The following is a 144,179-nucleotide window of genomic DNA, read 5'->3' on the forward strand; positions in this document are numbered from 1 at the left end:
TTTTAAAAAAACAGTTTTTACCCATTATTTCATCTCAGGCAACTAGGTGGAGTAATGGATTGAGTGCTGGACTGGGAATCAGGAAGATCTGAGTTCAAATTAGACCTCAGAAATTTTATGATACTAGGCAAGTCACTTAACCTCTGTCTGCCTAAACTATAAAATGAGGATAATTATAGCAGCTACAGGCCAAAGTCATTATAAGAATCTAATGAAATAATATTTGTAAGGGGCTAAGCAAAATGACTAGCACAGAGTAGGTGATTACTAAATGTTTATTCCCTTCTCATTTGTATCTCATACTCTATCCCTTTTGTGGCGTGCTCAGAAAGTTTCTCTTAAGCCAATTGTAGCTTCTTTCCCAGGCTCCTTGTAGAAAGAACTCTGAATCTGTGTTCAGTCCTCTTTAGCTTCCATTTAGACTGTCAATTTCTGAAAGAAATCAAACTCATAAGTGGAGGAAAAGACAACCTTAATCTAGATGAAGAAAGTCACCAGCCTGGGACACTGTCATGAATCTGAGTATAGGGGTATTGGCAGGGGGAAATTACCAAAAGCTTTCATTAAACATTGTGAAGGAAAAGGTGTGGGGGGGATATGAAGAGAGAGACCTGGCACTGAGTCCCCAGCCACCCTTGGCAGTCCAAGAAAGAAAACCCACTTCATTCTGGTTGGTTTTACCTTTTACGTTTTTACCCTAAGGAGGGGGCAAGGATACTTGGAGTCACTTTCTATAGCTGTGACTAGCCCAAGTTAGTTTCTGTTTAAAGGATAAACAGAGCCAGGATTTGCAGGGTGGAGCAAGTAAAGTGCCCAAGGGACAGGCATGCAGTAACATTCCTCAGATTCTTTAGAAGGAGGGACTTCTCTTACTGTCAGGATGGCTTTTTGACAGAGAAGGGAACATTGCATTTGACATTTCCAATATTAAAATTCACTTTCCTGTCAAGACACTGCTCGTAGACACTGTTGTCCCTGGTAGGGTGATGCTGGTACACTGACGGAAAGATAGGAAGCCCCAAATCCTCAGGAACTGGTAGAGGAGACCAAGACCAACCTGGACTACTCTCTTCCCAGCCAAGCAACTCATCCAGGCTTCCCAGGCTTTGATGGGAATGTTCTCTCCTTAGTCACAGCTTGAAGTCTTCTATTTAACCTGTTTTTGCACTGCTATGCTATTTTTTTTTAGAAGACCCTTGGGGTGTGATCAAATTTCCTTAGCCGGGGGCAGCTAGGTAGCTCAGTGGATAAAGCACTGGCCCTGGATTCAGGAGGACCTGAGTTCAAATATGGCCTCAGACACTTGATACTTACTAGTTGTGTGACCCTGGGCAAGTCACTTAACCCCAATTGCCTCACCAAAAAAAAAAAAAAAGAAAAGAAAAAGAAAGAAAGAAAAAAAAATTTCCTTAGCCAGCCTGAACACTTTCTCTCTAATGTTCCTACAATTCATCCAAGGCCTCAACAGAAATATCTAAATTGGTCAAAGATTTTCCCTTTATAGTTGTAATACCTTTGGTTGATTTTATTTAATTTAACAGAGGTTTAGTCCTACCAAGGTAAGGTACCATGGTAGCATTTTATGTATAGTGCTTTGAATACCATAAAATGCTATATAAAATGCTAGTTAGTATTGTTGTTGTTGTTGTTACTTAATGTGGCATGGGCTTATTTGATTCATTTACTCCATTTACAGATTGATCATTAATAATAATAATAGTATTTATATAGGGCTTTAAGGTTTGCAAAATGCTTTACAAATATTATATAATTTTTTCCTCACAACAACTCTGGGAGGTAGGTTATTATTATTATTATCCCCATTTTACAGATGAAGAAACTGAGTCAGACAGAGGTTAAGTGACTTACTGCAGGGTCACAAAGTTAGTAGTAGGGCCTGATGTCACATTTGAACTCAGGTTTCCTGACTCTATGTTAAGCCCTCTATTCAACTAACTGCACCACAACATTCTTGGGGGGTGGTTGGTTAGTTATTGTCCTTTGTTCTGGAAGACCAAAATGACATCATTATGTTAGAATCAAGTTAGAGTGTGTCCATTACAATATGTCCAACTGTGACTGATCAGACCAATATAAGCTTGGAATGTTCTGAGTGGATTCTCTAAATTTGTATATCTCATATATCACATTTCTTTTGAGCTACTTCAATTCTGCTTTGTTCATAGAGCACAGTGACTTCTTTGGTGCAGATATGCCATACCGAGTGGTCCTGTGCCAGTGTCTCCCAAGTCACATAATCAATTTCAAAGTTCTTCAGAGAGACCTTGAGAGTGTCCTTGTATTGCTTCTTCTGACCGCCGGGTGAACGCTTTCCTTGTGTGAGTTCTCCCTAAAATAGTCTTTTAGGCAAGTGTATCTTTGGCATTTGAACAATGTGGCCAGTCCACTGGAGTTGTGCTCTCTGAATTAGAGTTTGAATGCTTAGCAGTTTAGTTTGAGAAAGGACCTCAGTATCTAGTACCTAATCCTGCCAGGTGATCTTCAGACTCTTCCTAAGGAGGTAGGGATTACAAGTCTGCCCAGAAATGATGTAGGCGGCAAAAAAAAAGGTTAATAGAAAAACCCAAGACCCAAACTCTAATTCAGATATGAGTTCTAAAAGGGACTCAGACCCCAGTTAATGGATAACTTACAAGTCAGGATGTTAAGTTCTCTTACCCACAGAAATCAGTACCCATAACGGGAATGGAAGGAACTAGGTCATGAAGGCCTTAGACCAAATGACAGGCTATAGAAATTTAGACTAGAAATAAATGATAAATGAAGATGTTTTGAAATTAAACATGGGAAACAGAAAAAGACATGCACAGAAAAGGCCAAATTTGTCCCCAGATTCACCTTATGATGTGTAAACCCCAAAAACACACCTCCACAGAAAAAGGTACCCACCTCGGGGGTTGGCTTAGGACCGCAGGAACTCCAAATTAGGATAAGCCCGCCCCTGTACCACCCAAAGGTGAAGATTATTATAATGAGTAGGACAGGCCCTCCCCTGTACCTCCCTAAAGTGAAGATTATTATAATGAGGCTGATAATCAATTTATCCATACTATAAATATAACTGTCGTTCCTTTTCTTATTTGAGAGATACCTTTCCACGTTTCTGGTTCTCTCCCTGTGGTCACTCACAGTATTGCAATAAAACTTGGGAAACTGAGTCACTGAGTCCTGTAATTCTTTTGGGACAACTCACAATCAATTTGACCCTAATTCCATCCCACATCAGATAGAACTTTATCTTTCTTTGGTTTTAACCCAGGACTGCACACTTCTTGGACACATCGGAGAGCTAAGAAGTTCTCAGATCTAAAAACTTAACAAGAAGTGATTTTTCATACCCAGACCAGAACTTTTAAATAGAACGAACACTGGTCTACTTTGTGGGGAACATGATGAGGTAGCCACAAAGGACCACTTAGAGAAGCCATGCTTGAATGCCACAAGCACCCTCCAAATGGGCAATGCTATGCATGGATAGCAGACTCCCCATCTTTTTCTTAGTGGGTGTGTGATAGGCTGGGTTTTTTTTTTAAATTAATAAAGTATTTTATTTTTTTTTCTGTTACATGTAAAGATAGTTCTCAACCTTTGTTTATACAAGCTTTACAATTTCAGATTTTTCTCCCTCCCTCCCCTCCCTCCTCTCCCTCCCCCCTCCCCTAGACAGCAGGTGATCTGATATAGGTTTTATATATATATATATATATATATATATATATATATATATATATATATATATATATATATATATATACATAATAACATTAATCCTATTTCTGCATTAGTCATGTTATAAGAGAAAAAAATCAGAGCAATGATGGAAAACCTCAAAATAGAAAAAAAACAACAGCATCAAAAACAAAAGAAATAGTATGGTTCATTTAGCATCTATACTCCGCAGTTCTTTTTTTTTTTTTTTCCTGGATTTGGAGATCCTCTTCCATCACGAGTTCCCTGGAACTCTTCTGTGATAGGCTGGGGTTTTGAGGTTATGACTTCTTGGATTGCTGGCTAGAGACCTATTTGAGACCAACCAGAGAAGGAAGCAGTGTTGAGCTATCCTCCCCACTAGATGAAAAAACTTTTGTGAATGGTAGATGGCAGAGATTCTTCCCTTTTCTCTCTAAGATTTTGACTGAAAACATATGGTAGCTTTTCCTTAATAAAAACAGGCTTACCTGATTATAGATGTCTAGAGACATGGGAACAATGCCTTTTTTTTGCTTTAACTGCGTATGAATTCCATGCCTTAATGAAGGTATTACAGGGCCTGACAAAGAGATAGCTATGATTTGTTTGTTTGTTTATTTTTTTACAAGAGCAGCAAGCAGCCATGTAGAATGTATCAATATGGTGTTCTATTACTTTTCTACTTCTTGCAATAAGTGTACCTAACTATAATATGAGCATGAATTCCTTCTGGTTCACATAAAGCTGAAATGAGCCACAAGTAACATTTAGAAGTTTCCATGGATTAAACTCTAGGGTAAGGGGGTGAGACATGAGCTGAAGTTGTGATAGATTTATAAAATATTATATGTGAATGATTCTTTTATATTCTTAAAACCCTAGACCATGTCTAGAGAAATATGTGCCAAATGAAAAGGAGGTGATAACTATAATTAGGATGATTTCCAAAGTAACCTGCTAGACAGGTAAAACAAACTCTACTTCTGCCTATCCTTAATTAGGAGAATTCAATCTCTCATTCTAATGGGGACCATCCTTATCACTACAAGTGAGTTGACTGTCATCACCAGCATTTCTATAAGATATTATTATTCCCATTTTAAAGATAAGTAAACTGAGGTTCCAAGAGGCATTGGTTCATAGTTGCAGAACTAATAAGTATCAGATTCAGGATTTTATCTCAGATCTCCTGGTCCAGTGTTTGATATCCTCAGTTCCTTCAACTACTCTTAAAATGGTTTACTAGAACATCTGGATCCATTCAAAGTCCCATAAACAGTGCATTAGTGTGTCTGTCTTGATTACTTTTTTTTTTTTTTGCCCATAAAATATGAGAGTGGTGGTGTGTAGTAGTAGATAGAGAACTGACCTTGGAATCAGAAAGAGTTTTTTTAAGTTCCAACTTAAGTATGCTGACTGTGTAACCATATGACAAGTCACTAGACTGTTCAGTGTTTCAGGCAACATTCTAAGACACAAGTTTCAGAAATGGTGATGATCTGCATTGGGATCAGGCCTAATCCCATCTGCACCCCTCCCCCTCCCCCAATACCACCCTCAACCCCACACAAAGACATTTGACACATTAACTTTGCTGTGATTGCGGATAACTAGAGTTTACCCATATTCCATGAAAACTTACTTTTAAATTAAATTGATAAAACACAATTGGTTATAGATATCTACTCTTACATCATAGAAATGATTCTTCCCTTTATGCTAGCATAAAGGTAATATATACTATCATCAGGGTGTAGCATCATTAGTCAATTGTCACCACCAAACAGGTTAAAGATAAGATAATAGTGAACAGTACGATGAAAAAATTTTAATAGTCACTGATCAAGATGTCTACTGGTTACAAGAAGGACCACTCAAATCATATTTGAGCCTTTAATTTTAAAATGCTATGGTAAATTTAAAGTGTGACATAATGTGATCTAAATGAAACATACAATAAAAAAAGCAGTAATGTTCTCTGCTAAAAATATTTTTCAATTATTATCCATAAAAAGATTGAAACTGAGATTATATATATTATATATGCATACATATACATATATATGTATATATTTCTTTAGAACACAGACCATGTATAGACAATGTTTTTTTTTTTATTCACATAAATAAATAATGGCTTTGACAGAAATATAAGGGAAATTTTCAGTAACTTGGATCATTTTCTCCAGTATAATAGATTATCTTCCATGAATCTTGATTGATCAAGGTTTACCTCTCTAGCTGTAAGGCAATAATAAAATAAAATTATAAAAGATTGTTTTAAAATCCAGTATGATCATCAAGAGAATGTTATCTGAGTCTAAGTCTCCATGTCATTAGATTCTTTCTGTCTCACCTTTTTCTAAAACAGAAGAACTTTTTAAAAAATAATTTTTCCTGGAATATTTATCTACCTTGACCTTTCTGGGAATTTCATTCTGTTAGGCTCCCTCTCCTTCATTGTCTTTTCCTCTCTTGGGTTTGGGATACTGTTCTGTTTCTCAATTCTCCAGATTCCTCTGTTTCCTTCACAGGCTCACAGTGTTTCAAGTTCTTTCTGACCTTTTCTCCTCCCTGCCCCACCAAGAAACTCTCTCTAAGGGAGATAAGCTCTTTCCAAGGCTCCAAATATCAATTCTATATTAAGGACCTCCAATTTAAGTCTCAGGTCTGATTCCATCCTACAGCACAATTCCACCTGACCATTGTTGCAAACTGAACTTGGCTTTCCCGCCAAACTGGTTTTCATTTTCTAGTGATGGTATTACCCCTTTTTCCTTCACTCAAATCTTTGATTTATACTTGGCTCCTTTCTCTCCTTCAGCCTGTGTATCCAATAAGTCACCTTCAGGAACCCTCTCAGAACTATCTCTACACCATCATCCTTACCTTAGGTTGGACAGTCAACTCATGCATATGTCACTCCACTACCCTCCTGTCCTAGCTCTCCTAGTCTAAGTTATGGCGAACACAATAAGGTAGATTTCTAAATATTACTTTTGACCAATGCAAATGTTTTCAATGCCAGAAAATTCATTTCTCCATGGTCTCTAGGTCATTTTTTTTTAAAGTAGTCCAGTTTCTTGTGTTCCGGTAAAGCCTCAAAGCCCCTAGTGGACAGTAATAAACAGGGTACAACTTCAAACGTATTTTATTCTGTCTCTCCCCACTTAATACCCAAGCTATTCCATTCTTCATACTCTTTTTTTTTTTTTTTTTTGCAGGGCAATGGGGGCTAAGTGACTTGCCCAGGGTCACACAGCTAGTAAGTGTCAAGTGTCTGAGGCCGGATTTGAACTCAGGTACTCCTGAATCCAGGGCCAGTGCTTTATCCACTGCGCCACCTAGCTGCCCCCCATTCTTCATACTCTTGCCATATTGATCTTCCTAAAACACTGGGTTCTGCAATCAGTCCCAGTTTTAACATTTAGTACCTATGTGACCTTGGGCAAATCCCTTAATCTTCCTGGGCCTCAGGTTCTTCATCAAGTAGAATGAGGAAGTTGGACTAAGTCTATGAGGCCCCTTTTAGATTTGGACCTCAGATCCTATGATACCTGTGCCCTGCTTGTGAATTAAAAGTACTTAGTGCTTTTCAGATCAAGTACCAACTTTCCGCCATGTTTCTTAAGGCCTTCCACCTCCCCCCCTTGTCCGTCTAACCCTATCTCTTGAAATTTGGAGATGAATTCTCATTCTGGATAGACTAGTTGACCTTACCTCTCCCACCTTCTACCATCACTATCCCTTTCCCATTGCAAGTATCATTCCTTCTCACTTGGTTTCTCTAACCAAGAATAGCCCTGGCTCTCTTCTCCTTTCAAAGTCCAGGTCAAGACCCACTTCCCTCATAGCAATTATTCTTGGTTCACAATGATCTTTTCCTTATTCTCAATAACCAAAGCACTTATAAAAAATCTGTACCACACATTTTTCATGCTTCCTTATTGATTGCTTTAAATCATTGTTATGTCATATATGTGTGCCATAATGATAATTTTGTAAATTCTATTATTAAGCATCATGGGGTAGTGGAAAGAAAATAGGGCTTCAATTCAGGAGACAGCTAGGTTCAAAGTCTGCCTCCAACCAAAACTTTCTTTTATTTTTATGCATTATGGTTGTTGTTGTTTTTTTTTTTAGTGAGGCAATTGGGGTTAAGTGATTCGCCCAGGGTCACACAGCTAGTAAGTGTTAAGTGTCTGAGGCCGGATTTGAACTCAGGTACTCCTGACTCCAGGGCCGGTGCTCTATCCACTGTACCACCTAGCTGCCCCTATGCATTATGTTTTAAATAATATTTTATTCCCCCCATTACATGTTAAAACAATTTTTAACATTTTTTTAAAGTTTTGAATTCTAAATTCTATCCCTCTCTCTTTCCTTCCCCCTTGTCCTCCCCTGAGACAGTAAGTAATCTGATATACAACCAACAGGCTCTAGCTGTGCAACAATGGGCAAGTCAGATTCCTCAAGAGATATTACTACAGATAATTTCTACTTCACAGAGTTGTTGTAAGGATCAAGGGAGATAATTTGAGTAAAGTGTTTTTAAATATTAAAGAACTACAAAAATGTGTGTGTGTGTGTGTGTGTGTGTGTGTGTGTGTGTGTGTGTGTATGCCTTGCCCAGGGACAGTTGGCATTATATGAAGGAAAATTGTTATAATTCTTCTACTTATTACTCACATGATTGTGGATCAGTCCTGACTGTGACTATGTAAACATCAACTCCTCATCTATGAAATAGGGATACTTAGACAGGGTGTCCCAAAAGTCTTAGTGCAGTCTTTGACTTGACATTGAAAGTAAGGTCTTTTGTAAGGAAGTGCTTTGCAAGCTGTAGAATCCTATAGAACTTTGAACTATTATTATTTTTATAATTTTTAAATATCCCCCCAAATTACCAGCTGACCTAATAAGTGCTTACAATAAGCTTCTTAAAGTTCAAAGGAGATCATAGATCTGAAGCTAATAGGGACTTTAAAGGCCACTATTAATATCTTCATTTTACAGATGAGAAAATAGAACCACAGAAAGATTGAGACATGCCTAGAGTTACACAGGCAGTAAGTGTCTGGAACAGGATTTGAACACAGGTATTCTTTATTCCAAGTCCAGTTTCTTATCCACTGTGCCACACTGAATCAGGGTGGGTTTGCAACAGTGGCTCATTAGCAAAATTTTCCTGTTTCCCATACAACATTTTTACCAGTTTTTAGATTCAAGATATAATATAAATATGTTTTAGTTACCAGACCATAGTAGACATCTATTCAACCTCTCATTTTGCAAATGAGGAAACTGAGGCCTAGTGAAATGAAGTGTCTTGCCTAAGGTCCCAGAACTACTAAGTGATAAAGTGAGCTTTTAAACCCAGGTCCCTTGGCTACATATCCCATACTCTGTGCCAGACTGTGTCTCATTCTTGCAATATAAAATTAGCTTTAGTTAGAATCTTCATATCTACTCACCTTTGCACAACTGAATCATTATCCTTAATGGTGCATTAATTCACCCCCAATATACAAGGTATCACTTCAATTTTTGAAAGGGCAATAAATATTTTTCTGAAGTAACAGAAGCCTAGATGGCTATATTATCAAATTCATATTAAATTACTCAGTCTAAGGAATTTTTTACTTTGTTTTGTTTTGAGGGATTATTATAATTTCAACATTATGGTCTCTTCACAAGAAACATTGCTGTGAATTTCTGGGGCTATAGCCATAAAAATTAAAAGAGTTAAGGAAGTTCAGAATAAGAATGAAGCTACTTTGTTTTATTCAAAGTGGTCTCCAGGAAAGTATCTAAAACTCTGCTTGTCTGATTTGAAAGGGTTCATTACATATTTACCTTCTTTTGGTGGTTTCTGCAGGGAGTCAAAAAACATGGCTACAGCTTCAGAAATAGGTATTGAGTTTAGGCTTTGGCTGCGCTTTTCTGGAAAAATAAAGTGTAAACAAATGTTCCCATCACATAATAATAATAGTTAACATTCATAAAGTGCTTACTGTGCTTTACAATTATCTCATTTGATCTGTATAACAACCTTGAGAGGTAGGTACAATTATAATCCCTACTTGTAGATGAGGAAACTGAGGCAAACAGGGTTAAGTGACTTGCCCGGAGTCATACAGCTAGTTGTATATCAGGACAGATTTGAACTCAGATCTTCCTGACTCCAGGCCCAGCACTATATTCACTGCACCACCTACCTTCCTTGTGTCTAGAATGGTCTAATAAATATAGTGAAAAGCAAAATCTGTGTAAAATAAAACATTTCTAAGGCCCAGCAGGTGCCCACCCACCCCCCATTTTATTCAATCAACTGAATTTTGAGCAGGTAGGTGGCTGAAGTGGATAGAGTGTTGAACCTGGAGTCAGGAAGATCGGCATTGGAATTCTGCCTCTGACACTTACCATATGATTCTGGGCAAATTGCCATTTAACCGCCCTCAATCTTAGGTTTCCTCACTATAAAATGAGAGGAGTTGGCCTTGATGCCCTCTGAGCTTCCTGCCAGGTCTAAATCTATGATTCTATTAAAGGACTTAAACACCTCCTTGGAAATTATATATATGATATAACCTGCGCTAACTTTGCATTGTAAGAATTTAGAGAGGCAATGTGGCACACCGGACACCAATCTTGGATGAAAGGACCGGTCCAAGTCTTTTCTGTCTATCTGACTAGGATGTTGTAGATACAATCATGCTCCAGAGAATGCCCTATCTTTTTTTGTTTGTTTTGTTTTGGGTTTTTTTTGTGGGGCAATGGGGGTTAAGTGACTTGCCCAGGGTCACACAGCTAGTAAGTGTCAAGAGTCTGAGGCCAGATTTGCACTCAGGTCCTCCTGACTCCATGGCCGGTGCTCTATCCACTGCGCCACCTAGCTGCCCCTCCTATCTTTTTTTAAGATACTGTTCAGTCCTGGCTCTATGAAAACTTCAATAACCCAGCATGAATGTGATACTCTTGATTTGTAGTCTTGTTACCACATAAAATGAACAAGTATCTGATAAGTGCTAAAATACTGTTGATTTAACTTGGCATAAGAAAAAATGTCTTTCTGGTTTAATCTGACATAAGAAATTTGATTTAGGGAAGTTTAAATTTGAAAATCAATGGAAAGGTTGTAAAACAAGAGGGTTGGACAGGCTACAGGTCTGTGAGGTCCCTTTCAGCTCTAAAAGTCTATGATCCTAACTGCTTTGTTTAACTAAGGGAAAAAAATGGGGCAGCTAGGTGGCCCTAAAGTCAGAAGGACCTGAGTTCAAATCTAACTTCAGACATTCACTAGCTGTGTGACCCTGGGCAAGTTGCTTAATTAATCCAGATTGCCTCCAAAACAAACAAACAACAACCCCCACACACACACACACACACACAAACTAACAATGAAAAAAATCACAAAATGAACAGGCTGTCAGTTTAATCACATTCAAGAAAAGCATAATGGGGGGCAGCCAGGTGTCAAAGTGGATAAAGCACTGGCTTTAGGTTCAGGAGGACCTGAGTTCAAATGTGACCTCAGACCCTTGACACTTACTTTTTTTTTTTTCTGGAGGGCAATGAGGCTTTAAGTGACTTGCCCAGGGTCACACAGTAACTGTCAAGTGTCTGAGGCTGGATTTGAACTCAGGTACTCCTGAATCCAAGGCCAGTGCTTTATACACTGTGCCACCTAGTTGCCCCCCCCCACTTACTAGCTGTGTGACCTTAGGCAAGTCACTTAACCCTCATTGCCCCACAAAAAAAAGAAAAGAAAATCATAATGAACACCTGCCATGCACTTATTATTGTGATATGTCCTGTACTTGTTAGCAGGCATTCAGCAAACTAATATTTTCTCCATAATAAGTAATTTTAAGTTGATTTAAGTTTTTCAGAGTAAGAAGCACATTTGGACACAACAGTGTAGCAATGGACATAACTAGCAATTTTGGTGCTTGGAGCAAGCAGCTCTAAAACTTACCCTCCAATCACCTTTGGATTAGTGTTGGGAAGACACAGAAGCTGGGACAGTCTGGGCCACTGCTGGAGAAGTACATGGTGGCCAAATGGAGAGGTCGCCTTGTGTAAATGTTTACTTCCTTTGAAATTTGGTGTCCTGGAGCAAACTCCTAGCTGTCCTGACCTAGTTACAATTCTGATAAGGATGTATAGTAGACAGCTATAATAGCATATGTACTATGATTCTTGCTTTTCTATATTTGAGGACTGTTTATTTTTTCTTTGCAGAAGTGGAGGCAGATGTGCCTTTTTAAAAAGCCCCACAATTTAAAGATAGTTTTGGGAAGCTTTTTAAAAAAAGTATCTTAAATAGGAAAATTGGTAGAGGAAGTAGGAGTTCATCTGAAACTAAAAACCTGGCAATGCTGATTATAGTAGTATGAAGATAAGCCAACTTTTCTTCTGTCTTCCTATCCAAATCCACTTTCCTTTTCCTTAAATGGTTGCCTAATGTTTCTGGGATCAAATATAAACTCTTCTGTTTAGTTTTCAAAGTCCTGCACTATTTGGCTCCAATCTACCTTTCCAGTCTCATATACTTTACTTCCCTTCTATTAATCCATGAACCAGACAACTGGTTTTGCTATTCAATGGCATGTGAAATTCTAGCCCCTAGCTCTCTTCCATGCAAGGAATACCGAAGAGGCACTTTTGAGCCTCTTAGAATCTCTTCTTTCATTCAAAACTCTGCTCAAAGGACACCTTCTACCTGAAGCCTTTCCTGACCAACCTTAACTGCTAGTGCCCTCCCTCTGAAATGTTTACCTTAGATTCATTCTGTACATACTTATATAGATGGCATCTGACCTCAAAAGAGTGTAAGCTCCTTAAAGTCAGGGGTTATTTTATTTTTGCATATTATCCTCAGCACATCTCAGTCCCAGAAACATAGTAGTAGCTTAACAAGTGTTTGTTGATTAACACTTTCACATAGACATCTATAACATCTATATACTATCTATAACATATGGATGTGATGTAACAGAATAGAAATATACAATACATATATAGACATGTGTAACACATGTATATATAGGCATATAAATATACATGTGTGTTCATATACAGAGTCCTGTCAACTTCATTGATGTAGAAAACATCCAGGGAGTTAATTCCTTCCCAATGGAATAGCATCCATTCAGCAACTTAACAGTCTGAGACTTAACTAGGTCCCTGAAAGTTTAAATAACTTGTTGGTGATCATACAGCAAATGTGAATCAGAGGAAGGACTCAAACCTTTCTTTCTCACTGGCTTTCTATTTGCTATGCCACCTTTATCTCATTATGAGTATATTGGCACTTAAATCTTCTGCTCAATATCAACCTTTTCAAATGCAGAGGAATTAGAGCACGTCTAGACACTTTAAGAATGATGTTTAAACAAAAGTCACTCTACTGAAATAACTTATTTTTCCTAAAAACCTAAGACTGCTCCTCCAACTTTTTTTTTTTTTTGCTGGGCAATGGGGGTTAAGCGACTTGCCCAGGGTCACACAGCTAGTTAGTGTGAAGTGTCTGAGGCCGGATTTGAATGTAGGTCCTCCTGAATCCAGGGTCGGTGCTTTATCTACTGCACCACCTAGCTGCCCCCCCCCTTTTTTTTTTTTTAACATATCTGCTTTTGCTTGCCCAAATATCTCATGGATATGCCTGTTGATTTTGCAACAGCCTGCAGTGGCAAAATTGCAAACTCTGCCTGACTTTCATCCCTAGCTGTTCCCCTTTATGATTGCAGTTAAGCTAAAAGCAGGCTTTTTTGTTTTTGATAAAATCATCAGTAATCACAAGAAAATGTCCCACTTTAACTCAGGGCTAAATTGTCTTTTCTTGTGGAAATGAATCTGTTCAGGCATGAAGCCTATCTCCTTTCCTTCATGTAGTTCTTAGCACAGTAGGTGCTTCATAAATTTCAGTTGACTGACAGGAGCAGTGGAAAGCCCAAAGCATTTGAGTTATAGACACCAAATTCTAATCCGAACTTTACGCTGATTTAGTTAAATTAACCTTGACTTCTCAGCTTCAGTTTCTTTATCTGGAAATGAATCAATTGGACTAAATGATTTCAAAAGTTCTTCCTTCTCCACTCCAACATTTTATGATGCAATGAATCACAAGAAAGCACACTTCCCCTTTCCAGGATGAAATGGAAAGAGCACTGGATTTAAGTCAGGAGACCTTTGTTCCAAGGACTGCTGTGTGATCATAGGCAAGTAATTTAATTTCTCTGGACATTAGCTCCTTGTCCCTAAAGTGAGTTTTAAATTATTGAATTATCTAATAATCAGACAAAATAATCTCTAATGTCCCTTCCAGCTAGGAGGCATCTGGCATCTTTGTTTCTGTTTCTCTTACCCAGTTGTAGTTTGTTGTAGAGATCTTTCCTCCGGGTCTCCTCTGAGATGAACTGCTGTCCTTCTACAAAACAAACAAACCCAAGAGAAACAGATGGGAACTTTGGGTGGCTTCCGGGGTGGGGAGGTGGAGGGGGGGGGGGTGTACTAGGATGTTGCCTGCAGCTTTGGAGCTGGGCAGCCAAGTTGAATGACACACTTAGAAGAATGGCTTGGCCCTACTAGGCAACAGAGAAGGGGAAATAAACTTGATAGACCATTGAACCCACCCAATGGAACTCTTTCTCTAAGTTTCAACCTGAAGATGATTGATAGGAGTTTTGAAAAATACCTCCTTGGAGGCAGCTAGATGGTACAGTGAATAGAGCCACAGCCCTGGAATTAAGAAGATAGGAGTTCAAATACAGTCTCAGATACTTGACACTTACTAGCTGTGTGTTCCTGGGCAAGTCATTTAACCCTGATTGTCTCCAGAAACAGAAAAACACCTATTTGGGACCCAGGAAAGGAGAGAAAGAGATTGAGGAAAAATGGATTTGGCTTTCTTTACTGCAAACTCTGCCCTGCACATTTTCATGGACTGATACAGATGTCGAGTGAAATAAGCAGGACCAGGAAAATAACATACAAAACAACAACAAAGTAAAGAAAAAGAAAATAAACAAGAAACTGAATGTGGTATAATTATAATGACCAAACTTGAGTTGAGGAAAACCCACACTGGTCTACCCTTCACAAAGGTGGGAGCCTATTGGTATGGAATATTACATATATTTGGACATATCGTTGATATGTTAGTTGGTTTGGCAGAACTGCTTCCCTCTCTTTTTTTCTTTTTTTAATCTTTGATACAAGGTACATCTGGCTCGGTAAGGGGAAGAGAAAGTATATTCAGAAATAAGGGTGATACAAAAGCAAAGGATATCAATTAAAATTTTTTTTAAAAATCTGTACTGTGACAATTGTGGAGCTTCTTCAGGCATTAATTTAGTTAAATTAAAAGATCAGGGTTCCAAAGACTTCACATAAAGTTGACCTTCCCTTTTCAGCATACTAACCCACAGGATCTGACACATTTGAAGGGTGGCAATGCACCCAAAATACAGACTGGGACCCCAAGCGGTAGCAGTTATGTTCAAGGGCTAGTGATGTTACCTTGTGACCACCCTAAGAACCCAGTTTTCTTCTCCCAGGTATATATGCATCCAAGTGCAAAGCCAGCTTTTAAAAGCTGTGAAAATTTCTGATCAGCTGAAAAAATTTTACTTTTTTCAGGCTTGAAAGCTTGTTTAATTTTGAAAGGTATTCTTAAAACTGAAAGGAAAAAGAATAGCTTGCCAGAGTTCCTCTGCATCTTCTGAGAGGGACTCTTGTTCTCACCAAATAAAAATAGCTCACAAAAGGAAAGATGATTATTATTCTTATTTATTATTCTTATTATTATTTAGCAGTAGCAGTAGTAGTAGTAGTAGTAGTAGTAGTAGTAGCAGTAGTAGTAGTAGTAGTAGTAGTAGTAGTAGTAGTAGTAGTAGTAGTAGTACTTACGAGTCCCCTTGAGGTAGAGAATAGCTTGAGGAGTCCAGTTCCTTCTTTCAAAAAGTCTCTACAAACCCAGGGAGAAGAACAGTTAATGGGACATTATGATCCAGTCCTCTCCAGGTTTAAAAATAAAAAGACCAATCGCAAAAGAGTAATTGCATGCAGATTTAGAGGATTCTGTTTTTAAAAGATAAAATTACCTGGGGAGCACAGAAGGAGTGGGAGATGAATGAAACTGCCAGGAGCAGGGCCAAGCCAGAAGCTTTCAGACTTGGGAATCCCTACACAGAAGAAACAACCACCCTGGGTCTATATAGTCTTTGCTTTATACCATGGCATTTCAAATTCCCCTTATGCTGTTATGATGTTCAATATATGTGTATTTCCTGATGAATTTTGTAATAAGACCATATGATAAAATGAATGTTCTTTTAAAAATAATAAAGGGAAAAAATGAATCAGCAATGTTAGTCAATGAATATTTGTATAATCATCGAGCTCTGTTCAGTTCTTAAATATTGTTAAATACTTTCTAAATATGATGGAACTATATTCTAAATGTATAATTCTTAAAATATTCTCCACCTTCTGAAATACTTATCAGCAAAACATGAACATTGTTAACAAGAAGTAAGCTTTCCTCTGTGGTAAAAGGAAAACCTCACTTACCTTCATCCTGCCAGGATTCTCTGGTAAAAGTTATCTGAACCAGTTTGAATACAGGGACCTTTTTAAATCTTCTCTGCTAATGAATATCTTTCCATTTCTTTCAGCGTGAGTGTCTAAAGGGACTTCTTGTCAGCCCTGGAGATAGAGAAAGAGAAGGTCTGATGACTCTTCCTGGGAGATTAGCCAGCAGGAAGTCAAGATGATTAAAAGGGTAGAAACTATTACTTTAGCTACTCAGCCACATCAGCCAGGCAATTTTAGGAATATATCACCATCATCAACCAAGTTTTTCCCACTAATTTTCAACGAAGCATCCTTTTCTAAATGATCAATGACTCTGCTAAGAAGTAAAAGTTGAATGATCTCATTGACATTTACATAGCACTTTAAAATTTCCAAAGTTTTTTACATACAATATCTCATTTGTGGCTTATAGAAATGTGAGATAGATCCAAAGCTTTTTAAAGACCCCATTTGGGGCTGTGTAACTGAATGTGGGGGTCACAAAAATTTGGAGACAGTAAAAGGTAATGTATATTAATATATATAACCAGTATACCCAGGATTGCGTAAAAATGTCCCTGCCAAAAGGGGGTTGCAAGTGGAAAGAGTTTAAGAAGCCCTGATGTAGATGATGTTATTATTTCCATTTTACATGTGAGGAAAGTTAAATTTAGAAACATGAAGTGACTTGTCCAACATCACACAGCTATAGTGTGGAGGCAAAATTTGAATCCAGTCATTTGACCCCAAGTCAAACAATATATTTAGCTATAATTGATGGTACAACTAAATGTTGGCTCAATTTTTGAGAAATTAGAATGTGAGGGAATCTCAATATGATCATGTAATATACTCATTTGGCTGATATTCATTTGAGTGTTTATTATGTATAAAACATTGTGGAAGGTGCAAGGAGGAAGGTATAAGAAAGTTAAAAATACCACAGGATTTGGAGAGGGAAGATATTTAGTTAACGGGGTGTCATTTAAGCTGACTTTAAAGGATAGGTATGATTTTAAGAGGTAGCATTTCAGAGGGTCAGATATTCCATATAGAGATGACTATGAACAAAGGCATTAGACCGAAAGTTTATTAAATATTTTGGGGGAATGTTTAGTAGTGTGATTTGACCTGAGAGTAATGTATGGAAAGTGATATGAGACAAGGTAATAAAAAGACAGTTCATGGGGCGGCTAGGTGGCACAGTGGATAAAGCACTGGCCCTGAATTCAGGAGGACCTGAGTTCAAATCCGGCCTCAGACACTTGACACTTACTAGCGGTGTGACCCTGGGAAAGTCACTTAACCCCCATTGCCCCACAAAAAAAAAAAAAAAAGAAAAAGAAAAAAAGACAGCTCACGCAGATTCTTGAATACCAGCTTAAGGAATTTGAATTTTATTATGTAGGGAACGAAAAGTGGTTGAAAAATTTTGAGGTTAGGGGATCAGTTTGACTAGGGTAGTGCTTAGGAAGATTATTCTGATGCTGGGATCTTAGAAATCAAGACGGCTAAGTAATGCATTAAAGAGAAACATAGTAGTCTAAATAGGAAAGCAATAGTCTTGTCATATTCTGGACTGGTCCGACCACATCTAGAGTCTTCTGTTCTGTTCTGAGTTCCACATTTCAGAAAGGACATTGAAAAACTGGATTGTGCAGAGGAAGATAAACAAGACCATAAAAGGTTTAAATTCAAGCTATGTGAGGATTAGTTGAAAGAACTGCAAATATTTAGCCTGGAAAGATTTAGGAGAGGGGGGATATGATAGCTGTCTCCAAGTATTTGAAAGGCAGCCACATGGCTCTTCCATTAGACCTTTTCTGTATGACTTCAGCAGGTAAAACTAGAAGCAGGGCACAGAAGTTACAAATAGGCCAAATTTAGGCTTAATGTAAGGAAACACTAAACTATACAGAAACAGAGTATAGTTTTGAGAGGTCATGCGTTTCCCCTCACTTGAGGTAGTTAAGCGAAGGATGAACGATCATTTTTCCTTGTATCTTGAGAGGATTGTTATTTAGGTACAGTTGAGACTAGACAACCTGTAATGTCCCTTCTAACTCTGACCATCTGTAATTCTTATTCAGTGTTTTGGATAGACTGGGTTCATGTGAGGAGCCTTAAAGAAAGAAGACTAGGTATGAGGTCCATATGAGAGATATCAAGTACCTAAAATAATAATCTACTTGTTGGGTTGTTATGAATAAAGCACTATGTGAATCTTAAAGCACTATTTAAATGTGAGTTACTATTATGATTGGGGAGAATACAATGAGCTTGTTTTTAGATGGGTTAAGTTAGATATGATAGTGGAAAATGGAGACAGAGATGTCCAAAAGGCAATGGAAAATGTTGGTCTGAAGCTCAGAGGAAAGACTGGAGCAGATGCTAAAGACCTGGGAGGCATTTGCATGGTGACTATAGTTCAAGACAAATGACTGAAGGAGATCACTAAGTGGGGAAAAATGTAGAGAAAGAAAAAGCTGATTACAGAACTCTGGGGAATGTTTTCACATAGGGAATTAAGTGGAGGAAGATAATTAAAGAAGAAAGAAAATCAATCCAAAAGATATTAGAATAAGGTCTGGACTGTGAATGGCAGAAAAGGTTTCTTGAAAGTGGTGATGGTATATTGAAATGTAGAAGAAAGAAAGAAGGAAGGAAGGAAGGAATAAAAGAATGAAGAAAGAAAGGAAGGAAGGAAGGGAGAAAAGGAGGAAGGAAGGAGCATCAGTAGCCATATTATGGAGCATGTAGGCCTACCCTGTATTTTACCACTTCTGTGGGGTAGACATGCTTAGCACTGAAGGACTTAGTCCTTTAGAATGATGACATTAAACTCTGGCTGGTCCCTTTTTTCTTCTTTGTTATTCCTTTTCCTTACTTGCCCCACCTTCCCTTCCGAGGAGAGAGGGAAGGCTAAACCAAAGCAATATGTGAGAGGATTGATCACTGAGTAAGGAAGCCCACTTAGTAGGCTTCAAAAGGAACAACTCTGCCCTCTGGCTCTCTATTTGGAATGTTCAATTTGTTTCTCTTTGGAACTTCTCATAAAGAGTGAGCCAGGGGCAGCTAGGTGGCGCAGTGGATAAAGCACCGGCCCTGGATTCAGGAGGACCTGAGTTCAAATCTGGACTCAGACACTTGACATTTACTAGCTGTGTGACACTGGGCAAGTCACTTAACCCCCATTGCCCACCAAAACCAAAACAAAACAAAACAAAAATAGAGGTAAAGGATAGGAAACTAATCACCAAGGGGAAGCAACATGTACATCAGTAAAGGATCCCTCTTCCCAGATTCTGGTTGGCTTTCAAAAGGGGTTCTACTAAGTCTAGATCCTTTTTGTTGTGAACCCCTTTGGCAGTCTGGAGCCTATGAATTCTTTTATTTCTTTCTTTCTTTTTATGAACTTTTTTCCCCCCTCTGCTATCTGCCCAGACTCATAGGACTGCCAACATTAATCATGAGATGAGGATTAGAAACCAATAGTTTTCTTTATACAGTAGGGAAATAAAGGATAGCAATGAATAACAGAGAACAAAGGAGGAGGTTTAGAATTTGTGGACATATACAGCCAGTATTGATCATTGCTAGCAGGGAAAAAAATTGACTATTTCTGCTTTAGTTCCCATTCCTTGTGGGAGGGAGGACAGTTACTCCGTTAATGAGAGTTCTTCCTTCATCTTCTTGGAGTCATAGGAGAAGGAAACCATCTCAGAGAGGGAATTTGAGTCATTTCACTGTGCACTGTCTATATTAGCACAGCAATATATTTAACATTTACAAAATGTCACTAGTTTTTGGATTCTTGGGTGGTGTCTCATCTCCATGGCAAAGCAAGTTGAACTTAGAAAAGCCAGATGAGTTAAGAGCTGCAATTATGAGTGCATTCTAACTCACACAAGGGATGCCTTGAGGATAAATCAAGCCGTCTGGAGTGGGCAGGAACAATCAAGTATAAAAGCAATCAAGGTGGAGCAGGGACCTTTAAAGATAAAGCCTGGAGGGTAGGAACAATCAAAGTCAAAGCGAGTGATAGGTACAGACAGTCAAGAACACAGCCAGGGAGATTATAATGATCTTCAAGCTACCCAGAAAGAAGAAGGCTTTGGGAGTCAAAATGTTTCTCTTTGGATTTTGTACACCGAGGTTACACCAAGCTTTTCAAATTCCTACTATTTTGGTATGTATGTATGTGTGTATGTATTTAAGTATGCAGGCATGCATGTACACATGTAATTTCATGTATTTATATGTGTGTACATATATGTACACACTGGCTTATAAACCACACTTTTTGCATTTTTAATAGATTTCTAAGGCCATAGATTTTTTTTTTTTGCTAGTGCCTTTCCTGAAGTCCTGTGAATTATTAAATAGAAGATGGCCAGTAATATGGTACAGTGAAAAGCTCATAATGTAAGTCCTATACAGAATTTATCTAATCTTGGCTCCAAAATGTTAAGCAAAGTGTTATGGGTCAAATAGGACTATTCATGACTTGTATTTTAGTTGACATTACTATTGGCTTTTGAACTTACTATATCAGGTCCCAAATTATTGCTAATATTGAGGTATTATTAAAAATTAAAATAAAAAATATATATTAAAATATATTATTTGCATATATGTTAGATAATATGAAATACATGTGATACAATATATAATGTAACACATATAATATTTAAATATATTCAGTTTCCTACCTTCTTGTTCAATCTTTTGAGAGAAAATCAAATAAAACAAAATGTATTTTTGTCTTGTGTTCAAAAGAGCTCATTTCAGAAGCTGCAGTCTTGCCTGCCCTTTCCCCAACCTTTAGCAATACATGAATATATACACATACATATACAATATACATATACCTACATATATACACACGCAAATATATATATATATACACATTTATACATGCATATAAATATACATACATTTCTCTCTCTCTCTGTATATATGGAAACTGAGACAAACAGGGTTAAAGTGACTTGCCAGGGTCATCCAGTGAATGCCTGAGGCCTGACTCCAGGCCTGACATTCTATGTACTGTGCCACCTAGCTGCCTAGGAATAATAATAATTTAAAAAGCAAAAATAGTTGCTGCCCTCAAGTTTACAATCTAATGGAGTAGCAAGAAAAACAACTATTTTAAACTATATACTGGAAAAATTGGAGATAATCACAGAGGGAAGGGACTAGCAGTAAGGGAGTTGAGGAAAAGCTTCTTGAAGAAGGTGGGATTTTAGCTGAGACTTGGAGGAAGCCAGAGAAACTATGAGGAAGAGAAGAGGGAGACGCTTTTAGATATGGGGAATAGCCAGAAAAATGCATGGAAAATTAGGAGATAGAGTACTTTGTAAGAGACAGCAGGAATACTAGTATTATAGGGTTGATACCATGTGAAGGGGAGTAAGGTCTAAAAAGACTATAAAGGTGTAAGTGGGTCAGGTTATGAAAAGCTTTACAAGTCAAACGGAGGATTTTATATTTAATCCTAGAAGCAATAGGGAACCACTGGACTTTCTTGAGTGGGGTTGAGGTAGGGAGGTGAAATGTTCAGTCTGGTGCTTTAGGAAGATCATTTTGAAAGCTAAGATAGTCTAGAGTGGGGAGATTTGAGATGGGAATACCTACCTCTAAGGCTACATAGTCTGAGTGTGAGATGTTGAGAGCCTGAATTAGGGTGGTGGCAGTGTCAGTGTCAGAAGGGAGAAGTCATATGAAAGAGATGTTGCAAAGGTAGATTGGACGATATTTTGCAACTGATTGGATATGAAGGGTAAGAAAGAGGAATTTAGGATGACACCTAGGTTGCAAACCTGACAAGATTGGTGATGTCCTTGAAAGCAATAGGAAAGTTAGGAAGAGAAGATTGAAGGAAGGGAAAGATAATGTATTCAGTTTTGGATGTGTTGATTCTGAAGTTTATAGGATGGGGGGCTGCTAGGTGGCACAGTGGATAAAGCACTGGACCTGGATTCAGGAGGACTTGAGTTTAAAATAGGCCTCTGTAACGATTGGAATGACGCCACCTGCTGGAGACTTACTGTAGAAGAGTTCCACCCATGAAGCGAAGGTCTTTGAGGGCAAGACCAGGAGTCTTTTCTTTGGAAAAGGAAGTGACGCGGGCTAGTGGGAGGAGGAAGGAAGAGACTGGCGCTCAGTCTTGCGCTCTTGCCTTTGGACTCTGGTGGAGAGCGGAGCTAGAAATGTGCTCTCCCTTTAATAGATAGGAATCTAGGCCTTTTTCTCTCTCTTTACCAAATTCTTATTCTCCTTAATAAATGCTTAAAAGTCTAACTCTTGCTAAAGCTTATAATTTATTGGCGACCACTCATTAGATATTTTAGACAGTTTAGCTAGAATTTTAGCCCTTAACACCTCAGACACTTGACATTTACTAGCTGTGTGGCCCTTGGCAAGTCACTTAACCCTTACTGTCCTGCAAGAAAAAAAAAAGTTTATAGGACAGCCAGTTTAAGGTGACCAATAAGCATGGAACTAGAGGTCAGGAGAGAGGTTAAGGCTAGATAAATAGATCTGGTAATTATGCTTATAGAGATAATTGAATCTATCTGTAAAGATAATTTTGATACCTCTACTCAATCTTCTCAGTATTCACTCAGATAATTATGATTTAATAAGTATCAGTGATTATATTAGAGAATTAAGTAAAACTAAATTATATTTGTTAATACCATAAAGAGTTATGATTAATTAATCTACCCCAAATTGATGAGTATATTGCTTGTGGTTGATGGATGGATTTATACTGTATTAGGCCTGTTATAAGGATTTAGCTTAGCTTGTGCTGCTGTATTAGCATTGCCCCTTCCCACTCCTCTCCCTCCCACTTCCAAGTTACTGTGCTTTAAATATGGTTCATAAAGCTTGTGGAAAGTCCCTGATCATCTTTCTACAGGACATTAGTCACTGATGTTTGCCCTGTGGAAAGCCTGTGCTGAGATGACATGTTTGAAGCCCTAAGAATGCTGCTGAGAAAGTAGTAATGATTGATGGAAATTTCCCATAATCAAATATGGGAGTTCTTCCACTTCTCTTCTCTGCCCTTCCCCCCCCCTTAGCCAATCATGTAGGTTCCCCTGCTTCTAAACCTGACCTATCATGGAATTATACCACTTCATCCTTCCAAGGGTAATGAAACCCCTCAACTGATAAGCAAGGGAATCCTTGACTGAGAGGATAATCTTGGATCCAATTGCTTAGGGAGAGCAGTCTCTCTAATAAATTGATTTTATCACACTCAGAGCACTGCCTCAGTTGCCTTTGTTGTGGATTGCAATTTTGTGGTCCATACATCAGAGCTGATGAGATCAACAAAGGAAATTGTATAGATGAGAAGGGCCCCTAGGACAGATCCTTGGGGGACATCCGTGGTTAGTAGGCTTGGCTTGGATGAAGATCCAATCAAAGGAGACTGAGAAGACAGAAGAACCAGGAAACAGTAGTGCTGGGAAAACCTAGAGAAAAGTATCAAGGAGAATATGGGGATCAATAGTGTCAAAGTTTGCACACAGGTCAAAAAAGATGGAATGAGGGGGCAGCTAGATGGCACAGTGGATAGAGCACTGGCCCTGGAGTCAGGAGGACCTGAGTTCAAATCCCGCCTCAGACACAATACTTACTGGCTGTGTGACCCTGGGCAAGTCACTTAACCCCAATTGCTTCACCAAAAAAAAAAAAAAAGATGGAATGAGAAAAGGCCAATCGATTTGGCAATTACGAGATCATTGGTAACTTTGGAGAGATGAGTTTCAGCGGTTTCAGAATGATGAGGTGGAAGCCAGACTGCAGAGTTAAGAAGATTGAGAGGAAAGGAAGTAGGACTGATTGTAAGATTATAGAAAGTTGTAGACGGACTTCTCAATTTTAGCTGCAAAAGGCAGAAAACGTATGGCATAATTAGCTAGTGAAGGAGAGACCAAGTGAGATTTTTGAGGATTTAAGGGGTCAGGAGAGGGACATGAACATATTTGTAGGTATTAGGATAGGGAGAAATTGAAGATGTGAGAAATTGGGGTTGATAAAAGGCCAGTGGGATCACTTGTGCATATAGGAAGGGCCTTGGCAAGGAGACGACCACCTCTCAATGTGGGATCTGAGTAAAGTTACCTGAATGAAGTAAGATGAGGAAGGGAGAAAAGGGGGCTCTTGGCAAACAGCATTAGTTTTTTCAGTGAAATATGAGGCAAAGCTCTGTTGAGAGGGTGGGAGGGAAGTTTGAGGAAGGATAAAAAGATTTGAAAAACCACTGTGGTGAGCAGGATAGTAGGTTAAGTAGGGAGGTATAAAAGGATTGCCTTGCTGTGATAGGGATCCAGTGGAAATCACATGACAAATTTGCAGTGGACTCAAGTAGCACAGTTTGGTGATCTTCTCTATCTTTGTTCAGTAGCATGTAAGAGAAGGCAAACAGTAGAAGTAATCCAAGGTTAAGGCTTGGACAGGAAAGCTCAGCAAGACATTAAGAAGCCAAGGGACTTGGATGGAGGACAGTGTAGAGTTGAATTTCTTTACCAAGGAGTCAAGATGGAGAAGGGAGAAGAGTGCAATAAGTGCAGCAGTGATGACCTGGGAAAGAACTGAAGGGTCAGGGCAGTAAGGACAAAGAACAAGTTTTGGGGTTACAAGACAAAGGAAGAGTTGGAATGATAACAGACAGATCAGATAAGGATCAGAGTTCATGATCATGAGAGTATAACAGAAGTGGTCCATCGATCGTTTAGTCTTATTCCTACAAGCAGAAATTTGTAATTCATCAAGAGGATCTTGAATTGTGAGGTAGGCTGCAGCAGTCTCACAACATAAAGGCCAAACAAACAAAAAAGGACACCTCTAACACCCCCCCCCCCCCCATCCTCCATTCCTGAATTCCCCTTCATTTATTTTGCAACTGTTTGTAGTAACCACTGCGATCTGTGATGGCTGCCCTCAGTAGCTGCAAATATACAGTAAACTCCTACATGCAGCATAGTACACCAAGTAGGGTCCAGTGAATTCTAGAGATAATTAGTTCAAACCTTCTGTCATGGGGTGCAGAGCACCCCAGAATTTCTCTGGGGCACACCGAGGAATCTTCTCCTTGTCTTTGTGGATATATTCACTGCTTTCCCTAGTAGATCCGAGAAAGCCTCTGAGGTAGCCAAAGCCCTCTTAAATGAAATTATTCCCTGATTTGGTCTACCCAAATCTCTCCAGAGTGATAATGGCACTGCCTTTACCTTTCAAGTTACTCAACTCATAACAAAGGCATTAGGCATTACTTACCACTTTCACTCTGCCTGGCATCCCCAGTCCTCAGGGAAGGTAGAACGCATGAACCAAACCATAAAAACAACCCTTACTAAGATCGGTACAGAGGCAAAAATAGATTGGATCCAGGCACTCCCCATTGCTCTGACTAGAGTACGGATGGCTCCTAGGGCTAAGCTGGGTCTAAGCCCTTTTGAACTCATGTATGGTAGACCATTCCTTGTAATGGATCCCCTCCTCCACCCAGACACTCATGCCATTACCAGTTTTTCCAGACAGCTAGGGTCTGTGCATCAGGCCGTATGGGAATACACGGACCAAACACTGCCTAAACCTTCACCTCAGGATGACTCGGGCATCCAATACCCTGCCCAGCCAGGAGACTTAGTCTTCCTTAAAGTCTGGGACACAGGTAGGGCCTCAGACCAGCTGATCTCTCTTTGGGGGGGCCCTCACCCCTCATTCTGGTCTCCCTTGGGTGTGGCTATGGCCTTTGTGTCCTGAAGAGAGAGCCACCCCTTACTGAATTCCTCTAGTCACTACCAGTGGGGGATGGTCCTCCACTCTTCACCCAATTCCCCCAGCTACCACCAGTGGGGGATGGTTCTCCCTCACTAAAGGAACTTTTCACAGGCAGATGGTCCACCCCCATCAGTCCTCTATAAAAGTACCTTCCAGTCTCCTGTTCGAGGAGATTGGTACCTCTGAGCCATGTGCTTTGTGCCTGTCTCCCCATGAGAAGTCCAAGGATTTCTGTCATGGTTTCCCTTCCCCCACCCTTCCCTTCCCTTGCTCCTAAATAAACTACCACCTTATTCTACCTACTTTTGTGTGCAAGAGGGTGTAATTCTTTAAAGAGGAATTCCCAAGAACCCCAACCCCTACCTAACCCTACCCCATTTCCCACCATTACACTTCCATTTGATAACTGGTAAAACAGGCCCAAGTAGGTGAAGGGATTTGTCAACAGAGTAGTGGTATTCTCAGACTACTACACCCTTACCTGAAAACAAATCCATCTAGTTCTTAGAAGGCATAGTTACTACAACTTCTACACATTGAAAAATTGCTTTAGATCTAGGTGAAGTATCATTTTTCACCAAACACACACACACACACACACACACACACACACACACACACACACACACACACACACCCCTCCTCGCCTGCCCCCCATACCAGTTGCAAGGCTGAAGGGAGTTGTTTAGCCAAGAACAGTTGCCTGAAATGAAAGGGAAATCAAAACATCTAGATTACTTACTTCTGTACCTAACTGATATGCAACTCAGGGTGGATGACTTTCTATATACAGGGTTGAGACCAAAGAAGCATGTTATTAAGTTGAATGAAGATCATCAATCTTTGAAGCTCTTTCCAGAAACCAGACAACCTAAATCAAGTAAATGACCCTTGGGATACAGGTACTTTGTTCACAAAATCCATTTACTTTACATTTACTGTGATTTAGTAAATTACTATTTTGTAGAGCTACTAAGTGTATGATAAATTTTATAAAAAGCACATTAGAAAGTGCATTAAAAAGTGAGGTGGTTTACTTTATCGTGCTTGCCTTTAGTTTGTTTTTTGAATTTTAGAATAAATATACACTTGACCACCACTTAATATAAAAGTATCTTTTTATTGAGAGGTAAGACAAGTGTATTTACATTATTCAATTGCTTAGGTCATATAATGTTTGTGAGACTTTTTAAAGCAGCAATGTTTTAAGAATTACAATTTATTAGGGGAAAGAAAAACATTCCAATTATGTTTCTGTTACAGAAAATACACTTGAGCAATGACAGAAACACTTAAGGCTAGGTAGCATTTGACCTTTTCCTCCACCTCTCTGGAAATCAAATTACACTGTAGTGGTAATGACAGAAAGCTAACTTAAGAGACAGTGGTATTTACAATGCTTTCTGTCAGAAGACCAGTACATTTATAAAATATACAATGTTTCCAAGCAGCTCAGAAATCCAGACTGATCTTAACAGTGGACTCATTTAAAATCAAAATTGCACCACCTCTCCAGTTCATTGACTGAGGGATCACTGTTAGATCTCTTCCAAGTTTCTGCCCAACATTACTTGCTAAAAGAAGGTTCTTGGGAAATATCACAGTGCAAGGAATAATTGGATAGAAATTCACACCTACAAAGGTCCAATTGCAATGTAGCTATTCATTTAAGTAGATTTTGCTTTTGCTTTTAAAAAAGGCAGATTTGGGGGAAGCTAGGTGGCACAGTGGATAGAGCACTGGCCCTGGAGTCAGGAGGACCTGAGTTCAAATCTGACATCAGACACCTGACACTCACTAGCTGTGTGACCTTGGACAAGTCACTTAACTCCAACTGCCTCACCAAAAAAAAAAAAGAGGCAGATTTCACAATCTACTGTAATGATCATTTGTCAAAAATAGGTAGAACAAAGGCCTAGAACATTCAAAGCCCAAAGTATGTTTTTGACATTCTCCAATGGATGAGACTATTTGAACATTACATAGACAAAAAACACCAAGTTTCTTAAGATTCTGACAGCTGTTGAGGTAGGAGTCTCCATTTTAAAATGTCTTATCAGCTGCATGAGTTTTGTCATGCATCAAATGCTTTTGCATTGAATCCACAAGACTGAACCATTTCACTGTATATTTAAATCTTTTTCTTCTCTTTTGGATGAGGTTGGGGAGTTTCCCTCCCTTTCCTTCACCATCAACTCTTCCAACAGAATAAACTTGAAAGGTAACAGAATGTTTTTAAAATGAAAATCAAATTTCTACAATTATGATTTTTTTGGATCAAGAAGCATTGCAAAATATATAAAAAAATGAATGTGATCACAAGTGGTAAAACAAGCAGTACTGTGGTTGATAAAACATGTGTTTCAAATGTTTCTACATCCTTGAAAAAAGTATGCCAACTGGGGAAGCCTAGTAAAGAAAAAAAAATAATTTCTTACTGCTTGCCAACTTGTTACAACAAAACAGAAGTAATACATTTTTCTTAGCTCCCTTGGCTTTGAAAGAATCTAGTCACTAAATAGTCTAAAATAATTTACTTATATCATCACTCAGGGTTTTTTTTAGGCAGCTCTTTGTGGAACATCTTCATATCAAACAGAAGACATTTTTAAATAAGAAAACCAACTTTTCAGTTTATATGAATAGCCCTTTAAGATACAATCAGAAATTTCAACTTTTCAACACTTCACATGTCTCAAGGTAAACAACAATTAACTCTTTAGGGAATATTTCTTTATGAACAATAGCAAAATAAGATCTGAAACTTGTAGGGTTTCTCTCGCCCCAAGGAAACTATCATCATGCCAGACAGACCTTTCAAACTTTAAAAACAAGCTATGTTTGAATAGGAAAAATACAAGTTAGCGACATTAAGTATCTTAAATAAAAGACTATTCCATGAGACAAGATATGTAACAGATTATTTAGTGGACAAAGGGTACAAAGGGTACATCTTTTTATGCTCACATATAATTATACGTGCAGGTAGCTTGGAGACGAAATCCCCAAAGGCATGGAGTGTATATCCAAAGTATTCTACTGACTAAAGAAAGCTTTAGTCATCTATAATTTAGGATCCAAGTTAAAAAAATGAATGACCTTTGCATATTCTAGCACAGAAGGTAAATCCAGTTGGCATTTACATCTGGCTTTGATTCCTAAGAACAGCAAAAGTTTATTTAAACTATATATTTACAAACAACAAAAAAAGTTTGATTCATACAACAAAGTTGTTTGGATTTTCCTTTGTTTTTAATACATTAAAATGACATAATCCATCCTAACTCATGCAACACTTTTGGAGCTACAACTCTCGTTAAACAACAGGAAATGTTTTTGCCATTGCAGTGAGCATTTCTTAAAAAACCAAATGCCTGGTGGCTCTCTTGCACCTTCAAAATAAGGAGACAGAAATCAGGCACCACAGTTCTATAGGGATGGCTGTGTTTAGCACATTGTGAAAAAACAATAAAAATAACTTTCAACAGTTTCAATATAGATTGTAACATGGCATTCCCCCTTCTTCAGTTCACTTGCTGAATTCTTAGTCACTTGTCTTGGAATCAAGCACCTTTTCATTGCTTCGTTGCTCATTACTGTAGGTACTTTGCAGACAACACATTATAAACTTATGTAAAAGATGTTATAAGCTGTTTTGTGTAATTTAATTTTGTGCTGAATAGTCTTCAAAGGGGCTTTTTAAATAATGCATTTTAACGTAATCTTTAGTCCACTTGCTGTTATACCATATTGTTGCTTTCTCCAACTTTATCTACAAGCTGTAGGGAAGAAGACAAAAAAGGCAGTTAAAGGCATATACTATCCATAAACTTTACATATATTTATTTATTCAAAACACAAACTCAGAAAGATACTTGAAGAAGTCCAAGGTATGACTAATAATAACTGATTAAATAATATTTACTGAAGTCTTTTGACATTTTTAAAGGTTGCAAAATAAATTTTTTACAATAGTGTTTTTGCATGACATGTTTTGCATTGAAATCTGAAGGTGCAACATGAAAATGCAATACAATGGATAAATAAATTTGAAAAATGAGGGTATCACTATTAGCTTAAACAAAAGATGAAAAAAAAAGAGAAAAGCTAAAATATGAGCCACTCATGCATTAATAAACCCAGTAAGATATTTCGACTGACCATTAGTGTGGATTCTCTTCTGAGCCTATGTAGTCTTTGAACAAACAGATTTAACTCCATTAAGATCAATCAATAGTGAAGATCAACTACTGATTAAAATTTTAATTAAATTAAAATTGTGGTTTCTAGACCTTGGTCTGAGAATGTTTGACAACAATGTTAAAAACAGACTTTATGATGCAAAGAAAAGTTATAGGTTTATATTATAAAATTCTGCATTTAATTTTTATACATATATTTACAACTAAATATATAAAGCAGTTTACTTTTCTTCAATATCCTAGAATGGGTATTCAGACAGAGCTCCTACATTAACACTAATGAATGTAGGTATTTAAGTTTAAATAATTCAAGCAATACAATACTAAAAAGCATATCAACTAATTCACTATTCATTAAGATTTTTACTTCAACAAATAACACAATGCAGTGATAACAGGAAATAAATACATATGGTATAATGAATTGAGTTGGTACTAGAGTAAGGAAGACCCAGGTTCAACAAATTCTCCCTCTGACACACACTGGACAAGTGATACTGGGTAAGATAACCTTGTATTTAACCTCTCAGAGACTGATTGTTATTGGTAGAGGTAGTTTCCTTGATGGGAGTTACTTATACCAATGGAGGCACAAGTCCAGGACAATTATACTTCTAGTCAGACTGACATTCTAGAATTCCTATGGCAAAGGCATGAAGACAACTTTCTTTTTTGGTGGGGCAATGAGGGTTAAGTGACTTGCCCAGGGTCACATAGCTAGTGTCAAGTGTCTGAGGTCATATTTGAACTCAGGTCCTCCTGAATCCAGGTCTGGTGCTTTATCCACTGCGCCACCTAGCTGCCCTGACAACTTTGGTTTTTACAAAATCTACTTAAATAAAATTGCAGTAAAATGAAAAGACAATAGTCCTGAGTTTGTATAATACTGGCAATAGTATGTGTTTGGATGCTGAATGCCTATTTCTAGGATTAAACATCCGATTAGGCATGTTACAGATAAAAGAGTACTGATGCTGAAGTCAAAAGCCCTGGATCCAAATTCCTAATTCTCCTTACTTAAGCTGTGTAATTTGGGGTAAATCACTTTATTCCTTTGGGCCTAAGTTTCCTTATCTGAAAAATGAGAGCTTCAAGCTCTGTAATTGTATGACAGTAAAATCAGGGATTGAGTTAAATAATTTGAAAATTGCTTCACAGATTTATGTCTTAATTAGAATTCAGATCTGGATCCAAGTTGAAGTGATCATACCCTTATAGAAATATAAGCCCCCAAATCCTAGCCCAATACCACCCTGGCTGTGGCTATAAGATACTTCTGGAGACTGAAATGGGGTAGGTTGAGCCTAGAGGCTTAAATGACTGCTTTCAGGACAACCCTGACTCAGCTGGTTAGGTGGTGAGCAACTAGACCTAGAACTGATGAAGAGGCCCCAAGAAAGGCATTTGCCTAGGTAGCTGGACCCGGGCCAGGACCAGAGACAAGACAAGAAGAGCCATACTGTTAAATTCTAGTTTATCTTGCCTATTTTAAGATGCAATAATTAAGTGGCCAGAAGAACCCCCAGGCAAAAGCAGGCAAACTAGCCCTAATTCTGGAGTTGACAAGAGTCCTAGAAAAGTCAGTAACAGAGGCACAAATAGGTACCTATTTATACATTCGTTCTAGCTTTCAAGTGATATTTGCATCCACAGTGAAAAAATGTTAATGGTCAATTGGAAAAAAAAAAAGCAGTTTGAGTCTCTGGTGGAAACATTACAACTGTGCTGTTGATAACCCAAATTAGTCAAACTTCTCCTTTTTTAATGGAACTGAGGTTTATTTATTTGGTGGGACTATTTGAAAAAAAAAATCATATAATCATTCATTCAAGAAATCTTACTTGTGCTCTCTGGACAAAGTCTCAGACACTTGTTTATTGCACTCAGAGTAAGGAAGGCCTGAGTTCAAATCCTGTCTCAGACACTCACTAGCTGTGTGACCTTGGGTAAGTCACTTAAACCTTTCCCAGTCTTAGTTTTCTTATTGTAGATTTCAGATAATAATAATAGCACCTATCTCACAGAGTTGCTATGGGGATCACATGAACAGTGTTTATATTGGTATAGAAATGCTAGCTATTATTAAATGAGGGTATTCTTCAAGTTTCTGTCCTGTGCCACCTTTTTTTTTGTTTGTTTTTATTAAGATCTTTACCATGACATATTTATCTACTCTAGCGGTTTGGCTTCCTGGGTTTTCATGAAGACTCAGTTCAAATTCCCCTTGCTGTGGGAGGTTTTTCCCAATCTGTCCATTCCACCACCCACCCCCAACCCTGGAGCCCAGGGTCTTGCCTCTGGGAATGCCTTCCATTTACATGGTATATACTTGTATGTACACATCGTCTCCCTCTTTAGAAGCTCCTTTAAGGCAAGGGCTATGTTTTTACCTTTCTTTGTATTCCCTGCACTTAGTACGATGCCTGGCACATTGTAGGAGGTTATAAATGTTTGTTCACTCACTGGTTTCAATGATCATTTCTCTGTAGATGCCACTGAAATTTGTACTTCTAACCCCAATGTTTGCCCTGATATGCAGTCTTATATGCTGGAAAGCTCTCCCTCTGTGAGTCCCACTGACACTGTCCATTTAATATATCCAAATCTGAATTTATCTTACCTCCAAAACCTGCCTTTCACCCTAACTTCGAGGTCCAACTAAGATGACACCTGTTCCAACAAAGCCTTCTGTGATAACTCCCAGCTAGATGTGATTGTTCCCTTGAAATGGCCAGGCTACTCCTATCTTGTGAGAGTTAGCATCATGCTGTCTCCTTTCACTGTCATTGGTGTAAATGAGATCAGGGCTGGACAATAGCCTCTGAAATATCCTGGCTGAGTGACCACTCCTTTTTGCTCTAGTCCACTCTCTAAGACTTTACATGTCAGAACAAAAGCCCATCCACATTTGCAGAGGTAGTCATTTTACTAAGAGGTCTTCCCTCAAATAAAACAATAGGTTCAGAAAAAAAGAGTAAAGTTCTAATTAATTTGTGTAATTCATTCCTCCATTAAATCACAAGCTCTCAGAGAACAGGGACTCTTTGTATCCCAGAGGTGGCATAGAATAGACACTTAATGCTTATGGAAATTAATTAGAGCAGGAAGGAACCTTAAAGATTACTTTTTTTTGGGGGGGGGTGGTTTGGGCAATGAGGGTTAAGTGACTTGCCCAAGGTCACACAGCTAGTAAGTGTCAAGTGTCTGAAGCCAGATTTGAACTCAGGTCCTCCTGAATCCAGGGCCGGTGTTCTATCCACTGCACCACCTAGCTGCCCCAAGATCACTTATTTTTAAACCCCATACTTTATAGATGAGGAAACTGCTGCTTGCTGAGGTGAAATGACTTGTCTAAAGTTACCTAGCTAGCTAGTAGCCAAGACACCATGCTGCCTCCCACTGAGAGGCCTTAAAACTACACTAGTTAACAGTGTCACCTGAAGGAGAAAACACTTGAAAGCAATACTAAAGACTTTTTGAACTATTCTTTGTTGCTAAGGGGGAGTAGGACAAATGAGAGTTACTCTTTGAAAGAGTTGTCTCAGGAGGTAATGTGTTCCCCATTCTTGGAAGTGTGGAGTGAGATACCCATTTGTTGAAGGAAGGGAGTCAGATGAAATGGAACTTCAATTCCCTTCTACTGCTGGTTCTATGATTTCATTACAAAAGCCACTTAGACTATATAATGTGATTGCCTGTTATCAACTAAAAGTGGGACTGATCACTCTTCCTTATGCACCATCTAGTTTAAAAAATTACAGCTCATATATAAAAGTTAATTGTATAGCGCCTTAAGCTCTCTAAGGGAAAGGTGACCCAGCAATCAAACACAGTTAGATAGAATACAGAGAACAATAAAAAAAATGGATGCAGTGAAACCTGGTGCCGAATTTTCATTCTATTAATTACACTTTAAAAAAATATTGAACTTCTTTTTACTTTTAAAAAAGGTCTAATGATAAGTAAATGATAACATACTGATCTTATTCCAGGTAAATTCAAGAGAGATCCAAGGACGGGTACTCTTCTAATAAAGCCAACCACCACAGGAAAGAATCCCCTAAAAATTAATTATGACAAATTAACATCCAGAACACCAAATACTTAAAATTTTACAATTTAAAATAAATACAAAAGTATTCAATATTATCTATTTTGACCTCAAGTTAAAAATCACTGGCATTTTAATGAAAAAAAAAAGAAGAAAAATAATTAAAAATTGAGATGACAGTAATATAATGAGGCTAGGGCCATGAATCAATATCCAGGTGTGCTAAATGGACTTTCTTTCTGTGGCTGAAAATTAGAATTCAAGCTCTTAGCCAGTTGTCTAGAAAAATAAGTGCTATTGTTGAGATGCAGATAGAATTCATAGGGATAGCCTAGATAGTGGATCCATGATATTACCTTTCTACACAAAATACAGCTAATAAGATTTTCAAGGTTCACCTATGTCTTAAAATTGGGCAGGGATGAAAAATACTAGAGTGGATAGAACTCAATTTTAGATTTAAGGGAAAAGTGGTGGCTTCAGGTTTTTAGAAATTAAATCTCGTCAAGGCAGTTATAACCAAATGAGTAAAAGTGTTAGGTGGTAATTTTACAGTTTTATTTTTGAAGCTATTGATGCTCTGAGAATATATATTCAAACACAAAATAAAATCACAATCTTTCCCAAATAGCATTAAATTTAGAAAGATCATTTCTAGATCTTAAGTTTTAAATATTTTTTTTTTTTTAGTGAGGCAATTGGGGTTAAGTGACTTGCCCAGGGTCACACAGCTAGTACGTGTAAATAGGCTTTTTTTATATTAAAAAAATCTTATTTCAAACGACACTACTTATTAATGCAAACAGTCAAATAAATGTCCCAAATCCCTAGTGCTATGCCACAAACCAAGGAAGTACGACTTATGACTTTTGAAACAAAATATTGGCAGAATCTAATACCTCTAAGTTTTTCAATAAAATAATTAAAAAAAAATTAAATTATTTTCAATCCAGCTAAAAAAGGTAGACAAAGACAATATATTTTCTGTAACAAATCAACGCATCTGGGACTTTAAATGCATTCTTTCAATCCTGATATAACCATAGGTGCAAGTTCTTAGTTCAGCTTAACTGAGATCTTTTACAAAATGTACACTATATTGCTTATTCACAGCATCTGGCACTTAGAAAATATTACTTGATTAAAATCTTTCATGATGGTTACCAAAAGTATAGTTATAAAGTGTCGGTAATTAAGAAGTATGATTATATTGAAAAAACCCAAATATTGTATATATAAAGAACATGTTCTTTAAATGGAAAAAATATGAAATTAAGATATAAGATTTTTTAATCTATTAAATAAAAATGGAACACATTTAGAAAGAGCTTTTACTGTATTATAAATAGTTCTGTGAGATTACTCATTACCCATATATCTTCACCTTACCTGATTAGCACATTTAATATTATGATAGAAGTTTTTATATTTGACTGAAGATAGAAAATGGAAACAAAAGACTCCTCAACTATAAATGCCAAGCCAAACCCCTACTTAGGTGATTATCTTACCTGAATAGAAGAAAGAATCCATAAATTTCAAGGATCATGCCTATCAAAGGCCAACCAATAAGAACTACAAATACTCCACCCAGGAAAAACCCTGTAGCTTTAACTTTGTGTTTCTGGAAGAAAAATCTAAATGTTCTTTCCAAACCAATTACAAACGCCAATCCAGCCACAAATAATACCTGAAAGACAAAGAAAATTCATATCAAAACAAAGAAAAGTATTCAAGTATAATACATAAAAATAAAAAGTAGGCTTAGGGAAGTAGAACCTTTAAGATAATGCTTTTATTTTAGGAGGAAGCTACTGGGCCTTCTCTGGATAGGAGAGATTAGTATGGTCAATATGATGACAATAAAATCTCTGAATAGTGTCAAATCAAGAAGCATTTGTTAAGCAACTACTCTGTGCCAGGCACTGTGCCGAGTGCCAGGGATACAAAGAAAGGTAAAAGTCCCCACTCTCAAAGAGCTCACAGTCTAATAGGGGAGACAACATGCAAATGACATATACAAACAAAATACAGACAGAATCATTTAGAGATAATCAACATAGGGAAGGAACTGGCTTTTTGTAGATGATGACATTTTAGCTGAGATTTGAAGAATGCCAGGGAAGCCAGTAGTCAGAAATGAGGAGGGAGAGAATTCCAGGAATGGGGGACAGTCAGTGAAAATATACAAAGTCAGGAGGTGGAGCATCTTCAGTCAAACGTGTGATATGCAGCCAAAAATCGAATGAGAGATTGGGTTTCATAGATTCCAAGACTATGGAGGTAAGAGCCCTGCTGTACTCTGCACTAGCCAGACTATATCTGGAGCATTATATTCACTATGTGCATAGGAACATAGATCTAGAATTTGAAGGGGCTTCTAGATCATCTAGTCCACCCCCTTCAAAAGGAAAATGAAGAACAGAGAGTTTAAATGATTTTCCCAAGGTCATGTAGGTAGTAAGCAGCAGAGCAGAGATATGAACCCAGGTCCTCTGACTCTTGTATTCCGTTCTGGGTATCAGAGTCAAGGAATGACACTGGTAAGTTGAAAATATTCAAGGGAGGGTCACCAGGATAGTGAAGGGACTTAAGTTCAGGCCATAAAAGGATCTGTTGAAAATCTGAAGATGGTTAGTTAACCTATACAGAAATGATTTGGGAGGAGGATGTAGACTAGTTCTCATGAAATATTTGAAGGACTTCATTTTGAAAAGGTAATAGAATCGTTTTGTCTAACAAGGGCAGAACTAGGACCAAAGGTTGGAAGCTTCAAAGAGGTAACTCTAGACTTGCTATGAGGACAAACTTCTTCTTTTTTTTTTTTTTTTGCAGGGCAATGAGGGTTAAGTGACTTGCCCAGGGTCATATAGCTAGTTAAGTGTCAAGTGTCTGAGGCTGGATTTGTACTCAGGTCCTCCTGAATCCAAGGCCAGTGTTCTATCCACTGTGCCACCTAGCTGCCCCGAGGACAAACTTCCTTTTTTTTTTTTTTCCGGGGCAATGGGGGTTAAGTGACTTGCCCAGGGTCACACAGCTAGTAAGTGTCACGTGTCTGAGGCCGGATTTGAACTCAGGTACACTCCTGAATCCAGGGCCGGTGCTTTATCCACTGCACCATCTAGCTGCCCAAAGAATATTCTCTCTCTCTTTTTTTTTTTTTTGGGGTGAGGCAACTGGGGTTAAGTGACTTGCCCTGGGTCACACAGCTAGTAAGTGTTAAGTGTCTGAGGCCGGATTTGAACTCAGGTACTCTTGACTCCAGGGCCGATGCTCTATCTACTGCGCCACCTAGCTGCCCCCAAACTTCTTAATAAATAGAACTATCCAAAAGTAGAACAGGATGAGGTGGTAGGTAGGTTGCAGGACCCATGGTAGGTATGCTGAAGACGTAATTCTTTTTCAGGTATCATTTGAATTAAATGACTCCCAAGCTTTCTTCTATAAGGAGGATTATTAATAATAACTAACATGCATATGGAGCTTTAAGGTTTATTAAATTCAAAGAACATGGTGGCAGCAGAGGCAAATTAGCTGTACACCCTTGCCTATGCTTGTGAAAAAGTTTGTTCAAAGAAAAGTGGCTGTGGGCAGAAATACATAAGTATAATTGGCTTTTACCTTTTCAGCCCCCAATTATGTCAGAAACCCGAAACAAACATGTTTTCTAAAACATTTTTATTTTACCGACATATTAACTTATGTAAATTGCCAGAATTTGAGTTTCTTTTGGGAAAAAAATCATTAAAATGTACAATAAATATCATGTCTTTCACTATTATTCAAACATCATACCAATATTACTAAGTCCTGTGAGCGTCCCTTAATTAAAACAACAACAAGAAGAAACCAAACACAACAATTTTTATCTACTTCGTCTTTTACCTTTTCCTTTCTCTTACCCAACATGGATCCTCCACAGTATTCACATTTTATTAGTGTTTAATTTAAAATTTTTAGGGTGTCCCTGACTTTCTATTACTTTCCCCCCTCACCTCCTTAAAATGGTTATCAGGAATTTGTCTTTATGGGTTTCTTCCACTCCATCCAAATGATAGCATAAATGTTTATTTAGTACAAACTATATACTCTAAAAGTATTATTGTAGAAATATAAGTATGGAAAAACCTAACCACTTTGTTTATCTTATATAAAAGTAGCAAGTGTGAAACATGTATTGGAAGACTGAGATCAAAACAATTTAAAAGAATCACTGAAGTTTAGGACATTCAGAGGCCAAATATTCCAATCTCTTGTTTTAGATAGACAAATTAATATAATCAGTGGGATATCTCTTAGTCCTCGTTTAGTGATTGATTAAACATTTTAAATTATAGGTACTTCTCAACCTAGATCATCTCATTGACTTTCACATTAATAGTTAAAACTGATGAATCTTATTCCTGATCAAGAGCAGAGTGAATTAAACCTAAAGCTATAATTTAAAAAAACATACTAAGAATAGCAAATTCTTTCCCCAAAGCTTCATAAAATCATTATATTACATATGCTGTAAGTTATTTATGAATTTAGTTAAAATATATTAATTAAAACATATTTTAAAAACTCACATTTCCAATAGCCAGTAGTGCTTTGTCGAAAAAGAGAATCATTCCAAAAAATAGGAAAAATACGCCAAATCCTGTTAATCCCATTCCAATTTCTGTAACAAAAATTATATGGTTAAGGTAACAAAGAATAAAAGTCTTGATTTCTAAAACTGATTGGTGTTTTTCCTTGGCTGTTACACAAGGGAACAGGCTCTCAAACATTACAGAATAGCTTTCTAAGTAAAGTAACAAAAGAATGTTATAAATTAACATCAGTTAATTCCTTCAAAACATGAAATTTGAATGGAAATTTCCCATCCTTATATGAGATAGTGCCTCTTAGGATACAGGAAGCACAGTAAAAAGAGATAAGAATTATGGTTAGGCCACTGGCTCCAAACTTTATGTCAATAACTCTTTGGCATTTGACAATTTTACGATTTTTAAGTGTTCTCCTTTAGTGTCTGGTATCCAATTCAACAATGTTTTATAAAACAATATTATAATAATGCACATATATGTGTATATATGTATACACTTACTCACATATGTATATTTTTTTCACTTTTCAAAATTATGTCCACTCTTGTACTCTGCAAGTACATAAATACTATCTAGGGTCATTCAAGTCCAATATTAATTTTTTTAAAAGTGGCACCAATGAATGAATTAATATATGGCTTTTAAGTGCTCAATATATACGCCAAAGCACTAGGATATAATTTTTTTAAAAAGCAAGATAGTCCTTTCTTTTATGGAACTTAGATTCTAGTAGGGGGAGATAAAATAAAAGGAATCAGGGTTAGGGAAGTATGTTTGTTTAGGAAGTTGCCGGGAGAGTAAGTGGAACACTAAGAGAGTTAATTGACATCTGTTTTCCAGAAGCAATGAGTAAGATATGGAAAAGGGGTAGGGGTCTTGGTCTCAGGAGGTCCAGAGAAAGTGGTGGTCAGCAGGTAAAATGGCAAAAAGAGGGTGGGGGGGCAGCTAGGTGGTGCTGTGGATAAAGCAATGGCCCTGGATTCAGGAGGAGGACCTGAGTTCAAATCCAGCCTCAGACAGTTGACACTTACTAGCTGTGACCCCAGGCAAGTCACTTAACCCCCATTGCCTCACAAAAAACCCCAAACAAAACAAAAACAAAAAAAACCTCGAACACATTTAAAAAAAAAAAAAGAGGGCTGGAGTAAATGGTTGGCTGACATTAAAAGCACAGTTTAGAGCCAGCTAGATATAGTGGGCTAAGTGCATTTGTACTGTTTGGCTCAACAATCTGTAAGAAAAATGATAGTTGTTGATCCTACACGTTGACCTGAGAAAGTTACTTGTCTGACCACTTCTGTGGGCTTGTTTCCTTATCTGTGAAATTAGGAATTTAAGACTAAATGACTTCTAATGAACTTTTTACATTTTGTTTTAAAACTGTTTTAATGATTTGTTACAGATTTATCATCTGTGAATTTATAGATGTTCCCCTTAAACTTATTAATATGTTTATCTACATAAGCTTGGGGGGGGGAGGGTTGTTGAGTCATTTCAATTGTGGTATCCAACTCTGTGACTTTATTTGGGATTTTCTTGGCAAAAATTCAGGGTTGCCATTTCCTTCTCCAGCTCATTTTACAGATAAGGAAACTGAGGCAAACAAGGTTAAGTGTTTTACCCAGGGTTACACAGCTATTAAGTGTCTGAGATCACATTTGAATTCAGGGCCTTCTAATTCCAGGGCTGGTACTCTATGTACTTTGTCACCTAGCTGCCCTTTGGAGGGTTTTAGAAATCTTAAAAGAGTTAACAGGACCATAGAGCTAGAGCTAGAAGGGCCCTCAGAAGCCATCTAGTTTAAACCCTACTTTTATAGATGAGGAAACTAGAGAACAGAGAAGAGTCACTTAAACCCATGGTCATAGAGGTTATAGTCATTAGAGAGGAGCTGTAAGACTCAAGTCCTCCAATACCAAAGCTCTTTCCATTCTACCACAGTGCAAAATCATAGACACATCTAGCTATGGATACATACAAATAGACGGATCTAGCTAGAGCTTTCTATCTAGATATCTAATCTCTCATTTCTCATACATACTTATTCAGTCAAAAAGCAAGGATATAATTATCCATAAATCTGCAAGCATTTGGTTATTGTGATAAAAATTGGAAAATGTTAATATAACCAAAGATGGATAAAAAACAATTCCATCTGTTCACAATAGGTTATGAGGTACATCTCTGAACATTTTCATGTGAGTCTAACATGTTATTTGACTTTACATGACAACATTTTTGGTCCAGACCTTCTTCTATTCATGTAGATTTGTGACAGTTCTATAACTTGTATTTATTTAATTATTCATTCATTTATTTAGAAAGTATATTATTATTTTCCAGTTACATGTAGAGAGAGTTTTCAACATTTGTTTTTATAACATTTCTAGTTTCAAAAATTTTTTCCCTCCCTCCCCCTCTCCCCAAGACAGCAAGTAATCTGATATAGGCTATATATGTACAATAACATTAAGCATATTTCTGCATTAGTCATGTTTAACTTGTATTCTTAGAGAGTTGCCTGGGGGCACTGAGAGGTCAAACCAACCCTGGGAGGTACATGCTATTATTATCAGCCCTATTTTACAGATGAGAAAACTGAGGTTGATGGAGGTTAAGTGATTTGCTCAGGGTCATACAACAAGCAAAAGTGTCAGAGGCCAGATGTGAACTCGGGTTTTCCTAACTGTGCCTATATTTCTTTCTCTTTATCCAAATTATTTCAAACTCCATCCTATATGGTAAGGTAGGCAATGATGGCACATGTGGTAAACAAGGCACACAAGCCATTGGCAGTGCTATATGTGGACCAGCCCCTACTTTCTAATTTCCCCACTGGTGCCCTATCCTAACTCGTTTCTCTTTCTCTTCCACTTGTCCTGACTTCCATTAAAACTTCTATTCCTTTAGTATGCAATGTGTTGGATAGTAACCTGATTTAACTAATTTATAAATTGTTGAAATATTAACTTTTTCTCTGGGGGCAACTTTAGAGAAGCACTGGCATCCTTTCTACTGTTAATTTTTTCTAATTTTATATAAATCACGTTTATTTTTATGAGGACAAACTGATCTTGTTTTTTTTTTTTTTTTTGCTTTGGAATCATGGATCAAAGGGGTTAGAAATTTAAAGCTGGAAGGATTCTCAGAGGTTAGTCATCTCTGTTCCAGCCTTTATTCTACGGATGAGAAAACAGGTACAGAGAAGAAAAGTGACTAGCCTGATGTTACAAAGGGAGTAAGAAATTGATTTGGGATTAAAATCCAGGTGCTTTGATTCCAAGCTCATTGCTCTAAGAGTATTACTTGGCTTTTCCCTTTTCTTCAATGGCCCATATTGTTAGCTGCTAAATTTTGTTGATGTATCCTTTACATCTCTCACATCTATCCCTTAATCTCTACGCACACAGCCTCTACCTTAGTTAAGGCTCTCATCACTTCCCACCTGAACTATTCCAATAGCCTCCCAACTTGTTCTCTCTGCCTCTACTAGCTCTCATCTCCATTTTACCATCCATAATTGATATTCCTAAACATTGAGGGGCTACTGCCATGTGTCCTACCCCTAAATGTTCAATAGTTTCCTATTGCCTCTAGGAAGAAATATAAAATCCTAAATCTGCATTTAGAGCCCACCTCAATCTAGCTCCCATCTAACTTTTCAGTCTTGTTTCATATTACTCTACTTGCATATTCTGTTCCAGTCAAACTGGCTTGCTGATTATTTCCAGTACTTAATATTTCATCTCCCACCTCTGTGGTGTGGTCCTCCTCATTTTTCTCATAAAATTCTAGCATCCTATCTCCTACACAGCACCTTTCCTAATCCTCTCAGTTATCAGTACTCTCTCCCTCTGGAAGTAACCTGGTAGTAATAGATTTGTATACATGTCATATTTCCGCAGAAGGTAAGCACCTTGAGGAAAGGAACAATTTTGTCTCTATATCCCCACAGCTTAGTATAGGACCCTGTATATAGTAGTCACTAAATAAAAATAGGTACATAGTAAGTACTTGTTGAACTGAATTTGAATTTACATTGTAACACACTGCTCCTGAAATAGCAGTATGTAAGGGCTAGGGTTAATGCTAACCCTAACCCTAACCTAGCAGACAGTAATGTTGTAGCTAACATATCGTAAACCATATTGGATACAATTCAATGTCAGCACTTAAAACATCAAAACAAAACTTCCTGAATGTAGGGGATAAAGCCTTGATAGGATAGTTAATTCATAGTTTTGCTAATCATTCGTAACAAATTTGAGGCAGGTGAGGAGCAGGGAAAACTGGCATAGAGGCTTCATGGTGGGAGAATGGAGACAAAAGCCCAAGGTTCAAAACACCACATACTTATGCTGCTGTATCCATTTTGAAAAGCTTTAATTACCTTCACATTTAATGTCTCAAGCAAGAGAAGGAAGGTATATCACATGTATCTTTGAGGCATCTAGGTAGCATAATGGATGAAGCCATGGATTTGAACATAAACCCCTGAGTTCAGATCCTGCCCTCAGATACTGTGTGACCACAGACAAGTCACTGAGTTTCCTCTTAGCTTGTTTGCTTTTCTATAAAAGGTGATTACATCAGCACTTTACCTCACAGGGCTGTTGTAAAAATCAATTAAAATAACACATGTAATGCATTTTGCAAATCTTAATGGTCTATATAAATGTCACAAATGTCTATTGTGTCACAAATAAAACAAGTTCTGAACAGCCCATACTAATTTTGACACAACTTTCTCTAAAAACCAGATGACACTCATTAATAGGATAAATACACTCATTTATTTTCTGCAATGAAAGCCATGTTACTGCTGAATTGAATCTCAAATATAAGAGCTTTCAGGACTCCAGCAGGACATTTAAAATAATAGTTGAGGGAGGTCCCAAACATAATTCCATTTTTTAAAACAATGGGGCAACGAGGGTTAAATGACTTGCCCGGGGTCACACAGCTAGTAAGTATCAAGTGTCTGAGGCTGGATTTGAACTCAGATCATCCTGAATCCAGGGCTGGTGCTTTATCCACTGTGTCACCTAGTTGCTCCCACAATTCCATTTTTAACTAGAGTTAAAATTGTTTTGTATTCAAGATTTGTTTGCACAAAAGAGCAAATCACAAAAAAACTCAACCAGCAGAAAAAATTAATTATTGCTTGACAAAAATAGAGTTACAGAAACTTTACCCAGGAAGATGGTGGGACAAAATAGTTAAATAAGGAAATAGAATCACTATCATCAAAAAGCACATGTAAATGAAAACATGAACATGGATGAAAAACCAAGTCAACTAAGTATAACTTTTGGTAGTTATAGGTTGAGTCCTGAGAACTTAGTGGAAGGTGGATGTCAAAAACGAAAATAGACAACATACCACAGGGCATAATACACTAACACTCGCCTTTAGATTCATTACTGAGTTCCGTGAAAGCAGGGATTGTTTGCCTTTCTTTGTATCCCAAGTACCAGTAGCTCAACACCTGACATATAATAGTGGGTGCTTAGTAAACACTGTTTGACTGACAGACTTTAACTGGTGAGTGTATTGCTATCATTTTAAAAAATCACTAAGTAGATAACCTGGAGTGTTCTCCAGTGGTGTCTCATTGGTCAGGCATGGGGGTGGTGGTAAGAACCGAGAAGTAAGTAGATGCAGATCCATTTAAAAGCTTTGAGTACTAGGACACATTTTAACTACTACTAATACACAAAAAAGTAGGTGCCTTCAAACAAAACAAAAAAAACACCCCTCAAAGAAGTCCATGGTCTGTGCTGAGTGGGACCGCCGGGTCCCTTTGGCACTGAAATTACTCCTCAGACCCCGGAGGCCTTCTTTAATTCCTCCAACTTTCTCTTCCAGGTGCCCCCGGGAGAACAAAGGCGACTGCGGACCCCAAAGGGCTTAGCCTGCAGGGGAGGTGTTGGGCGTTGGGGTCTTAGGCTCACACGAATCTTGACTTCTTTTCCTGACCCCATTATCCCTTCTTGCCCTAGTCCCGATCTGGTCCAGTCCGGGATCGGCACCCCACCCCGCCCCTCGGGTCTCAAGCCTCCCCCGGACCTCCTCAGCTGGGGCTTCATTCATTGACTGGGGTAGGCGGGGCGGGGTTGGGCGGCAGAGCTAGGGTGTGAGGGAGGGGCGTGCGCGGCACCTGAAGGAGAGGGGAAGGTGGGGACCCGGGTTGGTGCTTACTCTGCGTGTCCGTTAAGGAGATCATGGCTGCGGCGGTGGCAGTGGCGGTGGCAGTGGCGGTGGCGGCAGCGACTTGGGGGAACGCGAATAGTGCCGGGAGGGATGTAAGGGAAATCAACCCTGGCAGCAGCCGCCACGTCTTCCGGAAACACGCAGCCGCCGGTACCTCGATTCTAACACATCTTCCTGATGGCTGAACCCGCTCCCCGGGGGAGCCAATCGCGAAGCATTTTGTTCCACGTCGTAGGCTTTGGTCCGCCCCTAGGACCAATCCGGGGAGGATGCTCTTTTTTGATTGGCTGCAAAGGTCGAGCCAATGATCGTGCGCCGTCGCGTTTGGCTGAGAAGAAGACTTCCGGCGGAGGGAAGCTTTCCTGAACCGCTGAGGGTAAGTAACTGGCTTGGGGTGGACATGCTTGGCTCTGCGGCCAAGCTGGACTCTGCTGTTTGTGGTCCGGGAGGGAAAATGGTATCCCCGAAGGTGCTGCTTTGGGCTCTTGAGGCGATCCTTCCTCCGATAGCAGCCGAGAAGCCTTGATGGGTCTGCGGTGCCCTCTCTGCCCACTCATCCCTTTCTCTCAGTCGGCGGCCGGGCCGGTGACTCATTGACTTGGCGGTCCTGGGTTTGGGCTAAGATTAGGGGAGCTAAGATGTTGCCGGAAGAAGCCGCCTGTGGCCCACCGGAATCTTTTGGGAAGGCTGCTTAGAGCAGGTTTTTGTGTTCCTCTCTGTTGGCTTGTTTGGGCGGGAAAGTCGCATATTTTTCACTTCAGGCACAATTTTAGAGAGCTCGGGTGCCACTTTTAAGAACTGTCAAAGTTGTGTTACTGATGCGTAAACGCACAACTTGGAGTGGTTTTCAGATGAACTGTTGTCCAGCTAGCCTCCTATGTCTTATACTTGTGAAATTGATTGTTACTTTGAGATGTTTTATTGATGTCTGTTTTCTAGATATAACCAAGGTTGTGCTGATAAATGATTAACAATCGGCTGTCAGGGCTTTGGGGGGTGGGATGAAGAGAAGTTCTCTGGATACGTATTTAAATTTAATCTACATTATTAACATTTTTTTCATTATTTTCCTAAGTCTAGACAACCAACTAATCAGTCGAGATCTGAGTTGTCATGTTTGCCAGTTTCAAAAAATGTAACCGTGGTCAAACCGCTAGATGTAACCTTGCTCTATCCCCTTTTACATTAAAAACTCTAGTAGTCGGGGGCAGCTAGGTGGTGCAGTGGATAAAGCACTGGCCTCGGATTCAGGAGGACCTGAGTTCAAATCCAGCCTCAGACACTTGACACTAGCTGTGTGACCCTGGGCAAGTCACTTAACCCTCGTAGCCCCGCAAAAAACAAAAAAGCAAAACAAACAAACAAACAAAACCCTCAACTAGTAAAGAAAATCACTTAAACAAAAACACTGTAAACTAATATGCAGCATTCTGTCAGTCTCCCACTTGTCTTCCAATAGAAGGAAAGTATATATATATATATTTTTTTTGTGTGTGTGAGGCAATTGGGGTTAAGTGACTTGCCTAGGGTCACACAGCTAGTAAGTGTAGTGTCTGAGGTCGGATTTGAACTCAGGTCCTCCTGAATCCAGAGCTGGTGCTCTATCCACTGTGCCACCTAGCTGCCCCGAAAGTATATTTTTAAATCTGTTCTCCCTGAAGTTTACAGTGTTCTCATTATATCTATTGTATGCAAATGACCCCCAAATCTACACATATATATCTCTTATATCTCCTCTGAATTCCAGTCCCATATATCTGTTTTTTAGACATCTCCATGTGAATAGAAATGTTTCCCATAGGCATCTCAAATTAACTCTAAGGCAGAACTCTTTCACCCCCAAAATCTAACTCTCCTTTCTAAAGTCGTTTTTACCCCCTATTCAACCCAGGACTCTATTCAACCTGTCAAGATCTTTTTGATTCCTGACTCTGCTATTCAATATAATAATTATTCCTCTCAGGTTTGTGTCATTTGTAGATTTGATAAGCATGCTATCTAAGTGCTTGTTAAAAATGATAGGGGCAAGCGTGTATCCATGAGACTTTCCATTAGAGATCTTTGTGGAATCATTAATCATTAGTTTTGGGGTCCAGTCATTCAACTAATTTTCAGTCCATCTAATTGTGCTATTGGCTAGTCTACAATTCCATCTTTTCTCTAAGAGTAGTATGAAAGATTATAAAATTATTTGCTAAAATCTAGGTTAATTATATTAAATGTTCCCTTGACTAGCATTTCAGTAAGTCTGTCAAAAAAGGAACTGAACTTTTCTTTCTTTCTTTCTTTTTTTTTTTGCAGGGCAATGAGGGTTAAGTGACTTGCCCAGGGTCACACAGCTAGTAAGTGTCAAGTGTCTGAGGTCAGATTTGAACCCAGGCCCTCCTGAATCCAGGGCCAGTATTTTATCCACTGTGCCACGTAGCTGCCCCTGACCTTTTCTTTTGATGAAACCATATTGATTCTGTGATTACTTCTTACTTTTTTAGGTATTCACTAGCCATCTCTTTAATTCTAGAATTTTGCCAGGTTAGCAAAGTCAAGATCGCTCCATTTTTTTTCCCTTAAAAAAAATAGAGCATTTTCTTTTTTCCAGTCCTCTGGTACCTTTCCAATTCTGTATGATCTTTTCAGGATCACTAATTGTGCTCAGCATTCAAACCTGCCGGTTATTTCAGTACCAAAGGATGTTCCTCTAGACCTTGTGTTATGAATTCATCAAGAGCATTTAGGTGCTCTCTTTTCTGTCTATGTATCTTGCATATCAATTTTCTACTAGTGTTTTTTATTCCATTCCATTTTAGGTCAGAGAGCATTTTTCTTGGCAGCTAAAATAGTAGCAAAATTAGAAATGAGCAGTACCTGCTTTTTTCCCCTAGTCTTCCTAGGCAGCTAGTTTCCTTTGTGTTGTGCACCTTGAGCAGCAGTGTCCTGTACCATCTTTGATCCCCATAGTTTCCTAAGTATTTCAGTGACTTTTGATTATGTTGGTATGGCAACACCCTCTACAGATATTGATTATAACTTATCTATAGCTTTTAGTCATAGGGAGTTAAATGACTTGCCTATGGGAATACACTAGTAAGTGAGAAACGACGCTTCAACCCAAGTCTTCCTGACTTAGAATCCAGGACTTTGTATATTATGCTTCCTAACTTAAAAAAAAAAAGAAACAAACAAAAAAACTAATTTATACATCCTTAACTCCAAGAGAGGTAGCTAGATAGACATGAAAGGATTTTGATCTTTGTTAGTAGACCAGAGCTAGGTGTATATGTGATATATAGCTATGAGGCCTCAGTTTAGTCTATGCCTTTTTGACTTTCTTTACTTTTTACTCTTGTTCCAGTATATTTTTTGCTTTTCTCCCTTATGTTTAACTTTGCATTGAAGTCACCCAATTTTAAAGCACATACTGATTGAATTTGGAGGGCCTTATTGAATTTTTTGTAGCATTTCTTTATTTCTTCATCCTCTGCAACAGATGGTGTGAACTACAGTTGTGTTCATGCTGGTCATTTTCCAAATACTTCTCATGACTACTACAATATGAGATGACCAAATGCCTCATGAGATCATTTTTCTTGTCCTTCAATGCATGAAAAATCATATACTGCTAACTCCTTTATTTGTCTTTGCAGGGACAACCTCTGAGCCACCCTTATCTTTAGCTGAAACTTTTCTGTCTTCTGGTTTCATTTATAACAAGAATGTCAGAATTGACAAGATTCCGTTCCTCAGGTAATATGTCCTCTTGTTCATTTGTGTGAGTCTTAGCACCCTTTGTCCCCTTTTTTGCCACTTTGCTAACATCACAGCAAACTATCACACAGGATTGGGGGACCATTTTACATTTTTCTGTGTTTCATGGGTTACCAACTGATTTGTGCAATGGCCCCTTTTTTCTTCCTAGTGGATAGTCTTGAATAGTATAGGGGAATCTGGGTCTTTTTTCTTAATTTAGCTGATTTTAATGTATTAGTATATTTTATTTTTAATGAAACATGGTTTTCATTTGCAGTACAAGCCTTTATCTACCTATGGAAACATCTTTTATTGTAGACTGATTTACCATCGCCACAGCAAAGTAACTTCATTGTAATCAAAAGGTCTGTTGCCTTTTCTGTTTTTCATTGTGTTAATATTAATATGGGATAATAATATCAACAATCCTGTCTCTGCCCAGACAAGTACTAGGATCTTTGATTGTTGGTAGGCAACTGTAGTTTGGTCTTTAGTGGGAGAACAGTAATCTCAAGTACATGAAGTGACTGGGAAGCGATAGTCCTTGAGCAGTGTTTTGGAGGAGGGAAGAGGATTTTCTTACATCTTCACTAACTGGGAGAGGAATCCTCAGCTGGAGGAGCATTTCTTAATGAAGGACTATTTGTAAGTTAGGAACTATTCACATATTATTCATTCACATTCATTCACATATTCATTTTCTAATGCTTATCAGTGAGAATACCATTAATGCATAGAACATGCCTTAAAAAATTTATTGATAAGTCTTTCTTTTTTAGAAAGAACTTCAGGGATTGATTGTAAAACAGTTTGAAAATGGAATCAGTTTCAGGTGGGTTGAAATAATTACTTTTTAAAGTTCTGTTTTATTTTTAAATCTGCCTGCTTCAAATTTAAACATGCAGAAACATTTTGCTGATCACAAGCAATAGTCATCATCAGTGCTATCAGGAGGACATACTGAATGTGGACTTGGCTGTTGACTTGGGTGCCCATGATATGTGAAAAGTCTGTATGGGCCTGAGCTCTCAGGCTCATACAATATTGTGAAATGATGCATGCAGGCCCATTCTGCTGTCCTGATGACTAGGCTGGAGGTAGTGATAAAAAGAGGATGCTTAAGTTTTAAGAGCCTAGGCCTTGTCCTTCATTTTTCTCCCCTGAGTTTATATTATTATATATTCAGATTCTCTAAGCCTGTAAACTATTCCTGAAAAGTAAGTTAGGTTAATAGGATAATTATTATGAATAACTGCCTCAGAACTAAATGGCTTTTTTTGAACAGCCCAACCTGTTGACTTTGTGTATTTATTCAACAGATGTTTATTAAGCTGCCTGTATTATATTAGGCACTGGGGAATACAAAGATGAAACTGGAACAATCTCTTCTCGCAAGGAACTTATATTCTGTTAAGGGGGAACATCAATATAGTTAAGCAAATGCAAAATGGATATTAAGCAATTTCCCAGCAGTGAAGAAGAGTGCCCTAGCAACAGAGTTTAGGGTAGGCCTCATGTAGCACATATTATTTGAGCTGAGCTTCAAGGGAAGCTAGAGATTCTATGAGGTAGAACTAAGGAGAAAGTACATTGCAGTCATGAAGGACAGTGTGTGCAAAGGTACAGAAATGGGGATATGGAATGGTATACATGGGGAACAGGTAGGCGGGCTTGTTTGGCATATATCGAACAGAGAGTCTACGAATGTACAATAACTCTGGAAAGGTAGGCTGGAGCCAGATTGTGAAGGACTTTGAATGCTAAATGGAAGAGTTTGTATTTTTATCCTACAGACAATGAGGAGCCAGTGTAACTTTTTTTTTTTTGCCAGACAATGAGGGTTAAGTGACCTGTCCAGGGCCACATAGCTAGTAAGTATCAAGTGTCTGAGGTTGGATTTGAACTCAGGTCCTCCTGAATCCAGAGCCTGTGCTTTATCCACTGCGTCACTTGATTGCCCTTTGCCAGTGGAACTTTTTGAGAAGAATAATGACATGGTCACACCTATGATTTAAGACTATCAATTTGTAAGCTCTGTGGAGGGTGGATTGGAGAGGTAAGAGTCTTGGAGCAGGAATACTAATTAGGAGACCATTGCAATAGTCCAGGCCTTAAGATAAAGTGGATCTGAACTGGGGTGGTGACTAAGTGAGTAGAGGAAAAAGGAAGAATGTGAGAGATGTAGAAATATAATGAATAGGACTTTGCAGCTGATTGGATATTTGGGTTGAAGGAGAATGAATATTTAATGATGACTTCAGGGAATGTCCTGGATGGCTGGAATGATGGTGTACCCTCACCAGAAAAGGGAAGATTTTTAGAAAGAGGAGAAAGTGTACAACTACAAGTAATGAGTTTGGTTTTGGACTTGTTAAGTTTAAGATATTTATGGTACATTAATGTTCAATAGGCATTTGGAACGTGGGATTAGAGCTCAGAGAAATTAGGGCTGGATATTTAACTCTGTGAGTCATTTGCATAAACATGCTAGTTGAGCCCAGGGGAGCTCTGAGATCATTAAAGAAAAAATAGAGAAGGTGGCACTACATATAGGGGTTGAGACATGGATTATGATCCAGCAAAGGAGACTAAGGAGTAATTAAACAGGAAGGAATAGAACCAGGAGAAATCAATAGCATGAAAACCTAGGGAATAGAGAGTATCCAGGAAGAAAAGGAGGGTGACACTGTTTCTGCAGAAAAGACAAGAAAAATGAGGACTGAGAAAAGGCTGGTTGTATTTGGCAATTGAAAGATCATTAGTAACTTTAGAGGAAACCGTTTCAGTTGAGTGCTTAGAAAAGAAACTAGATTACAGGGGATTAAGAGGAGAGAAAGTGGACAAATATGTATTGACAACTTTTTCTCAGAGTTTGACTGTGACAGGGAGGAGAAATGTAAGCAGATATCTTGAAACTGGCACTACAAAAGGTCATCCAAGGCAATGTCTTGTTTATTTTGTAGTGTAGCTATTATTATGTTATCTTAAAATTATATAGCATCAGTTAGTATCAGTGAAATTGAGATTGAAGGGAAGTAAAACTATGACACTGATTACTTTGTATGCCTTTATTTTGATACATTGGAAAACATCAAGGATACCTTTTAATAGTTTTCCAATTGTCAATTGAATGAACTTTTATAGGAGAACCTTCCCTTCTCTGTTACATCTTGCTGACTTCAATGTTCATATTGATTAGAACTATACAAGATGGCATTTATTTATTATTTTTTTTTAAAGATGGCATTTTCAAATTGGAGTTAATGAGGATATAATGAAAACCCTGGTAATAGTTTTTCTCTTTGTGCCTCTAGTACAAGGTTATAATCATGAACCCTATTTATCACTAGACTAATAAATATATAAACACATTGATGTGAAACTTAGTATTATAGTAGTTAGGTATGGAAGATTTTAAATAATTCCCTATGTTTTAAGGTGTAGTCATTAGAATATAGATGGTTTAGGAACTCTTTTTTTTTAAAGTGAGGCAATTGGGGTTAAGTGACTTGCCCAGGGTCACACAGCTAGTAAGTAAGTGTCAAGTGTCTGAGGCCAGATTTGAACTCAGGTACTCCTGACTTCAGGGCCGGTGCTCTATCCACTGTGCCACCTAGCTGCCCCCAAGTTTAGGAACTCTTGATTACCCTCTAACCTCATTTGGATAACTCTTCCTTTATTTGGCAGTCTCTCCATAGCTTGATTGCTGAGCAACATGTAATAAAATCTCTAGTACAGTTTGAAGTTTGATAAACTCATTATGGTCCTTGTGGAACTCTTTTCCTATAGAGCTAAGCGAGGAATTAGATGCTGTCACCAGTGAGCTACAAGCAATAGAGATTCAGATACAAGAACTTCTGGAAAGACAACAAGAGCTTATTCAGAAAAAGACCACCCTAAAGAAGAAAATAAAGGAATCTCTACAAGATTCAAGTGCTGGGGCAAGCTCAGAATTGGATTCTTCACCTGAGGGCTGGAACAAACAAGGTTTTACTTTTTATCTTGCTAGGGTTTTTTGTTTGTTTTGTATAAATGAAAGTTTAAAACACTGTATTTAGTATGATCAGTCTTCGAAAGGCAACTTTCAGAATATCAAAACAAAGTATTGAAATCAGTATGTAACAATTTTAGGGCATATCCCAAATTATTCATTATTATTATTTTACTAAATCTGAAATAGTTTATTTTCTCATTATTTGTTTCTTCTAAAAACAAACTATATAGAAAAAAAGTGTAGCCATTTAAGAATCCTGGTTAATTGGGTTCCTGTTAGTTGAGGTAAAAAAAAAATTGATAAACATTTATCAATTGCCTACTATGAGCAAAATATGCTAGGTTTCATTATTTCTCATTGCATCATACAACTTATATTGAAATGTTACTATCAGAACATTCCAAAGTAAAATAAAAAAATGTTTAATCATGGTTACCATACTTAGTATATTAATTGGGAGTTGCCAATATTTTTAGCCTTATCTGAATGAAAAAAAAACTTTTGTTCTACATTTATTTCATTGACTTTGTTTGAATGTTCCCTGAAATAATCAAGTTAGTCATAAAAAAAAAATCAATATTTAAAAAAAAAAGAGTGCCTCCCCAAAAGTTAAAATTGTTTGTTGCACTTAGTTCATCTGAATTTTGTTAATGAATATTGCTTACAAAAATCTATTTTAGAAAAACACCCATTTGATTATTTTGTTTTAAGTATTTTAGTGTATAGAATTTATTTTGTGTCTTTTTCATCCTAGATTATCCGTGGTCTGGGAAAGTTAAAGATGCCATGCAGAATGTCTTTAAACTGGACAAGTTTAGGCCTCTACAGCTTGAAACTATCAATGTAACAATGGCTGGAAAGGAAATATTTCTTGTGATGCCTACTGGGGGTGGAAAGAGCTTGTGTTACCAGTTACCAGCTGTCTGTTCTGAAGGTACGTGAAAGAAAAATTAACTAAAATTGGGGGGGTTGATTTTGTTTCATAATAGTTTGTAAATAGCTTTAAAATAATTTATAAATAATGTACTAATTTTGCAAAATTTGTTATTGAGTGCATCTCTGCAGAAATTTGCCTACTAGTTTAGTTTTTTTATATCAATTTTAGTGATTTTTTTCTTCTTATGAAAGTGTTTTTATGTAGGACTTAAAACATAACTAGTAGAAGGCAGCAAGGTAGAGTGGAAAGAGACCAGGGCTTTGAAAACTTGAGTTTGAGTCACAGCTCTGTTTGACATTGAACAAGTCATAAAACTTTTCTGATACTTTTTTGTCACCTATAAATTTGGGATGATGTTATCTATCTTCTTTATCTTACAAGATTGTTGTGAGAATCAGATAAAAGAGTATTTTGAAAACTGTAAAGCACTATATAAGTGTAGGATAGTTTAATTATTATTAGTCTTCCCTTAAAGTCCTATTCTGCTAATTTAACATGAAAGTAACTCTGGTTTCTGCAAGGATATGCCAATGGAGTGCAAGCTTTGGTAAATCCTACCAAGCTGGAAGGACGTAATCATATGTATGACATAATGATACATGTTGTCTGAAGACCAGTGGAGATATTTTGGAGAGGCTCCAGGCTCATCATTAGAAGGGGCAGCAAGGTGGCACAGTGGATAGAGTGTTGGGCCTGAAATCAGGAAGACTTATCTTCTTGTGTTCAAATCTGGCCTTAGACACTTTGTGACCCTGGGGGCAAGTCACTTATAACCCTGTTTGCTCCTCATCTGTAAAATGAGCTGGAGAAAGAAATGGCAAGCCGCTTTAGTATCTTTGCCAAAAAAACTGCAAATGGGGTCATGAAGAATTGGACCTGACTGAGAGAACTGAACAATATTAACATCATTAGGGGACTGACCATCAGATAATTTTTTTGGTTATAAGAACTCATGAAGACAATATTAAATTTACATTCTGCATCAGTGAAGGAAGTATGTGCATTGTTTAAATTCTGGAATCCTGAAGTATTGAGGTAAGTATTATGCTTATTAATATTGTTCAGAGTTTTTAGGATCATGTCAGCTATAGGAAGGAACATAAGAAAAGGCTATGGTTTTCAGAAAAAAACCCATTATTTAATTTTTACTTGGTCTCAAACCCAAAAGAAGTTAATGTAGACTGGTATGATGTATTAAATGCCACCATGAAACTAACACTTATAAATTTATAGGTGGCTGTTTTTTGTTTTTTTTTTGCTTAAGCTGTAGGCTCTTCATGAATGCCCATCTATATAGCATCTTAAAAGTTTGATCCAAAGATGTTATTGGCATGACCAATACTATATTGAAATATTACTGGCTATAAGTTAAGCATTAAAAAATATTAGTATTTGGAATATGAGACTACATTGGAAAACCGATAAAGCAAGAGAAATGAACAAATACTAAGACTTCTGCATAATTTTCAGGTTTTTGCCTATTGGCCTATAATTATTTAGCTCATATCCCAATAGCACACCATGGAACTTGTGAAGTTTAAAGCAGAAATGTTTTCTTTCAGGTTTCACACTTGTGATCTGTCCTTTGATTTCTCTTATGGAAGATCAGTTAATGGTTTTAGAACAATTGGGAGTTTCAGCTACTATGTTAAATGCTTCCAGCACTAAGGTATGTTTGGATAGGTATTAAAGGTGGGTTCATAGTCTCTTGTTCCTCTAAAGGTATAAAGTGGTAACTTGTTATTATTAGAATTCTATAGTGTTTAAGGGCTAAAATTCTAGCTAGTCTGTCTAAAATATCTAATGAGTGGTCGCCAATAAATTATAAGCTTTAGCAAGAGTTAGACTTTTAAGCATTTATTAAGGAGAATAAGAATTTGGTAAAGAGAGAGAAAGGCCTAGATTCCTATCTATTAAAGGGAGAGCACATTTCTAGCTCCCTTCTCTGCCAGCGTCCCCAGGAAAAAGAGCGAGACTGAGCGCCAGTCTCTTCCTTCCTCCTCCCACTAGTCCGCGTCACTTCCTGACTCCTGAAGAAAAGACTCCTGGTCTTGCCCTCAAAGACCTTCCCTTCATGGGCAGAACTCTTCTACAGTAAGTATCCAGCAGGTGGCGTTATTCCAATCGTTACAATAGTAACAACTAGTGATACGTAATAATGCAATAAACAAATTAAAAATATTTTATAGGCAAGGTAGCCTGCTCTTATGTAGTTTATTCTGTTTTGGAACTAAATGCATATGCATCATAAAAAATTTCCCACTTATTTTTGCCATTCTCCTATGCCCATCCACCTCTTTTACAAGAGGTTTGATGAAGTTGATCTAAAACCTATTTGGATTAAAAATACCTTCTAGATGGGGGTTCTTGGGCTTTTTTTGTATCATTGACCCCTTTGTCAATTTGATGAAGTCTATGCATGCCTTCTCTCAATAACGTTTTTAAATAAATGAAGAAAATACAAAATTTCAGTTAGAGGCTAGTGAAAATTAAGACGTATTATTTTCCTCATCTAAGTTCACAGATCCCTTGAAATCTATCCAGTGACCCCTTGGAAGCCTGAGGACCCAAGGTTAAAAACACCTGTTGCTCAGTTTATTCCTCTTTCAGTACTTCTAAAGCAGGAATTCTTTAACTTTTTTGTGTTTAGTGAAGCCAGATGCCTTTTTAGAATATTTTTAAATATGTAAAATAAAATGCACAGGATTACAAAGGAAACCAATTATATTGAAACAAATTTATCAAAATGCTGGGGGGTGGGGGGAGGGAGGTCACAGACCCCAGGTTAAGAACTGCTGATAGAGATTTTTCTTGACAGAATTAGAGTCTGGCTGCTGATAGGCTGCTGAGTAAGCAACATGGAGAGGAAAGGTGATGAAAGTGGTGTTATGAGGCTTTTGACCTGTTCTTTAAATGTAATTAATTTCTTAAAAAAGCCATCTCCCTATACCCTTTGTGTATTACATGTCTTTCAGTTGTCATATATTATTTTATAATACATGTTTATGTCATATTGAGTTAGACTATGAACCCCAGGCCATGGAACCTGCCTTAATTCAGTCTTTGTATTTCTCTCAGCATCCAGCACAAAGCTCTGTATGTTGTAGACATTTTAAGAATATTTTTAAAAACTATTTTGAGGGGGCAGCTAGGTGGCACAGTGGATAAGCACCGGCCCTGGAGTCAGGAGTACCTGAGTTAAAATCCGGCCTCAGACACTCAACACTTACTAGCTGTGTGACCCTGGGCAAGTTATTTAACCCCAATTGCCTGTCCTAAAAAAAAAAAAAGTATTTTGAATGAATAAGATTTTATCAACTGAAATTCTGCTGAGGATGTGTTAGAAGAACCTGAATTATATAATAAGGAATGTTTTGTTTTTTTTTTGTTTTTTAAGTGAGGCAATTGGGGTTAAGTGACCTTAACTCCTGACTCCAGGGCCGGTGCTCTATCCACTGTGCCACCTAGCTGCCCCATAAGGAATGTTTTTATGATAGTAAACTATAATATGTAGTAATAGTGGTGGTGGTGGTGATAGTAGTAATAGTAATAAATTATAATAACAAATACCTTTACTAACCATTTTAGCAAAATAGATCAGTAGGGTTTTAAAATTTCTGTTTCCTTTTTACAGGAACATGTGAAATGGGTTCATGCTGAAATGGTAAATAAAAACTCTAAGCTAAAGCTCATTTATGTTACCCCAGAGAAAATTGCTAAAAGCAAAATGTTTATGTCAAGGCTGGAGAAAGCCTATGAAGCAGGAAGATTTACTAGAATTGCTGTGGATGAAGTTCATTGCTGTAGTCAATGGGGACATGATTTCAGACCTGGTATGTTTTATCTACCTATGTTTAATAATAATCATATAGTCAATGGTAATAAAATATATGCCAGAAAAATACTTTCCTTCAATAGCCTACTGGTTGGTCTCCCTGCCTCATTTTTCCCCATTCTAGTTCATCCTCCATTCAGTTGTCCAATTGATCTTCCTAAAGTACAAGGCTAACTATATCATACCCTAGTCAGTAAACTCTGGTGGGTCTCTTACCTCCAGCTCAATGTTTGGCTTTTAAAGCCCATTATAACCTGATCTCTTCCTAACTTTTCTGTATTTCTTACACTTTACTCGCCTCCATATACTCTACAATCCAGTGATACTGGCCTCCTTGCTGTTCCACTTATAAGATATTCTACATTTTTCTGACTGTCCTCCATGCCTGGCATGCTATTCCTCCTTAGTTCATTCTCCTGGCTTCCCTGGCCTCCTTCAAGTCTCACCTTCAGCAAGAAGTCTTTTCCAATCCCACTGAATGCTACTGCTGTTCCTCTGAAATTATCTCTAATTTATCCTTTATATATTTTGTTTGTACATAATTGTTTATGTGTTATTTCCCCCATAAGATTGTGAACTTCTGGAGGGTAGGGACTGTCTTTAGCTTTTTTATCCCTAGCACATAGTACAGTTTCCTCACAGATATTAAGTGTTTTATAAATGATTGTTGATTGACTTCTGAATCTACCTTATTATCTCTACCCCACATCTTTCCTTTTTTTTTTTTTTTAACAAACGAGAATACAACATTTTGAAAGAAAAGGATATTTTGTCAGAGGCCTCACTAAACTTGGCCAGAAGTAAGTTTTTCCTTAGCTTTTGATGTTTGACTTCTGACCAAGAAACTCTTCCTGAAGAACTAGTTAAATTAAATTTTGGAGGCAAATACTACTTAGTAACTGAGTAACTTAACAGCCGAGGTGGCCAAGTGGATAGAGAAGCAGTGTTTAGGCATAAAAGGACAATGATATTTGTGTTACCTACTTCACAGGACTGTTGTGAGGAAGGTGCTTTTTAGAATCAAAAGCACTAGAGAAAAGTTAATAATAATTATGTACTCATGGAAATCAACAATAATTATATTATTTCATGCATTGTTACATTATGTGACCTACTTTAATTCTTGCAGGTAGAGGATACCTTTAACAGATTTTTTTTTCCCATTTTTCCCCCCAGATTATAAGGCACTTGGTATCTTAAAGCGGCAGTTTCCCAATACATCACTAATCGGTTTAACAGCAACTGCTACCAATCATGTTTTGAAGGATGCTCAGAAAATTTTATGTGTTGAGAAGTGCTTTATATTTACAGCATCTTTTAATCGGCCAAATCTTTATTATGAGGTATGTAGCTTTTATGTTAATTTAATATTCTTCATGAAATTTGAGTGGAGTAGACTTTTGTATTTTTTGACATTACAAGTACTTGTGTGTGTGTGTATGTGTGTTTATATATCTATCATATGTATATGTATATGTATATGTATATGTATATGTATATGTATATCTATATGATTGCTGTGACTAGGGAATGAACAAATATTTAAGACAACTTTTCAGATAGTTTCATGTGGAACCTGGGAAGCTCTCTAGTCATACCCATAGCTGGATAAAGTATTCCTTCTACAACATACCTAATAAATAGTGTCTAGGTTTGCCTGAACTTTTGTGAAGATCATTACCTTTCTCTTTCCCAGGCCTTTCATTATACTCTTGGATAGCTCTAATTGTTAGGAAATTCTTCCTTAAGTCAAGCCAAAGTCATCTTTGAAGAGAGCAGTTTCTGTTGAGTTCTGGGGTTGGAAGCTAAATGACAAGGGATTGAAAAGTGAAGTGGATATGAGAGTAATGGAGGTAGTGGATGTGAATAACTTTTTGGGAATTTTACTCTGAAAGGGAGAAGAGATGATTGAGGGAATAGAAGGTCAAATGAAGTTTTTTGTTTTTGTTTTAAGGATTGGAAGAGACCTGGGCATTTTTGTAGCAGCTGGGAAGGAATTAGTGGATGAGGAGAATTTTTTTTTTTTTTGGTGAGGCAATTGGGGTTAAGTGACTTGCCCAGGGTCACACAGCTAGCAAGTGTTAAGTGTCTAAGGCTGGATTTGAATTCAGGTACTCCTGACTTCAGGGCCGGTGCTCTATCCACTGCACCATCTAGCTGCCCCTGAGGAGAATTTTTAAAATGAGAGAGGGAGAGAAGAAATGATTAAGGTGTTAGCTATTTGATAGAACTTAAAGCAAAAGAAGAGAGAATGGAAGATAATGAAGAAGGCATGACTTTGTTCAGGAAATGTGCTACCTATAATTTATTTGTAACCAGATGGTTGAGGTTATGGATTTTTTTGATGGTTTTTCTTTCTTAGGTTATTTTTTTTTCTCTTGTGAATTTCTGGGCAATCCTACTAATATTTATCCTACATGAAGCTAGCCTTTGTGGTAGTTATAGCTTAGTGGATAAAGATAAGCAGTTTTCTTCCTACCCTTCCCTTTTCAGTTTAAAGCTCCTTTGGTGAAGATATGTAAGACTCCATGCAAATAACCAGCCCTTTTGAGGTAGACTCCATTCTTTGTTAGGAGCCCATTGTTCTTGTATTTTAAGTTGTAGCCTATAAATGTGTATATCTCTAATATATTACAATCATTTATTAGGCTAAATCAGACCTTGTGCTTTGCTAAAGACTATCAACTGAAACTAGTCTCGATTAGGAAATGCAGAAATAGGAGAAATTCAAATGTATGTAATTTAGACATGTTTTCTCTTTTGGGTAGGTTAGTAAGCCCTCTACAATGAGACCTCAGGTTACATGATGGAATTTCTTGGCTAAAGTATGAATATGCATTTCTTAGTAGTTCCCTGTTTAACTTTTGGTTATGCATTATACTTAAACGTAAACTTTAGACATCTTAAAATGTCCTTTAGGGGTACTACTCTATTTTCCATGATTTTAAGGTTAGTCTTAATAGATTAAATGTAGGTTTATTATCCCAAGAAGTGATTTCTTACAGAATTTCATGATCTAATGAATGTGACATCCTTAACTTCATAACTGGTTCTCTCTTTTGTGGTAAATTGCAAAAAATCATTCCTTAAAAGCATAATCCAAGGGGTGGCAGGAGAGAGCCATATGAGGTAAATAAAGAAGATTATATCTGCTGCGTTTATTAAAGTTTAGTAAGAAAAATGTAGTCAGGGTGATGACTGATAATTGTTACTAGTTTATTTTTTAAAGTTAATGTATTTTCTAGGTTCGGCAGAAGCCCTCGAACACTGAAGATTTCATCGAGGACATTGTGAAGCTCATTAATGGGAGATACAAAGGACAGTCTGGTAATATAGGAAAAATAACAACTTTGAAGACTTAGAAATGCCTTCCCTGTAAAAAGTGGTAACTGAAGTTGGTTGTTTACTAATTGGAAATTTAATGGATTGTAATTTTTGACATAATTTATTTTTTGCAAACTTAGAACGTGATTGTATAGTTTTACCCAGCTCAGTCATAGATTTTAGAAAACGTATATGGAATTGTTTGGATGCATCTTTTGTTTGTAGTAAAATTAGTTTCAGCTAGTTCATCTGGTTTCCTTATATGAATTATAATTAACAAACATTTATTGAACATGTATTATATGTATATTCCCTGTGCTAGGAACATATGATAAAAACGTTTAAGATAGTCCATGTTCTCACAGGACAGTCAAATATCAGAAGTAGGTATAACCATAAAAAGACAAAAAGCAATAGAGTAGTTTTTTTGACTGCCAAATGAATTGTATTGATGAATGCTACAACAGTTCTGAGAAGGAAATAATGTACGTTTAAAGGCTGGAGTGATGAGGGAAAGCGTTGAAGAAGTGGTGGCCCTTATCTTAGAACTTAAATAAAATCTGGAACTTATGTATTTAGAAGGCAAAGATAAATCTAAAGTATGGAACATATCAAGCAGAGACCAGAAGGAGTAATACCAGTTAGTGGACAACTGGTAATAGTGGACACATTAGTGTTAGTTAATGGACACTAGTGAAAATACACTAGATTTGAGGTGGTGGTAGAAAGAAAGATGAAAGAGGAAGACTTGAACCTGGGTGGGACCAGTGATGGTAAGGGGGTGTGTGAGATTCCAAGGGGGGAGATAGCTTAAGAAGCATTCCATTGTATTTTATGCTTGGTGTAAAGTTTTTCATAAGTTTAATTATTCCATATTAATAATGTACCTTTTTTATACCAGAAACCAAAAGTCTATTTCCTCTTATTCCAAATACTTCATTTGTATGTGGTCCAAAGTATCACTTATCTATTACACTAGTTTCTTCCTTCATATTCAGCATATGGATGATTTCATTTTAGCATTTTTTTTGTTTTTAAAGTAAAAATGTTTATTAAAAACCCAAATATAGTGAAAAAGAAAAGAAATGTCCCACATAGGCATGAAAGGAAAGAAATAATCCTTTCATTTAAATTTTTAGTGAATAATTCAGACCTTAGCTTCAACACTTATTCCATTGTGAAGTTACACATTCCAGATATCACCTGACAATTTAAAATTTTAGAATATTTTTAAATTGTGGAATTTGAGCCTAAGAAAGAACTACTAGGATTATTTCTCTGGGGACCAGAAGGCAGATAAGGCAAGAATCTAAGGTCAATACCTTAGAATGCAGGAAAGTGGACAGGCTGAAAAGAGTGAAAAATGGTAATTGATCCCAAAGGTTATCTGTCTTTACTAACTCAGCAAATAGGACAAGAAATGTTGTATACCCAGAAGTCTTGAGTTGGGTGGGAAATTAATTTTAGCTTTTAGGGACTCAGGAATGGGAATAATAAGATAAATAAAACAGACTCAATTCTCCTTTTTTGAGTGGATAAGTGAAATTGTTTATTTTCAAATGTTAAAACAATGTAGGTGGGGGCAGCTAGGTGGTGTAGTGGATAAAGTACTGGCCCTGGATTCAAGAGGACCTGAGTTCAAATCCAGCCTCAGACACTTGACACTTACTAGCTGTGTGACCCTGGGCAAGTGACTTAACCCTCATTGCCCCTCAAAAAAAACAAAACCAAAAACAAAACCAATATAGCATTGGGCTTCTCTATAGTTTTCCTTTAGCTAATATATTGTTTTAATTTGTCAGGATCTTTTGTAAATTTCCTTTTGACAAAGTTGCTTTTTTTCAGACAGACAGCCATTTATAATAATTTTTTGCATTTTTATATAGGAATCATATATTGTTTTTCACAAAAGGACTCTGAGCAAGTCACAGTTAGTTTACAGAAGCTGGGAATTCAAGCAGGTGCTTACCATGCAAATATGGAACCAAAAGACAAGACTCATGTTCATAAAAAATGGTCAGCAAATAAAATTCAGGTTAAGTATTTATTTATCAATAGAAAAATAAATGGACTTTGAAAATAATCTTATTTTTACCTAATAATTAAATTGTTGTGGGAATATTTCAGGTAGTAGTGGCAACAGTTGCATTTGGAATGGGAATTGATAAACCAGATGTGAGATTTGTTATTCATCATTCAATGAGCAAGTCTATGGAGAATTATTACCAAGAGAGTGGACGTGCAGGTATCATAAAATATGTATATCTAAGAGCTAAACACTATAAATGCAGAGCTTTGTGCTTAATGTAGTCTATACCAAAATATTTTTGTTATTCATCTTTAATTTTTAATTCAAGAGAGAATTAAAACAAATTTTTTTTTTGTTAGTTTTGTATCCAGGGTTATTTGCAAATATGGAAAATTTCAGCATATGTATTTGGCTATTGTTATATTTTCATATTTATAAATTCCTGCATCCTTAATTTACTAAGAAAATTTGTTTTCCTACCCTATTTTTAGCTATTAGCTTAATGTGTCACATGATTGGATTAGTTTACATTTTAGATTTAACGGTGTTAATTATTGAATAGAAGTTTCATTTATTTAATGATAACTACATAGATCACCTATCACATACTATAAGAGGTTTATAGCTGCTCAGTTCTCTGTTCTGTAAAAGGTTGCCAGTTTTCTTTCATTAAAGTTTTTTTCATGTTTGGGTTAAAACCAATTGTGTTTAATTTGGCATTAAGAGTAACATTTCTATTTAATATGTCATAGGTCGAGATGACCTGAAAGCTGACTGTATTTTATACTCTGGTTTTGGAGACATATTCAGAATAAGTTCAATGGTGGTAATGGAAAATGTAGGTCAACAGAAACTTTATGAAATGGTGTCATACTGCCATAATATACACAAGTAAGTTTTATTTTTACATTTATGAATATATGTATATATTTCATAATTTAGTAGTTAAAACTAGTCATTTATTCAATTATAATTTAGTAAGTGGCTCCTCCGTATCAGGCCCTTTGGGGGCTCTGAGGATACAAAGAAAAAAAATGAAACAATTCCTGCCTTTAGGCAGGAGCTCTATAATTTAAAAGTTTTATTGTAATTTTAGAATTGTATACATATGAATGAAATTATCCAGTGAGATAGATTGTAAAGTAGAAATCACTATACACATATCTATGAGTATATATGTTAAGGAACAAGTTAATGGAGCTTTTAAAGTAGTTCTTATTTTGGTTCTTAACAAGTGTGATGCTTAATAGCTATTGGGATTGTGTCTTATCTGTATCCCAGTTGACTTTATCTGTGTATTTATTTTCCCATTTCCAACTCTAAAGCAAAAATGGTTTGGACCCTTATTATCTGTCTTACAGCTCATCACTCTGTACTACTCAATTGGGATCAACAATGCTGTCCTATGAATCATTCTGGAATTGTTTATAAGGAACTAGAGACAGTGTATTTCTGTGGAATGTCTTGCCTATCTACTACTCAATTGTGTTTGTCCCAAAATCTACTTCAAATTTTGCCATAATTCAGGACTAAGAATTATTGTACAGGATTTGAGGGATGGCTAAGCTGAGGCATATAATTTCAAATAATTTTTTTTTTAATTCAGAGAAGCTTGACTAAGGCTAAAAGCAAAAAATTAACTTCTACTCAATTGCTGAGCTCATCATGTTTACTCTCACTTATACTAACCCAATAACTCTTTTAAGTTTGTCGATATCAAATTGTAAAGAAAATGAAAAAGATCTGAAAATATTTGGTTACTTTATTTAAATAAAACAAGTTTTTCCATTAGTCAGAACTGCAGATGTGTTTATAAACTAATACAGGATACTCCTGAAATTAAATAATTATGTATCAAATAATTGATACATAGAATCGAAATATTAGTATTCCATAGGAGGCTTTTTCCTGCTGCATGTAATACTCTGAGAAAAATAGGGAGTGGATTTTTTTTCTTTTTAGAACTTAAGTTTCCAATAAATCGTTCAACTGTTTTCAGTCATATCTGACTTTCTGTGACCCCATTTGGGGTTTTCATGGCAAAGATACTGGAGTGGTTTGCCATATCCTTCTCTGGCTCATTTTACAGATGAGGAACTGAGGCAAATGGCGGTAAGTGACTTGCCCAAGGTCACACAGCTAGTGTCTGAGGTTGGATTTGAACTTAGGTCTTCTTAGCTCCAGGTCTGGCTCTCTATCCACTGTTGCACCTAGCTGCTGCCCTCACTATCCCTCTCTCCCAACCCCCAGTAAATCTTACCTGAGGTATTAAAACTCAATTGTTGACATCAGAGATTTAGCAGAAAAAAATTATTTTTTCTGGTCATCACTTCATCTCTCTGGGCCATAGTTTCCTAGTAAAGTGCTATATTGCATTTCCCAGGTAGAATGTAAGCTCCTTGAGTCCAGGCTGTTTGATTTTTATCTTTTTTTGATTTTTGTTTTTTGTTTTTTTAGTGAGACAATTGGGGTTAAGTGACTTGCCCAGGGTCACACAGCTCGTAAGTGTTAAGTGTCTGAGGCTGGATTTGAACTCAGGTACTCCTGAATCCAGGGCCAGTGCTCTATCCACTGCGCTACCTAGCCGCCCCTAATTTTTATCTTTTTATCCCCAGTGCTTAGCATAGTGCCTAACATATAGTAGGCACTTAATAAATGTTTTTTGAATATTTTTATTTTGACAATTAAAAACAAAAGATAAACGTTTTAAAATTTATCACCTTACACCTTGAAATAGGTTTGCTTAGAGATCTTCATTAAGCTATTGGCTAATTTGTTTATCAATTCTATTTCTACTCTGTTTTCAGATGTCGCCGTATGCTGATAGCTCAACATTTTGATGAAGTGTGGAATTCAGCAGCTTGCAACAAAATGTGTGATAACTGCCGTAAAGACATTTGTGAGTTCATGGTAGATTTTTTATTTTTAAACTATGTAACATGATTTTAGCTTGGGACTGCTTATAGCAAACATTTCCAGGACATGAGGATTTTAGGGTGTGATCTGATAGTCAAAGAGGGAGTTTTGTTCTGGAAAAGTCTGTAGTAGCCAAAAACAAATTTTGAAATAAAGTTGAATAAGGATATCATTGATAGATTTTAGGAAATTCCCTTCCAAAATTGTGTTTGCCATAGGAGACAGTAAAAGTGAGCATCTTCAGATGGATTTTAAGTAAAGTTATGTAAAGAATAGAACTAACAAATAGGCATGGTAGGTATTACTTACTAACTACAGCCATTAAAGAGATTAAAAACTGTAGTGAGCCCATTCCAGTCAATTACTAATATATTCCTTTTTTTTGTTTTGGTGAGGCAGTTGGGGTTAAGTGACTTGCCAAGGGTCACATAGGTAGTAAGTGTCAAGTATCCAAGGCGGGATTTGAACTCAGGTCCTCCTGACTCCAGGGATGGTGCTCTATCCACTAATATATTCTTAAGCCAATACTTCATATATTTTCATAGTAGTTCTAATACTTATTCACTCTATATGGATATATCTTCCTTTGTAGCATTTGAAAAGAAGAATGTAACTGACTACTGCAGAGATTTAATCAAGATACTGAAACAAGCTGAAAAACTAAATGAAAAGCTAACACCATTGAAACTTATTGATGCCTGGATGGGAAAGGGTGTAGCAAAATTGAGAGTATCTGATGTTGTTTCCCCTAAACTTCCACGTGATGAATTGGAGAAAATTATTGCTTACTTCATCCTACAACAATATCTTAAGTATAAAAGAAAATTTATTTTGTATACTTTTTAAAAAAAAGCTTTTTAAAGATGCTATGAAAGGTTACTTGAACAAATTTAAAATACTCATAAGAACTTGATTCTTCTGAAAAAATTTCTTTGGAGATTTTAAAAACCATTACTTTAAGAGTTACCTTTAAAATGTCATCACATAATATAATAACTTTCATATATATTTATTACTTTTGTGACTCATTTCAAATGTCTTGATTGTGGACTTTTTCTTCCACAGAGAAGACTTCAGTTTCACAGCATATGCTACTATTTCATATTTGAAAGTAGGCCCTAAAGCTCATCTTCTGAACAATGAGGCACATATAATTACCATGAAAGTAAAGAAAGACATGAAAGGTTCTTTCAAGGTACTGTAAACAAATTTAAAATTCTTATTGTTTATTAAGAATATCCTCTTAAACACAGGAGTAATTATTTTAAGCTTTAGAAAGGTAGAGAGCATTTCTTATGTCTGTCCCAGAACTTTAGCTCAGTGCTTGGTAAAGATTTCATTTTACCTTATTAACAAAGTACTGTTTGAGGCTTAGAAGACAAAATTTCTTTTGGAAGAGATAATAGGCCATTGTTTTTGCTTAATTTACAAGGCTACTTGAAGGTGAAAACCTATTTTAGCTTTCTGTAGAGCTGCTGAATAATTTAACTCCCTAGTACCAGCTTTTGTATGTTTGAGTCTGTTGCTATCTCCAGATAACATAATCCCAAAACATACTGGTAATAAGATCAGCATAATTGAGTGGCGCCTATGTAACTGTGATGCTTAATAACAAAAGTTCTTTAAATACCTTTATGCTAGCCTGTTTTGAGAGTGGTAACATTTCAATGTACTAATGATGCAAAGGTATTCATTATATATTATCTAACTACAATTTTTATAGGGTAAAACAATTGAATTTTAACCAGTATCATTTTCTGGACCTACAGGTTGAATTACCTCAGGTTTCTAATTCTGAAATGGTGACAAAGATGGAAGAAATGCATTCGGGTAACTTCCAGAATATAGATGTAAAGAAGGGTGGAAGTGTGCTTAAACAACCCCATTCAGAGATTCCAAAGGCAAAGAAAAGGAAGCTAGATGACTAAATTTTCCAAAAGAAGCAAAGTTGCACCTCACCTCAACAAAAGATTAATTTTTGAATTGTTTCCTTTTATGTACATGGAACTACATTTTCAGAACCTTAAGCAGTCTTTGGATGAACAATTTTTATACTTTTTGAAATATTGCTGATTTAAGATTATGAACCACTTGATTTAGAAAACAGAAAACTATCCAATATAATGAAATTTAAAAAAAATGTAAATTTTTAGAACACTGTTGAACGTCCTGAATATATAACATTCACTCAACTGCCATAGCTAGCACTATTATCATACCGCTTATGTGTGTACTAACACACTAAAGGTTATCAGTGTAGTGGCAGAAAAAGCACTGGCTTTGGAATCAGAGAACCTGGACACAAACGTCACTTCTCATGCTTACTACCTGCATGAGAGTTCTTTCGCCTATAAAATGAAGGGAGATTGGATAGATTAGTGGTGTCAAACTCAAACAGAAAGGAGGCCACTAAACTGCATATAAAGATCCCAGCAGGTACATATTGACTTAGAAAAACCACATATTAACATTATGCTTTATTCTATTTTTATTTTACCTTGTTAAGCATTTCCCAATTACATCTTAATCTGGTTTGGACCACATGCTTCCCCATCTTCCTCCCCTTGTTGATATTCTCATATTCAAAGATAATAAATATGCCTTATAATATCAAGAGGCTCCAGAGCGTTTGTTACTGTTGTTATAGGTGTAAAGCAAAAGAGCTCCATTATGATCTAATGCAAAGCTTCTTAAACTGGGTTGTGACCCCATATGGGGTTGCATAACTGAATATGGGGGGGTTGTGAAAAATTTGTTAACAGTAAAAGGTTATGTATACCTATTTTATATACCTATATACTTGGGGCGGTGTGAAAAGGGGTTGCAAGTGGAAAAAGTTTAAGAAGTCCAGATCTAGAGCAGCTAAAATAAGTTATTTGATTAAAAACTTTAAAATGGCACTATTTAAAAGAACATTTCTTGCTAATTAAGTTTGGAATATTCTTGTCATATATCTATTTGACAAGCCCCCTTGTTAAATCCTTTTTGATAGTTTCAGCTTTTAAATTGATTTTTAAAAAGTAACTCCTTTATATCAGTAGTTTTTTTAACACATTATCCAATAAAATAGATGGCTGATAAATATCTGAGTGCACGATATCCAGAGTATCAAAGTATATCACAGTTCGTTAACTGTATCATCTGATAAACTAAATTGATGACAAATATTTGTGTAGTCATGATGTTCAAAGTATCCACTTATAAAGGAACCTCTAGTTTAGTAGAGATGAAACAAGTAGTTTATTTAGTTAGAAGTAAGTAATACCTGTTACAGAACATGAATTGTTTTTTTTTTTTTTAAGTGAGGCAATTGGGGTTAAGTGACTTGCCTAGGGTCACACAGCTAGTGTTAAGTGTCTGAGGCCAGATTTGAACTCAGGTACTCCTGAATCCAGGGCTGGCGCTCTATCCACTGCGCCATCTAGCTGCCCCCAGAACATGAATTTTTAAAATGGTAGATGCAGGTGGGATTCCACAACTGACTAAGAAGTGCCTTTAGAGATTAGCAGGGATGGAATGGCTCTGGTCAGCTAAAAATTGTTTTCAGTTCGTTGGACTTTGCATAATTTATTTTTCTAAAAGGGGTGGCTAAAAATTCTAAATATGAATTTACTAAGAAATTCAAAAGTAAAATGAGAAGAGTGATAAATTAGTTAAAAAAAATTGGGTTATATGATTACTGAGTGAATTTGCATTGCTGGAATGGAATAGGATGTTCTGATTTTCAAAGAAGGAAAGAGAATAGAGTTTGCAAAGGAAAGGCCAATGAATTAGACTTCAGTTCCTTGCAAAAAACCAAACCAAATCAAACCCCTATTTATTAGAGGTACAGCTAGGTGGCACAGTGGATAGAGCACTGGGCTTGGAATCAAGAAGACTCATTTTCATGAGTTACAAATCCAGCCTCAGACACTTTCTAGCTGTGTGGCCTTGGGGCACACTTACCTCAGTTTCCTCTTTTGCTAAATGAGCTGGAGAAGGAAATGGCAAACCACTCCAGCATCTTTGTCACAAAGAGTCAGGACTAAAATGAATGAACAATGATAATAATATTAAAGAGAAGGTTAGTGAGCATCTAGGAAAGGAAACAAATTATCACCAAGGGCCAGTATGGCTTTATCGAGAATAGATCATGTTAGATACCCCATTTTCTGTTTTGATGGAATTATTGTGAATGAGTAAATTCTTTAGCTAGAATTTTAATAAAGTTTGTGAGAAAGTCTTATGCTTATGGACAAGGTAAAGAGATGTAGGCTAGGCAGTTGTTCAAATGAGGTGGATAACTAGTTGAATGGCTAGATTAAGAGTTGTCATTGAGGGTTCCATCATGTCAGTTTGCAGGAAAGATTCTAATGAAGCAATCTGCTTGGACTCATGTTGTTGAACATTTTTATCAATGATCTGAAGAAAGATAGAGATTGTAACTTTATCATTTCTGAGTGACTATTAAAAAAAATCTTCAACAGGCTACAAATTGAATAAATAAATACACAGGTTAAAAAGATCAATTTCACACGTACAATGTGGGTTTTAGAGGGCTGGTAACTCACTCTGAGTCAACAGTCTGATATATTAGCTGAAAAAGCCAATGTTATCTTTGACTGCACTAAGAAACAGTTTAGAGGATAAGGGATGCAATAGTTCTATTGTACTCTGACTTGGTGAATTAGCCAATCAATAATCACTTATTAAATGCCCACTATGCATAGGCATGGGGAATAAACTCCCTGCCTTTAAAGTGTTTTCATTTTATCAGGGGAGACAACATAGGCAAAAACTTCCTAACAATTAAAGCTATATTAATGTGAAACAGGCTGTCTTGGAAGGCAAGGTTCCTCCTTTCATTCACCCTTTGTTCCTACCTGTGAGAAAATGATGGGTTTTAAGGGGGCACCCCACTAGAGGGAGCCTTGCCCAACTTCTTTTTTTTCTCTCGAGGGGCAATGAGGGTTAAGAGACTTGCCCAGGGTCACACAGCTAGTAAGTGTTAAGTGTCTGAGGCGAGCTTTGAATTCACGTCCTCTGGAATCCAGGGCCCTGCCCAACTTCTTTTAAGGCCAGCCCAAGGTCAATAGGATTGGAGCCGGACTCTGAATAGAGACAATAGAGATTAAAATCACACCTACCTGAAAGCCTTTCCCTTAAGAGGATCTGCACATCCTCAGCACATACTCATTTTAATGTGGACCACCCTTCGAGTCCAGTAAACCAAAAGATTTGAATGATGGTAGACAATTAATTTGGAGCAGTGTGTAAAGTCTGCCTCTCCTGGACAGCAGGAAGCTTACACTCTCATGCACTCTTTTGACCTGGGATGCTGGAGGAGGCAGACACACTGCCCTGTGCTCTCTCTTTTTTTATCTAATTCTGAGCAATGAATGTGCTCTTTACTAACTTTTTTTGGTGAGGCAATTGGGGTTAAGTGACTTGCCCAGGGTCACACAACTAGTAAGTGTCAAGTGTCTGAGGCCAGATTTGAACTCAGGTCCTCCTGAATCCAAGGCCTGTGCTGTATCCACTGCACCGCCTAGCTTCCCCTACTAACATTTAATATGCTTTAGTAAATGCTTAATGCCAAAGACTGGTGCTATAGCCTCTAATTTATAAGTAGCAATATATTAGAAACCCCAGCTAAGTTCCCTAAAGCCTAAAACATTAGATGGGCACCCCCATATATTTTCAAATGACACATACCCTTACCTGAAGTCTTCACGCCAAGGCTAGATAACTAGTTGTTGAGTATGAATGCAGAGGGGAGAGTCTTGTTTAGGTAGAGATTTGCCTAGATTGCCTCTAGGGTTCTTTCTTTAAGGGATCCTAAGATTTTGTGAAATGTAAAGCACATACTTCCAAACTATAGTTACGTGTTCGAGTTGATCAGTAATAATACAGTATTAAAACACAAAAATTAGCTGGGTACGCTTATATTTTAAATGAATTTCACATTTTTCCATAAAAATATTCATCATTAAGACACTTGCATATTTTAACTTCAGCATGATGTTTATCATCTAAGTTGCTACAATGATTCAACTTTCTGTTTTGACATGAAATTCTTATTTCCAGTGGCTTAAAGTAAATATTTTTTAGTCGAAATAATCTTCTATATCAATATTTGGATCTAGCAAATCCTCTCCATATGCTGAAAGGTTCATCTGGTTTAAAATCAAATTTTCAAATGTTTCTTCCAAGTCTGTTTCACCAATTAGAATGGCTCCCATCATCCGTCCATTTTGCATGACCACTTTAACATATTCTTGTCCTTTGGTACATCTCAGCATTAATTCATGATCTAAACCTAAGCCTTGAGCATTGTATTTTCCCAACAGTACAACCTGAAAAGAAAAGTAAAGCTTATGTTTCAATATGTACTTATTTTTTAAAATTGTCTAAAGTTATAAAAACTACATTGTTAGCAAAAGTTAGAAAAAAAAATCTTTGAAATTCACTGAAAATTCTTAGTCTCAAATAATAAACTACTAGAAAATAAAGCTTGAAATCTTTTTTAAGTATTTGAAAAAATCTATTTGCAATCTTAATAGTAAATACAAATATATTAAATATGAATAATATCACAGCTTGACTAAAAGCTACAGTCATAAATATCAGGAGCAGACTTTATAGAGAATGAAACACCTTAACACTGGCTTAGAGAAAAGGTCACTTTACTAACAATAAATACCAGTGAAAAAGCATGACTAGGGACAGATAAAGGGCAGACTGAAGATGGAAGTAGACTGAGGGTAGGTTAATTTCTAAGGATGTTCCCAAATGAAAGCAGAGCTTGAAGAGATCCTAGAAGTTATCTGCTCCAACTCAGCCATTTCACAGATGAGGAAACTGAGGCCAAGGTTATTTAAATGACTTGCCCACCATACGCATCAGATGACTTCAGAGCTAGGTCTCTTTCTACTGTAAAGAGTATATATCTGTCCATCTTCACAAAATGAACAAGAAATGCTAAAGGATAGGAGAGGTAATATTGTATAATCAACAGTTTTAAGAAAGGGAGAAGGCTGAATTTTAAAACCAGAGGCTGGGGGCAGCTAGGTGGCGCAGTGGATAAAGCACTGGCCCTGGAGTCAGGAGTACCTGAGTTCAAATCCGGCCTCAGACACTTAACACTTACTAGCTATGCGACCCTGGGCAAGTCACTTAACCCCAATTGCTTCACTAAAAAACAAACAAACAAACAAAAAAACCCCAGAGGCTGAGGAATTCTATAATGTGTTAAAGACACAGTAATCATTAAGAATGAAACTATGATGTAAAAAGAGACCAGTGAAGGTCCTAGAGGAAAAAAAACATGAAACATAATTCTCTTCTCATAGGAAGGGCAGTATGTGCCCTAATACTGGGGTAAATGGTATATATCTTGTCATTGGTAGTGACTTTGCTGAGTTGTTTTCTTTTTGTCTTTCAAGTATTTAAAGAGGTATAATGTAGATTAGGGTAAATTTGTTCTATCTAAACCCAGAGAAACAGATTTAGGAAAAAGGTAAAAGTTTTTGCATTGAAGTATGTTTAGCAATTATATTAGAGCATTCCAAAAATGAAATGGGCTGGTTTCAAATTGGAAAGTTCCCAATCACAGTAAATCTACAAGAAGAGGGGAGATAGCTTTTCTCATGAATGTTACACATTCCTTCCTGTGTTCAGGGAGAAGTTGGTGTACAGTTAAATTTTGAGGTCTTTTCCAACTTAAGAGTTTGAGGTTAATTTTAGATTAAATTTAGAATTAGGTAGATTATATGACATGTAAAATTAAATGTGGTCGACTTATTTCTGTCCCAAGTTTGGGGAAAATTAGCTGGGGTTTCTAATGTATTTGTTACTTATAAATTAGAAGCTTTAGCACCAGTTTTGGGGCATTAAGCATTTATTAAAGCATACCAAATATTAGTAAAAAGAGAACACCTAGCTCAGAAAGTTAAGAAAAGGCCTATTTAAATAAGCCAAAAGCCAGATATCAACATTTTGTGTACAAGAAATATGCCACATTTGATAACTGATTATAATATATCTTACCTTATAGTTAAAAAATTTTGTTACATGAGCAAAAAGTTCAAAACTGAAATCCATGTCAATAGAGTCTCCCAGAGTATCTGCAGCCATGCACTTTGCTGCATAGTTCCCCATCTGTCTAGCTTGAGTCCACAGCCTCATCTGAAAGTTGTAGAATTATATTTTAAAATTTAAAAAGAAATTTGGCAGGCTATGGTGCAGTTTATGATAATGCTTACTATATCAGGTTACATTATCCTTATTAATTCCCTTTAAGGAACTAAACATAGAACCACAGTTCAGACCAAATGAATTTGCCAAAATTATATAGCAATTGCTTTTACAAATTAAAAACAAAATGCCTTTGATAAATGTTACCTCAGTTCGAAGTGTGCTGCACTGGGAAGAAGTTTAGAATTTAAGAAAATTAAATACTGAAATTCACTGCTTTTGTTATAAGAAGCATTAGGGTATAGTGGATAAAGAGCTAGCTTTGAACCCAGGAAGTCCTGGGTTTCAAATCCTATTTCTGTATTAGTTGTGTGACCATGGACAAATCTCTTTACCTCTTGGTGCTCACACTTAACTCTGCAAGTTACATCAGTGCTGATTTTCATCAGCAGAGGAAATTCCATATTAGGAGTTCCCTACACCAAAGAAAAAGCACAGATCCAGACCCTGATACCCCTCTCCCCATCCCTTGAGGGGAAAAAAGGGCAAAATTTATACTTCACATGATGCTAAAGACATGCTTAACATAACCGGGCTTTAAGTAATGTTGCCTGTAGGAACTTCTTTCCCTAGATATTTACATCCTCACCAGTCCCAAGCAGGGTTTGTAAGGCCAAGAAGAGGCTGGTGAGGACAAAGAGGTTGGAGAATAAACTATGATTGCCATTCACTTGTCTCAGTCCCCAACCCAAATGCTTATGAAAAAATGCCTTGGGGGCAGCTAGGTGGAGCAGTGGATAAAGCACCCACCCTGGATTCAGGAGTACTTGAGTTCAAATCCAGCCTCAGACACATGACACTTACTAGCTGTGTGACCCTGGGCAAGTTACTTAACCCCCACTGCCCCGCAAAAAAAAAAAAAAAAAAAAAAAAAAAAAATCCTTAACCTAAGTCTGAGGTTTTTTTTTTTTTAAACAGTAATCTTCAGTCCTTTAAATAAAACAAACTAATATTCTCTAATAAAGTCTTAAGTGGAAAAGATTTAACACAAGAGATAAAACTTTTTTATTCTTTATTATAGCAGTAAATATTCCAACACCTTGAAAGGGCAGTATGTTTGTTTTAGAGACAGGAATACAAAGAGAAAAGATGTGACTGTTTTGTTCCAAGTGGGCTGGAGAAGTAAAAAAATCCCTCTTAGAAACAACAGGTGGTAGCAGAAGGAAGTTAAGTAGATCTCTAAAGCTCACAAAAGGAAAAAAGAAAGAGATCACTCAAGAGCCAACCAAGTTGTATTCCTGACATTATACTGGCAAGAGGCTATATATACTACACGTGTCTCTGTGGAAGGTCTTTTTTTTTTTTGAGGCAATTGGGGTTAGGTGACTTGCCCAAGGTCATACAACCAGTAAGTGTTAAGTGTCTGAGGCCAGATTTGAACTCAGGTCCTCCTGACTCCAGGGCTGGTGCTCTATCCACTGCGCCATCTAGCTGCCCCATCTGTGGAAGGTCTTTAAGAGTCACCACAGTCTAGAGTTGGGGGAGTTCCCTTTAGGGAAATAGATTTCTGCAGTCCTAAATTATAATTCTTATTAATGGTCCCGTAAAAATGTTACACACAATGGTTAGCTTTAGTATCACTGGTAAGATAACTACCCTTAAGTCCTACTTCAATACCTCACTGTAGTATGAAATTGACCCTGGGTTCTCATGGCTTATGTCATAAGTCCTGGAAGGTCTTATGGTGATGCTGTAAAAGTTTCAAGGGTGTACCTAGAGATGAGGTGTCATGTAAGAAAATGGGGAGAAGGGTCATCAACAGGTTAGCCTAAGGGTGATATATTTTTTGACCATTACAACTCTCAAAAAAGACTATTAAAGAAAGCACAGAAGGATTGAGATTTGTATCTATGAAGTGAATACACATCAAAGAAATAACAGATCCTTGAAGTATTAAAGGAATCAGTTCTAGCATACTAAGGGTGATAAAATAGATATTTGTGAATCTGATCTGAGAACCTAATCTAAATATATGGTATTATTTCTACTAAAAAAATACAATCCCCAGAGTGACTAAAAAAATTGGTTTATAAATATGATGGAATATTAATGTGCAGTTAGAAATGACAAATTAACAAGAATTCTCAGAAGCATGAGACAATCTGTATCAACTAATGTAAAGAGGCTGGGAATTAACAGGTCAGAATGTATATACATTGGCAGATATAGACACTGAGTGTATCAATTGTTTTTGTCTGTTTTGCTACAATAAGTCTTTTTTTTAAAAAGCATCCTTATTTTCTGAGAGGGAAAAACACCTTTTGGCAAATAACTCCGAAATTGGAGACTATGAGATATGTTGATATCAACCTTACTTTACTATATCTGTAGAATAGGTGTGAGTGAGTGAGAAACAGACAGACAGACACAGACAGGGAGACAGAATGACAGCGACCTTTCTCATCATGGACAAGTCACTGAACTTCTGAGCCTTAGTTTCCTTATTTATAAAATAGGGATAGGGATTCTTATACTACTTGCCTCATGGGGCAGCTAGGTGGTATAGCAGATAAGAGCACTGGCCCTTAAGTTGGGAGAACCTGAGTTCATATCTCACCTCAGACACTAGCTGTGTGACCCTGGGCAAGTCACTTAACCCCAACTGGCTCACCAAAAAAAAGAAAAAAGAAAAAAAGAAATTGTGTTTAACTTTAGGGGGCAGCTAGGTGGTGCAGTGGATAAAGCACAAGCCCTGGATTCAGGAGGACCTCAGTTCAAATCTGGACTCAGATACTTGATACTTACTAGCTGTGTGACCCTGGGCAAGTCACTTAACTCTCCCCCAAAAATACCTAGAGCCATCTGCAGTCATCCTGCTATATATCTTGCCACTGGATCTAGATGGCTCTGGAGGAGAGTGAGGCTGGTGACTTTGCACAGTCCTTTTTTTTTTTTTTGCCTCACCAAAAAAAAAAAAAATCATAGAAGACTCCCCAAAGAGGTATTGTTTATGTGTATTATATTATCTATCCATATTTGACATCTTAGTATTATTACTAAAATAGTTTTGACCTCTTGGACCCTGGAAAGCATCTGAGGGAACCCTTGGACTGCAATGAGTCTGGCAGAAAATCACGGAGAAATGAGTAATGTAAATGAATCCTTTAAAATGGCAATAACTGAAATATGGAACACAATAAAAGTTACCCAGGACCAAAATACTTATTCTCCACAGTTTCTACCTATGGAAACAGGTTAGAAAAATGTGTTTTGTTCTGGACTTATAATCACAATACTGTGAGGAACTCCTGGTGAGAAAAGCCCTTGAATGCAGTCTGAACTTGAACTCAAGCTTTCCTGACTCCAAGGTCAGTTTTCAATCCACTATGCAATGCTGCCAAAATAAAACAATATTTTACTTTTACACTTTTATGTAATAACAAGCACAAGGAAAACCATTGCAATATTTTTAAAAATCTGAAAAAATACATAGTAGTCTGTGACAATACTATGATTACTTATCTAAAATTAAGGCTAATTTCTACTCATTGTTCCCCAAGTTTTTCAACATTATATCATCTTCTATAGTGCGTTCCATTTAATCACTTGTAGAAAAACTGAAAAGATGGGATCAAAAGCTTAAGTTACATAAAAGTCTAACATTAGATAGGATGACTTACCTGCTGCCAGACTGGACTAGGTTGCCATGATGCAGTACAGATATCACCTGCAGCATAGATATTGGGAAGTGATGTACGCATATGGTCATCTACTTTCAGGCCACCATCTTCACCTAGCATAAACTAAGAATATGTGCAAATAAATAGTAAAAATGGAAAAGTGGCCTTTTCTGTGCTACACTGGAAAAAGCCCAATTTTACTCATTGGTAGACTTAAATTTAATGAATAAAAGAAAACAGGAAAAGGGCTCAGTGCACAAACACAAACCAACCAACTAATTACTTGAAGAAAGAAAATCTCTGAAGAATTATTTAGAATCTTTTTGGAATAGCTTCTAGCCATCCTATTTTCTTCCTTTTGAAATTTCATCAATCATTCTGAACTGAAAAATGAACCTGTGTAACAGCAATACTGCATGATGATCAATTGTGAGTGACCTAGCTATTCTTGGCAGTACAAAGATCTGAGACAATTCTGAAGGACTTATGAAAAATGCTATCTACCTCCAAAGAAAGAACTGATGGAGTCTGAATTCAGATCAAAGCAAACATTTATTTTTTGTGTGTGATTTTCTTTTTGGTTAGTGTTTTCTTTCATAACTAACTAATATGGAAATATGTTTTGCATGACCGCACATGTATAACCAATATCAAATTGCCTGCCTTCTCAGCATGGAGGGAGAAGAAGGCAGAGAGGGAATTGGAACTCAAAATTTTAAAAATTTTATGTTAAATATTGTTTTTTTCAAGTAATTGGAAAAAATAAGATATGTATTAAAAAATGAACCTGTATACTTATGGACTCAACTAAAAGGCAAGCCCATTTACCACAGCACAGCCACCCATCAAAATTCATCAGCCCATGTCAACAGGCTAATTTTAAATAGCAAGGTGAAGTAAGTGTATTCATGGAACTGGTAACTACTTAGGATGACCAAGGAATTGATGCTGCTATAGATCAAGAAATACATATAGCCACACTGAAAACCAGTACATTGGGTGCTAATAAAATTTCAAATCCCAATTTTGAGAAATATTCTGCATGTTTTTTGAATTTGACTTCTTCATAAGGATTACTAGCATTCCAATGCACCCCAATAAAAGACATTTTCAGATAAATACAAAGTGACTCCTTACATTGTTGCCATCGAGGAAAGGCTTAACATTTGGCATGACCCCAGTTGCACTGACAATAAAATCACAGCCATATATCTTCTCATTGGTCAATTCGACATACACAGGCCACGTATCTAAAAACAGTGAAGACCTCAGACTCAAAAAATATCAACAGGTAAATATTTACTCAGCACTAAATGGGCCCAGCACCATATGAATATAAAAGTAAAGCATCAAAACAAAATTGCAATCCATAAGCAATAAGGCAGATAAGCTTTAAAATGCTAACAATTTTTGTTCATTAAGAAATAAAGTAGGCATAATTCTTCACCTAACTCACAAACTCCATTAATCTGGTTTCAAAAACCTCCCAGGAGAGCACTAAGCATACAATGTATATTTGCTTCCATTAATAAAAAAAAAATCAAAACCAAAACATTATGATACTTTCAAACAATTATAAGTTCTCTGTTTACTCAGACTTCAGTTGGACTAAACCACCATTTTATAACATGCTCTTCTTTCAATGACTTATTCAAGTTCTTTGAATCACCCTTTTTCCTATAAAGGAAAAAACTTTCAGAACAAAATGATTTTATTTGAGTTTAGCATTCACTGAGTGTATCTGAATAGTTGCTGTAGTAATGATTTACAAATGTTTTTCTTTTTTAAAAATTTAATTTAGTATTTTATTTCCCCCCAATTACACATAAAAACAATTTTTAACATCTATTTTCAAAACTCTGAATTCCAAATTCTCTCCCTTCCTCCTCCCACCCCACTTTGAGAAAGCAAGCAATTCAATATGGGTTATACATGTGTAGTCATGCAAAACATTTCCATGTTAGTCATGTTGTGAAAGAAAACAGACAAAAAAACCCAAGAAAAATAAAGTAAAAAATATGCTTCCATATGTATTCAGACACCATCAGTTCTTTCTCTGGGGATGGATCACATTTTTCATCCTAAGTCTTTCAGAGTTGTCTTGGTTTACTATATGGCTGAGAATAAGTCATTCACAGCTGATCATCCCACAATATTGCTATTACTTTGATTTATAATTTTTTAAAAAAGAAATTAATTGCAATAATTTAATCTATATTTGTACAATGCCTACATGTATATCTGAGAGGCCTTCAAATAAAAGAAATTATAAAAAAGTATGAAAAATACAGATCATAAACAGTTGCAGACTATTCTTTCAATATTTACCTTTATCAGCTGATATATCCTGAAAATCTCTAGGAAAAGTCAAGGAGGTTTTCTTCAGTTGCTTAAATTCTTCCTGATGATAAATTTTTTTAACTTCACACATGGTTTCAATGTGAACTTTGTGGGAAAACTAAAAATTAAAATTAAAAAAAAAAGAAACTTGCTAGTTACCATAAAACATACTATTAGGAAAACAATAAGTTATTTGTAGTATTTATAAAGCTTTTGATATTTTAATTTATAGGAATTTATAGTAAGTCAAACATGTAGAAAAGCAAATCCCTTCAATCTAAATGATGATTTGACAAATAAACATTTCTTAAATGGCTTATATACAAAACCAAAAATGAATCAGTACCTGTCTTCAAGGTGCTTGCATTCTACTGATGGGGGCATATGGGTGGAAGGAGGGAGTAGAGAAAAGGCAAAGATACTGCAGTGGTTTGCCATTTCCTTCTCCAGCTCATCTGACAGATAAGGAAACTGAAGGAAATGTGGTTTAAGTCACGTGCCCAGGGTCACACAGTTAAGTACATGTCTGAGATCAAATTTGAATTCAGATCTTTCTGACTCCAGGGCCACACTTTATCCATTGTGCCATCGAGATGCCCTTCAAAATATGATACCCTGAACTAAACACAATATTCTTAACTATGTTCTGCCTAGGGCAGAGTACAGGAGACACAGAACCTCCCTAGGCATAGACATCATGTCATTCTAAAGGAAGCCTAGGATCTTATTAGGTTTCTTTTCTTTTTTTTTTTTTTTTTGTGGCTACCAAACCACACTACTGTCTTATAATGAACTGCTTTTTAGCCATACCACTGCCATACTGATCCAACTCACAAGTGTAGGACTTAAGAATTATTCCAATTAACATATCTAATTAGCTTTAGATCAATCTTTTTTTCCCAATCAAGATCTTTTTTTGGAATCCGACTGTTACTCAATGTCAGCTATCCCTAACAGATCTGCATCACTTGTATACTTGGTAAGCATGCCATCTAGGGCTTTTTCCAAGTAAATTATGCCTCGGTTTCTATGTCTGTAAAATGGGGATAATAATGCTTGTAGTAATAATGCTGTTAATAAATCCACATAGGACTTGTCACATCGGATGTACATAAGGTAATTGTTGCACATTTTAAAGTACTATATAAAAAAATGATAAACAACAAAGGGCCGAGGGCTGGAAACTACCTTCCAAAGTGCCAGAATAAGGACTCTAAGTCTAGCCATTTAACCAATGACTGAACCAGAATTCACCCCAATGTACTACTACTATCGAGACTAGTAGTTTCCAAACTTTTTTGGAGACAATTTTAAAAAATGTCAATATGTCCAATATGTCCAATATGACCAATATGTCAATATGTACTTACTTATAATTTACAAATAGGTAAATTAGGAGGCTATTGTAATAGACCTGGGGAAAGATGATAAGCCTCTGAACTAGGGTGGTGGTTAAAGAGAAGGAGATAGATGAAAGAGAGGTAGAATAATAATAGTAATGAATAATACCACAAAGCACTTACTCATTCATTCATTGAGGGCAATGAGGGTTAAGTGACTTGCCCAGAGTCACACAGCTAGTAAGTGTCAAGTGTCTGAAGTCGAATTTGAACTCAGGGCTTCCTGAATCCAGGGCCAGTGCTTTATCCACTGTGCTACCTAGCTGCCCTCCACCTAGCATTTATATAGTGCTTACTATGTACAAGGCACTATGCTAAGTGCTTTATAAATATTATCTGATTTACAAATACCCTGGGAGGTAGTTGCTATTGATTTCCATTTTACAGCTGAGAAAACTGAGGCAAACAGAGGTGAAATGACTTGTCCAAAATTCACACAGTTACTAAGTGTCTGAGACTGAATTTAAACCCAGGATCCAGGCCCAGTGTCCTATTTACTGTGCCACCTAGCTACTTCAGTAAGAAATGAAAAGATTTGGCGACTAATTGAATGTATGAAGTCAAGAACGTAAGGAACAAAAGATGACACCAAAGTTGTGAGTCTGAGTGACTGGAAAAATTATAGTGTCATAGACATTACATAATAGGGAAATCTGAAGGAAAGGAGAGATAATGTAATGAGATCTTCAATCTATAGCAACGCATACATGTCTGCTCATCCTGTGTGTCTCACAAAAACAAAAAGTAAAAGCCTCTGCCCTGAAAAAACTTCCATTCTACTGGGCAGAAACAACATGCACAAAAAGAAATACAAAATAAATTGGGGTTTGGGGATGGAAGGGAACACTAATAACGAGGAAATGATCTAATCTAACCCAGGCTTTTTGACTGTGAAACTAGTTTCTAATCCCTTAATATAGTTATTCTCCAAGGATCTATCTTTAGGCCTCTTTTCTCTCTAGAATATCTCCAAACCTTCTTTCCCAGAATGTCAGGATTAGGGTTCTTACATCTAGATCTAGTTGTGTCACTCCTCTGCTTAAAAACCTTTAGGAGTTCCCTCCCCATAGCTTGTCCAAACTCCTCATTCTGATATTCAGAGATTTCCACACTCACACAACCCTCTCTGTCCTGCCTTAGCTCATATTATTTAACTCTATGAACTCAACACTAAAGTCAAATTGGACTCTCTCTACCCATAGTCACTTTCATGCAATACCATGGTGCTCATGTTTACATATATCTGGAATGTCCTTCTTAATTCTGGCCCCCACTTCCCCGCTTTAGAGCCCAACTCAAATATAATCTCCTCCAGGAAGCCCTTCTTCATCACTAGCTGGTAATGTTCCTCCTGCTCAGACTTTCCATAGTACAAATAGAGAATTACAAAATAACATGCTATCATGTAATATAGCATGTTATAGCTCTCTGTGTTCATTTTGTCTCCTTGCTACACTATGAAATTTCTGAAGTCAGGAACCATGTTAAAACAAAACTTTCTATCTCTCCCAGCCCTCAGCATAATGCTGTACAAACCAGGAGACACTTAATGAATGGGGTAGTGGTGGTTGTTTTTTGGGGGGGGGGTTAGGGTTAAGTTAAAAAAAATTCACTTCATTTAAACACATTATTTGTTAAACATTTTAGTCATCTTTAAGTTCATGAAAAAATATTAAGGACATTGAGCATATTTTACTTACTTCTATAAATAAACCTGGGTAAACAAAAGGGCTCAAAAATAATACAGTGGAGAATTTAATTTGATATAATGACTGCATAAGAAAGGCTTGAAAAAGCTATCAATGGAGTCTGGGCTACCCTTGGACTACTTTCTTTTTTTTTTTTTTTTTTTAGTGAGGCAATTGGGGTTAAGTGACTTGCCCAGGGTCACACAGCTAGTAAGTGTTAAGTGTCTGAGGCCGGATTTGAACTCAGGTCCTCCTGAATCCAGGGCTGGTGCTCTATCCACTGTGCCATCTAGCTGCCCCCCTTGGACTACTTTCAAAAGAAAATTAGTAACTATTGATTTAGATATACAGCTACCCAGGGCAGGAAGAACAAATCAAATGCTTTCTTAGACCAAGGCTTCTTAAACTGTGGGTTGCGACCCCATATGTGGAGGTCACAAAAAATTTGGCAACACTAAAAGGTGGTGTATACCTATTTTATATTCCTATATACCTTGGGTCGCATAAAAGTTTCTCAGGCTAAAAGGAGTAGTGAGTGGAAAAAGTTTACGAAGTCCTGTCCTAGACAGCAGAACTAGAAAATAATAGAGTAACTGTCTTTTGCACTATTTAAAAAAATATTTCATGTTTTTGTCAATGCAGGGAGATACATGAAATGTGCATTCACAGAAATTGATTAGGTATAGAAAGGCATACTCACCTCTTTTGTCCCTTTGAGATTCAGACCTTCATGCCAATCAGGTCCCAAGGCGCTGCCGAGATTACCAGCATTAGCTAAGGCACTTGCTTCCTTTTCACTTTCTGAAAACAAAGAAGTCAGGATCAAAAAGCAAAAACCATATACAAGTCTAAGAATCCCTGAGTGTGTTCTGAAGCTCAGCTTAGGGAGTACAGACTGAGTTTCTTTCTAAATTTCAAGTTATAAATGCCTCCCGGTTCATCAACTTCCACAATTTTCATGGCACGTACCTATGCACTTTCTTCATTTATATTTGTGTGCTACTGAATGCACCTAAAGAAGTCATATAATTGTGCTGATTTTGTCAGCTATGAATTTGTAAATTGATCCCAACTGAGCTATTACCATTGTGCCTCAATCCATTTATTCGTCTCTAATCAACTCTTTATCAGAGTACCTGTTACCCCAGTACCTGTTTTAAACCTTTTCTTCTTTTAAATTTCCTGCACTACTTCATCCCTACCTTGCCTCACTCTTGCTTCTCTCAAGAAGCCTACTTTTAAGCAGAAAAGAGGTCATACAAACATAAGCTTCCTCTTCTGCTCTTTTATATGCCTCCAAATGCCTCAACATTAACCTCTCCTCTCGTTCTCTCCTCTTTTGTTCCATCCTCAAATGAGGATCTTTTTCTTTCCAAGGTCAACTCCTACATGTGTTTCTGATCCCATCTGCTTTGGAAGCAAATACCGTTTGTGGCTTTAAATGCTAGGTATGCCTTCTCTAATGCTGCAACCCCCCCTCTCCCTAACCCCCCTGCCATGTTTGGGGGTAGGAGGAGAAGATATATTCCTTGCTTGTCACTACCACTTTCAGACCCCCTAAACATTACTGTTCTCTGACTTACGGTGACTAAATTGTTCTAGATAGAAAGGGAAGGGAAATAACTTTAAAAACATTTACCCTCTATTGTGTATCTGGTTCTTTTACACATAATTTTAGCTTCAGATTTTTTAGAAGTGAGCTCTGAGGTCAGGAATTCTGCTGCTCCAGCATCAAAGAAAGCATTACCAATTGCCTTGTCTTTAATAGCCCAAATCACTTCACAACCTTCAATTTCATACCTGAAAAGGATATTAAACTTAATCAGTATAGTTACAAATTTGCCAAAAAGAATGTTTAAATCTATAAACAACAACTAACTTATTACTGGACAACAACCAACTTGACTACTGAGTCAAGTTGGAAAAAGAATGTGTAATGTCCAACAGATTTTTAGAACAAAAAGCTTATTGTAGATTTATAAAAAGAACTTATCCAACAGACCAAAACTGACCCATAACTAACCAATTTATAATGAATACCATGAAAATCCCACTATACTGAAAACTGTTATAAAGAAGGTTCTATGTAACAAATCTATTTCCAAGAGGCATTATGGTGTAAAAACAAAAAGTTACAAGACTAGGGTTTGAATTCTTGTTCTGTTGTTTATTACCTATGTAACTTTGAACAAGTTGCTTTATTTCTGTTGTCTCAGTTTCCTTAAGTGCAAAATTAGGAGACTGAACTGTATCTCTAAATTACATTTCCTCTCTAAATCCATTAACCCCTTTTCCTGTGTAGGGCCCTCAGTAATCATCCATCCATCCATCCATCCATCCATCCATCCATCCATCCATCCATCCTTCCTTCCTTCCTTCCTTCCTTCCTTCCTTCCTTCCTTCCTTCCTTCCTTCCTTCCTTCCTTCCTTCCTTCCTTCCTTCCTTCCTTCCTTCCTTCCTTCCTTCCTTCCTTCCTTCCTTCCTTCCTTCCTTCCTTCCTTCCTTCCTTCCTTCCTTCCTTCCTTCCTTCCTTCCTTCCTTCCTTCCTTCCTTCCTTCCTTCCTTCCTTCCTTCCTTCCTTCCTTCCTTCCTTCCTTCCTTCCTTCCTTTCTTTTTAGTTGTTTTTTTTTTTTTTTTTAGGCAACGGGGGTTAAGTGACTTGCCCACGGTCACACAGCTAGTAAATGTCAAGTGTCTGAGGCCGGATTTGAACTCAGGTACTCCTGAGTCCAGGGCCGGTGCTTTAACCACTGCGCCATCTAGCTGCCCCCCATGATGCTTTATTTTTAAAAAAAGATGTTTACAGTAGGTTAAACTTGTAAAATAAATTATTATTCTAGTAACCTCCACCAAAGTACTATTCTGATGCATCACTAGGAGGGGAAGTAAGCCTGAATTCTTAGAGGCTATGCCAGTGGAGTGTAAGTCTTAGAGGTCTTACACCAAGCCCTGCAAGCTGAAAGCAGACCCAATGATAAGACTATGAAGTAATTTTCAGACTAGTCTAACCGCATGGCTTGCCCTCAGATGCCTTCTTCTCATGGCAGAGCTCTCCTACAGTAACTCTCCAGCAGGTGGCGTCATTCCAATTGTTACAGGATATAACCTAGTAACAACACAAAAATCTAAAAAAAACAATAATCCAATAAACTTCTCTCTATTTTGCTGTGGGTAATCTGTGTGAACAAAAATTCTCCTATCATCTGCCTGTGACACCAGCAAAATACAACACAAAATGATCTTTCAATGTGTCAGAATATTTAAAAAGTGATGTAGAACATTAATTCTACCATCAAAAGAACAAATAGTCATTTCATATGTGCTTTGTAAGTGCCCTTGCTGAATTTAATACCCCTCCCTACTCTTAGCCACCAACTTCCACCATAAGAACAAAGCACAAGGATAAAGTGAACCAATATATTTATTAACCAAAGCTGGATATTGAGCAGTGGCCATATTTTTTGAGCCCTACATACAACTATGTTGAATTGAAAATAATCCATGATTATCAAATTTTAAAGGCCCTGCTGCTGAAGTTACTATACTTCTGAAAGAACTGTATTAAAATACTAATATTATTGATCCTATTTTCTAGTTCCTATAATATCTGGAAATAAGTCAAGTATTGTCTTTGAAAATTAATAAAAGGATTTCGAATATTTTTATCCAGCTAACAGCCTTTTAATCTTCTTCTTCTTCTTTTTTTTTTTAGTGAGGCAGTTGGGGTTGAGTGACTTGCCCAGGGTCACACAGCTAGTAAGTGTTAAGTGTCTGAGGCCGGATTTGAACTCAGGTACTCCTGACTCCAGGGCTGGTGCTCTATCCACTGCGCCACCTAGCTGTCCCCCAGCTATCAGCCTTTTTATCTTCTGGTTTGCCAAAAATCACTTAAAATCCTAGAGTTATTTATTAAGAAGTACAAAGTATACTTACACTAACTCAAGTGCAATGCCCCCATTCCCAACAATTGTTATTCTTTTAGCTTTAGTGAGTTCTTTTTGAAATTCCTGTATCAAAGAGAGAAGAATCAGAAATCTTAAGGTGGTACTGGGAAATATTTGAAACAAAAGAATACTGTAATAATTTTATAGCTAATGTTTTTTAATTTGTAGAGGAAACCCAGCACTACCCCACCTCTCCATTTTGTGAAACTCTCAAACCATCATATATTCATCTTCTCCTTTAGTTCTTTCTCTTTTCCTTAAGTTGTTCTCATAGAATTGTTGTAAAGCTCAAACAAGATAATTTATGAAAAGCACTTTGTAAACCATAAAGCATTATATAAATGTTAGCTATTATTATTATATGATAGCCCTTGATCTCTTCTATCGTATTTATTGTATCTTTTTACTGTACTATATTTATTGTACAGTTCCTTCTTCCTTATGGCACTCCTGACTGATCCACATTTTCTACACTTTTTTTTTAAAACTCTCTGTATCTCTTTTTTAAGACTTTACCTCTCCCTCTGAATCTGGAAGTGCAATGGTCACTCATGGACCCTATCTTAATATTGATCGAAGGAAATTTTAATCTGCTCAGTTTTTCCAACAAAGGCAGGGGGCTAACTATATTAGAGCTGGACTTAGTTCACTAATAGGACACTGACCGCTTATTTTTTCATACTAGTTAGCACTACCTTGCCTATCCTAGTGAGTCACTTAATAGTTAAATATTTTAGGAATGATAGATTTGTCACATACTAATCTAACAGGAAAGATTATTATGGGTTAGAATGAACTATTGGGTCCAACTAATTTTTTTTTTTGGACATTTTGTGGCTCTGACAGGACAGATAGCACACCTTCCTTGCTTCAGAATAAGCACCCATACCCTGCATGTCCCTTCTAGAAGGAATTTTTAAAAAATTAACATTACTGTCTGAGTAACCTAAGACATAAACAATGGTCATAACTCCAGAAAGTCCATTAAAATTGTTATCAAATTTATGACACTCAGACTGAAAAACTGAAGCTGAATTCAGTTTGTGTTTCATTCAATACTTTGGGAAATTCAGGGTTAGTCTGAGAGATGATTACAGGGCTCAAAATGATGTCTCATTTAGGTTAGCTCCAGACCATTTTAACCCTGTCATTTCAACTCTGCCTAAAGAAATGGGATGACTCTTTAGATATTTTAAGAATTATGAAAGGTCAACACATTAAATGAATCATATGATTTAGGTAGGAGTTGCTGATGTTAGAAAATGATCATATTTTAGGATTTATTTTCTGAGGAGGAAATTTAATGAAATACAGTTCTTATCTATATTAAAATGAACAGTCTTGAAGAACTGAATTTCTGTATTTTTCCCCTAAAATAATGAATTCAAAAATCGATTAGAGGTGTTTACTTCATGCCTGTCACCCCTGATAAAAGCATAATCATAAAGTTGAAGTAGAAAACATTAAAAAAAGAAAGAAAAAACCAATGAATTCAGAGGAAAAGCCAAAAAATATTTTAGTGTATAGAAGTCTCAGGGAAAGCAACATCAATTAAGTGTATTAAAGATTAACTAGGGGCAGCTAGAACACTGGCCCTGAATTCAGGAGGACCTGAGTTCAAATCTGACCTCAGACACTTAGCACTTACTAGCTGTGTGACCCTGGGCAAGTCACTTAACCCCAATTGCCTCACCCCCCAAAAAAAAAGAAAAAGAAAAAAAAAGTAACTATATTTACATAAGGAAGGTGCCTCATAATGTCAGGAGAAATTGAGGAAAGCCTCTAGGAAGTTGCATGCTCTGTACCACATTTATGGAAGGACCAAGACAAGACCTACATAGGATGGGCAGGCATCAATAAAATAGTATCTGCACCAATGAAGAGAATATTCAAGGTGATGACATCACAGACAGGTAAGTAGCTTTCATTAGTAAAGGTAGATAAAACATTCTTATGTGTGCTCTAGTAAATCCTTCATAGGGAGTCCATTCAACATGTCAATGATCTTCTTCTAGATCTCCTGAAATTGTGTGGGGCACAATACAGCATATAGGTTTTTCTATCTATTATCTCTCATTCTCACTACATAACTGGTCCAAATCATTTTCTATTCATGAAGCTTTTTCATAATATCTTTTATGTGGCTGCCTATTTTTTTTCCATAAGATTTTGGCTTGGCAATGATGAATGTGTCACAAGGCTTGAGGCGCTTAGGACAATGCCATTTGCAAACAGTAACACCAAGAAGACTTCTCTATTTCTAGGGAATCCATCTTTTCTTGGTAATCTGTGTTATAAGTTCCCCATGAAAGTAATAAACATCTTTGTTGAGTGTACATCACAGAATCAGAGATTTGGAGTTGGAAAGGGAATTGAAGGTCATTTAGTCTGTTTCCTTGTATTACAGATAAAGAACCTGGGTCCCTCCCTGATAGTATATCCAAATTGCCCAATCACAAAGATAACAGGTAGCAGACCTACAGGACTGTAAGCCAGGTCCTCTTACTTCAAGCCTAGTGGCTCTTTCTGCATATCATACAGCCTGACTCTCTTATACCCCACTTCATATTAATAATATGAAGATCAAAAAATTATGCTGTTGTATATCATAGAATCTTATATAATCTTGGCATATGCATAAATTACACCATATTGGAAGAGAGCCTACAAGGTAGTTTTTTCCCCATGAATAAAGCAATTTTTACAGTCAGAAAATGATATGCAAGAGGCTCTTGCATCCTCTGCTTTGACCTTTCAGCCAACCATTTGGCTCAAGATGTGGTGAACTCAATACTGTTTGTGAACCTTCTTATATCTTCATCAAAGATAAAAGTTTTATAGTTTATGGGCTAGCAATTATTAATATTTTCTCAACTGCCTTTGTTCAGAAGTAATAACATTAGTAATTTTTTCAGTTCTTCCAACACCTACCCATTTTCATCTAACTTGAGAATCCCTCAACATTCTGAAAATTGTGTTCCCTCCAAAACAATCTGTGAATACTTGGTCTGGTCCAGCTGTTTATTTTGTCTGCTTTCTTTAGTACCATTTCTAATTCCTTGGATTCATAACATTGGGCACAATGATATTAAGAGTTCAAACATGGTGTCTCCATTGTTACCAAGAGTATCTATATTAAGAATTTAGATGTGGTATCTTTATCAATAATCGCAAAAAGAGTTTGTGGTACAAATACTGACAGATCTTTTCTAATTTTCATGTCTGCTGTCCTTCTAGCGTCATATTAAAATGCTTTTGAGATTCTCTGGATTAACTGATTCTTTGAACAAACTTTCTTTTTTAAAAATCAGTTCACCTTCCACTTCTGTTTTATGGTACATTTCTACTCATAATCTTCCACTCTCTACCTCCAAAGGCTTTTGCAAATGACTTTATATCCTAAAAGATTAAATATTTGATGATTAAGGAGATTAAAGGAGATAAAAGGAGATTAAATATTTGATGATTAAGACTGATTTATAGGGCAGCTACGTGGCGCAGTGGATAGAGCACCAGTCCTGAAGTCAGGAGTACCTGAGTTCAAAGCCGACCTCAGACACTTAACACTTACTAGCTGTGTGACTCTGGGCAAGTCACTTAACCCCAATTGCCTCACTAAAAAAAAAAAAAAAAGACTGATTTAAAAACCGTATTTGCCTTCCTCATTGTGAAAACTGCTTTACATTGTTTAAACTTACATAACAAATGTGGATAATTTATGTTATCATCTGTTCCTTCATTCATTTCCTACTGGGTGGGTGGGGGGCTGTGGGAGGCATCAATAGCTTGTTTTAATAGGTCAAGTTGAAGCTGTTTGAAATGCATGCCACATTTTTTTGTTTTCATAGTTTTTGCTAATTCAACTTTGATTTTATCTTCCCCAGAGCAAGCGGATGGTCTGTATGTATATGGATAATTTCTTTAGATATGATGATTCCCACTTTAAAAACAAGACATTTCCTATACAGTTAATTTCATTTTTTGGTGATATTCTTTGGTATTCTCTATGTTTAGAATCTCCTCAGATTTTATTAGTGAAGCTTCTCTGCTGTCAACTATGGTCTCTTTTTGGTTTTGCACTGAAGTGTTTAATAAGTATTTGTTGACTATAAAAATATATAGTTTTGTTGCTTGAGAAAAATGTACCTGATTTAATTGCATCTGAACATATTTTATGGGAAAGTTTACATGAATTTTATTAATATTGAGTGAAATATCTTAAAATATTACCTGAGCACTGTCTGTATCACGGATTCCTAATACATATGGATTTCCTTCAGATATTAACTTTGGTTTAGCTCCAGCACACAGACAGAGTTTCTCATATTTATATTGATTGCCATCTTCTGTTAAAATGCACTGTGAAATTTTAAATTAACAAAGAAAAGAGATTATTTTGAGATAAAATAATTTGGTAGTAGGAGGAATTTGGATCCAGATGGTGCCAAAACCCTAGACTCTTACACTAAAAATTCAGTTTTAAAATAGCCAAAAAATATAATCCTTCTAATTGGCATTTAATGCTTTTCCATAGCACAGATAGCACATATAAATATTTTGACATTATTTAGAAATTTTTTCCTTTACCTTTTGATATTTTTTTATTAGCTGGCAAATAAGATGATATTAAAAATAGTTCACGAAAACTGGGTTTTAAAAATCATAAGATTTTGGGATAACTTGCTAAACTACCATACTTACATTGACAAGAGGACACATTAAAAACAAAAACCAATACCTCCCCCCCCATTCATTCATGCTTTAGCTAGAGCACCAACAGCAATTACCTTAAAGTTGTTATTTTATTATGTTATTTTCAGTAACATGGAGTGAGACTCCCAAAAATGTATCAAGGAGTACTCTGCTTTATCATGTTATTGGTAGCAGTTATCAAAAGAAAATTTATGGGAGAAATGAAACAGATAAATAGAAGCACATATAACCATAGGAGATCATAAAATAGTTAGAATAATATATAGGTTACCAGAGAAACCTGAGAAAGGATAACAAACTATTTTTTTAAAAAAGCTTGAGTAAGGACTGGCTCTGTGATTTTATTGGTATAGGAAACTAACACTACAACTTGAATAGTAACAGAAAGAAACCTAGGGCACTGAGAAATTACATGAAATGCCTAAGTCACAAAGGCAGTTATGTGTCAAATAATAACAAATATTTTATTCAATTTATGACATTATTTCTAATCCAATAACAGAACTGTTTAATAATGACATAAAACCAATAATCTCGGGGCCAGCTAGGTGGTGCAATGGATAAAGCACTGGCCCTGGATTCAGGAGTGCCTGAGTTCAAATCCGGCCTCAGACACTAGACACTTAACTAGCTGTGTGACCCTGGGCAAGTCACTTAACCCCCACTGCCCCACGCAAAAAACAAAACAAAACAAAACAAAACCAATAATCTCAAATGCAACATGGATGTAAAGTAATATTAAGGTCAGAAAATTTGCGTATTTTATATAGTGAAAAATAAAAGTCTGAGACCATAAGAGAGTTTACAAAATGATGATTCATATTTAAGTGCTGGAAAAACCTTTTCATTAGCTTCTGTTAAGCTACCGGTATTAGAATATGAATGCCCACAAAAGTAAAAGACATTTTCTAATTCACTAAAGAATATTGAGAAAGGATAAGAACATGTAGACATGAATCTGATACTTTCAAATGGTAATGGATTCTGAGTCATTTAAATGCTACACTCCATAATAATCCCCACAGTTTTAAAAATAGTTTTATTTATAATTCCGATTTTAAAAAAAGATAATAGATACCAATCCTGTTCATTGTATTTTGGGAGTCATCCCCAAATAGAAATATTCATTGACTTATATATTACATAGCATTCTTGTTTTTGTTGTTTGTCCTTCATTCTCGAAGAGGAACATGAAAGATGTCATGACTTGCAGTGAATTGAATTTAAGTGAGGAAGGGCTGTGAAGAATCACTAGCCTCATGCTACTAAATGTCAAGTGTCTGAGACTAGATTTGAACTCAGGTCAGGTCCTATTGAATTCAGGGCTGGTGTTTTATCAACTGCACCACCTAGTTGCTCCTTAGTGTCAATTTTTAAAAGATCACACTTAAAGGACCAAGTCATGCCAACTGTAAAAGACTGATTAACTCAAAGAAACTGTCATCTCATCATGGACACTGAACTCCCATATTGGAGCCTGCAACCCATCCATCAATCAATAAGCATTTAATATGTAACTATTATGTGTGAGATTCCAGGGTTACAAATACAAAAGTCAGACATTTTCTGTCATCAAGGAGCTTATAATCTACTATGAGAATACAGCATATTCACAAAGTACAGTATAGATACAAAAAATATACAGTGATTATTAGGGGAAGTTTGGCAATTAGCAACTAGAAGAACCAGGAAAGGCCTCTTGAAGGAGGTGGCACTTGAGGTGAGTCTTAGAGAGAGATATGACTTCCAAGAGATGGAGATGAGGAGGAATACTCCAGGTATGGGGGACTACTTATGCAAAGGCACAGAAGTGGGAAATTTAAGAGAATATCAAGTGGGCTAATTTGGCTCAGCAGAGAGTGAGAGTAGTGTGTAATCGGAGTACAAAGAAAGGGTAAAGTCAGGTTGTGGAGGACTTTAGACGTCAAATAGAGGTCTATATTTCAAAAAGGGCAATGAGGAGCTACTAAACCTTACTGAGTAGAAAGGTGACACAGTAAAACCTGCACTTTAGGACTATTAATTTGGTCACAGGGTAGAAGATGAATTGGAGAGAGTAAAGAAAATGCAGGGGGAACAACGAGGACAATGCTGTAATTGTCTAGATGAAAGGTGATATGGGCTAAAAGTTTCTGATATGATTAGAGATTATACAGCATATTAGAGGCATCCAAATATTCAAGGAGAAATAACTTTTCCTTTGGGGGCAGGAGAGGAAGGGGAAAGATGTAGGAGCACCCAATGTGTTAGAGACTTTTTAGATTTGCTGACACTGTGTAGATATCAATGCCACATGTGAGCTGCCTGTCCTTCACTCTTCCTGACAAAATTTTCTTTTCTGGTCATGTCTCTTGATTTCCTTTATGCCACTTTTCCAGCACAATTCTTTGTTAATAATATATCAGAATAGGGGGCAGCTAGGTGGTGCTCTGGCCCTGGATTCAGGAGTACCTGAGTTCAAATCCGGCCTCAGACCCTTGACACTTACTAGCTGTGTGACCCTGAGCAAGTCACTTAAGCCCAACTGCCTCACCAAAAAAAAAAAAATAAAATAATCAGAATCAACTCATGTCTACTTTTCTATCACCCTTTCAGTAACTCTCAACTTTCTTTGGAAAGTGTGGTATTCCGTGACTTGCTACTACATAGCATCATGAGAAAAAGCCTGATCTTAAAAAGCCTGGCCTTGTTATAAAGAGGAGCTATGGATCATTAAAAGCACTGTGTAATTTTTCAAAGCAAAGCAATCCAGACTGCTCTTTTCATCCTGTTCAATCCTAGCCCCAGCTCTTTCTCCACCTTGCAGTGTCTGACCAAGATATATCCATGTCTATAGGTGGCCTGTCAACTGTATATCACAGTTTAGACAATGGCAATCTTCTTCTTTTTCTTCTATGGATATTTAGGCTGAGTTCCTGAATAAACATAGATCTCAATTAGAAGACTGCAGTGTGCCAGGGCTTAAGCCTCTCAACACTGTCATGTCCAAGGAGGAATATTTGAAAAACTTCACCAACCAGAGAGAATCCCCATGTGGTATTCCTACTGAATATCCTCCCTGATGGTGGCAAACAGCTTTGGAAAGCATAGGTTTCCCTGTTTTATGTCTCACTTTAGATTAAAAGTCAAGGGATTTCTTTAAAAAAGCCTTCTGTTATTATGTATTTTATTGTTTTTAGTTAGCCAAATTTTAAATATTTTTTCTTTACAGTATAATCATTTTTTTACTGTACCTCCAGATCAAACCATTCTTTCGTTTTGACAAAGAAAAACAATTAAGTAAAGACAATTATGGCACCTTACAATTATACAATATTGTCTCCTATTTGTTCTAAACCATGAAGAAGAGATACATTTCATTATCTATTCCCTAAGACTTTCATTGTTTTTTTGGTTACTCAGAGTTTTAATAATATTTTATTTACATGATTGTAGTGACTCTTGTGATGCTTAAACATACTTTTTTTTGGTTCTGCTTATTTTATTTGGTATCAGTTCACAAAAATCTTTCCATTTTTTCTTTGTCATTTCTTACTATACAATTATATTCCATTACATTCATATACCACAGGTTTTTTTCCCCACTTAGAAAAATAGAGGATTGAAAAGTAGAAATACAATAAGTAGAATGAAAATAAAACCTTCTATATTAAAAGCCTTAGGAAAAATTATCTTACATGCTCTGTCCCCTTGAGCTGCTTTACTCCAGACTCTAAAACCTTAATGTTTGGGAAGTGTTTTTCTAAAATAGCATTTGGTTGTTCTTCAACATCAAATTCTTCCAATGTTTTGGAAACCTGTATGATAATAATAATTAAATGAATGTTTGACAAATGATTTTCAATTCAAGCAAGCATTTATTAAACGACTATTCTTATATAACATAGTGATTAGAAGACCATGATACAAAGGATGAAAAATGACAGAATACATCTCATTCAATAAACTAATCTCCTGGGGAAACAACATGTAATTGAACGCAATGCAGAGTGATAGGGCAAAGAAGAAAGATAGGGAAAAAAGTACTCTAGAAAAATCTGAGGAGAGAAGTAGCATTTGAACCTAAGGTTGCTTTCATATGTTGATGGATGAGGATTTTAGCAGTTGCTTTAGCTACTGAAAATACATTGTGGGGGCAGCTAGATGGCGCAGTGGTTAGAGCACCGGCCCTGGATTCAGGAGTACCTGAGTTCAAATCTGGCCTCAGACACTTGACACTTACTAGCTGTGTGACCCTGGGCAAGTCACTTAACCCCCATTGCCTTAAAAAAAAAAAAAAAAGAAAAGAAAATACATTGTTACAGACTACTCTTATTATTTGGATAATCAAGTCTGGTCAGGATGTGCCCTGTGCCCCCCTTTCCACAGGGAGAAGAAGAAAGATGGACAGCAAGAAACTGAGGATACAAAGACAAAAATGAAATAGTTTCTTCCTTCAAAGAAATTACACTTTATTGAAGGAGATGGGAAGGACAAGGTACAATATGCACACAGAGGAGTTACTACGAAATATATACAAAGAAAATAAAAGATTATAAATATAGAAAAGTTAACTGCTACAGTACTTCTTTTGGAGATGCCAGGCACCAGGACATTCATTCATGTATGACTCTTATGCAGTTATGTAAAAGCAAGACAGTATACACTCCTAAGTGAACACTGAAAATTTTATACTGATTATTTATATCTTCTAAGGAAAGCCATAGATCAAGATCTAAAAATAGTCTTAAATGCTTATTATATTATTATTATTATTGGCCTTAATGCTTATTATAATGCTGAAACAATGTGTGAAAGGATAAAGTTGGTTTGATAAAAGTTTTCCTTCCTTAACTGGAAAAATGTAATTCATATATTCACATTTACATTTATATACCCTTCATTCAAATGATCTAAGACATCTTCCTGAAAAACGCATTACTGCATATAGCTTTAGTAGGGGAGAAAAAGAAGTTAAAAAATAACTTGACATATCTGGGGTATTCAAATATTCTAAATTCTAAATAGTAAGCTCAGCATATGAAATAAACATAAAAAGACCATTTGTAAAAATCAGTACCATTAAAATTATCTTAACTGTTAAATTCTAGCATTTTCTTTTGAGTAATACTAGGAAAACATAACAGGTACTTACTTGCCTAAAATTTGTAACTGCTTTAATAACAGGAGAAGCTGTTACCAAGAGAACTTCTTCTGATGGAAAATGACTAGCCAACTTGCAATGAAAGAAGAGAAAAAAATCAAAATTAGTATGGGTATTGAAATCTGTAGAATATAAGTATAAACAATCAAATTTAGGGAAGGGAATAAGCATTTATTAAGTGCCTACTATGTGCTAGGCACTACGCTAAGAACTTTTTACAAATATTATCTCATTTGATCCACACAACAACTCTGAGTTAGGTGCTATTATTATCCCCATTTTACAGATGAGAAAACTGAGGCAAAGAGGTTAAATGACTTGTCCAGGTTCACATAGCTAGTAAGTGTCTGAGGCCACATTTGAACTCAGAACTTCCCAATTCCACACCCAGCACTGTATCCATGGGATCATCAGCTGCCTCAAATATGGGTAGATATCTTTTACCTAGTAAACTAAGAATTTACTCTCTTCCACATTCAACAATACTTTTTAAACATAAATAACATGAAAGGAAGGAGAAATCCAATTCATTTAACTTAACAAGCATTCATTAAACAACTACAGTTTAAGTCACTCTGTTTGACATGGGGTAATCAAAGACAAAATGAAAGTCCCTGAGCTCAAGGCACTTACATTCTACTGGGGCAGTGGAGGAAAGAGAAGAAAGAAGTAATTTCAGGAAATAAAATGTTAATAATTTGGTGGAGTTGGGGGAGGGAATAAGAACAAGCACCATGTAGGTAGTAGCACCTTACTTGTGCTTTGAAGCTACCTTCAAATAAAATAAAAGGAATTCTATCAGGTGGTGGTAAAGTGTACTCCAGGGCCTGGGGACCATTCCTACAAAGGCAAAATTGGGAGAAGGAATAGTTTGTGAGGAATAGTTACCAAACCAGTTCAATAGTCAAAAATTGCCTATAGAAATCAGTTATCTTTTTTCAGTCCCTTGTTATCAACAGTGATGACCATCTACTTCTTTCTTCTCCTGGCTTCTGAGATATAACACTCTCCTGGTTTTCCCTTAACTTTTTCCTTTTCAGTCTCCTTCACTGGCATTTAATGCCTCTCCTGACCACTTAATGTAGGCATGTGAGAAAATAACTATTAACAATGGATTTCTAGGAAAGATCCAGACATCAGTCCAGTTGTACAGGTATGTCCTAATATTCTGTCTTGACCCTCTTTCCTCTATATATTGTATATAGCGTTGGCAATCTCATTCACATGCCATTTTGTAATGTGTCCATTTTATGTGGGCATAGAGTGGTAATAGTAATAAATATAAGAGTAGTTTGGGCAAGGATCTAGTTCAGGGACCTGTAGTTTCATTGGTATAGAGAATTCCCAAATGAGGAAACTTCCCTCTACCAAAGCAGGTCAACACAATCCACAACTTAAGGTCTTAGAGAGCTAGCCAGAGCATAGAAAGGTTACATGACTCTCCCCTTTTAGACTGTGAACTCTTTGAAAGCAAGGATTGTCTTTTACTTTTCTTTGGATCCCCTGAGATTAGTGCAGTACCTGGCACATAACAGGCACTTAATAAATGTGGTAAACACAGTCACACAGTCATCATATGTCCGAGGTGGGACAACTATAAGAACTTGTATATAAATCACTGTATCTCTTGCAATTATAATCCTTCCACACACACTGTACCCACTCCTAGTTTAGATCTTAGTCACTTCTGAGCAGGACTCTTCTACATCTTTCTAAAGGATCAACCAGCTCTAGCTTTGTCTCTTTCCAATCCTCACATCTGGTAAAATAAACTATTAATATAAAGGGATGATGTTATTCCCTACTCAAAAACCTTCAGTGGCTACCTACTACTACCTATAGCATTAAAATAGAAACTTTTCAGGCTAGCAGTTAAGGTCCTTCATAATTTGGTTCCAACCTCTCTTTCCAGCACTCATTTCACATTACTACCCTTCATGTACTACACATTCCAGCCAAATTCAATTATTTTTTTTGTTCCCTGACCTTGTCCTATATTCCTCCATGTTTGGAATGTTCATCTCTGACTGTGGAAATCTTCTATTCCTTCCATCCCTGGAAGGAAAAGAAAAAAGTGTATATACTACCTACTCCATGAAACGCAGTAGATAGAGCACTGTGCCTGAAGTCGGGAAGACTCTTCTTGCTTTCATGAGCTTAAATCTGTCCTCAGAAACTTATTAACTCTGTGACCCTGGACAAGTCACTCAACCCTATTTGCCTTAATCCACATGGCAAACTACTCTAGTTTCTTTGCCAAGGAAAACCCCATATGGGGACATGGAAAGTTGGACACAACTGAAACAACTGAACAACAACCACCATGAAGCCTCTCTTCAGTGCCCTTGCTTTAGTGATTTCTTTCTCTTCAGATTTTCTTAGGGCATGTAGTTCTGGATCTGTTACAGGGATACTGAGTGAATATATGGTTTCTTTAGTATAGGAAACTCCTGAGAAATTTACTCTCAATGCAGGATGGCACCTTTTATGCAGTTTATAATCTCATAAGCGACTTGCCTAGAGCATTTGAGGGGATAAGTGGTAAGCCCAGGGTCATATAGACAAAAAATACTGGAAGTAGGACTTAAACTCAAGTCTTCCTGTCCTTGAGGCTAGCTCTCTATCCACTTAACAAGCTCCCTTTCTTCATCTATATTATACCTTACTTATTTGTATACATGTGGCCTACCTACTATTGAATTATAAACTATTTCTGGTCATTTTTCATGTTTATACGCACATTCCCTAACACTGTAGCTTGCAAACAGTAGTTACTAAATAAATGTTGTTGTTAATAATACAGAAGCAGCTATGTTGCAATACAAAGAAATATGTAAATTATGAGAAGGAATAAATCACTTCCCTTTGGGGTGATGAGATATTTTAAGTTATGCCATTTGAGTTAAATCTCAAAGAATGGGTTGGCTTGGAGGCAGGAAAGCAACAGAATTAATTTGGCTTTAGTGTAGAATAAATGAAAGAGCACTGGGAAACTGACAATATTCTTACAGTATTCTCTGGAAATCCAAAGGGTTAGTTCAATAAATCTTGCTGTTAATAAATTACGTAACATACATCCAAACAAGGAACCATGGTATAGTGGGAAGTGTTGCATTTGGAATCAGGATAGGGCTGGGTTTAAATTCCACCTCTGATCCTTACTAGTGTGACTATGGGCAAATCGTTTACTTATCAGTAAAATGAGAATTATTCGATGGTATTAGTAGTATCTACCTCACAGAGTTGACCTGAGGATCCAGTGGAGCAATCCATCTTAATCATCTAATCAATCTTAAAGCCTTACCGAAATGTCAACTACTGATCTATGCCATGTCTAGTAGCACAGATGATTAAGTTTAATTATTAAAAGTTCAACTGCAGGGGGCAGCTAGGTGGCGCAGTGGATAAAGCACTGGCCCTGGATTCAGGAGTACCTGAGTTCAAATCCGGCCTCAGACACTTGACACTTACCACCTGTCACTTAACCCCCATTGCCCCGCAAAAAAAAAAAAAAAAAAAAGTTCAACTGCATGCCTAACTCCTAGGCAAGCATTTTTAAAAATAGACAAACTTGTTCCTTCTGTGTCTATGTGGTCATCTTCAGTCATCCATTCAATTAATATCTTAGTGCTCACATCACAGAAAGTTAAATACTGGAAAGTTGAACGACCCTATCTTACAGATGGGGAAACTGCTTAAGAGGTGAAGTGACTTCCACAGTCAGTCAGTAAGAGATGATTTTTGACATTACATTATAGGTACATTATAGGACGAACATAAGATCAAAAATAATTAGCACTTATCCACACCCATAATTCAACTTGTTTAATTATGTCAGACAAAGCAACTATGGGAAGGTTGCTATATTTGTCACAGGGATTATAAGAATATTCTCTTTCCTATAGACTTCAGGCTCCCGTCTAACGTTTCTGTTATTGGAAAGCTTCCTGGAGAACTAGGGAGTGGAAACCTCGCAGGAGGGCTGCCCTCAGCACTAAAGCAGAGACTCAGCCCGTCCTTCCCTCTCCTTTACACAAGCTCCAGGGTAGGAAGTCAGCAGCAGCGAGCTAGGTAGCCCTCAACACTACATTGATGGTGGATAAAAAGTGTGCACAGCCCTGACGTTAAAGCAGAGGGAAGGGAGAATTTACATAAGATAAGTCTTCGATTTCCGGGAACTTCCGGTCCGGTCGGGAAGGAAGGAAGCACGACCCGTTTTCCCACACGGGCAGTGTTTTGGAGCAAACCAAGAGCTGCGGGGAGGTAACCACCCACGAGAGTGGGGAAGGGGACGGCCGGGCCTCAGTGCTGTGCGCAGGGCCCCTGCTCAGGTCTCTCACCTGCTCGGCACAGGTGACACCCGCGATGCCCCCTCCGACCACCACGAACTTCGCTGCCGGCGCCGCCAGAGAAGGGCAGGCGGCCGCCATCTCCTCGCTTCCCAACCTAGCTCAGGAGTTTCTCGTAGAGAGACCGTTGGTAGATGCCGCTTCTGGGGAAGCAGCTGCTGCACCCCGCCCCCCTCGGGATATTCCCTGCTGCAAAGCGGAAGAAGCCTTTCCTACGGAGAGTCGGAGCGCTCAAACTTCTTCTCTTCGCCTTCCGCGGGGGCTGAGGGTGATGCTGTATGAGGGCAGTGACTTCGGGCAAATGCCAGGCTGGTGGTCTCTTCTAGATGCTCAAATATAGTTATTTTTTGAGTCCCCCCTCTCTCCTTCCGATTCCTGTGCTTGCATTTCAGAGTTTCTACTGAGCGCTGGTATTTTCCTCAGGAATTCTTGAAAGTGTCTTATTTTCTTGAGGGTCTGTTTTCCTCCCATAGTATGATTATCTTCAGGGTTTTGGTTTGGTTTTTTTTTTTTGGTTAAGTATTATGAACTTAAACACCAAAAAAAAACCAACGTTTCCATACTTACAGATAACATGAAAAGAGGATTATAAATGAAATAATCTCCATTTCACATCATTTACCTTTTTGCGGGGGGGGGGTTCAAATGTATGTAGCAAATTCTACCTGTTACTTTCAAAATTTCCGTTCTTATCTCTGCTTTTTAACTCCTTTCTGTTCTCTTCGGTGAATATTAAAAAACGTTTAAATGGCCATTTTTGGGGAGGGGTTAAGGCATCCTATACCTCCTCTCCCCTTCCCACTTCTAATTAAATTAAAGGGGTGGGACGACCTTTGTTATAAACCCGCATAGTCGAGCAAAACAAATCCACACAGTGGCCATGTCCAAAAATATATCTCTGTACCTTGTGTCCATCTCTTCTCTGTCCTGAGGTGGCTAATATGCTCCATCAAAGAGACATGTTTAGTCATTGCTTTGATCAGAGTTCTGAACTCTTAATGATGTTCTACGAGTTGTTCTCCATTTGCTCACTTCACATTAATTCATGCTCCCCAGGATTCTCTAGAATTATCTTTTTCCGTTTCTTATGTTACAATAATAATATTCCATTACATTCGTATAACACAATTTGTTCAGCCATTCTTCTAATACCTTAGAGGCAATGTAATACACCTTCAATTTAAATTATTTTATCCTCTCCTAACCTCCCAACTTTGATCCTCCTTTCTCTCTCTTAATGAGCCGCTTTTTTTTGCCTATTTACTCTCCTATCGAGTTAGATTTATTTCCATACCAAATTGTGTCTTTGTGTTCAATATTTTTCAGATAAATGAGTTTCGAGTCATGCCTGCTACTCCTACTTATTTCCCCATGTTTGTATGTTATTTTCTGTCACTTACAATTATGAACAGTTACACCCTCTTCTCCATACTTTTCTTTTGTCCTCTCTTCATTGTCCTGTCTTCAAAACCCTCAGAAGAGAGTCAGTGTGCCCTCAGGACCTCTGGCACATTGGATAGAGCATTGGCCTTGAAGTTAGAAAGACCTGAGTTCAAATCTCCCCATAGACACTTATTAGCTGTGTGACCCTGGGCAAGTCACCTCACCCCAATTTCCTGAAACATCTTGGGCCATCTCCAGGTATCCTAATATGTATCTTGCCACTGGACCCAGATAGCTCTGAAGAAGAGAGTGAGGTTGGTGACCTTGCACAGCCCTCCCTCTCTTAAATCCAGTTCATTGCAAGCCATTACATCACCTCGATGTCACAGGCATCTTAGAGAATAAAGGACCAACAACAACCTTTTCTTATCAAATAAGAATATATTTTGAAGAATTAAGGTTCCCAAGGGACAGGTTTCTTCTCTCCCTATTAGGTTGTTAGTTGCCATACAACTTCCAGCTCCTTAAATAAATTTATTTTTGTAGGATTCTGTATTTTTCTGTTTATATTTTGAAATTCCTACTCTGGTGTTTTCATCAGAAATACTTAATAATCCCCTATTCCATTAAAAGCCAGTTTTTTCCTCCTATAGGATTAATAATCATAATAGCTAGCATTTAGAAAGCACTTTAGGGTTTGCAGAACATTTTACAAATATTTTATTTTATCTTCTCAGCAAACCTGGGAAGGTGCTATTTTTATCCCTATATCACAGATAAGAAATGTGACTTGCCCAGGGTAGTAATTAGCCCATAGCTAGTAATTATCTGAGGCCATATTAGAATTGGTCTTCCTGACTCCAGTTTCAGTGATCTATCCACTATTGCACAACGTAGTTGATTATACTCAGTTTTACAGAATAAGTTATTCCTGGTTGTGAGCCTACCTCTTAGCCCTTTGGAATAGTCTACTAAAAGATCTCTTCTTGTTTTCCTGCCAAGATGGCTGCCTGAATAAGAAGCAGGTTGCCCCTGTCAGCCATACCTATACCAGCAAAGCCTTTACAGTTGTACCTGATTGATTATATTGTTTCTCAGAATAAGCTATTTTTAGTCCAAGATCATCTTTTCTTTATAAAAGTAACTGGCAAGTCTTATGTGAGCTTGATAGATACCTTAGAACTGGAACTGGTTTTTTTCTGATTGTTTGAAATATTTTCTTTGACTTGGAAATTTTGGATTTTTGCCATTACATTTTTAGGAACTTTCATTTTGGGGTTTCTTTCCAGGGGTCCTGGTGGATTCTTCCTATTTTCACTTTGCTCTTTTGTACCAATAGTTCTGGTTAATCTTCTTTTGTGATTTCTTGAAATATAGTACCTAGTTCAAATCTGGCATCAGGCACTTGACACTTACTAGCTGTGTGACCCTGGGCAAGTCACTTAACCCTCATTGCCCCCAAACAAAATAAAATAAAATTAATTTTATTTAAAAAGAAATATAGTACCTAGACTTTTATTTTTGGTCATAATAGTCTGGCAGATACATGACTTTTAGATGATCCCTCTTCAACCTGTTTTCTAGGGCTGTTATTTTTGATTATATATGCCTTATATTTTCTTCTTTTTCAATTTTTAACTTGTTTTTAATATTTCTGGTCGAATGGGATCATTACTTTCTGTTTGGGCCATTCACATTTTCAGGGGAAGTACAATTCTTGGGTAAGGTCTTATGACCTTTTCTTCTGACATGGGCCTAGAATCAATCAGGTGCAACAGGGCCTGGGAAGCTCTTCCTATGAAAAATAATTAATCTACTAGATAACAGGACAGTCATATTGAGGAAGTAAGGACTATAAAAGTTTATAGCAGGAAGCTAAATGTTAAACCAGGTGTGTCTACTACCTGGTTGGAGTCAGGAGACAGACATAATCTCAGACAACAGGATTATCGTACCAAAGGCTATAATATAATCCTTGATGCCTGAGCTCAGGAAATGTGATACCAGCTGTTTCAGGTGTCTTGCCCCCAAAGGTTATAGCTTTCAGGTTTTGGGTTTCTACCCCCCTCCTCCCCCATTCCCCCCATTTTCCCCTCCATCTATCCTCTATAAAAGTATTGCCTTCCCTCTGGCTCTTGGAGGAAAAATGGTTTTAAAACCTTTTCTTCCCCAGGAGGTTAAAGTTCTAGACTTTACTCCCTGACACATTGCCCTTGTGCCAGATAAAAACTACCTTAATTCTGATGGAATGTCTGAGAGATAATTCTTTACAGAGCAATATCTAAGAACCAGGAACTGCCTCCACTCCCCCCATGTCAATTCTAAGCTATTAATTCTCTTTTCCATTCTTTCCTCCTTAGATTTCATTTCAATTAACCGTATATTTTGTACTTATTTTTGTCTATATAGATTCTTCTTTCTTTGATTTCTTTTAGGGCAGTTAGTAGCGTCATAGCTGCATCAGAAGGTATAAATGTCTTTTCAGATTTCCAGACCAATTCACAACTTCAACAGTGCACTCAGGTACTTGTTTTTTTCAAAGTACCTCCAGCATTTGTTATTTTCCTCTTTGGTCATTTTTGCCAATCTGTTGTAATCTCAAAGTTGCTTTAATATGTGTTTCTTTAATATTAGTGACACAGTAAATAGAGTCCTAGAATCAGGAATACTTGAATTCAAATGCAGCCTCAGACATTAGCTATGTGATTTGGGCAAGTCATTTAACTGTATTTGCTTCAGTTTTCTTATCTATACAATGAGCTGCAGAAGGAAATGGCAAACCACTCCAATATCTTTGCCAAGAAAATCACCAAAATGGGTCATGAAAAGTTGAATATGACTGAAACAAATAAACAACAAGAAGAAAAATTATTAATCATTTATAGCATTGTTTCAAATGGTCATTGATAGTTTAAGTTTCTTCCTTTGAAAAATTTCAGCTCATAATCCTTGACCATTTATTTATCAAGGAATAGCTTAGTCAAAAACAAATCAAATTTTTAAAAAAATGTATTTTGGATATTGGTCTTTTATCAGAAACTTGCTGCAAAATATTTTTTCTCAGTTGCCTTTTTCCTTTCAAGTTTTTACTACAAACTTTAGTTTTGTTTGCAAAAACCTAAAATAATCAAAATTAAATAAAGCTTTTATATAATTAAAATTGCCCATTTTATCTTGTGTGATTCATCCTGTCACATGTTTAGTCATGCACTTTTCTCCTATCCATAGATTCAAAAAGTAATTTCTTCCTTTCTCCTCTAATTTTTGTTTTTGGTGTGACCTTTTATATCTAGGCCATGTATTAATTGAGAAATTACTTTGGCGTATGGTATAAGGTATAAGTCTAAAGCTAATCTGTGCCAGACTGCTGTTCATTTTTTTCCCCAGAAGTTGTTTGCAAATTCTGATGCCTTCCCCCAGCAACTGAGGCCTTTGAGTGTACCAAACTTTTATTGTTCTCCTGCCTCTCCTTCACTCCTCTCCTGGCTCTGCTTTTGACTCTCTGAACTTCTCCCACATGTACCAGAAGTTTAATCAGCCTGTAAGTTGCCTCTTCTCTCTTGTAGATTTATCACTCTGGGAAATGTCTCCTCCTCTGATTGATAAGTTCTTCCTGCAACCTCAATTTTGAGACAGTACCCAAAGGAGCTATTCTTATGCCTTCATGTGTCTCCTGGCTCTGCTTATGAAAGTCCAGATTTCTCCTCCATGTGCCTGAAAGAATACCTTCTCTCCCCCAACCAAACATTTTTATCTCCATTTTTATGTATCATCTTCTCTCATTAGAATGCAAGCTCCTTGAGGACAGAAATTGTCTTTATTTTTGCTTGTATTTGTATTTCTAGCACCTCATCCATTGCTTGGTATGCACTTAAATGTTTGTTGACTTGATTTGAAAACTAGAAAGCCGTGTGGCAGAAATTAGGCTTAGTTAAGCATTTTATGCCATATTCCACAATAAATTAAAAACAGATAAAAGTCCTCAATATTAAAGATCATAACATAAAACAATTGGAAGACAAATCATGTATTTTTCATCGCTCTGGGTAGAAGCTCTACTCCTAACTAAATAAGGAACAGAAGTAATTACAGAAGGTAAAATAGATAATTTTGATTACATGAAGTTGAAAAGTTTATGAACAAAATTAATTCATCCAGGATAAGAAGGGAAGTAGTTGAATGGGGAAAAAAATCTTGGTATCAGATTTCTCAGATAAGAGTTTAGTATCCAAGATATCTTAATAAATAACATATGTATATTATATATATGTATATATATTATACACACATATATGCATGTATATGTATTTATGTGTAAACCACAATCTACTGGTCAAAGGGCATGAATACATAGTTCCTAAAAGAACTGCAAACTATTACAACCATATGAAAGAATGTTCCACATCATTATTAATAAAAGAATTATGAATCAAAACTCTCTTGAGGCAGTGATGTGCTAGAGCCAGCTTGTATTAGATCATGAGAGCTGATTGTTAAATTTTCACTATGAGCATTTACACCTCAGAAATTGGCAAATACTACAATTATTAATTTATTTTGTTGATTGTCTAGATTTAAGAGAGTGGAGAAATAATGATGTAGGTTAAATGTAAGAGTGTACATGCATTTTTGGGGGGGGGGAGTAAGGGGGAGTCAGTTGTTAAATGTTTGCCAACACACTCCTGGACTCAAGAAACTCTATATGATTATAAGTTAAAGATGAGTTGCCCATTTGGGGAGGTAGTTTCAGATGAAATTACAAATCTTGATGATGATTATTCAGTAGGTAGAAGGACATTCCAGGTACTGGGAATTGGATGAGTAAATAATAGTAATAAGGAAGAAGAATCATGTTTAAGAAAGAAAGAAAAAGAAGAAAGGAAGGAAGGAGGGAGAAGGAAGAAAGTGAGAAGAGAAAGAAAGGAGGCAAGGTAGGAAAGGAAGGAAGGAAAGAAGAAAAGAAAGGAAGGGAGGGGAGAGAGAAAGAGGGAGAGGGAGAAGGAGAGAGGAGACCAGACAAAACTCCAAACTGGCTAGAATGTAGGAGAGAGGATGAAGTGGTCAGAGAACTGTTATAGTAGATAGGATGCTGACCTTAGAGTAAGGAAAACCTGGGTTCACATCCTGCTTCAGGTACTAACAGGACACATGACCAAATGCAAGGCACTAAACCTTTCTGAGTCCTAGTTCCCTTATAAAATGGGGATAATAATAACACCTATTTCATGGTGATGTGAGAATCAAATAAGAATGTATGTAAAACATTTTGATAAACTTAAAAGCTCTATATAAATATTATCTCTATATTTTATTTGTACCTGGGGGGAGGGGAATAGGAGCTGAGAATAGAATGGCATAAGGCTGGTGGAATATTGGGAGGTGCATGTTATGGAGGTTTAAATTTTACCTCATTCACAATGGAGGACTACTGAATGAATTTGAACAGAAGAGCGCTCATCACAAGATGAGATATATGCATAAAAAGATTATTCTGGCAACTTTCCTAAGGGTAGATTAGAGAGCAGGGGAGGAAAGAAGTGTGGAGGCTATTGGATCACTGATAAAACTTCATGTCTCCTGTGAGGTCAGGAAATGAATCACAATTCTGGAGGCTGATGGCTCTCTTTTAATAAGAAATGTTTTATCTTCTTGAGGAATACTTTTTACTCTCTGTGAATTAATTTTACAATCATGACACCTGCTACCTATTTTGATTGTAAACTGAAAGTTGTCCTTCTCACACAGCCGTTCTACAACACAAACTACTCTAATAAATTATCTGACCTGCACAATGTATGAAATTGTACAGACTTATGTCATAAGGCTTAAATATATTCCAGATATTTTTATTATTTGCCATGCCTGAAAAAACTAAATGAGAAATTTTCTTTTATTTTTAGACTGTTTGGTTAGTCATTCCTACTCTGAATAAGTTGAGAAAATGAATATTTTACTTTTTAAAAAAGTGCTTAAAATTATGTATATGTATATAAATCTACAAATGTTCATTTTTCCAAAAAGTGATAAAATTAGTAATAATATACTTGACTATATAAATATGCCATGTTTTTGTAAATTAAAAATGAGTAAAATTAAATGCCTGAATCATATATTGTGTTGGCCTTGAGAGTAGTTAAGATTCTTTCAGAAATATAATAGATTCTAATCTCAATATTTTATGTTACTTGGAAAGAAACAGCTATTATTACCTGGATACACATTACTTCTTAATTTCTCAATTGGAAGGTGTTCCTCCACATACAAAATATTGAAAATTTGCCAGTTTTATTAAATAGAAAAATTATAAGTTAAAGGATTTTTAGCTTTTATCCAGTTATTTCAAGTAATTGCTAATAAATTTTTGTTTATTAAATTATAAATTTATATTTCCTTTATCTTCTACATAACCAATATCACAATATTGCCTGACACATTAGAAGAAAAATGAACATATAGGTTATTACATGGTAGCTAAATTGTTTTTCCAATATATAATAATGGCTTAAGTAGAAAATAATTAACAAATGACCTTCAATGGGGTAATCTTGGAAATGCATTATATGTGATTTGTAAAACATCTTTAAGTTTAAAAATAATGCATATTTTACATGCTTAAACATAATTTACAAATAATGCAACACTCTGGCTGAGAAGAATGTTGTAATACCCAGCCAAACCAGAACTAAAAGTAATAAGGATTGCAGCTACCTATCAGAGATCGAGCTTAGGAAGTCTAAAAGCATAGTGGCAGCAGTCTCTATTAACCCACACCCCAAACTAGTGAGGAGCCAACTCCACAGCTGAGTGACTTAGCCTAGCAGTATATTGCCATATCCAGCTTAGATACCACATTCTGCAATGAAAGAACCCATTGAGCAGGAGTAGAGTAACTTGTCCATCGTGAAGACCATGATATACAGCCAACTTTGTGAGAACTGTTCAGAGAAAGAAGGGCATTAGCAAGCCCAGGGCTATAAATTGTATTGGCCATGTGTATTCTTTACATATTTGCCTCATTATACTTAAGTTCATGCCTACTTCCCACCTTGTCCCATGTATTGTGTGCATTTGTGGGAGAGTTCACCCTAGGCTTTTTGAGGGAAATACTTTGCAACTACTATTCTTGTTATGCCATTTGAATAAATGCCTTCTCTAAAAAGCAAACGGAGGCTCCTTTTTGACTTCAGTGAAAGCTTCTAACTACAGTATTGGAAGGAAAGTCACACCCAGGATATCCTAGAGCTCAGATAATAGTAGTATTTGCCTGCCTTGGGACTCAACCTCCCAGTGTCAGTGTAGGTTAAGGTTAGAGGAGTTATTCTGAAGAGGTGCTACATATTTTATATAATAATTCTACAAATTATATTTTGCACTTTGATATTTTTCTTTAAAAAATTTATGCTGGTATTGTTAAAAATTAATAAAGATACAATTAATTATCAATTATCCACAATAGTTGTCAGGGCTCAGAAACAGAGAAACAGTACTGCCATTACTAGCACTGAGGGAAAACTCTGTAAGCAAAACCCTGATTGCCTGCTTTTGTTATGGCTCTGATTACAGAGGTATTGAGAAGTTATAATGGTGGAAAGTTTCCACAATGGGAGTTCTGTATATTGACAAAATGATGAAAGCAACAGGTGTGGAGAGACAGAGAGAGGGATGGAGGGAGGGAATGAGGGAGGGAGAGAGAGAGAGAGAGAGAGAGAGAGAGAGAGAGAGAGAGAGAGAGAGAGAGAGAATATAGACTTATAAACCAGAAATACCAACAAAGAGGAAGAAAACTTGGCAGAAGAAAAGTAAAAGGTGATATTAACTTTAAAATAGAACATAAATCCCACATAAGATAAAACAACTGAAGATACTATGCACAGAGATAGCTTAATGATCATAGGTCTCCCAGAAGAACATGACAAATCAAAAAAATCTTAATTCTGTAATGCCAGAAACAATCTAAGAAAACTCCAGAACTTTTGATTGCAGACAGCAAAACACTGAAGCAGAGAATTTATCACCATCATGAAAATAGCCCATGCTTAAAATCCCAAGGTTTATGATCATTAAATTCATCAACTTAAGTGACAAAAACATATTTTATAAACATATACCATGAAGATTTTCTGTTATGAAGAAAAGGCAATTTGATTTGCATTGCATTATTCCATATTAATGAGAAATTGTAGAAGAGAATAAAAGAGTATATTCCAAAAAAAGGAAAGGTACTAAAGATTCAATCCAAAACGACATATTCTGCAAATATTAGCCTCAGCAATGAAAAAAGATGGACAATCAACAAAAGAGAACTCTTCTTTTTTCTTTTTCTTTTTTTTTTCTGTAAAGCAATTGGGATTAAGTGACTCGCCCAGGGTCACATAGCTAGTAAGTGTCAAGTGTCTGAGGCTGGATTTGAAGTCAGGTCTGCCTGAATCCAAGGCTGGTGCTTTATCTACTGTGCCACCTAGCTGCCCCCCAACTATGGCTTCTTTTAATAAAAGATAGAAAGTGTTCAAGTGGATTAATTGTATTGAACCTTTATTACTGAACATCTTAAAACTCTAAATGTAGACATTTCTCAAAGAAGCATAGAAACTTAGAGTTTGGGCTAACTGATAACTGAACAGGAATCATCTACATAAATCTCCAACAAGTGTTAGCTTTTGCTTGACTTCTGTTGAGAAACTACTACTTTCCAAAGTTGCCCATTCTACTTTAGTTTTAGATACTTTTTACAAATTAATTTTTAGATCATTTTTAGATAAAAATATTTTTTTCTCTACACATTCAGTCTAAACGTGTGTCTATAACTTGTCCAATAGCTTCCTAAATGGTTTGCTTAACTCCAGTTTCTCTCTAATTCATCTTCCACATAGTTGCCCCAAAGTACCACACCTAAAACACAGGCTTGATCATGTCATTCTTCTTCTTAAGACCCTTACTTAATTGACTCTAGGATAAAATACAAACTCACCTGTTTCTTTTTTAAAACCCTTCACAATCTGGCTTCAATCTACCTTACACACTAATTTAACATTATTTCCCCTCATGTACTCTTCTGTTCATGTTCTTGCCAAATTGGCCTAGTTGTTGTTTTCTATGTAATAAGGATGATCGGGTGAATTCTTCCCCACCACATGGTTGCTTCTAAGGTACTGACCATGTGTCTTTGCCTGCTACTGGTGGCCATCTTATTGGGCCACTTCTGATAACACATACCTTGGCCTCTTGCTAAAGGGCATGTGTAAACAGGGGTTCCTGGTTAATTGCAGATGCTGTGTCCTTGATGAGTCTTTTCCTGATTCCTCCAGTTATTAGCATTCTCCTCACTCCAAAAAATTATTTGTATTTATTTCATAGGTATTTTGTATTTAAGAGACAGTAAGGCATGGTTCATTGGCAACTAACCTTGAAATTAGGAAGAACTGGAGTTAGGCCCTGCCTTTGAAATCTATTTAACTATGTAACCCTGAACTAGTCATTTAACCTCACAGTGCTACAGGTGATTTTATAAAACTATCAGTTGCAAACAAGTTGCTAGTTAGTATCAATAGAATGAACTTCCATATTAGGAGTGTCCCATTCTGTTGAAATCATAGTTCCTTGAGATCATGGATGGTATATTTAAGTATCTTCTCTTTCTCATATATATTCAGTTGTCTGTAAAAGCTGGACTCAATCTCTGAACCTTGCAAAGCTTATATGTTGATGGTTATCTTCAATCTTCTTCACCTAAAATTAAAAGCAAATGCAAAGGAAAGAACAAAGACTTAGGTCCATATTCATGAGCCACATAGTGGTCTGGATTGGACAGGGCCCAAGATCTCTCCCTTTATAGCACCATCTTTCACCAGTATGCCACTAGACTAGAAGGAATCAAACCAAGAGAGGAAGGATTAGATTGACCAGAGACATTTGAATGCATTCCTGATTCTAGCTTTGTAGCTCAGCCAACCCAAGGGACTCTTATTTACTACACAGCTAGCATATTTGAACTAGTTACAGAATGTCTCTGCACACTCCAAAATCCACATTAGGATCGCAGCAGAAATACTCTAGGCATGTTCATAAAGACTGGGCTCATTGGTCAATCCCTCATCACATGTTTATATACATATTTATGTATCTCTATATTTTCATATGTGTGTACATGTATATGTGTGTGCATTTGTGTATGTTGTAGCCAGATCAAAGGAGAAGGGGAATCTCCCCTAATTATCTCCATTACATAGGGAATGACAAAGTTCATGAAGGTCAGTAATGTGAAGTCATGTGGAAAGATAAACCGAAGCCATAAATATGCATGTGTATATGGAAGTATATTTGTGTGTGTGTGTGTGTGTGTGTGTGTGTATGCATTCCTTGAGGTCAGGGATAATTTCATCTTTGTACATCCAGCACCTTATACATAGTAGGCTCTTAATAAAAATGCTTGATGAGTTATTGAATTAGTTGGTTCACTTCCTTCTCTGTTAGGAATCTTATATCACATCAAGGCTACTAGCCTGTTACTGAAGAAAAAATTCTGACTCCATAGTCTCCTCTTTCCATCATAATTACACTTCCCCTCTGCCATCACACATTCCTCTCCCATCACACTTACTCTGTTGATTAAATAAATCATTTTCACAAGTACAAAATGAGGGGGTTGGACTAGATGAATTCCCAAGTCTCTTCTAGCTCTAACTCTGTGATCCTATGACCCTGTGACTCTTAATATGGGGAAGACACAGCTAGACAGCAGGTTTTTAAAAAAATGATATATGAATTTTAGCATTCTGAACAGTGGTATGGTGGCCAAGGAAATGATGTGATTTTTAGATGCCACTGAATGACAAAGTAATCAAGAACAATGCAATAGTAGTATTGCTGGACACTGCCCTCATCAGATTGGCTCTTTTTTTTTTTTTTGGTGAGGCAATTGAGGTTAAGTGACTTGCCTAGGGTCACACAGCTAGTAAGTGTTAAGTGTCTGAGGCCAGATTTGAACTCAGGTCCTCCTGACTCCAGAGCTGGTGCTCTATCCACTGTAGTACCTAGCTGCTCCAGATTGGATCTTGAATATTGTGTTCAGTTCTGGGTGCCATAATTTAGGAAAGACATTGATAGGCTAGTACAAACCTTCTTAAACTGTGGGTCCTGACCCCATATGGGGTCATTTAATTGAATGTGGGGGTCATGAAAAATTTGGTAACAGTAAAAGGTTATGTATACCTATTTTATATACCTATATACCCAGGGTTGTGTAAAAATTTCTTGGGTAAAAAGGAGTCATGAGTGGAAAAAGTTTAAGAAGTCGTGGACTAGAATGCATCCTAAGAATAAAAACTAGGATGGTGAAGAGCCTTGAATTCATATAAAAAGTAGACTTAGTCTGTATGTGATAGTTGTCTTCAAATACAGGCTAGTGTGGAAGAAAGATTAGGCTATTTCTGCTTGGTCCCAAAGGGAAAAACTAAGAACAATGCATGGAAGTTGCCAAGAGGAAAATTTAAGTGGAAGGGAAGAGAAAGAAAATAAGCATTTATATAATACCTACTATGTGCCAGACATTGTGCTAAGCACTTTTTCCTTTTTAAAAAACTTTTAAAAAACTTATTTGTTTGTTTATCTATCTATTTATATTTTGCTAAGAACATTTTACAAATATTATCTCATTTGATCTTCACAACAATCCATACTAGGTTGGTGCTATTATTATTCTAATTTTACAGTTGAGGAAATAGAGGCAGAGGTTCAGTAACTTTACTAGAACCACACAGCTAGTAAGCTTTGATTTGAACTCAGGTCTTCCTGATTCTAGACTTAGCATTCTATCCACTGACTCACCAGGTGATATAGGCTTGATGTAAGAATAAAAAATTATAATAAGTAGATTTAACCCTCAGGACATAATGAGCTCCCCTTTTCTAGAGGTATTCAAGCAAAGGTCTACTTATCAAGTCTATAGAAGTTTTTTGTTTTTCAGGTTTGAGTTGGACTAGACAGTAACTGAGATGCCTTTTTTTCTCTGAAATTCTGTAATTCTGTGACCTCATATTAAAGTCTCTAGTTTATCTGAGATTTCTGGACACACTTTATGTAAAGATTTACTTTTTAAAATTGATATACTATCTCTGATGCTATACCTTCAATTGCAAGGATGACGGCAATTTTTTTTTTCAGGGCAGTGAGAGTTAAGTGACTTGCCCAGGGTCACACAGCGAATCAGTGTCAAGTGTCTGAGGCTGTATTTGAACTCAAGTCTTCCTGAATCCAGGGCTGGTGCTTTATCCACTGCGCCACCTAGCTGCCCCTCTGCAATTAAAAAAAATAATTTGGTCCTCATATACTCATAACATTTCTTTTTTTTGATGAATTATGTCCCCTTTTTGTAGTTATTATTTTCCCAGAGTACTGATTGTACTCCAGAGTTCCCATAATTATTAACTATTTGGGAAAGTTGGAGTACCCAGGATGGCCGGTAATGCATTCTCTATGTAGCTAAAGTGACATATAAATAGGAGGATGACCATTGTAATCCTGGGGAACCTGATAGGGTAAGGAAATGAGTCTGGCCGTCCTTCCTCCTTCTATGCCAGCAGACATGTTAGAAACACCTTTTCTTATCACTCAGCCTACAGCCTAGGATTTATCTCTTCACACTCTATGCACCCCATATCTCTCTGTTATTATTTATGATGTGCTCATTTTGATCCTGAATGACATCTTTCTAATATGTACCTACTATAACCTATTGTGAACACTTTATTACTTTAGTGGATCTATCATCTCATTCTCTATTGGGAGTCCCTCTGATTGCTTCCTGATCTAGTATCCTCTTCTCCATTGAGAAGAATGTCTCTCCATTGAGATCGAATCTCTACTTCTGCACTCAGCTATCTGAGACCTTTGGATTTCAGTGGGGCCAAAAAAACCTCAGGATGATGATATGGCCTGAGTTTTAGTTTGGATCAATTGGTTAGTATTTATTAAGCACCTACTATATGCCAGACACTGTACTAAGATTTGAGGATACAAATGCAAAAAGGAAAGACAGTCCCTGCCCTCAAGGAAATTACTATTTAATGGGAGAAAACAAAATTTAAAAAAAGAAGCTGAAAAGGGCTGAGGGTGGAGAGGAAGGTATCTGGCATGGAGCTGTGAGGGAGAAGTCCAAAGAAGTTTAGTCAGGTGGGAGATAAAGACATAAGCACTCTCCTTGAATGGAGAATTTAGGGAGGAATTCTTAACTCTCCAATTAGAGGGACAGATTATGTTAATGAAATTTAAGTACAAGGCTGATATAATCTAGCAGGATGATAACTGATGACAACATCATTGCTAGGATGATGAGGTTCCTGGGATCATGATGAAGTCCAAAGGAATGCAGCCTGGTGGAAACCCACCCCACAACTCCAGTGATTTCTCTAATGACAAGCTTATGTCAGTTCCTCTGGGGGAGATATGATGCCTGGATTAATATGTTGTCTTCTTTCCTTCAGGAGGCTGCCAGCCTTGTGTATGGTCAAGGCAGTCATGATCTCCATTCCTGAGTTTGTTTCTTATCAGCCTGTGGTCTTATTATGTTCCACTAATTTAAGGTATGCAACAACACACATCAAATATATTTCTTCATTTATGTACCATTTTTATAAATTGATGTGTGACTATTTTTGGCACAGATCATTTGTAGGATTTCCCTTTATATGTTTTAACATTTGTACTATAAATTCTGAATTTACAGCTAGTTTTAAAAATGAATAAACCAGGAAGCAGTCACTTTAGGTTGTGACAATGGTAACTGAAACTATTCACATAGAGCAACAATTAAATTAAGCAAATATTTATTGTCTTACTGTTTGCAAGGTTCTGTGATAGGCACTGGAGATAAAAGGAAAAGAAAATGAAACTATCTATTCCTACATTCCATGTGAAATCTTCTTGTGTTTTGCTTACATTGACTTCTTGTTCTTTTGACTAATGTTGAAAATTTTTCCCATTGATGACCACTACACATAAATAATGATGGTAAGTCATAATTGTAGGATATCCCATATGAATAATAATTAATAAAAGTATTTTAGCACATATTTCTTAAAGACCCAACTAGTAAGAATGACCACAATTCATCCTGTTTTCAATACCTTGATAAGATACGATCAGTTATTTCTTATGTGTCTTGAACTCCTTTAGCACAAAGTTCCAGACACATAGGAATGATCAACTCCTTTAGCACAAAGTTCCAGACACATAGGAATGATGATATTGATGTATCAACTTTTCATAAGTTGCTGTAACCAATCTTGTAGCTTTCTCTCTGTATTTCAGATGGAAAAATTTCATCTCAGATATCTGGTCACAGTGACCAAACTCATTTTTAAACACATTATCCATTTTAGATAATCCAAGCACCTATGCTCAAATATATAAAAGGGCAACATGTACTAGAGATGTGTGAAATTTATATGTAACTGAAGAGTCTACAGTGAATTAAGTCTTAAAATAGTTATGCTGAAGAGGTTCTTTTGTTAGTCAGGTATCATTGTTTAAGATAATAAAGAAGAAAAGTATCCTTTCAATAATTAAATGTACATTGGAAGCCAGTGTTTCCAATGGTTACAGTATTACACCAGCCTCTATTTCCAGCCTCCTTTAAGTAATTTACCTTGTATCCTTACATTCCTTCCTGCTTTGCCAGTGAAGAAGTTGATTTAAAAGTTTGGAGTCTTTGGACAAAGGTGGGGGCCAAATGTTAAAATAATGCAAGGGTAGTGTTCCTATAATACAGTAGTTTTCAATTTATTGTTTATCCCAGAATTATGGTGAATACTCACAACTTTGCTGTCAGTTTACTATTATCTACTCCTTGCTAAGGTATTGTTCAAGAGCAGTTGAGGCTTTTTGCTGATGACAGTTTAAGGTGTTTGACCTTTCAAAAATATTTCCATTTTAATAGAAGACTCTAAATACTTTGAGACAGAGGAATGAATCTCTTATGGTGGAATGCAACAGGGCAAATCATTTTGCATAAGAAGCTTGGCCCATGGTTTACCTACTTATTCTACCTTCTTATATGGCTTTTCTTCTAAGTAGGTGTTGAACAGATAAGAGAAAATGAAGAAACCACTTTCTGCTTGGGCTTGTTAGAGTTATAGTGATATTTGGTACCATAATCCTTTGGGGGGGGGATACTTCTATCCCTTGTGCAACTGCATATTGGCTAAATAATTTCTTTGGATAATCTGAACCATTTCCCCATATTCATAGAAGAAAAACAGTCAAATTAAACATTTATTGAATGCCTACTTTGTGTGAGATACTGCACTAAGATTTGGAAACACAAAGAAAGGTAAAAATAATCTCTGTCCTCCAGGAATTCACAATCTAATAGGGGATACAAAATGTAAACAATTATGTACAAGCAAGAAATATACAGGATAAACTAGAGATAGTCTCAGGGAGAATGTGTTAACATTAACCAGGACCAGTAAAGAATTCTTGCGGAGGTGGAATTTTCAGCTGAGACTTGAGTACCAAATGAATATATAAACTATATAATAGTTATATATAAACTGGAGTCTGTGAACTTGTTTTTTTAAAAAGTATTTTGATAACATTTCAATATAATTATTTTTCTTTGTATTCTTATGTATTTTCTTTTTTGCATTTAAAAACAACAATCTAAGGAGTTCATAAACTTGACTTTGCTGCCTTGGCACACAATAAAAGTTAATGACCCTTGGATTCCACTAAATACTGAAGAATAATAATGATAGAGATTATAGATATTTAGAATTAGAATTTATAGTCTTTATATGGTTAATTTTCTTGATCACAGGCTCAGTAATACATTAAAGAAAAATTACCATGACATTTACTGTTTCTAGGGAAACATGATAACTAGAAGAATTAAATTCTGCCTTTTACTATTTCTTCTCACCTCTGTAAGTAAACTCAATAACCCTGCTATAGTTTAGTTGGGACACCTAGGTGGCACAGTGGATGGAACACTGCCTGGAGTTGGAAGACCTAAATTCAAATCCAGGGCATCAGACATTAGCTGTGTCACCCTGGACAAGTCACTTAACCCTGGTTGCCTCAGTTTTCTCATCTGTAAAATGAGCTGGAAAAGGTATTGGGAAACTACTGCAGTATTTTTGCCAAGGAAACCCCAAATGGCATCATGAATAGTTGGACACTACTGAAAACAACTGAACAATAAATATCCTAGTTGAGGCACTAACTATACACAGCCAGCTATATCTCTTACTTGGTTTCTCGTCAAAGTAGTAGTAGTAGTAGGCCTCCACCAGTCGTGGACGACCATGGATCAGCGCCTTGAAGAGCCACAGGCCACAGTGTGGCTGTGCAGTCCAATATGGGAGCCGCAGCTCCTGAGTGACTTATCACCTGTAACTGCCCCATCCCATGTTGTATCTACCCCATGAGGAGTAGCTGGAGTGTCCTCTCCAGGGCACTGGCCTGGGTGGATCAATATGGAAAACAAGCTGTTGCCCATGCAGCAGGTTTTCCCTCTCCGTGACATTGGTGGATCCAAAGGAGAGGCAGAGCCAATATAGTTTGGCACCAGTGCCGCTGCAGGAGTTGCCAGAGGGATGTGATGTCCAACATCCAACTGCCTAAGGGATTCCAACTCCTGATTTTTCCTCGGGGTTAACTCCCGAAGCCTTTCCCATATATGGGTATAGCCACAAGGCAGTGGAGGTTTAAAATCAGGGTTCCTTCCCCTAAATGGGTTGCCTGCTGAGGCTAACAAGCCCCACCTGCCTGAAAAAAGTACACATACAGAAAAGTGGGATTTTCTATCATCTTGGTATTCAAAATCACAGAAAGAATGCCCAGACTGGGAAAGGAGTAGGCTAATTTGAGGGAAACAAGGCAAGTAGTTTCAGGGCATGCCTCTTCTGTTTTAAATTCAATTTAGTAATCCTAGCTAGATTTTGTGTAGTAACAATGTCTTTGGGTCTAAACTGTGAATATTGGATCAGGTTTGGTATTTGGTTAAACTAATCCACTTATAATTTATATTTGTTATGTCCACCATTCCCCACCACCCTTTCTACTTGGCTTACTTACAAAGAGTTTTCAGACACAGGGCCTGCTGTGACAAGCTGTCACTGGGTTCATTAGGCTCATAAAAGTGTTCTCTGATGATTAACCAACCAGGTCTACTCAGTTTGAGGAAGGTGGAATTAGGACTGTGCTCCATGAACAAGCTTGCTAATGATTTTAAGCATAAGGTTCTAACTACAACTGGGTGTGGTTAAGCTTTAAATGCCCTGTGTTGCATAATAAGAGCCAGGTCTAGGAGAGTGGGGGCCATAGATTGCTCTTATTAATTTAGCTTTAAAGTTGATCCTTATGGTGACTCCTTAAGCTAGCTGTGGCTTTGGGAGATTCTAGCCCTTGGGCCTTAATGGGTCATTGGGCTCCTTGGAATAATGTAGTGCCCTAGTACATCTTTTACTTGTGTACGTTTGTGTGAATAGATTGTCAAGATTTTTTGATTATAGCAAAAACTTCCCCACGCAAAGAAATTAGTTGGAGACTGGCATATTGGGATGAATTATAATTTTTTCCAATCAACCTATGTATATTTTAATTCTTCATACTGTCAATTATTATATTTTGACTGTTTCCTACAAACAACAACAACAACAAACAAATCAGAGAACATAATGTCTCCTACAGAAAAACCAGATCGGAGAAATTTTATATTTTTATAATTTCTTCTACAGGAAAAAAACAGATCGGAGACAGACAGGAAAAAAAACATAGTACCAGTTTATTTTGTTTCAAGAAGAAACAAGCATGATTCATGTGGAGACCCTTTCCAAAGGAGGAGCTCGAAGACTCCCTCTTTCTGAGGGTATATGGAGTTTCTTTGCTCACTGGTTACAGAGTAATGTCAGTTTTATTAGCATGATACAAATTAACCTAAAGCAAATATTATAACAGGCAACTTAAAGACACAGGAAGGGTTTACCAAGGACAAGGTAACTAGATATTTGCTAAGGAGAACAATAAGATCTATTTATTCTCTTGGGGAAAGAAGTTAGTGAATAAGGACTTATTTACTAAGTATCTAGGTTTAGTTTGAATTTTAGTCAAAGGGCATTTTGCTCCTATTAATCCAGGGTTTCATAAAATCCTTTTGAATAATAAGGCAGCTCCATCAAATTCAGGTGGTTCATACATTCTTTTTTTTTTTTTTTTTTGTTGGGCAATGAGGGTTAAGTGACTTGCCCAGGATCACACAGTTATTAAGTGTCAAGTGTCTGAGGCTGGATTTGACTTTTTTTTTTTTTTTTGGTGAGGCAGTTGGGGTTAAGTGACTTGCCAAGGGTCACACAGCTAGTAAGTATCAAGTGTCTGAGGCCTGATTTGAACTCAGGTCCTCCTGAATCCAAGGCCGGTGCTTTATCCACTGCGCCACCTAGCTGCCCCCTGAGGCTGGATTTGAACTCAGGTCCTCTTGAATCCAGAGCTGGTGCTTTATCCACTGTGCCACCTAGCTGCCCCAAGGTCCATACATTCTTATTAACAATACTTAGTAAAAAAAATAAAAAATAAAAAAGTTCTTGATTAAAAGGAGAAAAAGAAGGAAAGGCCTCACAGGAGATGATCTCTGAGATGAACTTTGAAGAAAACTAGGGATTCCAAGAGGCAGAGGTGAGGGAAAGAGTACAATCCAAGGGACTAGAAAATAGGATTGGTATGAAGGGCCAATGCCAAGTCACTGAGATGAAAGAGACAACTTTGTGTCCTATTTAGCCAATTCAAATTGCTTTGAAATAGTCATGCATATAATAAATGATGCCAGAATTTAGCTGATCATCTAACTTTTATCTAAGCTCTTTTCCTGCTTTCCTGTTTCATTTGGTGATTAAAAAAGCTTCAGTTTCTCAAACTATGAAATGAAGATATTAAGCTTTTTTCATCTTCAAGCTAGGGACTATGGGTTCTCAATAAATTGTGAGTTCTTTTTCTCTTGGTCCCTAATTCACAACTTGCAGTAAATTTAGATATATAGGCACTTCTTTTGAAACATAGAATAGATCTTAATTTCCCCAAGGTGTCTATCTGTGGCTTTAATCCGGTGCAGATAGAACAGGAACTTTCCTGCAAATGCAAGTAAGTATCCAAACAAGATGTTACTAATAACAATAACTAGTATTTATATGGCACTTTAAGGCTTCCAAAGCACTTTAAATACATCTTAGTTAATAACCACAATAACCCTATGATGTAGGTGCTATTATTATCCTCATATTACCTATGAGCTTAAGTGACTTGCCCAGGGTCACATAGCTAGTATGTCATTCATTCAGTCAATAAATATTTATTAGTCATCTATTATGTCCCATGTCTTAAGTGTTGGGGATGTAAGAAAGACTATAGTCCTTTATAAAGGGCTAAAATTCTAGCCAGTCTGTCTAAAATATCTAATGAGTGGTCGCCAATAAATTATAAGCTTTAGCAAGAGTTTAGACTTTTAATCATTTATTAAGCAAAATAAGAATTTGGTGAAGAGAAAGAGAAAGGCCTAGATTCATCTATCTATGAAAAGGAGAGCACATTTTTCGCTCCGTTCTCCACCAGAGTCCTGAGGAAAGAGAGTGAGAGCTCCAGCCTCGCCCCCTCTTCCTCCCACAAGCAAACATCACTTCCTGATGCCAAAGAAAAGCTGCATGACCTTGCCTCTCATGGCAGAGCTTTCCTACAGTAAGTCTCCAGCAGGTGGCATCATTCCAATCATTACACCTTGCTTTCCTGGAACTTCCAATCTAATGGGGGAAGACAAACAGTAAAACAACCTATATATAAGATAAATTCGAAATAATGGACAGAAGTCGGATCCAGAAAGTTTTGTTGTAAAAGGTAGGGTTGTTTTTTTGTTTGTTTGTTTGTTTTTAGTGAGGCAATTGGGGTTAAGTGACTTGCCCAGGGTCACACAGCTAGTAAGTGTTATGTGTCTGAAGCCGGATTTGAATTCAGGTACTCCTGAATCCAGGGCCGGTGCTTTGTCCACTGCGCCACCTAGCCGCCCCCCCCCTTTTTTTAAGAAAAGGTAGGGTTTTAGTTGAGACTTGAAGGCAGCTAGGAAACCCAGAAAGTGGTGATGAAGAGGGAGAGTAACATTCTGGGAATAGGCTCTGAGGCACAATCAGACTTAGGTCTTCCTCACTCAACTCCAGCATTCCACACATTGTACAACTGATACTTAGCTGCCTCTAACCAATTACTCCACACTTAGGCAGTCATGAAAAAAATGACCATGACTGGCATAGTCTGGAAATAGGTACCTATAGAATTCTTCACATCTTCCTTAGTGAAACCTATACTTCCCAGGGGAGTTTTGCCTTAGAACAAAAAAATGGAAAATCCATTGAAAACACTTAGGTGAAGACTGCTTTTCCCTTTGAGCTGAAAGAGGGTTTTCTTCCACTCTGCTTAGTAATGAAGATTGCTAGTGCTGTTATGAACACAGTAGGGAGAATCTGGTTTAATAATGATATATCAACTTTTAGGTCTGTGATTCATTACTGTAATATCTTCTTTTTTCCCCTTCATTTATTTTCACCTCATAAGCATTTCCCCACTCTCATCATAGAGAAATAGCAGGTTCAAAATCACTAGGGATGTTATTGACACCTCCCACACAGCTGAAAAGAGGTGAAGATTTTGTCTGCAATTTTTAAAGAACCTGCCATTGCTGCCTTCTATACAACCACAATGTACTTCACACGATAGGTTGACCAGAAACAAAAAATCATTGAAGCTCCATGGAATTTTCCTCAAGACCTTATTACATAGCAATTTCTTGACCAGCAACAGAAGGAATGTTGTATCCCAGAGGCCTTTCTATCCACATACGTTTAGAGTCCCCTATTTTTCAATTCCTTTTACAGCACAGGTAAATTGCAGTTATTTGCAAATCAAAAACTTGATAATTCAAAACTGGGACTGCATTGGATCCTGCAAGTGTGTTTTCATACACCACGCCTTTCTGACTTTCTTATCTATTCTCATGACAGAATTTATCTCAGATTGACTGAGAAGAGCATGAAACACTTAGAAAAGATCATCTTTATAGGTTGTTAAAAGGATAACATAACCTAATATGAATAATTTTTATAGTATTATTAACATTCTGGGGAAGATTTCTCTTGAATCATCTTAAAATAATATGAACTACAATCTACATGTTATCATGATCTTACCAGTATACACTTAGTCATATTGAGACAATTTTGGTTGTTAGTCTCTAAATTCCTAGCTCTCACTTTGCTTATGGATGTATTTTCATTTCTCTCTTAATTTTTTATATAATTAAGATCACCTAGCATACTTATGATGATTATCAATATGTATTTTAGAAGATTCAGACAAACTTCCTGGGCTGCATGCTTAAGCCTTTTCTTCTGGAAAGTACCATAGAGCTATTTTTTGCTCTATTCTTTGAGCTCTGGTAATGCACTATTGATAAATAAATTTTGGCTGTGTGTAGTCTTCAGTTCAGTCATTTTTCAGTTGTGTGACCCTATTTGGAGTTTTCTTGATAAAGATACTGAAATGATTTGCCATTTCCTTCTCTAGCTCATTTTACAGATGAGGAAATCAAGGCAAACAGGGTTAAATGATGTGTAATTTAAAATTCTAAATGTGGATTCTAATCTGTTCTCCCAGTTTTGGGGGAAACCGACTAAAATCACTGATAAAACGAGTTTAGGTTTTTAAGGGTTTATTGGAAAATAGAAAGAAAAAGATTGAGAACAGAATTCCAACAGTCTGGCATTCCTATCTTTCCTCAAATTTCCTGTGAAGTCCTCTGCCACCACCACCACCAAGTCAGGAACCTAAAAGTGCAAGAGCTCTCCGCGCAGGCTCCCTCTCCTCCTTCCTGTCTCCTCCCAGAAAATAGGAGGCTCCTCAAGTTGATTGGCTGGTAGCCTTGATAGACAGCACCCATGAGCAAACGTCATTTCCTGACGCCAAGGAAAAGCCACAATGTCTCTGAGGCATTTTCCTCATGGTGGAGCTTTCCCACAGCAAGTCTCCAGTAGGTGGCATCATTCCAATCATTACAATGACTTTTCCAGAGTCAAACAGCTAGTAAGTATCTGAGGCTCATTTTGAACTCAGGAAGATGAGTCTTCCTGACTATGGGCCTGACACTCTATCCACTGCTCCCTGGATGCCCCTTGGCTATGTAGTATTTAGTGAGTTTGAACATGTTTGGTAGGATGTAGCTTATCAAATCATAAAACCATAGATTTAAAATGGAAACCTATCAAGGGAAGACACTATGTATCTGCCTTCATTACTAGTATTGATCTCAGTGCCTGGCACATAGTAGGTTCTTGATAAATATTTGTTGATGTTGATAATGATGCTGATGATATTGATGATTTAGAGCCAGGAGAAGGACAAGGAATACCTTTTTAAGCTAAGTAATAATTTCAGGGGAAAGGATAGTTATAGATGGTGATCCTTGATAGCGGGTCAATCTTGCTAGTGCAGATTGTTGCTTAGTATTTGTCAAATCTAACGGCTTTTAGTACGGGAGAATTATCTTTGTTAGAAGCCATATCACACCAATGAGTAATTTTGAATTTCTGTTCAACTGAAATGCCCAAGAGTTTTTTTATATGGATAGCTGTCAAGTTAAGCATCTTCAGTCTTATTTTTATAGAGTACAATCATCTTAAATGTAAGTCTTTACATTTTTTTATTAAATTCTATCTTGGTTTCAATCTGATATGGTAGTATTGTGATAATTTTGAAACTTGATTCTTTCAAATTCCTTTCAGCTTTGTGTCATCCATATATTTGGTTTATTTTTTGTTTGGGCATGTGATTTCATATATGTAAGGTGTGAAGGAAAGGTGGCATGGCAGAATGAATAGGGGGCTGAATTTGGAGTCAAGAAGAGCTGGTTTCAAATCCTGCCTCTTACACTTACCGTCTGTGTGATCCTGAGTAATGCACTTAATTTCTGTAGGCAGCTCTCTAAGAGTATAAATTATGGGTGAGTTGTTCTATAGCAGTGGAGAAAGTTTGCACACTTTGTGTTCTCTACATTAATTAGTCAGAGGTTTGGATCAAAAGGAATAAAAAAAGATGTAGGAAGTCACTCCACCAATGCAGGTCAGTAACTCTTCCATAGTGGCCAAGTAGTTTGTTATGGTGGCTACACTGGTAGCCCTCTGGAGTAAGAAAGACCTAGGCCCAATATCTCTCCCTATCACTTAACTTCTCAGTACCTTAGGAAAGAAGGAATGAAGGAGGAAACATTTATTAAGCACTTACTATAGGCTAGGCACTTTGCCAAGTACTTCATAAATATTATTTCATTTGGTCTTCAAAACAACCCTGCAAGTTAGGTGCTATTATTATCCTTATTTTATAGTTGGGGAAACTGAGGCAAACAGATTTTAGGTGACTTACCCAGGGTCACAAAACTAGTAAGTCAGAGGGCTGAATCTGAACTCGGTTCTTCCTGACTTTAGGCCCAGTGCTCTGTCCTCTATTTTACCTAGCTACCCAATCCAACTAAGAACAAATATGATGTGTATCTTTGATATTTCCCAATTCTTTGAAAACATTTATTGTAACTAGACTATAGCTTTGTGTCATATCTCTAGAGCCTTCTCTCAAGGTTGATATCAACCTTTAATCAAAGTCACTTAACTAGATAATCACCTAGCATCAACTTATTCATCTTATTCAGGAGACTACCTTGAGACTGTCAATTTCCATGCTGAATTGACAATACCCTATGTCTTTAGCTGTCTGTGATCTATTAACTTTGTAATATTAACAATACCATTTCCCTAGGTTTTTTCACTTTATTTGGCTTTTTAAAATTTTACTTTTTTTAAATTTACAAGTATTAAATAAAAATAAAGAAAATATCTCTCCCTTTCATTCCTCCCTTGGGAAAACAAAACAAAATGAAAGACTTGTATTAAATATGCATAGTCAAATAAAACAAATTCCCACATTGGCTAAGGTAAAAAAAACATACCTCATTCTTCATCTTGAGCTTATCACATCTCTGTCAGGAGACAGGTAACATTATTTATCATCAGTTTCTGGAATTGTTATTGGTTATTGCAATGATCAAAGATCAGTCTTTCAAAGTTGTTTTTACAATGTTATTCACTTTGCCATTTTAATTGTCTTAAGAAGTTAAAGTGATGAGTAAAGATGATAAAATAATGTCTATGAGTATTTAATGTAATATAATTCAAATTGTGTTTATATGTATGGATGATAAAATACAACATTATTTTTCTTTCTATTAATGATTTTGAATACAAAACCCAAATTCAAATTAAAAGTACTTTAAATACTTGAATTTAAAATTAAGCAATTTGGGAGATTTACTTTTTGGTAGGTTTTATTTCTTCATGGGGGTAGGATGGGGAATGACAACATATTATAACCAGAAACCCATAAAAAGTGGCACCACGATTTTATTTTTTGATGAGATGTTAAAATTAAGAGATAATCGTGGAATGACTAGAATAGAAGTTGTCAATATGCTATGGAAGATTTTTCTTCATAGCATATCAGTCATTACTTTTTAGGTACATAGCAAAATAGAACTTCATGTCAAGTTTTAGCTTTTTGATACTTCCATACAACAGAAATCAAAGTAAAATGTCTTTTTTTGATCAGATGATGAATTTAGACAGTACAGTTACATCATTTATTGTCTACCTGTAGATGTCTACAGTAAATGCTAAGCCATTTTCAGAAGATAAATGCTGTGAGGTACTCAGTGCTGTGGATAGAAAGTGGAAAGTACTCAAGAAGCCTATCTCTCCCCAGAGTAGGGACAATAATTTATTTTACAGACTTCCCTCAACACCTTTGTGTGGTAGTGGGGAAAGAATGTTTTGGGGCCCCTTTCCCCCATGTCACAGGAACAGCATCCCTATATGCAAACATTTCCCTAATCATAAAATCCTCTAGTGAAGTTTGAGCTCAGAAAAATTTTCCTTTTTTTCTTTCCTTTTTTTACTGCTAGTATAATGTGTTGACAGCCAACAAATAAAGCTTCATTTAAGAATCTCTCTCTCTCTCTCCTATTTCTATCTCTATCTCTTTCGCTATCTCAATCTCTATCTACATCTACAGCTATATCTATATCATATCTATCTCTATCTCTATAGCTATATAGCTATATCTATATATTATATACACATATCCCAAATAATCTTTTCAAAGAAGTATATGGATTACTGTGGGAAGATATTGGGTAGATAGACAACTTTACCTAAGACTGACCCATGTGAAGCCTTATATAGGTTGATGTTGGATCACAGTATAAAATGAGTGCATCAATAAATGAGTAATGGGTTACTAATGAAACTTGTCAAACTGTTTCTTAGATCACATTCCTTTTTAAAAGGTATGGTAACGGGGGCAGCTAGGTGGTGCAGAGGATAAAGCACCGGCCCTGGATTCAGGAGGGACCTGAGTTCAAATCTGGCCCCAGACACTTGACACTTACTAGCTGTGTGACTCTGGGCAAATCACTTAACCCTCATTGCTCTCCCCCCCCCCCAAAAAAAAAGGTATGGTAGCACTGGAGTTTGTGGAAATATTCTCTGGCACATATTCCATTACATTCATATAGCCATGAAAATACTTCGTGATTGTAAATTAAGAAACTTCGAAAGTGACATCAGCTTTATTGAAGCTACTGAAGTAATTTAGCAAATGTGAAAAAATCGATACAACCAGAACATCATTAATTGTAATCACTTGTTATAATTACTGATAATAGTTCTTGGGATAAACAATTATTATATTTAATCATGACTAAATTCTGGATTTGAGGGGCTAACTTCAGAGACTAGAGAGGTGATCAGTCTTTTCTGCTGTATACCAAACCTTTAATAGTAATTATTCTCTAAATGGATGATTATACGGTAAGTGTTAGTGCTATGCCATTAAAATGAATGAAGAGTGCAACATGTGATTTAAATGGGACTTATCAAAAAAAAATATATATATATATATACACACACAGAACTAGAGTGGTCCCAAGATAAGAGAGAAGGCATTTAGTCCATATTGTCTTTGGTGTTCCTCCTGGGCTTTTGATATATTTTCATGTCTCATCAGCTCTGTGGAAGTTGATTAGCAATGAATTTTTAGCTGATGTCCTTTACCAAGAATATGATTCATTAGTAATGTGTCTTAGTTGCTCTTATTTATGTAGAGAAAAAGCCATGCTTTTGACATGTTATCAGTAAAGTCCCATTGGTGAGTTGGACTTGAGGGTTTGAGAAATGCTGTTTGTTCAGGGTACATATACTAAAACTTATGGAAAGTTTTAAAATTCATAATTTTTTTTGGAGAAGTCTAGTTTCTTCATATACTCAACATCCTTAGCAGTCTTAGACATATGTAGCTATTGTCTGGGTTAGAAGGCTATGCTGTTGGGGCATCTAGGTGGTGCAGTGGATAAAGTACCGGCTCTGGAGTCAGGAGGACCTGAGTTCAAATCTGGCCTCAGACACTTGACACTTACTAGCAGTGTGATCCTGGGCAAGTCACTTAACCCTCATTGCCCCACCAAAAAAAAAAGAAAAGAAAAGAAGGCTAAGCTGTGCAGTTTATCATAATTTGCTTAAAGATGTTACATTCATGAACCTTGAGAGGAAGATGTTAGTTCAGGGTGGATGGCTTGCTCAGTGCAGGATCTAGTAATTATTATGAGAGTTACCTCAGGAATAACTACCCTTATATTAGAGAGAGGTTAAGAGGAAGCCTTCACAGTGAGACTTCTTGCAAAAATCACAAAGAATATGATGTGCTTAAAATAAAACAACTCAAAATATCCAAGTTGAAAGGGTTATAATCCAATTCACCTAATAGAAATATTTCTCCTGCTTAAGAAGTAATCACCTCAAAAAGGGTTATATTGGCCATTTCAGCATAAAATAAATAATAAACAGATCCAAATCTACTTAGGAACTTGGATTTTCACTTAGCCTTACTTCTATAGGTAGACAATTATACATTAGGGACATTTAGAATTGTGAGTTGGGCTGCATAAGTTACACAAAGTGATGACGAAAAAAAAGCATCCTGTCTGAAGGCAGTTGTGACAACACAGACAAAGCAGGTCCGGAAGACCTATTGCAGTCAAATGAATGCAGGACTTGCTGTATGCATGTAATTTTTTGTTTGTTTGTTTGCACTAGGGTGGTGTAGGTGATGGTGATGCAGCAGATGAATCACATAAGCAGGTAAGTGTATGTAAGCTATGACCTGACTCCCCATCTCCACTTCCATCCCTTCAAGCTTTGGACTCAAATGGACCATGTTAGTCCTCTAGGTCTCACCAACCCCTTTCCCCCAAATTCTTGGCTCACGTGTCCTCACCCAGAGTTTATTATGAAAACTCCAAATTTGCTCATATCCAAGTTTCCACAAATGTGGATAAACAGGTACCCAGTTTCTATAGAAGCGTGAAGGACTTCTCTTCCATTTTGCAGTTTTCTCACATCTTACTCCCTCTCATTCATTCTTATGACCCAGTGACACTGGTCTCCTTACTGTTATTTCCACAAAGCACTCACTCCATTTACAGACTCCATGAAATTTCACTGATTGTCCCTCATGCCCAGAGTGCATTTCTTCCTCACCTCTGACAAAATTCTCAGGCTTTCTTGAAGTCTCAGTTAAAATTCCACCTTCTGTAAGAGGCCTTTCCTGGTCCATCTTATGAATTCTTTGAAGGTAAGGACACTTTTTTTGACTTTGATTAGGTCCCCATTGCTTAGCATAGTGCAAAGTGCTTGTTGATTGGACTTGATGGTAGCCCACATGAAATCAACACATTTTTTCTCCCTCTCTTGTGAGACCCATTTTCCTCTCAGGTTCCTAGAGTGCTTCTAGCTCAGCATCACTCCACAATTTGAACTTCAAAAGGGAAATCAAAATTAGATTGGCAGCAGGGAAACATCCTGACATTCTAGTGAATCTCTAATTCCTTCACAAAGTCTCCCACAGTCTCCCCAGATTTGCATACTCTTTGGTTTGGATTTGTCCAAGTGGTAAAACATGTTTGGGGGTTCTGCATATGCAACTTTCTTTGTATTGACCTCCTACCTTCCAAATAATTTATAGTAGTCATGAGGAAGAAAGTACAGATTTTTTTGCTCCTCCATAATGTCTTAAGTTCCTTGTTCTTTCACTAGCTCTCAGGTTGGGAGAAGCATGTAGGCAATTCTTTTCTCTCTCTAAGAGGCACACTGCTCAAAACCTCTCCTTCTCTCTCCAGAAGTTGAGATACCTAAACTTTTGAACTTGAGGTTACTCTTGATGCATCCCATAAAATTGGTGCTATCCAAGAAATTTCCTTTCTTTGGCTAGAAGGCTAGATTCTGGGATCACACTATTTAGGATATAATAAAACTCTTCTTTGTCTGCATAGGAGACTAAGACACATTGTCTATGAACTCTCCTCTTTGGCCACATGAACACATGTTCTTTCCCTATGCTATCCAGCATTGCCATGGCAGCTAACATCTAGTTTGAGGAAACTTACTTTCAGGAATTTTCCTCTGGGCTGAGTGGGTAAAAAAGCTGTTGTCAAGTATACACAATTCCCAAGTGCTTCTACTTCAAGACGGTCTTATAAGGGACAAATCCCTTCTTTTCTCCCCATTTTCCTCTCCACCCTGCACTCTGTGAAAAAAGGACAGGGTAAAAGGTGAAAAGAAGTTTCTGCTCCCTCAAAGGCATCAGTGGAAAGTTTTATTGTCTCACTTTATAGGCTAATGGAGATGGTGGCTCCTCCTAATTGAATAAATGCTTCCAAGGGTCCAAGCCAACCAAATTATATTAAGGGCATTCCTAGTGACTAAAACTTAAGGAGGGGTTGTCTTTTCTTTTCTTTGCAAGGTATCAAATGGACATCTAAAGAGTGGTCTAAGGAAAATACTATGAAGAGAGCAAAGTATGGAAAATGAATGGTGTCAGACAAAGGTTCGTCACCCTGTAAGCTCATCAAAGTAATTAGATAACTTTTCATATCCCTGTGTGTATACCACCCTGCTTGTATACACAATACTTTGAGGGGGAGGGAGAAAGTACTAATATCTAAAGAGATTAGTTAAAGGTTTACCACAGGAGATGGCATATTGTTGTTGTTTGTCCTTCATTCTCGAAGAGGACCATGACAGATGTCATGACTTGCAATGAATTGGATTTTTCAGGGAGGGAGGGCTGATATAGCATATTATCAGAGCCTTGAAGGAAGCTATAGATTCTAAGAGGTGGAGGTGAGGATGGTGTGTTCTAAGCATGGAGAAATCCTGCTCAAAGACATGGAATTGGGAGATGGAATACTGAATTGGGAGAACAGCCAGTGGGCTATTTTGGCTTTCAAACAATGTTCATGAAAAGGTATGATGTACAATAATTCTGGAATATAGGTTACAGCCAGACTGTGTAGAACTTTAAATGTCAAATTGAGAAATTTTAATTTTGTCTCAGAGGTAATAGGAAGTCATTGAATGTTATTGAGCAGGAGACCGATATACTCAGATTTTAGGAGATCTTTAGGAATATATTTTTTGGCATCTATTTTGACTATGGCTGAATATAAGGATCTTGGAATCATCCCCTTAGAAAAAAAAACAAGTGAGTACATAGAAGCTGATAAGATCAACAGTCGCATCGGTATATGAATGGAAAAGATGAGCACTCAGTACTGAACTAGCCCACAGTTAAGGACAGGGTTGTGGATTATTATCCATAACATTTTCCCCACTCCCATTTTTTTGTCCATGAAAGGCAGGAAAAAAAATATAGGAGTATAGTTTGAGGGGTATAGAAGAGTCAAGCATAAGATTTTTTCAGGATGGAAAAACCATGTTCAATAATTTAACATGACAATTATTAAATTATGCATGAATGTATTTATTTCAATTGCTATAATTCAGTTCTTATGAGACAGAGAATCAAGAAATAGACCATCTAGACAACCACAAAGAAAGAGGAGAAGCCATCATCACAAATTCTGAAAACTTGGTCATCTAAGGCACACTTCACGATGCAAATTTGAGACGTGAATGTTAGGTGTCTTTAGAAATGGTACAATTGTAAGGAGTATTTTTCACCTGGAATAATTAGTGCAGCTTCCAAGAGCACCTGCCTAGCAGCCAGGATATGTCATAGGTCTTGGAAGAGTCTGATTTAAAATAAAATGTTTGAGTTTTATGTCACAAATCACTGACCACTTCTTTCGATGAAGTAAGTGAGGTTTTCACATATAACTTCCACAAGAAATCTTTAGTTAGTTTAAAAAACCTGACAGAGAATAAGTCACCACATGTTACATAGTTTCCAGAGGACAGTGACCTTTTTAAGTTGATGATGTGATGAAAAGGAACACAAGCTTCTATTATCATAGCCTGCATGAGGCAGTCATAGAGGTTTGCTGAAAGCCAACTTATATAGAGTAATGGTCATAAACATTTATTAATATACAATAAAGCCCTCATGGGTTCATACTGCTTTTAGATTTTTAAGTAACCACTTAGAACCAGCAAGGACAAAGAACTTAGTTTCAAAAATTAACTGAAGTAGGGATGTGGCTGTTTTTAAACTAAAATGAATAAAGACAGCTTGATAATTTAATTCATTTTTTTTTTAACCAGCATCTTACTTCTTTTCAGAAAATTGAGTATTCAAAGAGACTGCTTCCAAAATTGTACCAGGGTCTAGTTCTTTCAATTGCTAGTTTCACTCCTGTTCAGAATCAAAACAGCTATTAGCTTTCTACAATTTACTGTTTTTCAAATAGCATGACAAGATAGGAAGATCTTAATATGCTCCTTTGTTCTTAAGTTTCTTCTATAGAGATATACAAGTCTTTTTCAAATGTTTTAATTAAAAACTGCCAGCAATTACATATACATGTGCTCATGTATTTCTTTCTACAAAGAAATTTTATCTTGAATTCAAATAAGCAGTTACATATATCAGGAAACTACAAAAATAGGAATCATTATAAATAAACAAAGCCACAAAAGAAAACAAAACAGTGATAGGTGAAATCACTAAGAACATTGATACATGAAAGAAGAAAAGTTCAACAGAATTACAACTGCCATATGACACTCTAATGTGGGAGATAATCCAGAGATTCTTTACTTAACATCCCAACTGTCTCCCTCTTGCCGTACGTGTTGGATCCCACATTGGTAGGAGACAATATTGCTCCAATATTGTTGTTGGATCGAACTAGAAAGTCAGCTAGGCGCTGTGTCACACATGTGGCCGTATTGCATTTCCTTTTTTCCAGATGATGACTAACAACGTAAAACAAAAGTTAAAAGTTAGAATAAGGGAATCAGGGCTTCTGTGTTCAGCTTTCAGATCAGCCATCAACTGGCTAACCATGGAGGCACCATATATGTGTAAATGGAAAATTATGGAAATAGAAAAACCATAGATGTTAAATGGAAGAAAACTCAAATAATTGACAATTTTTTTTCCATTTGTAAATAATTTTAGTTTTCTCTTAAAACAATCTGTAGTATGGCATATTGTAGGCATAGACTTAGGGCACTGTAAAAACATAGCCATTAGTATTCCCCATGTCATTTACTGATCAAAATTATATTTCCCAATACTTTCTCTGTATGTTCAATAAGAACTGCTTCTAAATTAAAAAAAAAATGACTTGGATTTACATTCTTCAAACAATTTTCCATTTCAACTTGCCTTATAGCTTAAGATAGTCTATAAAATAAGTATGAAATGGGGCAGCTAGGTGGCTCAGTGGATAAAGCACCGGCCCTGGATTCAGGAGTACCTGAGTTCAAACCTGGCCTCAGACACTTAACACTTACTAGCTGTGTGACCCTGGGCAAGTCACTTAACCCCAATTGCCTCACTTTAAAAAAAAAGAAAAAAAAGTATGAAACGTCAAAATAAAGTACAATATGGAATATCAGGTGAATTACTTGACTTTTGTAAATTTCTCTAAGATCATTTTGTAAGACTTTAGAAAGAGATGCTAACCCTTGTAAAATCTTATGAAGGGGGGCATCTAGGTGGCGCAGTGGATAGAGCACCGGCCCTGGAGTCAGGAGTACCTGAGTTCAAATCCGGCCTCAGACACTTAACACTTACTAGCTGTGTGACCCTGGGCAAGTCACTTAACCCCAATTGCCTCACTAAAAAAAAAAAAAAATCTTATGAAGGGTCAGATTTCCACCTGTTCAGGCACTCTGACTTGTAATATAGGGGTTATATTACTATCAGCATAAATAGATGAATATTATTACCATCTTCCCACCTACTTGACTCTTGAAAAAAAGGTTACAGCATATGCTTTTAATGTTTTTTTCTTTTGTTTTGTTTTTTCAGGACAATGAGGGTTAAGTGACTTGCCCAGGGTCACAAAGCTAGTGTCAAGTTTGTGAGGCCAGATTTGAACTCAGGTCCTTATGAATGCAGGGCCGGTGCTTTATCCACTTGTACCACCTAGCTGCCCCCTTTTTATTCATTCATTCATCTATCTATTTACTCATTCATGCATTCATCTATTTACTCATTCATTTATTTTTATTTTTTGCTTTTAATGGTTTTAATGATAGAACTAGGTTATCATATCTAAAAGGTTTTTTTGCATCACTCATATTAATATTCAGCAGAATCTCAAGTAACCTGAAAAAGCTATAAAATAATATAGCTTAGACTGACAATGCCAGCTGCTAAAGATTGCTTAGCTTGCAGCAGAACTTTTGTTTCCAACTGATTAACATCCCTAAAGTAGCTTTTAAAAAATTTTAATATGCTTTAAAAATGCCATTGGAATAGACAAAGGGGTAAAAAACCCAATAAAAACATATACTTGATTTTTGTAGGTCAATTGCCAGAGTCACTAACAAGGCAAATATAGAAATGTTTTGACTCCACCATGTTCTTGAAATAAAATGGAGAATTAAATTATATACCTGTTTAATGTATATGAGCCAGCAAGGGAAATTTAGACCAAATAAACTGCTTTTATTTCAGAAGTGGTATTTTTGTGTCAGCTACTTTTTTAATCTTTTTTTTTTTGTATGGAGTGCTAGAATTAGATTCAGGAAGAAATGGGCTCAAATTCTGACTCAGACACCCTGTGCACCCTGTGCAAATCATATAATCTCTTTCAGGCAACTCTTAAGATTTATCTGTTGAGTTACAGATGGATGGCAATCTGCACTGATAGATGAAATTCCATCTATTGACACTGGGAGTTCCCACTGGTCAAAGAAAGCACAGTTGTTTTGCATATTTGCTTATTTCTATAAGTCACACTCCTTTTGTACAGATAGCTGGAGTGTTTCCATGAGATCTAAAGGTTTAAGTTTCAACTAAAGTGCCTTGACTTATCTTGCTCCTGGGGAACTACTCAAAAAATGTCTTTTTCTTCTCAGGAGACAAGGGAACTACAAATTCAGAATGCCAGATGTAGTTATTCTGTCAGTATACTTAATTTAACCTGTGTTTTGTTTTGATCACAACTATACATTCAATGGATGATTAGGTTTATATGTAGGTATAGTCTTAAGAGGAAATGAACATAATGTAAAAATGAAAGGAACCCATAAAACTATTAATTAGTACCTTGTCCTACATCTATCTTTATCTCTCTATCTCATAGAAACAAGATCATTTGATAGGTCTTAGAGTAAGAATAATGGCTGAAGTTCAAGTGACATGATTTGGAAATGGCCAGAAAGTGATGTATAGATGTTGTTCTGGACAACATAAAAACAAATTTCACCTAACACAACCTAGTCTTCAAGGGATAGAATCTAAAATTTTGGTGGAAAAGGAAGTTCCATCTATACTTAGTCATCATCTACCTCTGGAATGCTGAGCTCTGATATATGATCTTTCATGTAATCTTGCCTGCTCCAGACTTCTACCTCACTTCCAGGACATTTCCAAACCATGATGCTATATGTCTTCCTCAATCTCTTTATTGCTCTCCTTTATATATTATCTTTTCCCATTAGAATATAAACTCCTTTAGGTTAGGAACAATCTGGATGGACTGAATTTATATTTCTAGCACTCAGCATAGTGTCTAGTATTTAATAAATATTATATCATTCATTCATTTATCCATCCATTCACCTTGACCAATGTAAAGCATATAATTCAGACTCTACTTAATTTACCTTCCAATACTGATCAAATTATGAACATAATTCCCTATTTCACTTTTCTGATGTGCATATAGCTAAAGTATAGTTTGAGATTAAGAGTCTGTTTCTGAGGACTGAACCATTAGAAAATAGTTTTAAATTCTGAGGCCACTAAGACCTTCCCTTCTTACAGAAACAAGCTTATATTTTATCCTGAGGACTGGGTATAAGAGCAATTTGTTCTAAGTACTTTGAACAGGCAATTTTGAAAGCATCTAAGATAGCTGTTGATTAAATGACTTTTAGAAATTTTCAAAAGGAGATATGCCCTTAGATAAGTTTGGCAAAAGTCTGGAAGAGGAAAAGGAATTGATTTTATAGGGAAAATGTCAGAGATATTGGTCAAGTGGGGAAATGGATAAAAAAAGCTATTCCTCTAAAAATGTCAAACATTCAGGAATATCAATTTGAGAATCAATCAATTATCAAGATTTTATTAAGTGCCTACTATTTGTCAGGCATAATTTTAGATGTTATGAATATAAAGATAAAAATGAAACAGTGCTTGCCCCCAAGAAGCTAACATTCCATTGAGAAAAAAAGATGTAAGCTATTAATTTTCAACTTATCAAAATTAAAAGCCATATTTAACAAAAGATAATAACATTAACCTTAAGAAGAAACAATAAGGTTGGTTAAACATTGTCTCCTTGATAGTAGAACTGCCTTGCCACTAAAGACATTTCAGCTGAACATATAGTTTCAGTTTCAGTAAAGTGAACAAATAAACTACTACCATGACATGAAAATCCTACTAGAGTTCATTGCACCACCATTTTTAATGTCCTAAGTTATAGACCAGCTAGATGTGTCTATTTGTCTTACCTGGGTACCCACCAACTGTAAACTATCACTGGGATAAATGGAATTGAATTATAAGATGAAAGTGACTTGAAAGAAAAAAACACCTTAGATATTTTCATCTGAAATATTTATGAGCATCTAACCATAAAAATCTCGAAAATCTCTCCATCCCACAGGTTGAGGCCATTTTCTTTGCTGTAGTATACTTTCTATTTTTAACTTGCCCAATTCAAGGATAAGCATGATCAAGACATTTCATGTGCTGAGAGGTCAGCTAGAAGGTGGAAAAAGGTGTTGTATAGAACCACTACTATAGAACTACTAATGAACTACTTTGTTACCCCTAAAATTTTAATTGAACCATCTGTATATTCTTGGAAGTTTGAAATAAAGCAGGAAAATAAACCACATTGAATCATGAAATATCAGGGCTGGAAGGGCTTTAGAAATCTTTTAGTCCAAACTCTCATTTTATAGATAAGGACTGTGAAACTAAAAAAAGGTTAAGTAAATCTTTCAAAGTGATACTATTAAGTAGCAGAGTTGGGACAAACAGAAAGTGAAAGTCCTTGCCTCTTACATGTCTCGAATATAGCTTATTTTCATGTCCTTATAGATACACAATACAAATGGCCCAACTTATACATTTTAATGAATGGAAAAATAAAAAATGAAAATGATTGACTTTCCAAAAGAAGGCTGGTTAAGTTCACTTGGCATTTATATTGCTTGTCCAGACTTTAAATAATATCTTGTTGTAGAATTAAAAACCTTAGTATGATTAAACCTTTGTCCTTTAACCAAACAAAGCAGTGTGGTTTCAACTATCTGAGTCAAAAGCAAAATTCTCAAATGTTTAAAAAACAAGACCTAAACACTAGGAGACAGTTCAAAGTCAAAAGCTTTTGAAACCAGTACCCAAATTATTTGAGGACAATGAATTTTAGTGAAGTAGGTAACCAGTCCATCTCCAAGTGAGAGCTATATAATAACAGGCAAAGTTATGTAGAGACATGTTTCATAAATGTGCTCAGTAAATGTCTACTGTATAATGAAATAAATGATTCAAGATATAGACAAAAATACTAGGTAATACTGCTAATTTTCCTGTCATCATGCCATTGTGTTGTCAGCTTAAGAGGAACTTCATGTCAGTTTTAGAGTTATTTTTATCTGTGGAAAAAAATAATTGAGAACTAGTCATAGTTCTGAGAGTACCCTGCAAACCAGGTAAGTTAAAGCATGACAAGTGAATATGTAAGTTCCTTCTGTCTGATATGGCACATAAGTGATGTAGAAATGTTTATACATATCAGAAAAACAAGGAAGTGCTGGTTTTCTAGTTCTATATAGCAAGTGCTATATTCTCAAATCACTGAATTCATTGCAAAAGTAGATTTGATTGTTCCCTATTTTGTAAGCTGTGTTGTCTAGCTCTTTAAACTATGTGAAGGCAAAGTTGACATAAACCCAAACAAATATTCTTAATATTATTTTATGACACTTTGACTTTAGTAGATGTATGGTAGAAAGGGAGAATTATATTTTTCAAATAAATAAAAAAACCCTCTGGAAAAAAAAGCATAATTAGCAGCTATCATTTGGACTTGAGATTTAGTCTTCAAAATAACATTTAAGTAATAACACATCTTTAAAAATACTATCATGTCATGGAATAATGGGAGTATGTGTCATTTAAAGTTAGTCTTTAACTATAAAGTGTTCTAGCCAACTCTCCAAGACTCTAAGTTGCAAGGAAGGGATAGTGCCAACCTGCTTTTGGTAGATGGAATTTCTTCACTGGGGATTTTCTATATCAGTGAAATCACACACCTAGTTCCTATTTTCAAAGAGTATTAATGTGAATTGTGGGCATTTAAAAAGTAATAATATGGATTAATTTTTGATAAAAATGAAATCCTCCTTGCCCCCCTGTAACATAACTTATTTGGTGCCAACAAGTGACTTTCCAAATTTAGCTTCTTAAAAATGTAACTTGTCTCTTGGACACGTCTATACATTTTACTTCCCAGGAGTGGATTTAAATGTTTTGACACTCAAATCCCTTCAACAGAACTTAAGGAAAAGACCTGGCACAAAATATGTGCAATATTTAGCTATTCCCCAGTTCAAAATTTCTCTATCTCAAGTCTTTGATTTTTGAATTAATAATGTAAGAGAAGTTAAAGGAATACCTTTTGATTTTTCCTGCTCCTTGTTCAGGCACTGTCCCACTAAGTTCCAACATTCTATTTCTTGCCAGAATTGGCAATATCCATTCTTGTCTGTCAGAAGTTCCATCGGAGAGATCACCAGCCACTGACATTAGTCTTTAAAGAACACAGAATACAAAGTGCAGTTGAACAGCTTTTGATACTGTTCTTAGGCAAGATATATCATTCAGAACCAATGGCAGTATTATCTAATGGATTTCTCAAGCTTTAAAAAATAAGTACTAGAAAGTTACCAACCTATCAATAGGTGTAGCCTCCAAATAGCTTAAAGCAACAGAGAGCACAATAAGGACAACTGGCAGCTTTAGATTGCACATTGCTTCTTCCTATATTTTCTGGAAAGAATGATTTAGAACAGAAATTAAGTTTTCTTTGCAGCTCTGACCCCAGTTACATCCCAAACCACAGGCTGTCTAAAAAAATATCCTATCAAACTTTGTATTTAAGGACCACAGTCCCTATTGCTATATTCCTTCAATTTATGTTCTTTTTGCATAAATTAAGTTGTTTTTTCTTATCTCCCCCTCTTTGCTTTTCTAAAATATCTTTGAGCATTTGAAATTATGAAATTATTAGTTTTTCTATAAATAAATGACAAAAGTACCACCCCATCTGTCCAACTGTCCCAAACAAGTATATACTCTAAATATCAGAAATAGGAAACTCTTTACCTTTTTGCTGCTTAAGGGACTGAAGAAATCAGAAAAGCTCTTTTTTTTTTTTTTTTTTTTGCTGGCAAGAAAGGTACACGAAATAATTCCAAGCTTGCATCCACTTCTGGAGTAATCCCCCCACCCCTTTGCTAGCTAGTAATACTGCTTTTATATACCCTTCACACCTTTCTCAGCTCTGACATCAGGCAGCACAGAGAGACTCTGTCATTAATTTCCATCCCTATAGATAGAATGTGCCTCATAGAGAGCAGAGGAAGATGGGTCATTATTACATTAACACATCAGTAAATATTAACATTGCAGATAGAGGGTGTTTTATTCAGGTAATGTTGTGTCATACACATCAAAACTTTTCATTTTACGTCTTGGTAAAACAGCAGAATAACTGCTGCTTGTAGGAATTTTCAAGGATTTAATGAAGTAGCATGATATTAGAATGGAAATGATAAATTAGTGAAATAGTAATACAAACAACTTAAACCCAACCTCACTGACCAACAATGTTCTGCCTAAAGACAAAAGTGAAGTACAGAATAGAGTAGTGAGAAATTGTAAAAATATAAGTAAAATCAAAATACCAAGTCTCCTAGGGAAGTGACTAAGACAGGAGTGGACAACTGTTGAAATTAAATAAAAGAGAAGTCTTTTCTCTATAAATAACTATAAAAATCATTTATAGTGACTTTTCCCAATAACAATTTATAGTGATTCATGAAAGAAAGGTAAATGTTTAAGAAGTGAAAGTATTTCTACTTTGTCACCTCTGTCCATGTTTAAATACAGATATGTACATACATTGTTGTTTATCCTTCATTCTTGAAGAGGAACATGACACTGGGGTAATGCTACAACTTGCAATGAATTGAATTTAAGTGAAGTAGAGCTGTGCAAATTCACCAGTTTCACTTTCTCCTCCAGAGGCATTTGGATCCAGTGGCAAGATATATATCAGGATGACTGGACATTGCCTGGGATGTTTTAAGGCAATTGGGGTTAAGTGACTTGCCCAGGGTCACACAGCTAGTAAGTAAGTGTCTGATGTGCAATTTGAACTCAGGCTCTTCCAACTTCAGGGTCAGTGCTCTATCTACTGTGCCACCTACCTGCCCCATGTACATATATATATATATACATATATATATATATATATATCAGAAACTTAATTTTTACTTAAATCTCTTTTTAAAAAGTAATATTTCTACTTAGATTTATAATTGCTGTATCATATACCATATATATATATATATTTTCCATATAAGGTATTTTATTTTTTCTGTTACATGTAAAGATAGTTCTCAACTTTTGTTTATACAAGCTTTACAATTTCAGATTTTTCTCTCTCCTTTCCCTCCCTTCCCCCTCCCCTAGACAGCAGGTAATCTGATATAGGTTATATCTATATCTATATCTATATACATATACATATACATATATATCTATACACACATATATACACATATATATATACACATAATAACATCAATCCTATTTCTGCATTAGTCCTGTTATAAGAGAAAAAATCAGAGCAATGATGAAAAACCTCAAAATAGGAAAAAAAAACAACAGCACCAAAAACAAAAGAAATAGTATGGTTCATTCAGCATTTATACTCCCCACAGTTCTTTTTTTTTTTTTTCCTTGGATTTGGAGATCCTCTTCTATCATGAGTTCCCTGGAACTCTTCTGTACCATTGCATTGGTGAGAAGAATATAGTCCATCACAGTAGATCAACACTCAATGTTGATGATACTGTGTACAATGTTCTTCTGGTTCTGCTCATCTCACTCATCATCAGCTCACGCAAGACCCTCCAGGTTTCTCTGAACTCCTCCTGCTCATCATTTCTTACAGCACAATAGTATTCCATTGTATTCATATACCACAGCTTGTCCAGCCATTCCCCAATTGATGGGCACCCCCTCAACTTCCAATTCCTTGCTACCACGTAAAGAGCAGCTATAAATATTTTTGTACATTTGGGTCCCTTTCCCCTTTCCATTATTTCTTTGGGAAAAGTACCTTATATATTTTAAAAGAAGTAGTATTTTAATTTTTGTGTTAAAAATTATGCCTAGTTCAAAAATATGCTTTACATTTTCAAAGATGTGGCCAATTTATGGTTCCTGAAACTGTTAGCAGCATATTTGCTTTCCCTAAACCACAGAAACCCTAACATTTCAGAAAAAAGGAATTATGCACCAAATATAGAGTAGTTTCTCTGAATCCTAAAGATAAAAACAAACAAACATCAATCAATTTAAATACCTAGGGCTTTCACTTGGATTCCACACATTTAACTCACTCCCTATAATGGGTATAGTAAATACTGACAAATCCTCAAGCTGCCACATGGCAGTGACTTGATCTGAATCTCTTTCCCGAAACCCCCAAAATATATATTCCCTTAACCAATGAAATCAAAGGCCCAGTCCCTATCCTATTTTTTTTTTGGTGGGGCAATTGGGGTTAAGTGACTTTCCCAGGGTCACACAGCTAGTAAGTGTCAAGTGTCTGAGGCTAGATTTGAACTCAGGTACTCCTGACTCCAGGGCCGGTGCTCTATCCACTGCACCAACTAGCTGCCCCTATCCTATTGTTTTTTAGGCAATACTTTCATGGACCCACAATTAATTGTGTGCATATAATTTTGCGTATATAATATATAGATATATACACAGGTGTATTCATGTTATATGTATATATGAATATATTTATACATACATGTGAAGTGTGAAATAATTATGGTGTGGATGCTGCGTAGAAGTTAAAGTATTTATACATATGTGCATACATCCATATACATACTATCATAATACATATTTGCTTTCTTATCCATTACACTGCTCTTCCCCTCCCACCATTTTATTGTTTTAATCTATTTACCTTCAAAATTATGACTGTTAGGCTTCCGTTTTCCAATCACTGACTAAATGTTTTATTACAGTGAGGCTTGGAGAGTTTGTGTCTGAACCCATAACTTTTCTTCTGAGATAAGCTCCCTAAAGCTGAAGAGGAAGGAACCAAATGGACCTTAGGGGTCACAATATAGCTCACAACATTTAAAGTAAGCTAATTATTGTAACAAGGTGTTACACAGGTCTTTTCCATAGCCATCAGTTTGGGGGTGGGGAAGGGGGAAGGAAGTTTTTTTTTTTTAAACTAAATAAGAGATAGAAACAATCACAAAAAGATAAATTGTGATTACATGAGCATTGTAAAAGCTTTTCCACAAAACATTCTGTGTAGTTAGGATAAGAAATGCAGCTGTTGATTAAGGTTAAAAAAAATCTTTCTGTCAAGTTTCTCTTGATAAAAAATGGATACCCAATGGATGGATAAACACAAAGCTCTAAGAACAAAGGTCATTCCCCGATGAATAAGTGGTCAAATATATGAATATACAGTTCTTAAAAGAAGAATCTTAAACTATTAACATTCATATAAGAAATGCATATACATAACCTTTTGATACATAGATCCTACTGAA

At 36.6% G+C, this 144,179-nt stretch overlaps 5 protein-coding genes across 8 annotated transcripts; 1 reads left to right on the top strand and 4 right to left on the bottom strand.

Moving 5' to 3' along the window:
* Positions 1 to 5,836: 5,836 nt before the first annotated feature.
* Positions 5,837 to 16,416, bottom strand: SPX (spexin hormone). Its single transcript, XM_043964906.1, has 6 exons — positions 16,288 to 16,416; positions 15,819 to 15,899; positions 15,625 to 15,682; positions 14,081 to 14,143; positions 9,568 to 9,654; positions 5,837 to 5,952 (listed from the first exon to the last, which is right to left on the bottom strand). Exons 1-6 carry the CDS (start codon positions 16,291 to 16,293, stop codon positions 5,888 to 5,890), a joined length of 360 nt encoding a protein of 119 aa, XP_043820841.1. The 5' UTR covers positions 16,294 to 16,416; the 3' UTR covers positions 5,837 to 5,887.
* Positions 16,417 to 29,539: 13,123 nt separating this feature from the next.
* GOLT1B (golgi transport 1B) lies at positions 29,540 to 45,291 on the bottom strand. 2 transcript variants are annotated; one of them, XM_043969244.1, is made up of 6 exons: positions 45,135 to 45,291; positions 38,913 to 39,004; positions 35,853 to 36,031; positions 34,269 to 34,350; positions 30,250 to 30,283; positions 29,540 to 29,867 (listed from the first exon to the last, which is right to left on the bottom strand). In XM_043969244.1, exons 1-5 carry the CDS (start codon positions 45,157 to 45,159, stop codon positions 30,275 to 30,277), a joined length of 387 nt encoding a protein of 128 aa, XP_043825179.1. In that variant the 5' UTR covers positions 45,160 to 45,291; the 3' UTR covers positions 29,540 to 29,867; positions 30,250 to 30,274. The 2 variants fall into 2 exon arrangements, with proteins under 2 accessions (XP_043825179.1, XP_043825178.1); XM_043969243.1 differs by lacking the exon at positions 30,250 to 30,283.
* Positions 45,292 to 45,440: 149 nt separating this feature from the next.
* Positions 45,441 to 69,800, top strand: RECQL (RecQ like helicase). Of its 2 annotated transcripts, none has more exons than XM_043968493.1 (17): positions 45,441 to 45,522; positions 48,788 to 48,887; positions 49,168 to 49,255; positions 49,670 to 49,722; positions 52,680 to 52,877; positions 53,639 to 53,818; positions 55,384 to 55,490; positions 57,456 to 57,654; positions 58,833 to 58,999; positions 60,902 to 60,983; positions 62,867 to 63,015; positions 63,108 to 63,225; positions 63,762 to 63,900; positions 65,817 to 65,908; positions 66,518 to 66,737; positions 66,991 to 67,120; positions 67,695 to 69,800. In XM_043968493.1, exons 4-17 carry the CDS (start codon positions 49,707 to 49,709, stop codon positions 67,851 to 67,853), a joined length of 1,956 nt encoding a protein of 651 aa, XP_043824428.1. In that variant the 5' UTR covers positions 45,441 to 45,522; positions 48,788 to 48,887; positions 49,168 to 49,255; positions 49,670 to 49,706; the 3' UTR covers positions 67,854 to 69,800. The 2 variants fall into 2 exon arrangements, with proteins under 2 accessions (XP_043824428.1, XP_043824429.1); XM_043968494.1 differs by lacking the exon at positions 45,441 to 45,522 and adding an exon at positions 45,531 to 45,846.
* Positions 69,801 to 71,538: 1,738 nt separating this feature from the next.
* On the bottom strand, positions 71,539 to 101,541 carry PYROXD1 (pyridine nucleotide-disulphide oxidoreductase domain 1). 2 transcript variants are annotated; one of them, XM_043967138.1, is made up of 12 exons: positions 101,350 to 101,541; positions 97,001 to 97,081; positions 95,544 to 95,663; positions 91,384 to 91,512; positions 87,143 to 87,216; positions 84,848 to 85,008; positions 83,909 to 84,009; positions 80,109 to 80,238; positions 78,918 to 79,030; positions 77,781 to 77,903; positions 73,954 to 74,091; positions 71,539 to 72,260 (listed from the first exon to the last, which is right to left on the bottom strand). In XM_043967138.1, exons 1-12 carry the CDS (start codon positions 101,437 to 101,439, stop codon positions 72,012 to 72,014), a joined length of 1,509 nt encoding a protein of 502 aa, XP_043823073.1. In that variant the 5' UTR covers positions 101,440 to 101,541; the 3' UTR covers positions 71,539 to 72,011. The 2 variants fall into 2 exon arrangements, with proteins under 2 accessions (XP_043823073.1, XP_043823074.1); XM_043967139.1 differs by lacking the exons at positions 91,384 to 91,512; positions 95,544 to 95,663; positions 97,001 to 97,081; positions 101,350 to 101,541 and adding an exon at positions 88,891 to 88,986.
* Positions 101,542 to 132,982: 31,441 nt separating this feature from the next.
* LOC122730027 (islet amyloid polypeptide) lies at positions 132,983 to 140,766 on the bottom strand. Its single transcript, XM_043969221.1, has 4 exons — positions 140,689 to 140,766; positions 140,255 to 140,352; positions 139,979 to 140,113; positions 132,983 to 134,084 (listed from the first exon to the last, which is right to left on the bottom strand). Exons 2-4 carry the CDS (start codon positions 140,332 to 140,334, stop codon positions 133,895 to 133,897), a joined length of 405 nt encoding a protein of 134 aa, XP_043825156.1. The 5' UTR covers positions 140,335 to 140,352; positions 140,689 to 140,766; the 3' UTR covers positions 132,983 to 133,894.
* Between the last annotated feature and the right edge of the window lie 3,413 nt (positions 140,767 to 144,179).

This window comes from Dromiciops gliroides, chromosome 5 (assembly GCF_019393635.1).
Source record: "Dromiciops gliroides isolate mDroGli1 chromosome 5, mDroGli1.pri, whole genome shotgun sequence".
In the NCBI taxonomy this organism is placed as follows: Eukaryota; Metazoa; Chordata; class Mammalia; order Microbiotheria; family Microbiotheriidae; genus Dromiciops; species Dromiciops gliroides.

Excerpts from the sequence above, each read along its gene's own strand:
- SPX (XM_043964906.1), bottom strand. Across the intron at positions 15,683-15,818 it reads ACTCCTTCTGTGCTCCCCAG|AGACTTTTTGAAAGAAGGAA; the intron begins GTAATTTTATCT and ends CTGGGTTTGTAG. Across the intron at positions 14,144-15,624 it reads TCTCTACCTCAAGGGGACTC|AAGGACAGCAGTTCATCTCA; the intron begins GTAAGTACTACT and ends TTTGTTTTGTAG.
- GOLT1B (XM_043969243.1), bottom strand. The coding sequence starts at position 45,159 with ATGATCTCCTTAACGGACACGCAGA. Across the intron at positions 39,005-45,134 it reads CTCCTTAACGGACACGCAGA|AAATTGGAATGGGATTAACA; the intron begins GTAAGCACCAAC and ends TTTTTGTTACAG. Across the intron at positions 34,351-35,852 it reads GGATTCTTTCTTCTATTCAG|GGGATTCTTTCCTGTGGTGG; the intron begins GTAAGATAATCA and ends ATTAATTTTTAG.
- RECQL (XM_043968493.1), top strand. Across the intron at positions 57,655-58,832 it reads GGGACATGATTTCAGACCTG|ATTATAAGGCACTTGGTATC; the intron begins GTATGTTTTATC and ends TTTTCCCCCCAG. Across the intron at positions 59,000-60,901 it reads GGCCAAATCTTTATTATGAG|GTTCGGCAGAAGCCCTCGAA; the intron begins GTATGTAGCTTT and ends TGTATTTTCTAG.
- PYROXD1 (XM_043967138.1), bottom strand. The coding sequence starts at position 101,439 with ATGGCGGCCGCCTGCCCTTCTCTGGCGGCGCCGGCAGCGAAGTTCGTG. Across the intron at positions 95,664-97,000 it reads CAGTTACAAATTTTAGGCAA|GTTTCCAAAACATTGGAAGA; the intron begins GTAAGTACCTGT and ends ATTATCATACAG. Across the intron at positions 84,010-84,847 it reads AACCAGATACACAATAGAGG|AAAGTGAAAAGGAAGCAAGT; the intron begins GTAAATGTTTTT and ends CTTTGTTTTCAG.
- LOC122730027 (XM_043969221.1), bottom strand. The coding sequence starts at position 140,334 with ATGTGCAATCTAAAGCTGCCAGTTGTCCTTATTGTGCTCTCTGTTGCT. Across the intron at positions 140,114-140,254 it reads GAGGCTACACCTATTGATAG|ACTAATGTCAGTGGCTGGTG; the intron begins GTTGGTAACTTT and ends TGTTCTTTAAAG. Across the intron at positions 134,085-139,978 it reads GGAGCAGGAAAAATCAAAAG|TCATCATCTGGAAAAAAGGA; the intron begins GTATTCCTTTAA and ends TTACGTTGTTAG.